The following is a 106,337-nucleotide window of genomic DNA, read 5'->3' as shown; positions in this document are numbered from 1 at the left end:
GGCTTTGTGTTAGGCAGTTGTGTTTTCTCTTTAAAGATGAATTACACATTCAGAAGCAATAATGGGAAGTATAGCCTACTTGTATGCAGAAGAAGATAGTACAAAGAAAGATCTTTGTATTAATCAAATCAAGACGTGGAAAGAACTCAGAAAAAGAGGAATCCCAAAACATGTCATTGTCCTCAGGGAAAAACATATATATAGAGGTCAGGAAGCCATAGTATGGATAGAATATGGCAAAAAAAAGAGTAGCTGAAGGTTGGCAACTCTCCCTTGACTTATTTATCTGATATGTTTTATAGCAATAGCACTTATATACCACTTCACAGTGCTTTACAGCCTGCTCTAAACAGTTTCCCAACAATCTGGTTCCTCATTTTACCACCTCAGAAGGATGGAAGGCTGAGTCAACCTTGAGCCAATGAGAATCAAACTGCTGAAGTATAGGCGGCCGGCAGTCAAGAAAGGTAGCCTGCAATATTGTATTCTAACCATTGTACCACCATGGCTCACTTATAAATATTAAGGGAAAGTATTGGAAGACTATCAATATTGTTTTAAAATAGGATTAATTTTAATTACTTCAATAACCTGTGCTATGACGAAGATACTATCCTGATACTGAAAATGCAAAGGATCTGCAGGCCTGGTATTATCTTCGACTCTATGGACCTCAGAGATAGTTGGACTTGAAACAGGATAGGAAGAGTATTTATGCCTTTAAACCTTGGTGTTGAAGAAGACTCCTGAGAATACCTTGAACAGCCAAGAAAACAAACCAGTGGATCATTGAATAAATCAACCCAAAACAACTTCCGGTGCAGTATGCAGCGCAGCAGTTGAGGGGTTTGGGGACTCCGTGCCCTCCAGCTCAGTTTCTTCCTGTTAGGGGACCCTAAATGGGCTAGAAGCTGCCCCGGAGAGGTGGCAATGAAGGAAGGAAATCCCAGACAACTTATATTTCAACACTACAAAACAAACTTGAGGACAAGAAAAAAGACTGGATAAAATATACTACAGAGATACCAGGGAAAACACTGGAATTGGAGAGACAAAAAGCGACAAGAGAAGCAGAGAAAAAAAGAAGGAAAAAGATTCCCAATAAAAATGAGTGGGCAAATGCCCCTAATAAAGATACTGATTTACTTTTTATATCTACAGCAACATTTACGAACATAAGGAAAAACCTTTTGATTCAGCAAAGATCGGTTAAGAAAGATATTGGGCAAAGGAAATAGACTAAGGTTTGTCACTGCGTGTTTTTTAGTTTTGCCAGCTACACTCATTTCTATCTGTACATTTTCCCCTGCTCTCTGCACCTGTGTTGCTATCTTATCATGTAACCATAGTGACTCTCATATGTCCAGCTATGTTATGGTTTCAGACTGTTTTGTGTGCAGGCCTAGAAAAAGTTTCTCACAGTTACTTCTTACTTTTCTCTTCTGCCTGATGAGAGAATGTAGTCAGTTTAGGTCTTTTGTTTTCTCATTAAAAGTTTTACAATAGAATATGCCTTGGATTTCCTTTTCTTTGATATTCACCATACAAATGAACCACGGTCCATCCTCCTCTGGTCGGAATGTTAATTGTTCCACGACATTTGGTCGCAGAGGATGGTTTATTTTTATTTTATTTTTATTTATTTATTTTATTTTAATCCCATTTATATCCCGCCCTTCTCCGAAGACTCAGGGCGGCTTACAATCTAAGCACAAATCAAATGTGCTTAGCAATAGCCTTCATTCTATGTATATGCCTGCTTATTAGGGCTTTCGCCCCCCCCCAAGCGGCATTATTACAAAGTCAGCTTATTGCCCCCAACAATCTGGGTCCTCATTTTACCTACCTCAGAAGGATGGATTTTCAAGATTTATTGATAGGCAATTAGCCAGGCAGTTAGTCCGGCACTGAGGAGGCTGTGATTAATTGCTGCAAATATGCTGAGGAAAAGGAGAAAGAAGAAGGCCGGTTATCTGTCTGCTGAGGAGGAAGAATCCGTTTCACAGAGATCTCCCTTCAAGTTTACAGACTCCGTTGGCATCGGCTACACATCTTGGAGAAGCAGCCTCTGAGCCAAGGTCAGTTTCACCGTTTTCTGTTTTTGCAGACTCAAGCTGATGCCCCACTAGTAACCTATGCTCATGGGGATCAGGCTGATTATGAGAGATTTGGTGCTAGACCTAAGGCTTCACTTGGGAAGGAAGTGATGTATTATCCTCCAAGCCCTGAGCAAACTGTGCAGGAGAAGGCTTTGCAAGGTTATTATGAACAAATTGAAGTTTTTGAGCAGGAGCTGCAAAACGCAAAGTTGTGTGCAGCATGGTATAAAAAGCATGGGAGAGCCTCTGCTGGCATTCAGTTTTCAGAATCAGCCATTTTGCCTCCCTCTTCACAAGCAAAGGCACACCCACAAGGGATCGCCATTTTGCCTTCTTCCTCAAAGACAGAGGCACGCCCACAGTGGAATCTTGTGTCAGACGAATGGGAGCCTGACTGCCCGCTCTGTCAAATGACACACGAGGATACAATGGTGCCTGAATCTAATGTTATAGCACCATCCGCTGGTGAATCTGTTTTACAAGATGCATTTCAAAGAATGCAGAATGCATTTTCACAGATGTCCCTTCATCAGGCATCGCTCCAAGCTGCCACACCTCCTCATTCATAGGGAGCTTCAGCTAGAATGCCTATTAATACTGCTACTATTCAGGTTCCTGTCTCAGATGGAGCACAGCAGCCTTCAGCCCAAGTGCAGCCTCCACTGGTTCCTCAAATACAAAGGCCAGTGCTAAGTGCAGGCCAACTTAATGTAGCAGCTCAAGCACTAGCACCTTCTGCTGGCCAGGGTGGTATTGCAGCTCAAGTACAGCCACCCCCAGCACCAGTACCTGTAGCAGCTTCAATGCAACTGCTGCAGGCCCTGGCACAGGCGCCACTGGTGCCCCCTGCTGGTTATGTCCGGATGGCACAGCCTGCACAACCAGTGCCTCCTGCAGGCCAAGTCCCATTTGCACAACCTGCACAGACAGTGCCCCAATTGCATGTTTCTCAACAGGCAACCTCTATTGTACCACTGGCTGGTGATTCAAAATTGAAGCGGACAGGACAGAATTACAGGGCATGGGTCAGTGAGGTTGGACTTCTGCTTCGTAGAGAAGGTACCCATGTGATGGTGTTTAATCCTCCTGCCCAGCCATGGCCTCTTGACATATGGGACTTGAATAATAGAGCATGCACAACATTATTGATGTCCATGGACACTGAATTGCAGCTCACATTTTCACAAGATGCAACTGCCCAACAAATTTGGGCTCAATTAGAAGCATGTTACCGGCCTACGTTCATTGAGTCTACATGTTTGCTTTTGTCCGAGTTCCATGGTTCTAGATTAAAACCTGGTGAGCATATTGGAGAACGCTTAACTAAAATGAAAGGAATAAGAAAAGAACTGGGTGAAAAAGGCTATCCTATTGATGACTTTCAAATGATCAGCATTATCATTAACTCATTGAATTATGAATGGAAAGGTGCTATTTCCAAGATTAATCAAGTGCCTATTGCTCAACGCACAGTGGATCATGTATGCAGGATTTTAACCGAAGAAGAGGCACTTATGCAAGCCACGCCACATTTCAGGGAACCACCTCCATCAAGAGCTCCTGCGAGGTGTACCTTCCGTGGAAGAGCCTACGTTCCAAGGATGCCAAGATGTTACATCTGCAATCATGTGGGACATGCCACCCGGGATTGTCCCCAATGGTTTCCAGCACCCGCCACATACCAGCCCAGAGGAACAGATTCCAGAGGAGGCAGAGGTAGAGGCGGACGACAAGGTTGTGGTTGTGGTCCCAGGCATGATCCGCAAGCTCCACTTGCCACATTGGTCGTAACCAACGATCCACAGCCTCAACCAGAGTATGACAGACGACTTCTTTGGACTTTGGACAGTGGAGCAGCATTACATGTAACCTACAGAAAAGAGCTGTACACAGAGATGCACAAGCCTGAACCTGAACTTCGTGAACTGTATTCTTTTTCAAATCATCCTGTTCAGGTCATGGGAAAAGGAACTGTCTACACTGAAGAGCTCGGTGCATCCATTCCTGATGTTTACTACATACCATCAGCTAATAGTAGTTTGCTTAGTCAGAGTCACTTGTCTAGGGCACAGGTCTGCAACCCGCGGCTCCGGAGCCGCATGCAGCTCTTTCAGCCATCTCCTGCGGCTCCCTGTCCTCTGCCATGAGCAGTCCAAAAAAAAAAAGTGGAACTAAAAAAGTTCAACCACTCAATTCAAATATGCAGAGTAGGTGCATATCTCGCTTTGGCTCCACTCTTCAGCAAACCCTGTTCTGCACATGCGCGCATGTACGTGCATGTGCACACATTTTTTGCGGCTCCCAGTTTTTCCTTTTGTGAGGGAACCTGTTCCGAGTAGCTCTTTCACTGTTTCAGGTTGCTGACCCCTGGTCTAGGGTATCGGAAGTTCCAGGTCCATCATCTCGAAAAAGCAAGTTATGTAGTTAAAGATGGAGATATTGTTGCTGAAACCATGTTGATTGGTGGTGTTTATTACATAAAGCCAAAGTCTAAGCCGCAAGAGCAGGCAAGTATACAAGCTCCAAAAAGGGAGAGCACAGGCCCAGTGAGAGATGTCCCAGAGAGATCCTGTTGCTACTTCAAAGGCTCCTAAAGCCAACAAAAAGACAAATAAGACACAGGTTGCTCACGGCAAGCCTGAGGTTCCTAATAAACATGCTAATGTTGAGAATTCACTAATAGGTAATAGCTTTTAAGATTAGCCAGTGTCAGCCATCAGTGAGATATCCACTGACTCAAATACCTTTTTATTTTCTCTGCCCCATTTATGGTTTATGTTGTTATAATATGGGAGGAGTTATAATTAAACTATGTTCATTTATGACTGTGTAGTGTGTTACCTATGTTTGAAGTATAGTTCAGTGCATTATCTGAAAAAAAATTCAAAAATGTACTGTATGTGGATCTAAGTTCTGGAATTCTATTCTAACCTTTTCCAACCTAAAACCTTCAGCTGTAACAATATATTGTCTAAGTAAGGATGGAATTGTGGTACCACTCATGTGTAAGGCATCTATTTGGAAAGCAATCAAATTGTACAATCCATATGCTGCATCACTTTTAAGTGCCAGTTCAATCCTCACAACAGTTCCACATCCAGGCACACCGTTTGACACACAGTAAAGTGACTAGTTTATCATGTATTTCTTGATCAAGTACAGGCTTATCATGACTGGGATTGTTAATAAAATATTTGCAGAGAACACATGTATGTGAATATTGGCAGATGGATAGAATATATTCAGTGTGGCCTTAAAACTATTTTGTCCTCAGTATTGCATGAGGAACCAGCTGGACTATAACCTCCATATATTGTGACGTAAAAATCCCAAAAACGTAGATGCATTGATCAGTCTGAGAATGTTGGTAGGAAAAAAACCTATTTGCTATAGTCTTCCATTTCTTCATCTTCTAAGACTTATTGGTTAGTCAATTACATCTGCTAACAATGGCACACATTTTAAATGTGTTAAAGCAGTAATAAAACCTTTGAGCTTTACATTATAAAACTTTCTTATGCCAAAATAAATTTGAATTTCACAGGGCTTTTCTGCAAGATGTAACTGGTGAAGGTTGTAACTGAATTTAATACAGCTGGACTAATTTTAAGATTTGCATAAGCCAGCATCTGCATAAACCAGCATCTCTGCTTCATACACTTTTTGTCTATAAAGAACTTAGTCATGTTCATCCCATTTGCAATAATTTTGTCCATCATGTCTGTCTTTTGCTGGGCTGCCAAAATTACCAGACTACAAGAAGTGTTAGATATTCAGATAACATCATGTACCAGGATTTAAAATGATTTTTTCCACATTATTGCACAGAACACTCTTTGTTATATGTTCTTGTCCACCTTGCAAATTACAAATGAAGAGTTAAACTTAAAAGGAAACCCTGATCTCTCTGTTTGGAAAAGATTTAATGCCATTGAAATAAGTTGCATGTGATCTCATGTCTGTGCCAAATGAACATCACCTGATTAATTATCAATATCACCTTTGGCCAGGGCAAGGATTGTTATCTATAACTGCAAACTTCAAACAATAGTTCCATATTACCAGGTTCAGGACAGGAACAAGAAAAAGAAAGAAAAGAAATGGGTATTTTCTAAATATTGAAGTAGTTGGTAATTAGATGTTGGAATAAGTATTAACCACATGCAGAGAGTAGCCAATTATATTGTTGCAGCAGTCAACACTAACATCAAAGATATCCTGAAAATCTTTTATCTTTCCCTTTTCTTTTAACTGTTTACCTGGTGATATTTACTGCTAATCTCTGATTGTAAAAAAATGAATTTATAATAATCACCATTACTCATTGCATGTTATTTTAAAGAGCTCAGAAAGCAAATGCACATTTTGCATTTGACTACGTTCACTTTAGCTTTCCAGTGTTTAAACACTGGCTTTACTAATTTCTCATCTCACAATGACACCATTGTCTCTTATCTATAGAGAAGTAAAATAACAGATGTTCAGCGACGTGAAAGACCTCACAAAAATGTGTAATTTTCAACTTATAAGTCCCTAAACAAATTAACTTCTCAGAGAGAGAGAAGACCGTATTAGACAGCCTTTGTAACATCTTGGCTTCTCACTCTAAGAATAATGCTAAATGCTTACCATCACATAAAAAGTATTGTAGTATTTATACACAGACACACATACTGCTCAAGATTGCTATACATATGTCCAATGTTGCATTTTGATAGTTCTGAAAATCTGATTATGATTTGAGGTTCACGTTACTTTATTCTAAAAGTAAAGTAAAATAAAAGTGCTTTATCCTTTTTTGGGAAGCAGATTCTGCTTTTGTTATGGAAAATGTTAATGACTTTCACAAGTATTTACATAATATATTGAATCATGTGAGAACCATTGTGGTGTAGTATTAAAGATATTGGCCCTGGGAAACCCTGAGTCCTATAAGCTCACTTGGTGACTTTGGGCCAGTTGGTCACTCTCAACCCAACCTACTTCACAGTAGGAGCAAAGTGTACTATGGATGCTGCCTTGAGCTCTTGAAGGGAAGGTAGGGTATAAAACTAACATTACCCATCTCATTTTAACCTAGCATGCCACTGAAATTCAGTCAGACTGGTTAATTGTTCAGTGTGTTAAGCAGCTATAGAAAACTAGATTGAGTACACTATAATTCAGTAAACTACAGATGTGCTACAGGATATAATACAGATAATCCTCGACTTGCAATAGTTTGTTTAGTGACTGAAGTTGCAATGGTATTTTAAAAAGTGACTTATGTTTTTCACACTTACGACTGTTGCAGCATCCACATGGTCACATGATCAAAATTTAGATGCTTGGCAACTGATTCATATTTAAGAGGGTTGCATTGTCCCAGAGTCCTGTGATCACCTTTTGTGGCCTTCTGAGAAGCAAAGTGAATGGGGAAGCCAATTTCATTTAACAACTGTGTTACTAATTTAACAACTGCAGTGATTTACTTAACAACTGTAGGAAGAAAGGTTGTAAAATGAGGCAAAACTCAATTAACAAATGTCTCACTTAGCAACAGGAATTTTGGGCTCAAATATGGTCGTTGAGGACTACCCATATAGTAAGTCTTTTAATTTCACTTCTTTCTAAAGTTTAGATCAGAGACTTTTCTATTCTAGACAAATTACCTTTTGTAAATTCCTGTGTTCACTTAATATGTTTAACCAGTTTGTTAAGACCAGCATGATATGTGAACCTTGTAACTCAGTAATTTCTGGGTCACGATAACTGAGTAAACAAAGAGCACCCAAGGTAATGATAAATTAACAAACCATACCCAGAAATTCTCATGCTGTCCAAACCTGAAGTCTATCCTTTCTTCTTCCTTGAAAATAAGGAGCTTAAGAGTACACTAAAGAATCGGTCTACTCCAATTGCACCTATTTTTGAGAGCGGTTTTCCTTTTCACTCTCTTATTAGACTGTACAGGGGCAAAAAGGGTGGGGGGAAAACTATCCTGTTTGCAGTGGCTCAGTCACAGATTGGCCCACCCTAGGTTTTTGCCAATTGTTTTTTTTTTTAAAGATAGCTAACTAATACTAAGCCTACTGGAAGTTTTGAACACCGTCCTAAATTAAATAAAAGCTTATTGTAGTTCATCTGATACATTAACACTTTCTAAGGGGCCTGGGAGGCCACAAAAACCAATAAAGTTGGATGGAATAATTCTGAAATATTAAATATTATTGCCATGGCAGTTAGAAAAGAACTGAGGTGGTTTCCTGAGGCTGTTCTTAATATAGGAAATGCTACAGTCTCTACAGTTTTCCCACCAAACATTTAAAACTCTGGAATATTCCAACCTGTACAACAGAACCAATATGTATGAATCATGTGAAGAAGTTATGTGAACCAAGAGAATTGGATTAATTAAGTCAACATGATTGTTAACTGTGGGTGTGTAATGCAGCCAAAGTAAAACAGAGCAGGAGAGCATTTTGTTCTCTGCCTCAGGCAGTAAACCCTCTTAGGCTCATCCAGCAAGTCAGGTAAGTTTAGAATTTACAGGAAACGGGCTCTTCATGATCAGCTCATTAATACTGTATATTTTTTCAGAGTATGTATTTTAAAACTTCATTCTCCCTCTTGCAGAGGTATGAATTGTTCACAGCCATGTATTTATAGATTTTTTAATTAACATTTTTTATATACGAATAAAATTGCCAAATATTCCTTCTTCTTCCTATTGTCCCCCACAACAACAACCCTATGAGGCAATCTCAGCTGAGAGAGATTGACTGGCCCAGTCACCCAGGTGACTTGCATGCTTTTAAGGCAAGACCAAAATTCACCATTTCCTGGTTTCTAGCCTAGTGCCTTAACCACTAGACCAAACTGGCTCTCTATTTTGTGTAGCTTCTTTATGCAACAGCATGAGTGGCTCCACACTAAATCTGATCATTTACTTCTTTCCAATCATTTTCCCCCTTCTTTTTGTTGTCTATTTTGCTATATTTTCCTGGAAACAGATATTCTTATATTTAAAACAAATCTTCCCCTAAAAGGCAGAAAGAGATCACAAATACACCCTGTGCAATGCACTGTTTATTACCAGCTAAACCTAAGGATACCAGCCCCAATTTTTTCTATTAATGAGTATTTAAATAATTTTTGTGTGTATGCACACGTTCTTGACTTACCTGTAAACTTGTCAAGCATGAAAGATCAGGTTTACATGTGAAGATCTTGCTAAACAGATTTATTACTACTTATGTCTCTGCACAGGAATCTTATCAATTAACCTGCTTGGAGTTAGATAAGGGTCAATGGAATTCAAACGAGAGAGGGTGGACTTAGTTTGCTTGTGGCTATATAGGGATTATAAGATAATCCCTCTTGTAACCCTGTCCCCAGATTCTGCCATTGCTTCTCCTAGAAATTTGGTAAGATGAAGTCTAAACTAGTTTCTGGTGATTTGTGAACACGTTTGGGGTAAAACTGAACTTTGTGCTTGTGGTATAATGGCCACAAGATCAAAATGTATCAGAATTGACAAGTATTGCCCTCATGCATGTGGCATGGGTAATCTAGGCTAAAGTCTGGATTTAAAAAGCCATGATGGGTAGTTAAAGCATTATCTATGGTCCTACCGTATTTGCTGGTGATGATAATAATGAAATAAGTAAGAAAAGCATAACTTAATGAAAACACTAAAGAAATATAGATATGTAATATACGTGTGAAGATTGCATCTAAGACTGACTTATAGAAAAATGTTATTATTGTTCTTCTATACTAGGGGTGTCAAATTCACAACGTCACGTGACATGTCGTGACATATCGTGACTTTTTTCCATTGCCGGCAATGGGGTGGGTGCGGTTTCGCCATGATGCGCCCGGCCCTTGGGCCAGCAGTTTAACACCCCTGTTCTATACAAAGAGAAAGTGAGCAAATGTGAATGCAAAAAGTAGAGGGAATGCTTTGTTAACTGTGTTTGGCTGAGTTGTGAAAGTAAGGGTGCAAGAGATGAAAATAAGCAACATTTAGAATGCCCAGCAAGGATTATGGAGATCCCCACCATATTTTCCTGAAAATCAGATCCATTTAAAACAATTTTTCCCCAAAAGGACTAGATAAAATTAGAAATATGCCCAATAATTATGTGCAATGGACCATTTCCATCTCTTCTCAATGTAGTGTTACCAACTATAGCTGAAATCATGTCAATTTTGTTCCCCAACCTGAAGCAGAGGCTTCAGAGCAGAGCAGATTTTTGTCTCTGAACATTTGAGAAGTGCATGGATATAAGAAAGAAAGGTGACTATATGACTACTGGTTTGGAAAAAGTGAATTGGCCTGAATTATGGAACCTTTTGCACAAATAGGAAATGCAAGGTTGACTGCTGAATACAGTAATAGCAGTCTGTGATGATAGTAAAGTGTGTGTAAGAATAAATGGAGTATCAGCTTGCCGGCAGGGAAATTCTGGGAGTTGAGGATCTGACATCTTAAGTTGCTATGGTTAAGAAATGCTGGCTTAGAGAATAAGGCAACGTCTCCTTGATTGTCTAAGGATAAACATGTAAGAAACACTTGGGCTGTCCTTAGAGCTATTTGGGGATACTAGTAATATGTGATCTATTGTCAAAGAAGCAAAAATGGCTGTTTATGTGTGCTTCCTTCTATTTTGAAAATGAGAGTTGGATATGTCAGGAAAAATTTACAAGTAAACTAAACTAAATCTTGGACTGGGATATATAAGAATGTAATAAAAGAAAAAATGGGGTGAAGAATGACTGGTTCCTGAATGAATGTGTGCTGAATACAAAAGTGAATGACCAGCATGAAAAATAAGTGAGATTGTGGTTTGGTTATATAATGAATGAATGAATATAAATCACAAAATAAATATATAAGAAAGAGTGCATGGCTTTAAAAGGAAGGGGAAGACTGACAAAGTTAGATGGAGTTAACAAAGAGTCTCAAAAAAGGAAAAGGAAAGAATTGAGAAAGGGAATAAATTACTTCCTGAATGTGGTAGAAACAAGGATGCTTCACAAAGAAATAAAGGTATGGAAAAGTAGAGTGAGTGGTTTTGGCCTGATTAGGTGTAGCAATATTCTTTTTTCTTATCTATGTGTTTTATTTTTATGGCTTCATGTATGTTACTCTTTTTCTGTGTTATTAAAAATGCTGCTTGTTCTGAAAGGAATACAGGCAGTCCTGTATTCCTGTATCACAACCACAATTGAGCCCAAAATTTATGTTGTTGAGGCTTTGTTAAGTGAGTTTTTTGCCCAATTTATGACCTTTCTTGCCTCAGCTGTTAAGTAAATCACTGCAGTTGATAAGTTGGTTGGAGAGAGAGAGAGAGAGTCTTTTTGTGAGCAAATTTAAATGGGTCAGAAAAAATAGCAGCTGAATAAATAAAGTTACTAGCAGAACTCACATATAAGCTGTTAGGCAGAGATTCTACAGCAGATGTAAAAATCTGGAGCCCCAGGGCCATATACAGCCCACAAAAGCTTTTGGTGCAGTTATAGAAGCCCCCAAATATTATGAACAAAGTGTGTTTTTTAATGTGATAAAAAGAGGAAAATGATAAAAGGTATGACTTAAGAATATCCACATTAACTATATGTAACAGTACAGCTGGTTAAATATAAGGGTGGTTTGGGTAGCAATATGGTGTTAAAATTTAAAACTATACAAAAGTTTGAAATGTTTACAATATGCACAATAATTTCAAAATGTTTATCTTTAAAAAAGATGCAAAAGGGGAACAAACAATTCCCACAAATCTAAATACCAGAATACAGAAATATTAAATGTTTGACTGTACACAATTTAATGCATACCTGCATATAATGAGCATCAGTCTCTTGAATCAGTAATCCTTTACTGAATATGTTAGAATTTATTATAAATTGGCACTGAGTTATTTAAAATGGTAATTTAATTACTGGGCTGTGTAAAATAATGCATTACTGATATTTTTATATATATGTTCAAAGAAAAATTAAATTTTGAATACTGTTCCTGTAATAAATGAACTAACCAGTAGGGGGCAGACCATTCACAACAGATATGCTGATGAAGTTACCTAGTTTGGGTAATGAAAGGTCTGCAAGAAAACAAACAAGCTCAGAGAGCACCAAGGACCCTTCAGAAACGCTAAATTTAAAACAGAAAAATGGAGCTGTCTTCTAGTAATGCTTTAAAGCCTTTAACCTTTGGGACAAGAACATAATTCAAATGATGAATTTCTTTGGAAGTAACAGCAGTGTGATTCGAGCTTTCTACAAAAAATTTGGTTTTCCTCCTCCTACAAGTAATTTTTAGGGCGCTTTTGGTGATGGCTCCAGTGCTACAAGTAAAACATTCTGCCAGTAAATTGTTTTTCCCTATTTAGAATTGGTGGCAAATACAGGAAGGTTGAAACAGAACATGAAATCATCCAGATGCTTGCCTCCAGTCTAACATCAAGAGACAAAATTATACCACATCAGCCCACTTCGACATAAATCACAATTGTCATCACTCCAGCTCATACACAAAAGCTAGCATTTAATTACAGTTGATTATGATTTCATGTTGAAGTTTAAACTCCAGTCCAGAGTTCTTTTGTGCACATTGCAGTCTGGACACAGCCAATCCAAGCATTTGTCCGTGTTATTGAAAGCTTAATGAAGGCTGCACAAGAACAGGAGACCAGAGGAAGGTTATTATGGATACCAAAGCTCACCAGTCATTAAAAATTATCTTTATTACAATCATTCATTTATTTTTACAAATGCAATTTGAAATAAATTGCATCAATAGATCAAGATACATAGACAATAAAAATGTGTGCTGCTTCCTGGTTAAACTTCTGACACATCTCAATGTTTACAAGCCAGTAATTACAACAAGACTATATGATTAATAAATAATAACATCTGGTCCAGTTCAAGTATCTTTCAATACATCAGACTTGACAAAGAAACCCTGAAAGCCTAATGCTAAATATGAGTTGCAGTCAGTACAAAAATTGTCAAGTTTTATGCCTCTGGAATTAGATTCCTTAGTTTTAAAATGAAAGGTATGTGATAAGAAGCCATAAAAAGTAATAGGTTGAGAAGGTGTTGCAAGACCTAAAGTTTTTAAAATATTTCAAATATTTTGCAATTGTTTATAAATAAGGAAACTTTTTTACATACTTATAATAAAGTCTTTGGATTCTCTTCAAGTTACCCTGTGCATGCTCCCCATCTCCCTCCCTGTCTCTCATAAATACGATTGCAAAGAATAAGGAAGGAGGAAAAGCAAGTCTTTTTAAATTTCAGGTTTTTAGTGTAACAATTCCAAAGCAAGATTGCCATTTTGGTTGCATATGCATTTTCCCATCCTTCTATCTTGTGCTGGAATATGCATTCTTCACTGTCTATGAGATTGTTTTGTCTTAAGATTTACGTTAAAACAACATAAATATAGTTATGTTCCCCCTAAAGACCAACTGTGCCTTTTCTGTAATACCAGAAATAGAGATATATTAGTTTCTCCTTGTTGTTATTCCTTATTTTAATATTTTGTCAGCTGCCTTAGATAGTTTTAAACTTTGGATAAAATGTTTTAACTAATCAGTATTACTGAAATAGAAGAAATGTGGCATGTGCTTTAAGAATATGCACGCCTTTATTTTACAATGTCAAGCCCAAGGCTAGGATCTCAAGTGTCGTAAGTTTATGATTCTTAAATTGTTGTTTCTGTTGTATTAAAGTTGACACAGGAATGTGGATATTTAATTAGTTCTTTAATGGCACAGACTTATTAAAAATAAAAGAAATGAAAATATTGGTTCCTCTGCCTTGCAACTAAGAAAAGGATAATAATGAAACAGATAATAAAATCAGATTTTGATTGGGAGATCTTGAAACTACAGATTTTTTAAATTACAATAAAAAATAAGATTTCACGGGATAATTAGACAACTTTGAAAGTAGCAAATGGTGGAATAACTCCATTACATATTTTCTGTAATTTTTAAACTAAACAAGGCTCAAAAACAATTATACTTGCTCTTTCAATATGGTTCAGGAACTGTTATCTGGTGTATTTTATAGTATCTTTTTATGATGGCAGTTACCAGCAATTATTATATCCACTTAAGCAAATAAATACATGCTTTATGTAGTGAAATATGTATGAACTTTTCACAAACAATGTGTTGTACAGCTATATAATTAATGTAAAATTTATGATTATTAAATTTTAAGACAGTTCTAATGTGGCTGTAATATTTAGTTGATTCATTTCAGAACACTTGATTTGTTAAAATATGTTTGATTTACTGAAGTAATCAAAAATGTGTGTTTTGTACATGCCAGTCCCATCATGGCACTTACAGCAGCATAGATAGGCTTTTGAACAGCTTCTCATCTAGAAGTACTATTGTATTTCTGTGCAAATATATTGGGATTTAGCAAATAATGGCTTTAAAAGAAATTAGTTTTAAGAAACATGGAAGAAAGTAGAAAATAAGACTAGCAGGGAAAACATGAGTCATAGTATGCTAGACTTTTCCTTAGAAAAATTTAGAGTTCTACATATGTTCACGAATTGAAAATAGAAGGGTTTCTCTAATTCTGTCCATTTCAGTACAAAACTCTCTTTGAAAATATATATCAGAAACTGCCTTATACCAGACAAGGACAGTGCTGTCCCAAAAGAAACAGTATTATCAGCAGTAACATAATACCTTACCGTACATATATAGCCCTTGACTTACAACTACAGTTTGGACCAGAATTTTCATTGCTAAGCAAGGTGGCTATTAAGTGACTCATGCCCAATTTTACAATCTTTTTGGTCACGGCTGTTAATCAAATCACTGCAGTTAAGTGAATCATGTGGTCATTAAGTGAATCTAGCTTCCCCCCCCCCCATTGACTTTGCTTGTTGGAAGCTGGCTAGAAAGGTCACAAATGGTGATCACATGATCAAGGATGCTGCAACTGTCATAAATACATGCCAGTTGCCAAGCACCTGAATTTTGTTACGTAACCATGTGATGCTATGATGATCATAAGTCTGAAGACCAGTCAAGTCACTTTTTTCAGTGCCATTCAATGACTTTGGTCACAAACAAATGGTTGTAGGTCAAGGAGCACCTGCCATGTAATGTAAGCTGTAGTATATTACTGAGCATGGTCATTGAACAAAAGTACTAATGCAAAGTTTTCATTCAGATCGTTTCTTTTTCAGATAATCCTCATTCATGGACCAGCTGAGGTTGTAGCACAAGTAACACGGAGAAAAATCCCTGAGAATTCTGATTTAGAAAGAACAGTATCCATTATGGAAAAATGGATGCTACTACTTACAGATATGTCACTTGTGCTTTACTATATTGCAGGGATTATATTTTTAATGGTGCTCTCAGTGTCGCTGCCAGAAAAAGCTAATAATGATTTCCTTTCTTTAGCAAAGTGCAAACCAAAGGTGCATCATTGAGAACAGCAAACAAATCAGCAAGTTTCCAACCTGATAAAAAAAAAATCATAGCCTTTTCTGCTCGAAGTGAGGGACAATTCCAGTATCATCTTGAGCTGAGCTGTTTTCTTTTTCATTCATCTTCAGATTCTCTTCTGCAAGCTGTGATAGGTATTTCTATGTGGGACAAAGAAACTGCTTTTACAATAATTAACAATTAAATTGCCTTAAGTACATGATGTATTTCCATATAAGCATTTATAACGCCAGGGGATCAAAAAAGAAGTACAAACCTAATAATTATAGTCCCAGTGACAGCATGACTATACATGTATCAACTCACCTCAGCTTCTCTTCTTTGCCAGTCTTGCTCGGTTTACTCTTTAACCAGTGATGTTATGGTGAGCATGTGCAGATATGTTTAACACAACTTAGCACTTTTTTTCAAAACTCAAAGCAAAAATTCAAAATGCTTTCAAGTACCTAGCATGAGTTGCTGAGAAATCCTTGTGCAATACAATTTTGATAATGTGCTTTGCAATGATGAAAAAATTACAATTTGCACTAAAATTGCTTAATAGTAGGGTCTGTAATGGAGCCTGCTCATTACGGTCTCAAGTAGTGACAATCATGTGTGACAGCCTTCTTTAACACACACACACACACACACACACACACACACACACACACAGAGACACACACACACACAATCTCATTGATGCCACCATTAAATGAATGGACAGGTCGTTAAACAAACATGGGATATCTCAAGGGGGGTGGAGGTTTGGGGAGGCCTGCCACCCAGCATGGAAAACTTTGGAAAGTTTTTTGCTACCTGTTTAATTTCCTTGAGGACCCAGCTTCTGCCATAGCTATTTGATGCACATTTGTGCTTTAACTGCTTTTTCTTTAGAGCTGAACTTTTTCTTGAGCTCTTCAAGGCAAACAAAGCAAACAAGCTTGCTTCCTTCCTTTCCTCTACTGTTCAGTCTGGCAGTGACTTACCAAGGTAAATAACACATAGATTTTGTCACCCTTTTTCCTGGCATCCAGCAAATTTAGCAAATTAAATGGTTAAAAAGAGATCGAACTTGGAGGGCAGAGGCAGAGAGTTTAGTTTCAGCACCTTAATGGGGAAGAGGAGAAAGATCAACAATTCTGTCCTTCACAGCTTTTTCTATTTTCTTTATTGAAGAAATGTAGCTTTTTGCAGGAGAGATGGGATTAAAGCAAGGGATTAAAGCAAGTTTTGGGGAAGCTCATCCTGAAATTGTCACCTTTGCATGTAGGCAGCTAGTTTCTCCAAAGCTTAGGAGAGTTTGCAGTCTCACAGTGGCCAGCTGATCAGAGCAGAAAGCTCTGAAAGCAGCCGCCACCATTTCTGCCAGGAATTGTGTGTGCCAGTGCTGAAAATGGTGGCAGTTTCCAGGAGGCATGGGGAGGAGGCTCAAGCACTGCAGGGTCCCATTAGAGCAGGACGTTGGGGAGAGCGGCAGGGGGCGCTGCAGTGTCCCTGTGTAAGGGCGAATGACGGTGGGAGTGCTGCAGCTGCCGTAAGTTTGAAAAAAAAGGTTATATGTAACTTTGAGGGGAGGTCTGTCATAACTTCAAACAGCCATTAAGTTGTATACAACAGCCAGTTGTATCTCGAGGTCGAGCTGTAATGAACTTCTCTTAGACTAAATAATGTACAATATTCCCTGGAGAAGAATGATTTGAATATATTTACTAAAAAGTTGGTGACTGTTTCATGTAATTCTTAAACTTCTTTTTGAATCAGAGTTGTTTAAAGAGTACTTAGGAATGCTTTAAAATTATATATTAAGTGCAGATTTAGTTTCACTTTTATATATACCTAGGATTTTCCTCTACTCACAATGCAATATATGAAATATAAGCAAGACAATCAAAATAATAAATTTACAATATTTTAAAAAAATTAATAGGAAGGGAGGACAAATAATGTCTATGTAAGTAATTCTCAACTTACAACCAACCATTCATTAGTAATTATCTGAAGTTACAATAGCACTGAAAAAAGTGACCTACAACTGATCCTCGGCCTTACGACTATCTCATGGTTGCATGATCATGATCTAAAACTTTGGCAAACAGCTTGTGCTGATGATAGTTGCAATGTCCTGCAGTCACCTGATCACTAATGGCAACTTTCCGTGGCCTCCAACAAGCAAAGTCAATAAGGAAACCTGGGAAGAGGGCAAGTGACAGTCATGTGATGTTTCACTTAACAATTATGGCAAAAAAGATTGTAAAAATTGGGTGCAGTCACATGATGCCTCACTTAACAACAGTACCACCTAATGACAAATTTTGCAGTCCCAATTGTCATAAATTGAGGACTACCTGTAACCTTTGGCGCTGAAAACAGCCCCAAATCAGTTATATATGGGGCTCTACATAGTATTATCTCTCTTATTTTTCCAGTATGATCCCTCTTCACCCTTCAGGAACTACTCAGTCCTAGTGCTTGCTTGCTTATTTATTTATTTGTTTGTTGAATGCATATGTCAGCCTCCAAACAAAGCCATATAACACCCTAGCCTAAGGCACTAGCCTAAGGCCTGGGAGCAGAGCCAGGTTTTGAAGGCTCTTTAAAGCAAGATCTGGGTAGGGGGCAAATGGCAAGGTGATACTACTGCTGTAAATTAGAGCCTTTGGAACAGCTGTGCACTTAGTGAGAAGTTAAATTCAGTAGATATGCACACATGCACAACACACACACCTACAAGAAACTGATACTCTTAGTCCTTCTTGTAAAGAAGCCGGGCCAAAGCAATGCCACTTACTTCACACTCTTAAAAACAGATTCATCTGTTGCTTAGGTTTACTAAAACCATTAATATGTCCAGATCTTAATAAGCAAATACCACATTTAACCAGCTATGTAAAACTGCTTTGGTCTTAGATTTAGTGGCTATGCTAAAGGAACACCAAGAATCCTAAAGGCAAGCTTTTCACCTGTTCCCGTCTCCTTTTTCATTTAAGCTTGTGCATGGCTTATTACCATGCTGTGTACATCATCTCACTTCTTGCTCTAAAGAGAGGCCAAGGTGAGGTGACAATCTTCTCTTGATCTCTAAAGTTACGATGTGTAAAAATTCTTCAGATTTGCAACTAGAGAATTAAACTGAAGTATTTTAGCATTTAGCTTAATGCTTCCTAACCTATGTGCGCCTTATTGTTTTTATCTTGTCAAGAACATTTTTGAGGCCTGAATCAAACATTCTGAAATAACTGGGAAAAATCATTGTTTAAAAAGAGTGTATGCTTTTAAGTGAAAGGCACTGGGAATCCTACTATCTTTCTTCAGCATCGTAAAAGAGAGTTTGCAGCACTCACTACAATGGAGGCCAAATATTGAAACAGACTCATTGTCAGACTGATTCTAAAATTCATAAATGTTATTCCAGATTGCACTCTTATACATCCCATTATGTTTTTAAAGTTGAGAGGTTAAAGGGAAAAAGTGTAATATTAAAGCATGTTTCATTTCAATCTTCTTTTCATTGACCAATTGATTGAAACAGACAGGTATTCCTTATAAAGGGCTGTTTGTGATCCAAATTGCTTGGTGGACTTGCAAAGTTTAAGAAACACTGTTCTAATTAGTTCATTTTAGATTTAACTGAGAAGTATGGCATGTCCATCATTCTCATAACATATGAAAATGATAATATGAGCTTCAGTATGCCATGGAAAAGTACATTTGAAAGTGCCAAAAAAGCATTTTTGCCTTCTTTCTACTCGCTTCACTTTTTTTATCCAAAACACAATTTGTTCAGAACAACAGAATAACAGAGTTGGAAGGGACCTTGATGGTCTTCTAGTCCAACCCCCTGCTGAGGCAAGAAACCCTATGTCATTTCATACAAATGCTTGTCCAATCTCTTCTTAAAAACCTCCATGTTGGAGCACCCATAACTTCTGGAGGCAAGTTGTTCAAAACAGAAAAACGCAACACCAAATAATAATGTCTATATATTACTAAAACTCCTGTATCCGATTGTTTATAACATTCAGCCGGGCAAAATAGTACATCATAGGGCAACAATCTTTGAATCAACGTATCTCAAATGAACTAACTTAAATACTGCCTCAAAAATTGGAACCCATGGCTCCTGTGGGATTGAAATTTGGAAAAGTTGTGTCTGCTTCAGTGATGTGCACTGCCACAGTCACCTGATTCTCATTTCCAACATTCCCTGCCGGCTTCACACAAGTCAGTGGGGAAGCCAGCAGGAAATTGCTAGTCCATGGCAAGTAGACAAATAAATAGCTGTGCTGCCAGGTGGGGGAGTGAGTGAGTTGATAAGCAAGAGACACAACAAGGTTCAGAGAATAAACAGAAGTGCATGAGAGGCATGGCACAGGTCTGGGAAGGTGCCCAATGGTGTAGGTTGGGGAGGATGCCCAAGAGGTGTGACAAGGGCCAGGAAGGGTCTGCGAGGACGAAGCACAGACTGGGGAGGGTGCATGAGTGTATGGGGCAGGCATTCTGCAGGAATGTGAGGGAGGCAGGGCAAGGGTCAGGAAAAGTATTAGGAGTATACTAGTAGCAAAAGAAATAACTCTGAAATGATGTCCTAATAGGTTACAGTTTCCTAGTATTCCTGGTATTTTGAAGTCCCTGTTTTGTATACCTTCCTAAATTTGTTTTATTTTATTACATGATGAACATGTAGATGAAGGACAACATTCTTCAAAGCTCTTAGGGTAAATAGCAGTATATGACTTGAAAAAAACTGATAGTAATATTTTTTCTTCATAAAATGAGGAAAAAGGAACAATCTGAGGAAGAAACTGGATATCAGCACGTAATACTATCTTGTGTTTGTGGATGGTTATAAATAGAGGGTTGAAGTGAAGAGGTGCTAATTCGCTTGGGAAAACTTCAATGTGATCTACTGCAAGTTTAAAGTGGCCACATAACCCAGCAGACTCTGGAGGATGCAAGCAGATACTATTGCTGTAGACTAAAATGCCAAGATAGAGTGTGAGGTAATCTTGCCTGCTGGAAAAAAAGTACTGGAGAATCTAGCACAAGTCCCAAAAATCTCAGGAAGTGGGAACAAATTGGTTGACACAAAAGTGCAAGCTGGCTAGATCTAATATAGCTCTGGCATTAGCAACTACTTCTTCCTTTGAAGGAGCTGCCAGAAGGTAATTACTAAAGTAATGAAAAACTTATCTCATTTGAAAGTATTAAGTGAACTCACACAACCCTGTTGCATTTTAATACTCTTTTGCTGGAGTTGAAAGATCAAAGAGAAGCATCTTGAACTGAAACAGATACTCTCCAGTAATAAATGATGGCACTGGTGATAGTCTGTCCAGATTCATTGTAGGCATGTATATGTCCTTCACATCAGTCATGTAAACTAGTAGCTATTAAAGATGAGAACACTTGAAATCAATGGGATGAAGAATCAGTCTGAAGATACTGTTTTGTTTCAAGTTGTGAAATTACAGGAGTAAACTTCCCATTCTACCTTAAGTAGAGGCAGGATATCTACTGTTCCTTTGCAAAGCAGAGTGGTTACCCTGGTTTGTAAGACAAGACAGGGGAGGAATAACAACAGCATAGTATTGTGAAGACCCCTGGAACTTGAAGGCATAGCTCTGCTTATTGTAATAAAAACCTAATGTTAGTATCTTTTAATGCTCATTTAAGAAAAAAAAAGTGAAGACAATCTGCTTACTGCTACAGTTGTGAACCATGAATTCAAGTAAAAGTAATGTTTGGATTGCGGAAACTGAATTAGAAAATGCAAAGTTGGCTACTTCTCTTGCTAGAACTATTATATATAGAGAGGAATTGACGGGATGATTGGTTTTACGTCTCATACGAAGCTTCTTGTTGCAAGAAAGTTTTACATAAAAAGCTGTTGTACTTCACTGTGAAAATCTAAGTTTTACTTCACTGTCTGTCACTAAATGAAACAGTGACGGTCTTCAGTCTAATGTTGTTTCCTTAACCAATTCAGACAACGCCTTGAGACTAAACAGTATTTTTTATGGTTCAGAAGCCGCAACCAATTTGGTGCTTCATGGTATTAATCTGCTGGCTATCAGTCATATTGCCTCCTCTTGGAATCTCTTTGGGACTTCTACTTTTATATTATTTGGTTAATGATTCAGCATAGTTATCATTTTCTTTCTTCAAGAGATTTGATATTGACCTTGGTATTTCACTACCTAACCTCTACAAACTAAAGAGACTGTATGCTACTAAAGTAATATAATTTACACCCTATTTCACGCAGTTTTCTGGTCTACTATAATGGGGTGCACTTTCTAAAATACTCTTTCTTGTCCACCACTACTATGATAAAAGCAGTAGGCGTGAGCTTAAATGGACTCCAGAAGATGGTAGAGGACAGGAAGGCCTGGAGGAACATTGTCCATAGGGTCGCGATGGGTCGGACACGACTTCGCAGCTAACAACAACAACTATGATAAAATTGAGCTGGGCAGGGAGACATAATGCTGCAATAATGAACAATGATGATGCATGTACCACAGTAGAATACATTTTTGGGCTAAAGATCTTCCATATACTATCAGTAGTTTGGATAATTTAATAATCTGAATAAAATAATAATTTTATTTTATTACCTGCAGATTTTTATAGTGAATGGTACTTCTACAATGATGAATTTTTGCTGCATTTTCATTTGTGTAGAAAAGTCCACAAAGTTTGCAGTAGTAGCCAGTTCTGGGAACAACAAATTCCACACCTATAAAAAATGAATTATAATAATCAGCTTGTTGTCAATTTGAATAATGAACTATTACAAATATGTGTCCCAGGATAATATTGTAAGATCCAGTCTGGACGGTCACCGAGACCAGAGGTTTTGTCTTCTGAGCTTTCAGAGTCATGCTGCAGCTCTCCCTCTTCAGCGAGCTTTTCTCTAGCCCATAGTTCATTATTATCCTTTAGGTCCTAATGAACTACAGGTAGTCCTCAGCTTACAACAGTTCATTTAGTGACTGTTCAAAGTTACAACAGTATTGAAAAATGTGACTTACAAATGTTTTTCAGAGTTATAACCTTTGCGGCACCCCATGATCCTGTGATCAAAATTCAGATGATTGGCAACTGATTCATATTTATGATCATTGCTGTGTCCCAAGGTCATGGGATCCCCTTTTATGACTGTCTGGCTTCCCCATTGATTTCACTTGTCAGATTCACTTAACAAATGAGTTACTAACTTATCAACTGCAGTGATTCACTTAACAACTGAGGCAAGAAATGTCATAAAATGGGACAAAACTCACTTAGCAACAGAATTTTTGGGCTCAATTGTGGTTGTAATTCGAGGACTATATAGCATAGCCGATACCATTTCACAGAAAACCTAATAGTAGCTTTTTTCATGTTTCCACGTCTAATTATTCAGTGAGTAAACATACTGTCTAATTATTTTCATCCTGCAATTATTACATGTTTTAAATTCAACACAGAACATTTGAGCCATTTGTATTAATAAAAGAACTATAGAAATATGTAAATATTAGATGTTATTTTTTATTTGATCAATTTATAAGATTAGAGGAAGAAGATTCCACATGCCAGACCTGCATTTCTTAAAAAAAGATCTGGATCTATTACCCGTTTTCATTCCTTGTCTATTTTTGTTCCTTTTAGAGAAAAGAGGGTTTTAAATCCAAATATTAGAAGGAAGGCTTACAGTTGCAAATAAACTAAATTTATCCTCTGTTTCTAAAGAATGGAAGGGAAAAAAGAAGTGAGAAATTCCACTTCCTTTCATCATTCTGGGATTCTTTCTGTTTTATAGTAGTTCTGACTTGGGGAAACAGATGGAAATGCAGCAGTCAAATAATCAATCAAACCCATGATGACTTAGCATTTTAAAGTGAGTGTTCATTGCTTTCAATTATTTTTCTCTCCTTTTGGTTTTTTTGTTGAGATTCCTTAAAAGCTTGCTCTTGTTTTGGGCTCCTAGTAGGATGTCTGCAGCTACCGGTAATAATAAAATCCAGTCAGTACCATTCATCCATACATTTAATCCTATTTACTTTACCATGATTGGTGATTCCAATTAAGTTTTTAACATTTCAATTTAAATATGTAATATGCAGAAAGTTGAAGTTCTCATCTTTCCTCTCCTTGATTATCACAATTTCCATATACCGGTATGCATCATTATCTTCATTATCATTTTTAACCATTCTAACAGCTAAGCAAAAAAACTGTTTATATTTTGTTTATTCACTCACTTGCAGCAGGCTGCTTCCCTGAATTTAATTAGCAAAAATCAACTGATTTTTCTCAGTTCATTAAAGAAAATTGATCCATGCTGTTGTCATCACTCGATTAATAAAACCTAAGTCTGTTCAGAATCAGATACACGACATTACATATTGAACATCTGGACATCTGTGATTTTTCAGATTCTGTCTAACCACAGTATTTTCTTGACTCTGGAGTTTTAAATATTGTTCTTAAGATAGAAAACTTCTCTGAATAAACTCAAGATACATTGTTCTGTAAGTTAAAAGATACTGTAAAAAGTAACATTATATGTGAATCACTTCTAATCAGACAAACCTAGTGGAATGTTGAGCTCCGTAAATACATCATCTTGTTCCCACGATGGTGAAAAATACAGCTTTTTTGATTCAACTTCTGGGAGATCAGGAGTTTTTATTTCTGTATACCTACAATTTGCTTTAAAAACAGAGGAACATTTTGAATAAAAGTAGTTTCTTAACATACACTTAAGCCTACAATACTACCCACAAAATATTTTTTAGATCACTCAGGGATTCTTTCATATGATGTTCTCTAAAATTACTATGCATTGTTCCATCTACTTTTTCTTAAGAATTTAGGTGAAGTTGTTAAATTGTTACATTTCAGTATTTTGGAAATTGTAATATTACAAAGCACAATGATCCTAAAGCACAAAGTGCAGTTATGCCCTAGTGATAAAATATTAAATAAAAAGTTCCTATAGGAGACATCTATCAAATTATTTTCTAGCAAACAAAAATATCCTTAAAATATGAAGGCAAAACTGAAAAGTTGAACTGTCCCAACAAATACACTGGAACTACATTAAAATTGTTTTCACAATTCCTTGCCCTGATAGATTACTCAGAAGGATTCTGTAGTCAATAGTATTGAATAGTATAATCAAAGCAATATCAGTAACATAAACTGCTGCAAGCCTGACTGAAATAGAGCCAGATAATCATTTAAATCCAGTTACTTCTAATTCTCTATCACATTAGCAAATAATGGAAGATTTGATAGTGGTATATATAGCCTCATTTAATGGCTACCTTGTTTAGTGTCCATAAATATGACAGTATTTTTTTTAAAAAAATGTTTGCAACCAATGGGCACACTTCCAATCCAGTTGCATGAACCTGACAACAATGCAGGCCAAAGTGAGAGTAACACTAATGTAGTTGTACTTGAAAACGTTATCTAAATGAGATGGCAACAACCAGTAATCCTTGTTGGGTCTCTCTTTCAGTCACTTGTTTACTTAGTGACCATTTCACTTCTGATTTAAGAAATGAATTGTGATCGCTAAATGATGAGATGATATAATTAAACCATTGTTGCTGATTTATGAAGGGGTTTTCCAGTAAAAGTTAAGTAACTGCCTTCAAGGAAGCAATTCCCTCATTCAGAAAGAAATTAATCACCTCCAGGAACCATGGATTCAGTTGCAAATTGGTTAACTTAATTAGCTAGACTGAGTAAGGACCAAGCAATTAGGTAGAGGCTCTTATCTCCCCAGATATCTTGTTTAAAATGAAATGTGAGAACCCAGAAACCCATTTCACAGCAACCTGCTTCATGAGATCCCTAAAGACGTTTTTTTTTTAAAAAAAATCAAGTCATAAATGAATAATTATTCTTCACATTGATAATTCTAAGTAATTTAAGATAGCATTCAAATGTTTTAGATTGTAGGAACCTAGAAGAGGTCATAACAAGATAACTCTTCAAGAGTATTTGCTAAACGTTTAGATAAAATCCTTGATAATATTTGATGTGATTTAATGTTGACAATCAGTTCATCAATCTAGCTCATTGCCCGGAAAATTAAAATCTTTGAGTAACACACATTTATATTGAAATACAGTAAACTTAAATGTATTGCTTATATAAAAATAAGGGAAAAGGTACAACATACCTTGAGTCTTTGGCTTTTCCTCACTTCCACAGTTTGTTTCTTCTTGAGATTTTTTTGCCAGGATATCCTTATCTTCATTATTCCTGCTTTCCAGAGTTTCTATCTCTTTATAATCATCTACAAGTGTGTCACTCTGCTGGAAGTGTTCTTCCTTTGAAGGATCTGAAGATACGTACTGCTTCTCCAGTTTTAACTGAGAATTAGAACTTTCATCTATTTTTCTGTCATTATCGTGCTGATCTGAATCCTCTTCAGACCTAATTTCGTGCAATTCATTTGGTTTATCTTCAGTATCAAAGTTTAGATGGGTTGCTTTAGTCATTGTATTATCACCTTCAGAGCCACTTACACCTGCATTTTCTTTCTCTGATTCTATGGTGGCTTCCAATATATTAGATTTGTCTTCCTTTGTACTTAATAAACTGTGTTCATTCTTTACTTCCAATCCAGCAGCTAAGGCACTCCTTAGGGAACGTTCTTCCTCTTCCTGACCTACAGTCACTATTTCTTCAAGTTCAGTTATATCAGGTTCCATAATAAGATCATCCTCTCCTACCTCATCAACAGTTACAAGCTCCTCCATATTGGTTGGATACCAAGTTTCTGCTTCCATGTCACTTCCGCTCTCCCAGTTCTGCAACGAAAAGGCAAATTTTATTAGGAACATTACAATAAACATATAGACTGCTTATTACAAATTGTTTTTAAGAATAAATCATGAGTGGTGTCTTTATTACTTATTTATTAGATTTATATCCTGTGCTTCATTCAGGACCTCAAGAAGGCACACACATCATCATCCGGACCCAGATTAGTTCCTGTACTAGATAAATGCCTATGCAGATTCTCAGTCATCCAGGTCATAGTTAATCCAAAGATGATTTTTCATGAGGCAACTGGACTTTTTTGTTTTTCTTTGAAGACATTTTGAGAAGCAAAACATCTTCAAAGAAAAACAAGAAAGTCCAGTTGCCTCATGAAAAAGCATCTTTGGGATAACTATACTAGACTTTAAAAAAAAACATCTGGTTCAATGCCACCTACCATGGCCTTCAAATCTTAACTTGCACAAATAACTATAAGAAATAATATTAATATTTATCTACATTGACTCAAATGCCATGATAAATAATATTTATTTATATTTGCTAATAAATAATTATGGATTTGTGTAGTAATAATACTTACATTTTGTTTAACAAAATTTTAAAACCATATTGTATCATAAAATAGAATACAAAAGTAATAATAATGAGTATAAAGTGCATCAAAACACATCTTAAAATGTAAACAGCATTAAATAAACTTTAATGATAAATGCCATGATAAATAATTATTTATATTTGCTAATAAATAAATAATTATGGATTTATGTAGTAATAATACATTTTGTTTAAAAAAATTTAAAATCATATCATATCATAAAATAGAATACACAAGTAATAATAATGAGTATATAGTGCATCAAAACACATCTTAAAATGTAAACAGCATTAAATAAACTTTAATGATATTAATGTAAAGAGTACACCAAATTTGGAGGAGAAGGTATTCAACACGTAAGTTCAAAAAACGGTATTTACTCAGGTAGCACCTTCCATCCTGGGGAAAGGTCTCAAGCTATATAGGGAGCTTTTTATGTCTATTTACAAACTGAGAAATCTTTTAAGAATGAAAGAATTTTTCCCTCAAGTTCTTTTTTGTGAAATGATAAGAGAAGGGCTTAAGGGAGAATTTGCCCTAATCTTAAATAACATTATTTGAGAAAAGAGATAACACTTCTAAAGAATTTCTTATAGATGGTCTTGTCTGCCTGTACTTCCTGTACCTTCCTAAAATTCTCATTTAGTACTCTTCTGTGTGTGCAAGCGTGCAAAGCAGTAACAACTGAATTCCTGAACCATTTTATATAAAATTTGCCAAATTTCAATTACATAAGAGCCATAATCTTGGATTTTGGATTTGTTTTGTAAGTCAGCCCATTTGAGTTACCTTGATTCAAAAGGTTTTGCCCTATCATGCACCATTTCATCTAGTTAAAGGTTATAGACAGAGGTTTAGTAGTATATAGATATAATATACCACAAGATTTTTGTTATTTTTGTTGTTGTTTAGCTTGAGTACTTACTGAGCTTGCAGAAATAAATGTAGTCTAATTAAACAAAATAAATGTTGTTAGCAAGATTTTTGTAGTTTTGTCCATAAAACAACTGAAGTTCTTTCATAATCAATGTTAATAATAATGAATTGACATTATTTTTATGGTTATAGTACTTATTACCTCATTTTCATTTCCATTTTCCTTTCGTTTCTTTACATTATTTCTTTCGGCTATACCAGGTGACATGTCCTCTGCCTTTTTAGCATTGTCTTTTAATTTGTCTTTATCACTTTGCTTTTGCCTGACAGTGTCAGGCATCATGATGGACTTTTGTTCTGACATTTCCTCCTTAGCTGTGTCTTCACAATGAGAATGTTTATGTTCTCTCGGTCTTGTCTCTTCCTTTCTTTTGCCCTTCAAAGCAACATCCAGCGTTTGATTTGGATATTTATCAGACTTTTGCTTAGATGATTTTCTATAACAATCTTCTCTCATCTTATACGCAGGCAAAAGATAAGCCCCTTTTGCACTGGGTGAGCCCCCTCTTAAATATTTTTCTTTGTGCCCTCGGGTTGCTTCAACATGTTCTTGCAAGTCCAGGTGCCGTAAATAATGTTTTCTTTCATGAGTCCACATGTCACTCCTATCTCTTTTCTCTTCCACATTCTCTCTCCAAGGCAATAATTCTTTATCTTCCTCTCTCTGAGAATAAGGAAACTGATCCCATGGCTCTCTTCCATTTCCCCACTCTGTTCGGTTTGTGCTTAATGGGCTACGAGGGGAACTACAGGAAGTGAAGCTTGGAGTCCGTGATCTTGGGGAAAGTGAGCAGTTTATGGGGCTGCGGGAACGAGGCCTTTCCAGTCCATATCTACAGCACAGGGAAAGAGTAGCATGTTGCATATAAGCATAAATAAATCAGCTGCTACTTAAGGTCTACAGCTATTTTATGGTTGTCTGTTTTTAGAAGTAGTATATACATTTCAAATTGTCAATAATATTGACTATCATGCTTGCCTTAGAATAACAATATTTGCCATGTGGTTTGTATCATAAACTGTATTATGTAATCAGAGGAGCAGAAACAAGCGTAAAATGTTAATATATTTTTATGGTCAGGAAAAATTCCCCATATGTCTAAGAACTGAATAAATGCTAAAACTATTTCAGCACTGTTCATATAATTAAACAGCTCTGGTGCTGATATTAGATATTTATTCACTTATGCAGGGAAAGGACATTTAGATCTTGATTCCTAAGATGGGATGATCCCAAGGCCTCTGATCCTGAAGCAAAGCTATTTTCCCATCTCTGCCTCTCTATGCTGCATCCCTCCATTTCTGGCTATCGCTAGCTGCTGATATCTTCCCCCTTTGCAAAAAGGCTGGCCAAGATCTTCACTACTGGAGCATTTGCAAGAATAGCTCAGCTGGTCCACACTTTCCAGAAGCAGGAAAGAAAGGAGTAACAAAGTGACTCTTTGCAAGAAAAGTTAGGGGAAACTGGCTTCTTGCTTTATCCTACAAGGACAGCTTTTATTGGGTAGATATAAACAGTCCATGCAGAATAAAAGTGATATTTTTTAAACAAAGCAAACAGTACTTATAACGTATCATTGTTGTTCAAATGGGAGAAAACTTAAAACGGTAAGGAACTACTAGTCTTATATTTGAAAGCCTGTCTGGCATGAATATTTTTTTCTAAAATTTGTAGCCTGTTTCCAAATTATTTGGAAGGACCAGTCTCCTCTACTGAAATCACATTATTTTTCCATGCATCACGAAAATAGAACAATATCAATATGAAAAAATACCTGTCTGCTTCTCTCAACGTATCTCTTTCTCTTTGAGAATGGATATTTTGGATTATTGTTGCCACATTCTTTCCTGGTTTCTAAGCAAAATAAACATATTGCAACTGTAAATAAATGTATACTTCCAACATTCTTTAAAATAACGTTGGCTAGCATATATAGTTAATGGCCTATCCTCACCATTGTGTCCTTCATGAATTCTTTCCAGTTTTCATCATAAACAATCAAATTGGTTGTACTTTTCAGTTAATTCCTTGTTGATGTGTATAGGTATTCCTTAATTTACAACTACAGCTGGGAATGGAATTTCCATTGGTAAGAGATGTAAAGTGCAATGTCACACGAGGGGCCGGGCAAAGTCCTTCATAGTATGAAGTTCACCCTCAGCCTAGCCCAGCAGTGAGGCACAAAGAGGCTTCTTGGCATGCCAGAGCTCTGGGGATGCAAGAAGCCTTGAGCTGCAGCATGAAGCCCTTTGCAGCACAAAACCCAACCTCAGCCTGACCCAGCAGTGTGGTACAAAGGGGCTTCTTGATGTGCATATGACTCCAAGGCTACAAAAGACTCCTGAACTGCAGTACAAAGCCCAACTCTAGTGTGGATCAGCAGTGTGGTGCAAATCAAAGCTGCAGCTACCCCACCTTAGTTAACATCTGCGATCACCCTCACCACCCTTCATTCCACTGTCCCACCGTCTTTTTGCTTCCACTGCTGATGAGGCATGCCTGGTCTGACTCTTTGTGAAGCAGCTGCCGGCCACATGAGGTCTTCTTCTCCAGGTCTGGCAAGGAAACTGCCACGTGTGATCTGGAAAGAATGCCTCATGTGGCTAACAACCCACTTGCAATTTTTCTTATTGAATGGAAATGCTAGTGGAATTCTCACTATATATTATGGCATCAACTACAATAAAACTAATGACTGGAAGACCCATGTGTAAGCAACTTTGCAAAAAAATCACGGGAACTGTTACTAAAAAATTGCTCCAAATTGCCAGTGGGAGGGGCTCTCTGGGGTCTCATTACACCTCTAAATTGCCTTTTTGTTTTAAAAAAATATATACCTATGGATGGTGCATTTAATTCCAGACTGTGTTCCTAATTTTGTTCCTAATTAAAAGAGAGTCAACAGAATTAAAATAAAATACTGATATCCTTTCTTAAAGTTCTTAAAGACATCATCTGAACTTCTCAGCTCTGAACATATAGCATATTAGGCTCACTGAATATCCAAGTCTACCAAACAATGAGGAAGGGGGGGAAATAGTAAAATGTACTTGTGATTATTTTTAAAAGAGACAAGGCATCAGGACACAACATCGCCTTGTCTCCATGTAAGGATAGGTATGGAATTACTTATCTTTAGTACAGAGATATGGAAGAGAAGAAAAGGAAAGCATGAAAAATCTATCTCAACAATGTGCTGTGCTCTTTTCTCTAGAAGTGACTACAATAATACATTCTATGGGAAGGATTCCAGAAGGAAGAGGGACGAAGGAAGGGTAATGAAGAAGGCATCAGAAATCTATTCCACAGTGAATCCCCCACTCTACAGAGCCACTGCAATAAAGTGTTCTGTAGAAATGGTCCTTTAAGAAAAAAGGCTCCAATTATTTCATAGGTTAGTAAGGAAACTTGGTGGGTTTTGCATTCTGAATTGTGGGGAATATGTACCGTAATTGCTTGGTCAATCACATAATAAGTCAAAGACCAAATGAAAAGAAACCTTAAAAGAACTCATGATTTATAAATTTTGTTTGCATTATTTGGTATGTTTAAACAAATTGAATAGGAAATAGGCCCTGTCAATGAACAATGCATATACATATGAATCACTACAGTAGATGGTTTCAGAAAAAGAAGATAAATAATAAAATTTTATCTGTACACCAAAATGTGCAGTTGAAGACCATTTCTGAACAGCCAGATTAACAGAATGACATGACAAACAATGATATTACCTTTAGTTGAAGTTCTTTGTATCTTTTAGACATTCTTATGAGTAACTTATCATCATTTATCATTGCAGGTTTCTCTTTATAATATTCTACCATTGCCTGAGCTGCTTCAGTATAGGCCATCTCTAAAAAAGCCTGTGATAATTCCAAAAATTGTTTAGAGTTTAGTTCTTTAGTATGTACACAGAAGAAAAATCCAAAAACTACAATAATATATTAAGTTTATATTGTTAAAATGTAATTTTTCTAAATTATTTCAATATAAACACACACACACATATTTACACATACATACATACATATATAATACACTATATACAGTATACATACATACAAAACACACACACACACACAAACACATATATACATATTCATCTTTCCCGAATGGGATAGTCTGGCATAATTTTAGTTGCAGAAAATTACAGGAGGCTAATATCTTCAATTCTAGAGGAAAGGAAGATATCACAATAGATAATCAGCTGTAGAAGGTAAGGAGGTAGGTTGACAGATATTCTGCAAACCAAGAAAACAGTTGAATGAAAAGAAAGAGGGAGGAAGGGAAAAAACCTGAGGCTTTGTTAGTGTTTACTAGCTACCTTACTTGTCCCTGTTTCTCTCTCTATTACACACAGAGAGTCGTAACAGTCCTAGCAAAGGAACCTTGTTGGATCTCTTCATAACACACAAAAGAATCTTCATGGTATGCTTTCCTAAGCAGAAAAAGAGACCTTGTTTCCTCTACAACTCCAAATCCTGTCAACTCCAAGTTAAGTCATCAGAGTTCCTAGCCATTTTTTATAGAATGTGCAAAATTTAAGCAAAATGTTCACGTATTTACTTTTCTTTAAGTAAAAGAAAAATACCTGATTGGTAGATTTCATGAGAATATAATTAGTGACTTTTCCGAAGGGAAGTCCAAGATTGATTACATCATTCTCTGTACAACTTCCTTCGGGAAGATTACAGATGTGTACTACACGACCTGGGACACATTTCCTTTGTAGAACCTGAAATTATTAAAAATAAATTTAGAAACAGAAACAGTTGTAAAACAACTACCAGGTAAACATACACATTTGAAATCACACTTCTTATCCTTCGCTGAGTTTGTACAGAGCTGATAATTTTCAGAATCTCAAATACTTGTTCACAAGTCCATATAATCTCCCTTTTATTGTAGCCCAAGAGTCTGTTAAAAATTAATACACATTTAATTGTGTAACATAACATATTGAAAGATTGCCTATATAAAAATAACACTTTCATGTAAGATATAGACTACAAGAATTCTTTAGAGAAATCTATAAATCCACAGTTCTACTAATCACTATGCATATATCATCCATATCTAAAAACACATCCCATTTCTCTAATACTCAATAGATAAATGTACCATCAATGTCTTAGTACACATCACAATGATAAAAAAATAATGACCATTCGGGGCAAGTAGATAAGTCACATGGTTTGCATCACGTTGTTGTGACTCATGTTTTGTCATTTACTCACACTCTCTGGCCCCCATGGATAACTATGAATATTATAGATATTCTGGAAGAGTGATGTTTGATATCTGTGCTGAAAAGGCAACACAGCTTCACACTTCATTAGTGCCTTACCCTTACCCTTGAGTAGCAACTGAAATTTGAGACTGAGGAGAATGACTTGATCACATCTTTGCAAATAAGGAACTTTAAATCCTGACTTAAGATTCTGCCAGTTAACTCTCTGTTGCTTGATTCCTCAAAAAGGAGGCAATGCACCTGATAACCAACAGATTTCTTGGTAAACTTTTTTTTAAGAATCTGTATTCCTCAAAAAAAGGAAGATGGACGTTACTTTGGATATCTACTTATTAACAGGGTAACTCCACTATTATACAAAGAATATGTATATTATACAAGTACTATCATTTTCTTTCATTTATTGTTAATTGTATTCAATTTACCAGATTCCTATAAAGAACTTTTTTTTCCTGCTAAATAGATGTAGGGTGCAGCTAGTGGTATTTAAAGAGATGACATTTGAGTTGCGGTCTCCCTCTGTCGTCTTGATAATTTTGGCCCAGTATAGAACCCACTGACTGACTCAATATGGCAAGTATTCAATGTGATAGTTAAAGCTGTGTTTATTAATACTGGCTATAGTAACAAACTGCTGCAAGATGGACTGTGCTTTATTTCCCCCATCAGGTGAATTTCTGTACATGCTATTTTTATTTTGGGTTTAACCCAGTGGTGGGATTCAAATATGTGAACAACCGGTTCTCTATGTGGATGCCACTTCTGGAAGTCCATTCTGGGCCTGAGCAACAAAAAATTAGCTACCGGTTCTGTTGAAGTAGTGCGAACCGGCTGAATCCCACCACTGGTTTAATCCATATTTTTATCCTTGTTGCTTTGGTAATATACCTGGCTATCTCTGTCATATAACCCAGTGTCCAGGGGCAATTTTAATATGGAACAGAAAATGACTTGAGTGGAACTCCAGGTCTCCAGGAAGAACTTGGTAAGTGGATAAAAATGCCAAATCCATTCTAAATATCTGGCTGACTGTGTAGTGGACTATAATGAGGAACAAAAAAGAATGGAAGAATGTCCACCAGTGCATCTTCACTGAAAGACAGGGAAAATGCATGGAAGTTAGTATAACCTGAAGGCTTACTGGAGGGACCAAACTGGTCTTGAAGAAAGATCAAATGAAGAATAGAAAAGAGAGGTGGCAAGGCAAAGTGTTACATGACCAGTACCTTAAAAAAAGCTATCAGGCAAAGCAGATAACAACAAGAGCTAGCAATGGCTAAGAGCAGAAAAGAAAGAGACAGAGGGACTAATTCTGGTTGTACAAGACCAAGCCTTAAGAACAAATGCATTCAAAGTCAGAATTTAAAAGGCAGCAAATGCCATTTCTGCAAAGAAGCCAAAGAAACAGTGGACCACTTAATTAGCTGCTGCAAGAAGATCAGACAGATTGACTACAAACAATGGCATGACAAAACAGCAACAATGGTGTATTAGAAAAACGGTAGGAAATACAATTTGCATGCAAGCAATAATTGGTGGAATCAAAAAGGAATAGAAAATGAAAAGCTAGAGGCGACTAAAATACAGACAAGCACCTGCCACATAACACTCCAGGCTTAATAATTATCAATAAGAAAGTCAGAGTCTTGATAGTGGACAACGCAATGCTTGAAGACAGCAGAAGAGAAGAGAAAGAACTGGAGAAAACCACAAAATACAAAGGTCTGTAAATAGAAATAGAACGATTGCAGCAAAGACACAGCAACCAATTGTAACAGGCACCTTGGGTGCAATCTTAAAACATCTGGAGCACCACTTGAATGCCTTTGGCATTGACAAAACCACCATCAGTCAATTGCAAAAGGCAGCTTTACTTGGAACAGCTTACTGTCAAGGATGACCCTTTGGCAGCTACGTGCCTCTGCATTTCAACTTGCCTTTAGATAAAGGGGGGAAGGGATTACTTTCATGTGGGTAGATGGAGAAACGATTCAGCTGCAGACTGTGGGAGCTTGAAGCTTTGTCAAAGACACCAGAACAGGTGTGGATTTAAAGCAGACGGTTCCCATAATGAAGTGGACTTGTTGATATGGATTACATTGGGAGATTGGCTGGAAAAACTATTAAGTCTATGAATTGGTGTGGAAACCTCAGAACTAGTTTTTCTTTGACATAACCATGCAGTGTATTCAATAAACAGTAAGCTTTTCAGAAATGGAATTATTCTGGAGTTTTATTTGGATTCTCGAGCTGTTGACACTTACACCTGCAACAATATCTTTAACACACCATCAAACAACAACATCTGCATATCTCAGGTTCTTGGAGAAAATTCCATAGATGGATAAAAATTCCAAATCCAGTCTAAACAGGTGACTGACTGTGCAACCAACATAATAAAAATACTCACATTTCCACCAAGTGGTACATAAGAGAATGACGAACTTGACTGGCCAAATGAAGATGCAGAATTATAAGACTCGGCATTTAAAGGGTAATCTAAGGAAATGACACATATTGCATGAAAATATATGCAAAAAAGAAGTCATTTCTTTAAACATAGATTTTGACAAAATTATTTCACATTTATTTATATTTTTCCTATAAAGCATCCCATTGCTAATTAAAACCAATGATGGTCTATGATTCCTTGGAGATAGCAGACATATAAAAACAAAGTGAGACTTTGTTCCAGATTGGCAAAACATAGAAAGAATCAAGTTTGATCAAATTAAAAGTACCTAAGGAAATGTATTTATTATTCAACTTATATGCCACCTATCTCATAAGAAGTGACTCTAGATCCCTAAACTATGGCTTTCTTTCATTGTTCTTTTCCATTAACTGGCAAATGAGTCGTTATTTCTAATCCTCAGTCATAGTAGCAACAAGGGGGAGGGGCAAATGAGGAAATATGTATCCTGAAGATACATGTAAAACTACAACTCATGTCTCCCTCAGATGTGAGGGTAAGCAGATAATATTATCTGCATTATGATGTAATTGCATATGTGTTGGTACTTTGAAGAAAATAAGGTTTGCTCTGGCACCATTGAAAATAATGTATAACCTAGTATCTATAGGTATTTATTTTCCATGAGCTTATTTTAAACACACCCACCATTAAAGCAACTGTTGGGATGAACCCAGGATGTGATGAATGTAGTTGTACTCTTCTAACGTGCATGATACGTTTGTTTAAATGCATTAGGGAAACAAAAAGGTGTTTTAAGGATTAGTATGGAAATAATATATGACATAAGATTCATGATTATGAGATTTAAATGGCTTGGGATCAGGTTATCCAAAGGATCATCTTTTTCCAAGAGTTTCAACCCCTCTAATCTGATCCAACAGATTGGGCATGCTGCAGATCCTATAAGGCAGAGTGCTGACTGGGGTGGGTGGTAACTAGAAGACGGGGTTGTTTTTCTGCTGTAGCCCCTGCCTGATGTGATACTGGAGATTAGAATGGCCCCAACCCTGTTTGCTTTAAAAAACTTTAAGAACTTGGCTAGGTACCCAGGCCTGAGGCTTGGAATGCATAAAGGGCCCTGATACTTGACTTTACTATAATTTGACAGTAACTTCTCTAGTCACGGCTTCTGTTTGTACCTATTTATTTTGTGTATGTTTTTATTTTAATGTTTTTTAAATTGTTTTATTTTTATAATTTTAGAATTATAAGTTTCCCTTAGTTACTTTGTTGAGCTGGGCAACTATAGAGAATGAATGGATGGATGGATAGATGGATGGATGGATGGATGGTTGGATGGATGGATGGATGGATGGATGTAAGTCATTGAGAAATTTACAGAAAGGCTAAACTTAGTCATTACTTCAAGACATATCAAAATAATCAGGAAAGATAATTTGATCACAACAGTTATACTATATTACATCCTTTTCATTTTACCAATATACTTATAATCATAAATATTCTGAAAAACACATTGTATATTTCCATTCTTGGGGGAAAAATAAAAACTTCAAACAGAGATTAATTTAGCTATTATGATTACACTCAAATATTCAATGACATGTGTCCATGTGTCAACTATATTCCAACTATATATATATATATATATTTATATATATTACTTGGGATAATTACCTTCAGTACTAGACAGTTTAAACACAGTTTTATTATTTGGGGAGGAAGAATGCAATACTCCTTCTGCTGCTGAATGCAACATACAATGAATGTCAGTGCTAAAAAAAGAAGCAAAAGTAGAAATTCAGCTATAGAATAAGAATACATGGGTCAGATCTTAAATGTGCTTAGTTACCAGATTTTTTTTTTATATTGAAGAAATCCAATAATAATACCTCAGTAACAGAAATTATGAAATTCTAAGCATCAAGCTTAACATTAAGTTAGTACTCCTGGGTATTTTTGAAGTCTTTAAAAAAATTCAACCAATAGAGAAATTTCAAGTGAGAATTGTATCTGAATTCAGTGAAGATTCCTTCTGTTTTTGTTAACAGTGTAGTTGAGACTGTTCACAAAAATATCTGTAGTAGAGCACCTGCAATCTATCCTGCTGCAAACTTCACTTTTACGAGGTTGGGCCATAGGGAGCAATAGGGATGGCTGCTCACTTGTCTTCCATCCTGCAGGGCAGCAGTATGCCTGTCTACACTCTGTGTCTGAGCTGCCAGCGAGGTTCCCTGGACTTAGGGAATGGGGGGATTTCAATCTGCTTCTCTAGGCCAGGGGTATAAGGTAGTGCAGGAATTCATGGTCACCATAGACCTGGTCCAACTTATCCATGGTCCTACTCACATGGGGGGAGGTTACATATTAGATCTTGTGTTTGCCTTGACCGTGATGTTATGATCTGGCTTTGCAGAACATTAATATCTGTCCCTTGCCACGGAGGGACCATGCTCTCTTGACCCTAGAATTCCCCACAGCTACCTCCTATCTCAGGCAGATGGAGCCTATTCAAGTGGCCCACCCAGGTACCTGATGGACCCAGTGCCTTTTCAAAGGGAATGTGAGACTCTTCCTGAAATTCTGGTTAAAGGCAGAAGCCTGGTCATAGCTTGGAATGAGCAGATGATTGGCTCCATGGACCAGACTGTCTGTCTACATGGGTCTCATAGAGCACCATGGCTTACAGAGGAGTTCCAAGAAATCAAGTGACATAAGACATCTCAAGCACTGCTGGAGGAAAACAAAGAATAACACTGACTGGCCACAGGTAATACCCTATATTAGGACTTACCTTGTGGCAATAAAAGTTGTTTAGTGTAACTACTTCTCTGCTCTTATTGCATCCAGGTCCCTCCTAGGTAAGGAGGAGTACGGTGAACCCTTGGCGGGTTGCCATGAGGAATATTCTAAATATCTGTCAGATAAAGTTGATGAACTTCACTTGGAGCTGGCCTCTGGCTAGGGAAATCTTTTGGATGTTACAGAGTTACATCTCAGTCTTGTTATCTGGGAAGAGTTCAAGCTAGTTGCTCTTGAGGAAGTGGACATGGCCCATACCCTTTTAGTTGATAAAGGCCAATTAAGGTGGCATGTTTTGGGGTCCAAGCGATGATCAATGTCTGCTTTATTTATTAAATTTCACCACTGAAAGCAACTTTTTGAAGTAGGCAGTGTTGTGCCCTCTTCTCAAGAGGCCATGTTTGGACTCAACAGTGTTAAACAACTTTGACTCGGTCTTCAACCTTTCCTTTTTAAGGAGGGGGTTGGTACACAACTACAGTGGGTCCTAGATGAGGCAGATTATCTAAAATCTTTTCAATCTGGATTCAGATCAGAGCACAATACTGAAATGGCATTGGTTGCATTTGTTGATAGTTTTTCAAAGGCTTAGAATGGAGGTGGCACAACCATTCTGGCCCTACTGGATCTTTCCATGGCTTTTGATATCACTGACCATGGTACTCTTTTGGACCAACTTCAGGTTTGGGGGTGGAAAGCAATGTGTTATGGTGGTATTCCTCCTTCTGCAGTCATTCCAGACAGGGTGGGTGGGGTGCCCTAGGGCATTGCAATGTGGGGTGCTTCTGGGTTCAAGCCTTTCAGCTCTCCTCTTTAACATCTACACAAAATGACTAGGAGATCATCCATTGATATGGAGCACAGTTTAGGCAAGTAGAAATCTCATTAATCAAAGCTACCTTTTAATATTACATTTGACATGGATTGCCAGTCACAATAATAGGTTTCTTTTTCTTTTGAAAAAAATCTATTTGTTATATTGTTTTCTGAGCATGAGTATGCATGTATATAGATATATATTCATATGCACATACAAATATAAGAGACTAAAGATGACTATGAAATAATTAGAGGCATCAATATATTTCAACTACTCACTTCTCTGAGAAAGCCAAGCAATTCTGAACATGAAGATTTCCTTTAATGTGCTGATCCCAGTCCTCAATTAAAAAACAAGAAAAATAGAATGAAATACCAGAAAAGATACATCTTGTGTGCTATATCCATAGTAGTTATTTTTTATGAAAAATTTCTGTAGCATTCATCAAGTTATGATAAAAGAAAAGATGTTATATTTTGAAAACTAGGTAGCCAAAATAAAGACTGTAAATCATTCATTCAGTCAAATAGGTCCAGAAGTCATTCAATCCCATTACTCTGTACAATTGGGTGATGCCGCTATTGATAAGAAAACAATTTCAATTTATGTTAATCCTATCTAATGTCACTGTACACATGTGAACAAAACTGCACATTACACATATGCACATCTACATCAATGATGTAGAACAAATTTTATCTGGTGGTGGTTATTCTACCCAAATTAAAATTCTCTAGGCAATTCTAATGACCTTTCATCTTTTCATTTAGAAATGTTAGTGAGATATCAAATGCATATGTATATAGAATAGTACCAGAAACTAGTAACTGCAATAGTAATTACAATATACCAAGGCAAGATAAAGAGCAGCAAACTTTGTGATTTTGGATAGAAATTTATTTCATCATTTTTAAAATTAAAGATACAAATATCCTGTCAGGAAAATATGATACAGTGATTCTATTGATAAAGCAACCCAGATATGGTAGTTCTTAAGCACTGAAACAGTTACTGTCTGGAAAGAGACAATTTACTAAGAAGGCCCAGATCTGAAGCAAACTTACCTTAAGGTCAAATACCTTCTTACTGCATAAGGTACAAATGTGGGGGAAGCAAAGAGGTACAATACTATGAAAGTCGTTTAATTCATCAGACTGAAGAGGCCTCACTGGCAATCCAGAGGTAACAGCTTCCTGCTTCTGTCTTGTTTGTGAATTACTATAATTCTGTTTACCATTTTTAGTTCTGCTGAAAAAACGTGGAGTACCAGCACTAAATTTTGTGTCTGGTGTTGGTTCCTCAGGGTTATAGAGATCGCTCCTTACTTCATAGGGGACATTTGTTGATGGCCACATATTTGCACTGGGTATGTCAGTTTTATTTTGGCTAGAGAAAGTAGAAGGATTTTCCCATTGATTATTTGTTTCTCTTTCATGTACTATAGAACCCATCTTTCCCTTTTGATTCTGATGAGAATTTTGAGAGTCAGCAGCAAATGTCAGAGATTGTGTACAGGTTGTATGCTGGCCTTTAGACACAGTTCCATAAAACTCTTTCTGAAATCCCAGTTGGCCTTCAGACATCCCATTTCCAGATGACACTGGGACTGGATGAGAACCACTGGTTATAAAGCTCTGTTGACAGCATTGACCAGCCTCAAAGGGGAATATCTGTTTATTGTAATCATAAAATCCACCTGTAGTAGAGGAGGCACTAGTTTTATTTAGACCCAAAGGTACAGTTTGTTGTCCAGCAGTTTGAGAAATTACACCTCCAAAAGGGTTTAGGACCACCGTACTAACATTTTGATTTGAAAGGTTACTTACTGATGCCAGGGTTCCACCTTGGGCTGCCAAAGGTGGGTTCTGTGTTGGAAAATGTATTCCACCAGGTGGAAATCTAGTATTGGTGGCCCCAGGACCACCAGCAGGTCCTGGAAGAGTATTAAACATGGAAGGGTGTCTTAATTGGTTGAAAAGTGGCTGAGACATGGCCACTTTAGAAAGAACCTGGTTCAGGACAGTTGCAGCTGCTGTGTTGTTGTTGACTGCTGTCTGAGCCAATTTTAATCTGTGTAGTGTAAGTTGTGCTTGAAGCTGAGCCAGCTGAAGACTTGCAGAAGAAGGAAGCAGTGGATTTGCGGTGTTGACAGTAAATATATTCTTGTCCAGAAGTTTGGCAGCACTGTAAAGTAATAGCAATAATTTTAACCAAGTTTGATCAATGTCAACTGTAGGTATTTTTCACCAAATTATGACTAAGAGGTAAGATATTATTCCTGACATCCTTATTAAATCCTTGAAAGTGAAGAAAGTAATTGATGACATGTAATTGTCATCTTACAAAGTATTTACAACCAGTCATTTCATTTATGAAGATGAATGGCAGATCAAAAAGAAGCTTCCAAGCCAAAATACTACAGTATGCGAGGTGTAGCTAAAGAATAATAAATCAGCTGGATTTAAGTCTAAATATGTTCTACTGAATATTCTTTGTGAATCATACAAAGGAAAAATTTATTTTCTAGTACAGGAAACAAAGTGACATTCAATCATAGCTGTCATTATTAATTTTTGTATAAAATTATAAACCCATATAAGATAAGCATTGCAGTTAAGGGTCTTCGCTGACAACTAAACTAAAGCCCAAATTGCATTGTTAAATATATGATTTTTCAGTATTTGAAGAGCTGTCTCACAAATGGTTTTCACTGGCATACAATGCTTCTATGTGAGTTCATCAGGGTTGTGGCACTATGATCATTTCCTTTTACACTGGTACTTTTGAGTTCCAATCTGCAGAATAATTATAATGCCCTGGAACTTATTTCAGTGGTATTAGACTAATCAGAAGCTGGGACAGAATGCATAATCAATTTCAGAAGTCCAAATATATCTTCACAAAAAAGTTTGAAAGCACAATTATACTGCCAATGGGTGACCAGCAAAAGAGTGATATGGAGTCATTCTTTTCCTGTTTAATAATGGAAGTCTAACATCCTTATTAAATCCTTGGAATCAAAGAAAGTAACAACATGCAATTATCATCATCATATATATATATATATATATATATATATATATATATATATATATATATATATATATATATATATATATATATATATATATATATAAATTTATAGGAATGATTTTTTAAAAGCACTAATATTTCTTTATAAATTTTATTTTTTTAAAAAAAAATAGGGCTATTGTTCAAATATATTCAAATATATTCTTAATGTATTGATATAACTTGCTAGTATATTAATATTACTAAACAGCATGCTTTATTTATATATAACAAAAATTCAAATGCATAAAATCAGGGAAGCAGCTGTGGGTTTTTAACGATTATATAATCATGGTTAAACAATCTGAGTATCACAACATAACTTTTAATATAATTAATGACAGATTTTCAAGCAGTTTACTCCCTAAATGTAAATTATTAACTAAAATAAAGAACTCATGTCTCCTGGGTTCTCGCCTGATGCTTTAACCCAGGCATGTCAAACTCGCGACGTCACCTGATGTCGCGTGACATATCGCAACTTTTTCCCCTTTGCCAGCAATGGGGAGGGCGCGGTTTCATTGTGATGCATCCGGCCCACGGGCCGGCAGTTTGACATGCCTGCTTTAACCAGTACACCAAACTGGCTCTCATATTATAAATAATGCTAGAATTTGTTGTAAATGGATATTAAGCTTTCTAACGGATAGGTTGAACAATTGGCTCTGTGGTGCATCTGGAACAATCTTGAACTGAACACACTCAAAACTGTAGAGATGATAGTAGATTTTAGGAGACATCCTCCTATTCTACACCTCTTACAATACTAGACAACACAGTTATCACTTGTTGCTTATATGTACACTGAGAGCTTATGCACTGGAGACCAATTCATGGTGTGTCCAATCACACTTGGTCAATAAAGAATTCTATTCTCTTCTATTTCAGTTCTAGAACTTACAAGTGATTAGATGACATAATCAAAACATGTATTTTGCAATATACCATAGCTGGAGTATCTTGTTGGTCACAAGAAAAAAAACAGTGAAGATATATACTTTGTATAATACCTATATTTTCCTATAAAATTCTATTGATATTATAACTGCTCCCTGCATGCTATTTACAATATTCCCCTGATTCAACAAGCAAAAAACTGACACTCAGACACCAAGCTACATGTACACTAGAGGACAGATCACATGTTTCTGCATACCATTCCTACTATGTTAGACTCACTGAATGTAAATAGCAAGTAATATCACTTGATATTTATAACATATGTTCAGTATTAACACCACAGCACAGAAATAATTTAAAGAATCTTAACGAATTCCAATTTAAAAGGCAACATGTAATTTCAATACAAGAACAAATAAAATTATAGATTTTTAAAAGCAAATGCTGGAGTATTAAATTTGTGCTCCATAACTTGCTGACAAATCACACATGCAATACGCAAGTGCTTGACTGCCACCTTATTTCAGGATTCTTTTTTTTTCAGCTTCCCAGGCTGGGCTATAACCTTGAGATCAGTCTTCAATTCTAATATTAATCAGGTTTATCCATACTTAGCTTTTTCAAGATTAGCCAAGCTTAACCAGATGCTGCTGCTTTGGTTAAAAGGAACTAACATTGTTGGAAGTTGGAAGTGGAGTTTCTTGACCTATAATTAGAGCCTTATTCTTTACGACCAATGCTAGGATGGCTATAAAAATGGCAGAACTTGGGTTTTCTGTGTTGTTTAAACAGACAGTATAGTATGTAGCTCTCTTCCCAAAAACCTTTGATACCAAATATGAGTGAAACAGGAAAAATACTGAAGTTAAAATGTTTTCTATTATTAAGAAACTTTCATAAAATTATGCCTGACAAAATTCCCCTATTTAGATTTTACTATAATGCAATCACAAGATAAATGACTTAAATAGCTTCCTTCTGGAAACACAATCTCAGCACCTTTTCTAATTTTAGAGATTTACATTAAATGTCTGATTTATTATAAATTCATTATTATTTTGGCATAGTCAGTTCCTACAATTCTGATATTTAGAAGGTGCTTAAGAACATTTTTTCAGCAAGCCTTTGGTTGTAGATGATTACTTTAAGAATTATTTTCCTTATTCTTTTACTTGTTTATAACTTTTACTCTGACTTACATATTTAGTTGAAGATTGAAGAAGACAAGACTTTGGTAATGGCCACGAAGGAGTAAATTTAGTGGAGGTCCACCACTAGAGGGAGATGCCTGACTGAGACAATACTCAGTGGATTGTATAATTGCTCTTCAAGAAAGAACATGCCTGTTAGATATTGAAATAATCCCAATGTCTATACTTTATTTTTGTATGTGTGCTTATGTAAAAGTCCCCAGCATCTCATTTAGCTTTGCAAATTAATAAATGAAATAATAACAGATTTCCTACTTAATTGTCTGCAACACATTTTCTGATTTAAAGTTATTCTCATTTTTCAGTGTCCTTTCAACTATGTCATATTTGATCTTCTACTAAACACAGTAATAGAAGGAACAAGCGTAAAACAAGTATCAAAGTTCAAATACCTAGGAACAACATTCATGGAAGATGGTAAAATGGATGAAGAGATTAACATATGATGCAGTAAGGTAAACCATGTATTAGGGTAGCTTGCTCCTCTCCTACAACATAAGGCAGTACCTATTGATCAGCACAAAGAAGCATCTCATGCAAAATATATTCCTCCACACCCTAAGTTACTGGTGCCAAACATGGACACTTACAATAAAACATAAAAAGGAAGTCACCACGGAAATGAGATCTTTGAGGAAAGCTGCTGGAATGACCATAAGAGATAAAATCAGAAATAAGATCATAAGAGAAACAATTGGCAGAGAAACAATCTTGAACAACATATAAACATATGTCAGGATGCTTTTCTTTGACTATAGTTCGGCTTTCAACACTATTCTGCCGAGCATCCTTATTGAAAAGCTGACTGACTTGAATTTTTCCCCCTCCATCTGTGATTGGAATAAAGACTTTCTGAGGGACTGGCTATAAACAGTGAGGGTTGGGTCTGTTTTATCCACCTCCCTGAAGCTTTGCACTGGCTCGCCACAGGGCTGTCTGCTAAGGCCCTACCTGTATTCACTGTACATATGATTGTGTATCGTCCGACCCATCCACTGTGATCATTAAGTTCGCAGATGATACCACCATAGTGGGTCTTATTACAGATGGAGATGAAACAGCGTACAGGGGGGAAGTAAAAAAAAAATTATCCTTATGGTGTCTAGAGAACAACTTGCACCTGAACATCGGCAAGACGAAGGAGATGGTGTTAGACTTCCGGAGGAAAAGAGAGGAACCTGCCACATTTTACATGGGGGGGGGGCTGTGTGGAGAGAGTCTCCTCCTTTAAATTCCTGGGAGTCTACCTCTGTGAAGATCTTACCTGGAAGTCAATACAACCCAGGTGGCCAGAAAGGCCCAACAGAGACTCCACTTCCTCAGGGTCTTGCGGAAGAACGGTAGAACAATGACTAATGAACTTCTTTTACCGATCTACTATAGAAAGCGTCCTTTCGCACTCTATTGTGGTTTGGTATGCTGGTCTGACAGCCACGGATAGGAAGATATTACAGAGGGTGGTGAGCACTGCACAAAACATCATGGGCTGTCCCCTGACACCACTGGATGACATTGCCAGGGCCCGCTGCCTTGGAAGAGTGAGGAAAATTCTCAGGGATGACTCACACCCTGCTCAGTACCTCTTTACTCTCCTACCATCAGGTAGGAGATATAGAAGTATAGCCAGCCACACCAACAGGCTGAAGAACAGTTTCTATCCATGGACTGTCAGGCTCCTGAATGGGAAATAACTTTATGTATGATAGATTTGCAAGGCTGGCGTGTGGTGGGGTTTGTTGTCACTGTGAGTTGTGGGGGAGCACAAAGGGAGGCTCAGCTAATCTCACTGTATACGTGTTGTACTTTGATAATAAAGGTTTATCCATCCATTCATTCATAAAAACAACAAATAAAGTGGTTTGCTTACCTGGAGAGGATGTCATGGGATTCCATACTGTATAAGGCGTGTACAAAAAAAGGAGAAGGTCAAAGAACACAAGGCAGACCCAGAAGATGAAGAGACAACAGCAAAGACACACGACAACAGCATCAATTAACAATGGTTGAGGCCAACAGAAAAGCAAGAACCAGAACTTTATATTTCCCTCAATACCCAAAACCCAAAGAGAAAGTAAAAAAGACTATTTCAGAAGCAGTAATAATTCAAATTTTAGATAGAATGTTATATACTAGTACTAAATATTTTATATCTATATATGGTTTAAATCTGAAAACAATTGTTTTCATGTGTATCCAGAGCATTTTAGTGTATACTGCCCAATTCAAGGAAAACAAGTGAATGTGTTATGATCCACATTATTAATTAAAAGATTAAATTCCTTCTCTTGATGCACAAAGAAAGCCATTTACAAGAACAACAAAAAATCCTGCATACCAACAGGATAAAAAGAACAGTAAAATTTGCCTGACATAAAGGAATGTTTTGTCTATCACATGCCAATGCTAATTACTGTGGTTTCCCTAACATCAAGAAAGAACATCAGTATTTTCTAAAATAAATCAGAGTTTCAATTCTCTACTATTGCACAGAATGTTCAAAACACTCATTAGCTACTTATCGAATAAATATAACTGCATTCCAAGAATTCCTCACCAGCAGCAGTTAGGAGAGGCAGATCTACACAGCTTTTTAGAAGAAGCTTTTTAGAATCTGTGTATCATGTCTGCTTCAGCTTTCCGGCCCAGGCTGAGAGTTTTAATTGGGGTTTTTTATATTTTTTTTCAGGGATTAAATTTAATCTTTTTAATCATTTTTAATTTTTGTATCAATGTTTTAAGTACCCTGTAAACCGCCCTGAGTCCTTCGGGAAAGGGCGGTATATAAATTCAATAAAATAAAAAATAAAATAAATAAATAAATAAAATATAAGCCAATCTGTGCACACTTGGTATTTGTAGAGCCTTTTTGATGGGGATGAATGGTTCTGATGTCATAAAATCTTTTCTTAAAAATAAGATATGTGCATCAGGTGCTATGTAATATATTACCCAGTCTCAAGTTAAAAATGTATACAGGCAGTCCTCAGGTTATGATGATAATTGGCACCAGAATTTTCACTGCTAAATCCTGGCATTCCCCACTGGTTGTTACACGACGACCCATCCTGATCCAAGCCATTCCTGGCTTTTTTTTTTTAATCCCATTTATATCCCGCCCTTCTCCGAAGACTCAGGGCGGCTTACAATCTAAGAAGCACAAATCAATGTGCTTAGCAATAGCCTTCATTCTATGTATATGCCTGCTTATTAGGGCTTTCGCCCCCCCCCCAGCGGCATTATTACAAAGTCAGCTTATTGCCCCCAACAATCTGGGTCCTCATTTTACCTACCTCGGAAGGATGGAAGGCTGAGTCAACCTTGAGCCTGGTGGGACTCCAACCTGCACTAATTGCAGGCAGCTGGTGTTACTTAAGGAGGCATTAGCCCACTGCTCCACCAAGGCTCTTTTGATCTCTACATTCCTGAGCCTAGGTAAGGTAAGGGGCTGCCTTCTCTGCCTCCTCTGCAACACCCCCCACCAGCCTATCTCCTTCCAACTCTGCTCTTTTGGCCACCCTGCGCTCCGCTGCCTCCGCCCACCCTGTGCTTCACTGACCCAGAGCTCCACTCACTTTGCTACCTCAAAGCCTTGTAAGGAAACCACACACAATTTGGACAAAGCTGCATGCGGACTTAGAAAAAAGACCTGGCACTGCCAGTAGCTATCTTGTGAAAAGCCAAGCTGGGTGTGCCTCATCAGAAGCCGGAAGAAGACAGCAAAGGTCAGCTGGAGGCAGCAGGCTGGCAAGATAAGCAAAAGTCAGGGTAGCAAAACAAGTGGAGTACTGGTGGCAAGGCCAGAGGAGCTCAGGGCAGCCAAAACGGTGGACAAGAAAGGTGGGTTGGGGGAGCTGAAGACCCACTACAATAGTAAGCGTGGGTAGGCTGCCAAGCACTGAAATGTTATCAAATTTAGAGACCGCCACCTCACGTGATCACGTGACTGTAGGAAAACTGTAACAGTCTTCTCTCTTCTCTCACATGCAGTAACAGCTCATTGGGGTAATGCTAATGACAGTAACACTCAGATTAATGTATTCCACAATTACAATCCAGGAGAAGAAAGTGAACAGGTTGTTTGGAGGCTCCATAATTAAATTAGACTAAATTTATCTAAACTTAGAAAAAGCAGCCAGACTAGCTAATAGGTTTAAGCTCCTATATACTAGACAGCTGCGTCTTCTCTCTAAATATATATATATGTATAAATATATTCCAAAAATGTCAGCTTCCCCATACCTGGGATGTATTGGCTTTCTCTTAAGAGGCTGCAACTGTGGAGTAGAAGTGGCAAGTGACCTGCCCAATGGGAATGTATCAACATTCCCATGAAGTTAGGGGTGCACAAGCAGAAGAGGTGCCTGCCATACCCCAGCTAGTCTGGGCTGATTGTGTCAATTCATCCTTACTAATAACAGTCAAATATGGTAAGAATTTATGCCAATTCAGTCAAAAGCAACTGAATAAATAAAGAATTGAAAAGCATCAAATACTGAAATAACAGGTATCTCAGTAAGACTCAAAAGTAGCACAAAAATATAGCAATTAAAAGGCATAACATGAAAATACAGGGACCAAAAAACTCGGAGAGAGCTGCCTAGTATCAAAAAGGTACTATCAAAAGTATCAAAAAGATAATAAAAGAAGACTCAGGCAGTTCTCTTGGGAGAAAGCATTCTTAAGCAAATGAAATACTACTGGGGGGAAAAACTACTTACAGGAAATAGATAGTGAAAGCCTTAGTCTTGTATAGATCTTCAGTTGTTTTAAGGAAGTAAGTGGCATTTTTGGTAGGTAAGTTCATTTTAATAAGTTTTTTTAGGATGAAATATTGAAACAACAGTTGAGAAGATACAATTTTCAATATGAGAAATGTTTTGGGCACAGGGATATTTTTATATTGTTTTAGGTTTTAGATAATAAACACCAAGTAGGCTTAGAATGTTCATTCATTAATTGTTGATACAATGCACACAAACTACAAGAACTGAAAAAAAATCTAGGAATAATACAGAACTAATTAGAACATCCAGTGAAATACCTTTTTGATTTACAGACACTTATTCAGACAACCTGACCTTTATATTTAGGCTCAAGACTAGGATACAAGCTAGTATGTGAACACTTCTATTTATAGTAATAACAAATCATTTTACGTTGGGTACCAAGTCTGGGAGATCAGTTAACAGGTGCACTAAAGGATATATTAACATTCTGAGTATACGGTTTGCCTCATCAGAAGGCACTGGTAGCCATGGTGAAAAGCTCCCTAGATAGATGTTGAATCCCAATATATTTTTTTCTGATTTATAACATTTTATTAGATTATAGAACAAAAAACAAAAATACAAAAACAAATACTAGGACACAGTGTGGAGGGAAGAAAAGTGAGGGGGAGAAAGTAAAAAGAAAAGAAAAGGCATTGACTTCCGACTTCCTCTGTTGCAGTAGTATATCAGAAGTTATCAAAAAAAATGAAATCAGGTAAAGCTCCAGGTCCAGATGGCCTTACAAACCAATATTATAAGTGTTTTGATGATGAACTTCGGCTACTAAAGAGTATAATGAATGAAATATTTCAGGGGGGAAAAGGTACGCCAAATGTGGAAGGAAGCAAATATTGTGTTGTTACCAAAGATACCACAAAGACAAAGACTTACAGACCAATTTCATTATTAAATAAACTTTTTGCTGCAGTTTTGGCAAAAAGACTAAAGAAGATCTTACAAGAATATATAGTAAAGGTAAAGGTTCCCCCGCACATGCGTGCTAGTCGTTTCCGACTCTAGGGGCCGGTGTTCATCTCCGTTTCAAAGCCAAAGAGCCAGCGCTTGTCCGAGGACGTCTCCGTGGATATGTGGCCGGCATGACTAGACACCAAAGGCGCATGGAACGCTGTTACCTTCCCACCGGAGTGGTCCCTATTTTTCTACTTGCATTTTTACGTGCTTTCGAACTGCTAGGTTGGCAGAAGCTGGGACGAGCAACAGGCGCTCACTCTGTTACGCGGCACTCGGGATTTGACCCACCAAACTGCCGACCTTTTGATCGACAAGCTCAGCGTCCTAACCCACTGAGCCACCACGCCCCTCTACAAGAATATATACATGAAGACTAATCTGGCTTTCTGCCAAAAAAGACAGCTAAGGAATAATGTGAGGACTGTCTTGAACATTATTGAATATTTACAATATCATAATGAGAAACAGGCAGCTCTAATAGTTTTAGATGCAGAGAAGGCATTTGACAATCTAAATTGGGTTTTTATATTTAAAGTGTTGGAAGAAATGGATTTTTGGAGATAATTTTATTCAAGGCGTTAAAGCTATTTATACATCACAGCAAGCAAAAATGGTGACTTAATGGTGACTTAATGGTGACTTAACTAACTCATGTGAAATCCAAAAGGGCACGAGATAAGGATATCCCTTGTCTCCTCTGCTGTTTGTCTTGGTGTTGGAAGATTTGAATTGAGATATTAGGCAAGATGAGAAAATAATGGGTATAAACATCAAGAAAGCAGCTTATATATTGAGGGCACTTGCTGAGAATCTGGTTATATTCCTGCAAGATCCAAAAAATAATATAGAATATTTGATGACCAAGTTAAATGAGTTTGGGGCTTTAGCAGGTTTTAAAATAAATAAACAGAAAACAACAATGCTGACTAAGAATATGTCATATCAGGCTAATAATACATTGATTAAAAAGTCAGATTTTAAGGTTGAGAAAAAGGTGAAATATTTGGGGTTTATGTTGACAAACACAAATTGTTTCAAAATAACTATGTGCCTCTTTGAAATGATATTAAAAAGGACTTATAAAGATGGGTCAAACTGCATTTATCACATTCCAGACATTACCAATTCTTGCAACTGATACTCCATTTAAACAATGGCAAAGGGATATTTCTAAGTTCATATGGCAAGGGGAAAAAACCAAAAATTGGATATAAGCTATTGAAAGATGGTAAGGAAAGAAGGGGTTTGGGTTTACCAGATTTGAAATTGTACTTTGATGCATGTTGTCTGGTCTGGCTAAAAGAGTGGGTGAACCTCCAAAACAAGAGGCTACTTGATTTAGAGAGTCATGAATTAAGGTTTGGATGGCACGGTTATTTATGGTATAATAAAGTTAAAGTTAATGTTGATTTTTTAACAATCACTTCACTAGACATACTATACTAAGAGTTTGGAATAAATATAAAACAAGATTTTCCACAAAGTTGCCTCTTTGGGTGTGGAGCAGTGGGCTAATGCCTCCTTAAGTATCACCAGCTGCCTGCAATTAGTGCAGGTTCGAGTCCCACCAGGCTCAAGGTTGACTCAGCCTTCCATCCTTCCGAGGTAGGTAAAATGAGGACCCAGATTGTTGGGGGCAATAAGCTGACTTTGTAATAATGCCGCTTGGGGTGTGTGTGTGAAAGCCCTAATAAGCAGGCATATACATAGAATGAAGGCTACTGCTAAGCTTGTAAGCCGCCCTGAGTCTTCGGAGAAGGGCGGGATATAAATGGGATTAAAATAAAAAATAAAAAAAATACTCCCAGGAAGCTTTTTTTAAGAAAAGAAATGGTGGTGAAGCCAGACTGGTGGATTTATGGTAAAATAATACTTTTTAACTACGGTGACCCTACCCTCAAGTTGAAGGAAGAGTTAGAATCAGAGGGCTATGTTTGTCATTGGTTTACATATCAACAACTAAAAGAAAGATTTAAACTAGATAAAAAGAATTTTGTTAAAAATGAATTGGAAATCTTATTGTGTGGTAGTGATGAAGATATTATTGCTAAGGTTTATAAAATGTTATTGAAACTGAATTTTGAAAGTGAACATGTAAAACATTGTATGTTTCAGTGGGCAAGGAACTCTGGATATAATGTGATGCTAGAACAATGGGAGAGTATGTGGACGAAAAGCTTAAAATTCACATTAAATTATAATTTAAAAGAAAAATTGTATAAGATGATGTACTGCTGGTATTTAACACCAGATAAGTTATCTAGAATGTATAAAGATATTTCAAGTGAATGTTGGAAATGTAAGTGTAAAGAAGGGATCTTTTATCATTTATGGTGGACATGTGATAAAGCAAAGAAATATTGGAATAGAATTCATATCCTAATACAGAAAATTCTTAAAGTAAAGATAAAGACACTTTTCTTTTGGGCTTAATGGAAGAAAACTTGGGAGAAAAATTGGAACTCTGATGTTATATATGTTGACCGCCACAAGACTATTTGTATGCACAAAAATGGAAGGACATTTCGATTCCCACTATGGATGAATGGCTACAGAAGCTGGAGTTGGCAGAGATGGCTAAAGTGACCATTTTGAATAAAGAAAAAAATATATAAGTACTTTTGTTTCTACTTGGAGACTGCTTCTGGATTTTGTGCTTGAAGTGGAAAAAATGAAACTTTGATTTTGGGTTGTAGTGATTAGATTGATTTGTTGTTATAGAAATAGCTAGTTTATACTATTATGTAAAAGTAAAATGTTAAGGTTCAAGATGTTGAATCTCCATATTAAAGAGGGAAAAATATTCAAGGGTAAAGCAACAGGAAGCAAATTTGTGCTCAATAATTCAGGACATATTCAAATGTGGTTCAAAGTCACTACCACTGAACAGCAATCACACATCTGTGATCATATCACCTGGAAGTATCAGACTGGAAGAAACAAATCAAAAAGACCAGACAAAGACAGTAAGTATTGTTAAAATAGACTGTATAATGCAATTTAGCAAACTAGAGAATGATCAAGAGGGAATAATATTTCATGGAGTAAGGACAGCTAATTCTTTTTAGAACATTTATGGCTACTAATAGCTATCGACAGCTATGTTTATAAGACACTAGTCTTAGAACTTTGGAAAATAATTCAAATGGGAAGGACTGAGACAATAGCACCCACCTGCCTAATGGCATAACGTGACCTCTGTAGGAAGGCTGTGCTTCCAATTGGTTGGGTGCAAGAACTGTTTATGGTTACAGAAGTGCCATATGCTATGGTTTACTTCTAGTTCAAAGGGTCATTGAATCTTAGACTTGTTTCTATACTGAAGAAAGTTAGAAGTTACTCTTTTTTACAGTTTTTTCCCCTTTTTATTCGCACCCCCAATTTTCCTTTTCCCTGTCCCCTCTACATTTTTCCTTCCAATTTTTCCCTCTGTTCTTTTGTATTTTAACTTGTTTTGAAACTCAATAAAAGTTTTGCAAACAAATTAAAAGCAACAACAAAAAAGAGCTACACTAATATGGAAAGGTAAGTTTCATGCTGCTGAGCCCTGAAGCCAGATGAAGGATTCTCACACATGGCTGGGCAGAGCACTCCTTTCTGTCCCCTCTATTTGCAACTTTCTCTGATGGTTTCTCCATTGACTTTATGGGAAAACTATCAGAGAAGATTGCAAATGGTGATCACATGATCATAAGGCCCTTGGTAAACAATCGTAAGTATGAGCAGATTGGGGAGCACCTGAAACATACTCACATGACCAGGGTGGGGGTGATATGACCTTTTATGACAGTTGAAAGTGCTCTATGGACCAAAAAGCATCCTTTCCAAGGCTGTTGTTACTATGAATGATCATTAAAGGTCATAAGTTGAGGATTACCTGTATTCTATATTTTTTGCGTGCTCTTATTACTAAAGGAAAAGACACAGTACCTGGAATATTGTAGATAGTATAGAGTATATATCCAGTATATATCCAAACCCAATTCAGTCTTTAACAGATTGTGACTAGTCTTTCCCATAAACAGATTTATGATTTTCTGGTAAATTTATTTTACCTTTCATTTATTATAACACATATAAATAAATCATCATAGCAGCTCAGGAGGGTAGGATAGGCTGAATGAAAGTCACTGGCCATGAAGAAATACCTGACCTTGGATCTCCCCAGTCATCGTTCATCACTTTAATTACAATATCACATTGGATGCTTCTTAAAAGAATGGTGCCCACTACAGAAAGCCATTCTCTGTAATAGTTACAAATAGAATGGAGTGAGCGCCTGTTACTCATCCCAGCTTCTGCCAACCTAGCAGTTCGAAAGCACGTAAAAATGCAAGTAGAAAAATAGGGACCACTACGGTGGGAAGGTAACAGCGTTTCGTGCGCCTTTGGCATCTAGTCATGCCGGCCACATGACCACGGAGACGTTGGCTCTTTGGCTTTGAAACGGAGATGAGCACCGGCCCCTAGAGTCGGAAACGACTAGCACACATGTGCGGGGGAACCTTTACCTTTACCTTATTATTGCTTGAGATTTGGAAATTACTGTATACTTTTATTTATGCACCCTCCCTTTAGCATTGATTCATTTTCATTAACTACATATCTAGTTTAGTTTAGTTTAGTTTTATTTAATTTGTATACCGCCCTTCTCCTTGGTAGGGACTCAGGGCGGTTCACAGGGCATATATAAAAAAAAGACAATACAAAAATTAAAAAAGATTAAACCCATGCCCAGTTAAAAACAGTTATACAAATCTAAAAAGACGAATTAAAACCCAAAATCCCCCGTCAGGCCAGACCAGCCATTTCAAATAGGTGGGTCTTCAGGCCACGACGGAAAGTTCGGAGGTCTGATGCCGTCCGGAGCTCCACCGGCAGTTGGTTCCATAATGCCGGAGCGCCCACAGAGAAGGCCCTCCCCCTGGGGGCCACCAGTCGGCATTCCTTGACTGGCGGCACCCTGAGGAGGCCCTCTCTGTGGGAACGCACAGGGCGGAGGGGAGTTGATGCCGGCAGCAGGTGGTCCCTGAGGTATCCCGGACCCATGCCATGTAAGGACTTAAAGATCGTAACCAAAACCTTGAATCTCACCCGAAAGACAACTGGTAACCAATGCAGCTCGCGGAGCAAAGGTGTAACATGGGAGTACCGGGAAACTCCCAAGACAACTCTCGCGGCCGCATTCTGTACCAGTTGGAGCCTCCGAGTGGTCTTCAAGGGAAGCCCCATGTAGAGAGCATTACAGTAGTCAAGGCAAGAGGTCACGAGCGCATGAGTGACCGTACACAGGGCATCCCGGTTCAGATAGGGTCGCAACTGGCGCACCAGGCGAACCTGGGCGAAAGCCCCCCTAGTCACGGCCACTATATGATCTTCCAGGGTAAGCCGTGAATCTAGGAGGACTCCCAAGTTGCGAGCCCTATCCACGGGGGGTAAGAGCTCACCCCCCATAGAAAGAGATGGAACATTTTGAATGTCCCGGGATGCCGGAATGTACAGCCACTCAGTCTTGTCAGGGTTGAGTTGAAGTCTGTTCCTCCCCATCCAGACCCGAACCGCCTCCAGGCAACGGGACATCACAGCGAGGGCATCACTGGGGTGGTTTGGGGTTGAAATAAAAAGTTGGGTATCATCGGCATATTGATGATACCCAACTCCAAAACCACGAATGATCTCACCCAGCGGTTTCATATAGATGTTGAACAGGAGGGGCGAGAGGACCGATCCCTGAGGAACTCCACAAGCGAGAGTCCTAGGGGTCGACCTCTGCCCCCCTGCCAACACCGACTGCGAGCGTCCCAGGAGATAGGAGGAGAACCACTGAAAAACTGTGCCTCCCACTCCCAATCCCCTGAGACGCCGCAGCAAGATACCATGGTCGATGGTATCGAAAGCCGCCGAGAGGTCTAATAGGATTAGGACAGAGGAATATCCCCTATCCCGAGCCCTCCAGAGATCATTCACCAGAGCGACCAATGCCGTCTCCGTGCTGTGCCCGGGCCTGAAACCCGATTGGTAAGGGTCCAGATAATCCGCTTCATCCAGGACCAGAGGGAGCTGATGCGCCACCACACTCTCAACAACCTTCGCAAGAAAGCGAAGGTTGGAGACTGGACGAAAGTTGTTCAATACAGCTGGGTCCAGGGCAGGCTTCTTGAGGAGAGGTCTCACCACCGCCTCCTTCAAGACGGTGGGGAAATAACCCTCACTCAAAGAAGCAGATATAACCGCCTGGAGCCAGCCTCGTGTCCTCTCCCTAGCTGCATAAACCAGCCAGGAAGGGCACGGATCCAATAAACATGTGGTGGAACTCAGCTTCCCCATAATCCTGTCCACTTCATCAGGGGTCACAGAATCAAACTCCTCCCAGATAACATTGACAGGACCGCCCGTGTCCTGATCGCCAGACTCTGCCCAGCTGGAGTCCAAACCGGTCCGAATCCGAGCGATTTTATCCGTCAGATGTTGACTAAATTCCTCGGCACGACCCTGCAAGGGATCCTCCCTCACCTCCTGATTAAGAAGTGAGCGAGTCACCCTAAACAAGGCGGCCGGGCGGTTATCTGCGGACGCGATGAGGTGGAGAAGTAATTACACCTCGCCACCCTCATCGCTGCGAGATAAGACCTAATATAGGTTCTTAACCGCAACCGGTCGGGTTCGGATCGGCTAGACCTCCAGCAGCTCTCTAGGCCCCGTTTCCGACGCTTCATCTCCCGGAGCTCCACGGAAAACCATGGAGCTCGCTGGGATCTGCGCCGGGTCAGGGGCCGCAAGGGTACAACCCGGTCAAGTGCCTCAGTGGCTGCCCTTTCCCAGGCTTCCACTAAGGCATCCGCCGAGCTGTGAGCAATGGAGGCAGGTGGGGACCCCAGCGCCGCTTGGAATCTATCAGGATCCATTAAGCGTCTGGGGCGGTACCATCTAATTGGCTCCGTGTCCCCACGGCGGGGGGTGGCAAAACGGAAGACCAGCCGCAGGAGATGATGATCGGTCCATGACAGGGGCATAATAAATGGAGAGCCCCCACCAAGATCATCTAACCACCGTCTAGATAAAAAAATCAGGTGTGGCCTCCCTCATGAGTTGGCTCTGAAATTACTTGCGTCAGGTCCATGGCCGCCATGGAAGCCATGAACTCCCGAGCTAGCTCAGATGAACCTCCCAGGGATGGTAGATTGAAGTCTCCCAAAACTATAAGTTTGGGAAACTCAACCACCAAGCCCGAGAGGATATCGAGCAGCTCGGGCAGGGCTGCCGCTGTGCGACTAGGCGAAATATACACCAGCAGCAAGCCCAACTGCACCCCAGGACCAAATCTCATAGAGAGACTCACACCCGACTATCTGAGAAACGGTGGTCTCCCGCGGACATAAGGTCTCCCTAATGGTAACCGCCACTCCCCCACCCCTACCATGAGCTCGTGGCCGGTGTAGCACCCGGAAGCCTGGTGGGCAGAGGTCAACCAAAGGGACCCCACCCTCTGGTCCCAGCCAAGTCTCCGTGATGCAAGCCAGGTCCGCATGCTCACCCTCAACTAAATCCCTAACGAGGGGAGCTTTATTAACCACGGACCTGGCATTCAGGTACACCAGCCGGAGCTCAGGAGGCTGCACATCCTTGCTCCCGGGATCTCGGGGAAGAAGCAGAGGGTCGGAGCGCCTCACCGCTTGCAAATACCGGGGACGGCCCTCCCGGTAGCGATACGGCCCCCTGTCTATCCGCCCGCTGCCATTCCCCGTCGTGGGAATTGATAATCCCACGACCCGCTCATGAGCCCCGGCGACAACGCCACCCCGTTCTCCCCCCGTGCTATCAGACCCAAGGCTGGTCTGAACCATGGTAGATCGGCCACCCCCCATAGCCAAACCACCGCTATCTCCCACCCCGCTCCCTAGCCTTATAAAAAATTTGGATAAAAAAATAATCAGAGGCTTTCTAGATTTACATGGATAGCCCCTGCCCCTGCCCAGCCATCTCTCAGAGACCCAAGTCTACTATTATCCATCCTAAATGTATAACATTTAACTCTTATTCTTACATGAAGTTTATTTATTGAATCTCTTTCTATTGCTTTCAGGCTCTTACTTTCATTTATGAAAATTTCTGAATTTTATATATCTCTTTAAAGATACAGTATAAACTATTCCATCCACTTGGTTTCATCTGCAAATTTGATATTCAGTGTTGCCTTATGATATTAAACTATTCCCCTTTGAAGATTTTAAAACTGAAGATTTAAAATCTATAAGATTGTTTATCTTCATTTCATAAATTAAATTTGTGAATTAAAATAATTAAGTTTCATTCTTAAAATTCTGCAAATGAAATATATGAAGAATTATATATAACATCAAAAATTAAAACAAATTCCTTTAAAAACTTTTTTTAAATTTACTTAAAATATTTACATAGTCACTCATCTTATGTAAAATCAAAGATTATTAGCCCCAGGAAGCTGTCATCGATACGAAATGTACTACAAACTATGTAACTAAAAAGACATATAGGATCAACGAAGATAATTCCTACAGAAAAGAAGCACATTCAGTCAAACAGCAAAAACTGAAAGACTTCCAGAAGCCAATAAATCTAAATGATGTAATAACTCTATGTGTCTATCAACAAGTTATTATTAAATACTAATTTCCTTGGATCTTAACTAATCCAAGAAGTGAATATTTGGCTATGCTCTCTGAATGGTTTTCACATTAAAAATTGTTGGGTGTGATAAAATTGCAGACACAGCAGATTTCTGTCTGTCATCATTACAAAGCTGTGACTGTCAATCCAAGCACTTCCCAAGAAGCACTAGTGTTACCAATCAGTTTAGCCTACTGTACACATGGCACAATATACCACAGCATTACTATCATTGTAACAGCTTAAATTTGTTATCCTGGATTTACACAAAAAACCCTTAGGTGCCCAAAATTTATCGCTGTCCTAATAGCTTTGGGATATTTTAGACAATGATTTTAGAAGTGAAGTAATTACAAAACCACTATTGACAGCTTTTCAATCCATAAAATTATATATCTGAAACAGAATACTACTTGCAACTAATTATGAAACTACAAGTTAGGATATTACATCATGTTTTTGGCAAATATTACAGGATAAAAATAATGGGGAATACAAACTATTCACAGAAAACAGATGCAAAAGGCAAATAATTTGTTTCTGAATAGCTGATATATCAAATCTACAGGGCTGTTATTCTGAAGACTGAGCCACTGATATCTTAAGAACAAATTAATTCAAAAATAGACTTTCAATGCAGTTCTGAACAAGAAATAACTGAAAATTATTCCTGTATTCATGAGATGCTAAATTACTGTAGAGATTATTTTGATACTTTATGCAAGGCTCTCGATGTACAGGAATAAATAACATGTTCCCATTCCCAACATTCTTTAATGTGAGCTAAGGAATAGGAAATATGTTTGTTAATCTGTAGCACTTCGTTTGGTAAGACTTTTTTTATGGTCCTCAATAAAAAAGTACTTATTTCTCAGCAGGGAAAAAAAATATCAAAAGGTCAGGTGCTAGTACAGTATATTTTAAAAAGTGCAGATGCAATAAATATATCTCTACATTGATTTATTGATTTATTAAGGGACACGGTGGCACAGTGGGTTAGGACGCTGAGCTTGTCGATCAGAAGGTCGACAGTTTGGCGGATCGAATCCCGAGTGCCACGTAGCAGACTGAGTGCCTGTTACTCCTCCCAGCTTCTGCCAACCTAGCAGTTCGAAAGCACGTAAAAATGCAAGTAGAAAAATAGGGACCACTACAGTGGGAAGGTAACAACGTTCCGTGTGCCTTTGGCGTCTAGTCATGCCGGCCACATGACCACGGAGACGTCCTTAGACAAGCGCTGGCTCTTCGGCTTAAAAACGGTTGGAAACGACTAGCACGCATGTGCGGGGGAACCTTTACCTTTACCTTACATTGATTTATTAACCATATTTTTATATTTGTAATACTACCAAAATCCACTGAAATAAAATTTAACTCATATAATAAAACATCACAAAGTTCCCACCCAAATGGAGTAAACTAACCTTCCCAAAACATTAGAAACATATAAAGCAAAAAACTTCAGCAGCTCTGATGAAGCTCAGAAGTCATCCTGAAGTCATCTTTAATCTTGGGAAATGTTAGTTATGAGAGGGAAAGGCACACCTTAGTGGCTACAGAATTTAAGGCATATTGCTATCACAGGGAAGTGTAGTCTTCTAGTACATAAACCCTCCTCTCATCTATCCACTGAGAAATCAGTACCTTGAAAAGTTCTGCTCAAGATGACCTGACAGGACAAAATCATTCATCCAAAGAATTCAGGTTGGATATGGGTATAATTCAAAGGTGGTGGAGCTTATGATACTATCACTTCCTGAACATGGCAAAACTGATGGTGATATCCTCAGATGGCTTGCCATCTGCTCTGAAAAAGCAGAACTAGTGCATGCTCACCTATGTGCATCAGAGCTGAAATTATCTGAAATAAACCCATGGTCACCAAAAAGAGGCCATAAATTTCAATCCCCCACCAACACCCAATCTCCAGGGCATGACTGAAAACCCCCAGTACTAAAAGCCTGAGGGATATCACACAGGCCCCAGAATGAAGTCCAGGACCTTCAGTTTAGATTAAAATTGTATTACTATAAAAATTTAATTATAGCCAATTCTCTGTTTGCGTCAAAATCCACATTGCCCTCTGCAAATCAGAGTATTTTTATTGTATCTTCAAAACCTTTCTTCACGTTTCTGTCTTAACTACCGGTAATTTATTTCTCCTATGCTCTTCTTTGCCTAGTTAGTATGTAGATTGTAAAGCTCACAGAACCAGATTCACTGATATAATGATCTTTCAAAAATTAATGTCTTATGTTTTTACTTCGTATAAAGCCACAAATCTTCTAGAGAATTTAAGTGCTGCAATGAGCAATAACCTAAACAGCCTTTACACAAAGAAACATTTGTCAAGTTTCATTCTGTTCTCAAATGATCAAGAGAGCAGCAGAAGCTCCCCTCTGGACACTTATGTGATATTCAGTCAGAACACTGACCCACGCATCTGTCAACAACTACAGTACTGACCTCATCTGCATCACATGATTTTTCACTTCAGATATAATATACTATAGCTGGTAACATTGGAATGAACCTGGTATAAATCAATCATCAAGAGAATCATTAGGCTAATAAAGCACTAAGAACAAAACCATTTTAGGCATATGTATTAGAGAAAACTCAGATGTATTAAATCCTTCTACACACGCTCTTACATCTATAACATCATGCCAAACACATGTATGCACACAGATACATGCAACCATTATCCAATAAATATAGAACATATCTTTTCTGTTTGTTACTGTTATCTTTTCTGTTTGTTACTGATGCTCTCTCCAAATAAAGTGTCATTTTTATTTGGCCCCTTCACTTGAAACCTCCTTTCCACTGATAGGAATTTAAATTTTAAAACTTAATTTTTACTATTTACTACTGTTCTCTGAACACCATTAATAACCTTCAGAATGAGACTGCCTGGAGGCAATTCACTAAGTCTGTGAAGAGGAACAAATTTCTGAGGAACAAACTGAAAGACGGGAGCTAAGTAAAAAGTTCATACCAGCAAACATCAGATAAAAAGTTGGAAGCTAAGGAAATGAAAGAATTAATAAGCAGGTAAACAGGCACCAAAATGGATGAGATATTTGTTAATAATATGGCCTGTTTTAAATTGCAGTTCATGAACTAATATGTAAATAGGAACTTTGAAATTCTGCAGTTTCCCAAATTTTATGATTGTTTTCCAATTAAAAACAATTACAATGTATATTAAGAAAAATTGCAAAAAAGCTCATTTTTAAAAAATGAAATTTGTTCAAATGCTTGCAAAATATCTACATTACAAGAAATTGCACACAATGCACAACATTTTCATATATTTCTATACTTTCTTATTGAATACAGGTAGTCCTCAACGTACAACCATTCATATAGTGACCATTCATTGAAAAAGTGACTTATGACAGGCTTTCACACTTGTGACTTTTGCAGTAGGCCCAAGGACACACTCAGCACTGGCATGTATTTATGCACTCTCCATGTGATCACCATATGTAGCCTTCCCAGCTGGCTTCCTACAGACAAAGATTATGGGGGAAAACAGATTTGTTTTAACAACCACATGATTAACAGCTGCTATGATTCATTTAACAACTGCAGCAAAAAAGTCATAAAATGGGGCAATACTCTTGCTTAGCAATGAAAATTTTGGGCTCAATTTTGGTAAGTCAAGGACTTATAAAAATGGAATAGATTCCAAAAAAAGGGGGAAACAGAAGATTCTGAAACCTTAATCAGGGTAGAGTCTTAAAATTTAAATGACATGAAACCCAGTTTCAAAAGAAATGTCCTCTATATCTTTAAAATATTAATAAATATATTTAGAAGCATATTTTAATATTGGCTAGTAACAGACATAGACAAAAGTAAGATGCAATCCAAGGACAGGAATGGAAGAGGCACATGGAGAAGAAATGCAACATTATCTTGTTTATAGAGATCTCTGTGCGTGACTTGGCTTGGGAATACATGCAAAAGGCCAACTTATGTCCTGACAATGTATCATACTTCCAAATAAAGGTGGAGCAGCTCCTCAGAGCATATGAAATTACTGACATGGCTGGCTGGACTTTAGCAGACTCAGTATTCTTTCAGTCATAGGTTTTCAGTGTCCTTTTCTGGAATACTACTTGGTTTTCAAATCTATCAGATAAGCCAAAGATAGCTACAAAATTCCCATTTTAACTGAAATTAATATACAATTTTTATAACAACTGCTATTTATTATCTTTTCTCCAGATTAAAAGCTATGCGGCCAATGATGGGTGAATATTAGTTGCATTCATCTTTCCTTAACATAGTACTAAAACTCTCCTCTGTTTGTAATCTTCAATTAGCCTAAAGTCTAAGCACCTCAAATGTGCTAACTTAAATAATGTGTAAAAAATCTGAGACACATTACTTCTGTGTAATTGAAATTTCAAGGAGCTTCACACTACCTCTATTCTCAAAGTTGTGGCTGCTGGGTGTTGCCAGTGCTTGTAGTTTCTGACCATACTTCCCAGAAATCTGAGGGTTGTGTGGCGCAAAAGAAGATGGGAGAGATGTTAGCCCTGCTTTCTTTCCCATTTCCCTCTGGCCGCCCAACCCAATCAGCTCGGCGTTAAGGCTTGATGGATGAGCAGCAATTGGCTACTTTGCAACCAAGTGCAAAAACTGAACTCACTTAACAACGGTATGCAGCGAGGGGAGGACTAGGGAGAGGTTCATAAGCCTGCTAGTGTGGTAGGGCTGTCTGTGGGGTGATTGCAGTCAACAATAAGGAAGGGGACCCTTGGGAACATGCAGGATTGACAAGTGGGGGGGTGCAGCCTTCCTCATGGTCCATGGCTCCCTTTGTTCCCCTTCCCCCAGCAAAATGGCAGGCAGTGAGGAGAGGAGGACGATGCTCCAACAGAGCTCTGCGGAGAGTCATGGGGTCAAAACGGTGCCATCCTGTGTTATAGGTAGAAGTATAACCCAATGCTTGTCTAGTCAATTCTAATATTGAAGAATTAAAAAGAAAACAAATTACACTCCAAAATCTGCTTAACCAAAAATTAAAATGCTGATTACAAATAAATTAAATTTTAAAATTGTAATAGAGCATTATTCCAGATCTCTTTGTATCATATTTTGAAACAGTATAGTTTCACTATAGTTGCTTAATTTTACCTAATACTAGTCTGTTTTAAGGAACCATTATTTATCACAAACATTCTAAAAAAACTGGATTATATTTTAAAATAAAAAGATAATTTTAACTTTCAAAACTATTGCTTATTGTATTCTTTGTCATAATCACTGATGGCATAGACAAGGTTCAGCTTCAACTGGAGGTAAAGCAATGGTCGCAAACAGTATTGCGGACTTCAGCTCCCATCAGCCTCAGCCAACACATAGCAAGAATTTATGAAAAGTATAGTATAGGCCTTGAATAAGGTAACAGCATTCTGTGTGCCTCCGCATATGTAGTCATGCTGGCTACATGACCATGGAAGTGTTTTCAGACAACGCTGGATCCCTTAGCTAAGAAACAGAGATAAGCACCTCCCACTAGTCAGACATGACTGGGCAGAGGAAACCTTTACCTTTAGTCATCACTTTATGACCATTCTTTCAATGATCATTCATCAGACCTGAGAAAATGGACTTATGACTTTTATATGCTTTTATAAGCATGATGTCAAGTTTCCGACGTATGAGCTTTTCAAGTGACTATTAGGCATTGTTTACCTTAAAAGTCCTTTATTAGCCAAATACACCGGCAAAAGCTTGCTCTAAGGAAGCTGGAATCTGACATCTCCGCCCCCTAGCACAATATATTAAACACAATTCTTCACCTTTCTAATTTTGTCATTAATCATATTCTCCAATTAATTTAAAGAATCAGTTTCCTTTCCATTAGACAACCCGCCAAGTTCTTATCTTCTTTAATTTCAGATGGCCTTGAGGTACAATCTTCCTCCTCCCAGCCTTAACTCTATCTCTTAAAGCAATACACAAGTTTAATATATGAAATAGCTGCTTCTTCATCTCTTGTCAAGCAAGAACATTCAATGTTAGCAGTGTTGACACATATTAAAAAATTATATTTGAACATTCCAGTCACATTCTCCCATCCTTCGGAAACTGCCACTGCTTCCACTCCTCCCACCCATTTATCTCTTCCCATCTCGGCTCTTTCGGCAGCCCTTCACAGCACGGCAGAGATGATGAGGCCACTATATTCCACCACTGCTGCTGCCCCCAGCTGACCTTCATTTTGTTCTTCCCTTTCCTCAGTACAGGAGTTCTGTCAGTGCTGGGCTCGTAGCATCTGCCTCCTCCCATGCCACTAGACTCCCTTGAGAATGGCAAGGAAGCAGGGAGGGAGGGCAGGAAGGAAGGTTGGACTCTCACCTTTTGGACCCTCCTGCCAAACCCACTGCAAGTTCCCACTTCAGTAATCTCAGCCCACAGCCAACCCAGGATTGTGCATGCGTGCTTGTCTCTGCCCCACTGCCATGACCTCCCAGGCCACCAGGTTCCAGGCAGACTGCAGCAGAGAGGGCTCTGCTTAATGAAATAACATGTCTCCTGTTCCACATTTCTTAATAAACAAACACAAACCCTCTCAAATCTGACAAGGGAGAGACAATGGCAGGGTGGGAGCACAGCAGCCCTACCACGAACCAAGCAGGACGTCCAAAGAGGCAAGGGGCAAAACTTTAACCTTCCTTCCTTCCTCTCTTCCCCACCACTTCAAGCAACACTACTGACAGCCCCAGCCATTCACCTCAGGCAAACAGCCCCTTGCAGCTTTCCTGCCTCGGAAGAAACAGCCGTACCAAGAATCTCCATTCCAAGACAGTGCCGGACTCAGCTTCAAGATGCCCAAGAGATCCACCAAACAGGGGGAACAGCGGCCAGGCCACAGCTGCTCTGGGTCACGATCTGCAGACTATGCACATCTTATTTTCGCTCATCCCCTGTGGCATGAGCAGCTGCTTTGCAAGACAGCAGCCAGGAGGAGGCAGCAAGTTGACTCTGGTATATAGACTAGGCATGAACACGGGATTGTGTGGTGAACTAAGGCTGCTGAAGTGGGTCAGACCTGACAGACAGGAGATTGGAAACCAGGTGGCAGCAACAGTGGCAACCCAAACATTGGCAGAGTTCTTGTGCCAAGGAGGGGGGAAAAAAACTACTGGTCCCAATTAGGATCATTAAGTGAGGACTATATGTATTTCAGCCTCATATTGTACCAATGTGCTTTTAAGTAGAGACAATCAAAAGTTTTCTGCACAAAAAGGGGGACGGAAAGTGCCAAAATGCGAAGTATGTTTCTTGAAGCATTATTTATAAAAGGCATCTGAAACAAAAAGATCCTATGGATTCTTTCCCATTCATTTCTTAGCCTCCCATTTTGTTTGGCAACTGCCACCAAATTTGTCATTGGAGAAATGTTATAAATCATCAACAGGAATAAACATATAAAGCAGTTTAAATAAGCCCCAGGCAAATTTGGTTCAAACATAGACTATATCCTTGCCAAAGGGTTCTCTCAAGAGCCGTTGTTAGAGCCAAAGAAACCCAATTTTTCACATTCATTTCTTCGCCATAACTTAATGATATTTGAAATCATTATTCTCATACTCAGTCATATAATTCCTATCCATCTCACTCATATGATGCTTTCTTGCATCTCTATACTGCATCATATTCATCTCATTCATTGAGTGCTCTCTCAGCCCTCCCCCATCTACAAACATAAAATTGCCCAGAATTGTTGGGAAGTCAGCTGTCTTAGATATTAAATTAATACATTAATACACATGATCTCTATCTTTTCAAAAGCACCTATGCTTTTTGCACTTTCCCATAATTATTCCAGCTTCTGCAAGGTGATTGTTTGATCGCCATTGTTTTATAATTAACACACTAATTATGGCACCACTCATATTTTAGGAAGGAAGGAACGAAGGAAGGAATATACTGGGGCTAAGCAGCCAAGAGAATTTGCCATGCTGATAAGTAAGCAGCAGTGGCAGCAGAGGGAAAAGAGAAAATGATAGAAAGATTTGGGGAGGACAAACTCTCTGGAAGTTCTCTGGATCCTTTTAAGTTTTGTTTGATCTAAAATCTGAAACAGTCAAAACATTACATGGTTTTTCAGTGTTTGAAAGAAAATATGTTTTCTATTTCACCTATAACCATTCTCTAAATGTGGAAGCTTCAGTTATGGTGACTTGTCAGAAAGATGACTACAGAAGGTGACTACTTAAGGATAAAGGAAATATTTTAAAGAAAAAACAGCATATTTATTTATCCAATACCTCATTATATCTAGGCCTGGACCAAAAAAAGGAACAATTTATTTTTAAATGAAAATATAAGCTATTACTGAAGCACCAACTAGAGTACCGCTTTGGCATGGCCTGAAGGAAAATGTTTTGGGGAAAGAGATTCAGATAGGTGAAATGATAAACTCATTAAGGAATATCATTAAATGTTCACTCAGTATCATATATAATCATGAGCAAGTTTGGATATCCATGATTACAACCTTAGGAGCTGTATAATTAATCAATTCATTATATCAAATCAGTAGCACATGTGCAATCTTATTTATATTGCATTGTATTTACCTATATTTCCATTAACACAACAGTGTTAAAGTCAGCTCACAGGCATTAATACATTCCAATAAATTAACTGGAAGTTATAATTGTTATACAATATTAATAAATAATTAACTCTGTTATTTGTTTAGAGCAGGCATGTCAAACTCACGACACCATGTGGTATCGCACAACGTATTGTGACTTTTTCCCCATTGCTGGCAATGGGGTGGGCGTGGTTTCAGCATCCGGCCTGCAGGCCAGCAGTTTGACACCTCTGGCCTAAATAAACCTTCAAACAAAACTAACTGATATCTTCTATTAATAGCAAGAGGTCAGAGATTTATAATTCAATGGCTATAACCATGGAGAGTATTTTCCAATTCACTGACATCTACAGTTCCATCAAATTTATGTTAGGTAAATGATCTGATATATATATTTATTAAAATAGGCATCTCAGTCTTTGAATACTGTACAACAGGGGAGTCAAACTCAATTTCATTGAGGGCTGCATCAGCATTGCGGTTGCCCTCAAGGGGCCAGGTGGGTATGGCCAGGGTGGGCGTGGCCTACTGGGTGGGCGTGGCTAGAGTGTGTATGGCCTACTAGGTGGGCTCTACATCATTCACATCAAGGGTGCCTATGGGGGCCTGGGCAGGAGTGGGACAGATCTGAGGGTCTCTGGCAGAAGGAGGGTCTCTGGGCCAGGGCCAAGGCAGTGGGGGCCGTTCCCTCACTGTTTCCAGGATGGCTTCGCGGGCCACATGAAACCACTTCGCGGGCCGCATCCAGCCCCCGGGCCTTGTGTTTGACATGTCTGCTGTACAATCTAAATGTCTGTGCATTAAAGACAGCTGCTTTTGGAGCATAGTAGCTAATGCAATTAGATGCTTTTTGATCTAATAAGTGATAATCATGAAAAATTCCACCTACATAAACAGAGACTATATTTAAATTAAAGCAAAACATTTTTCACAGTTTCTCTTCTATTACACACATATTTATCAAGTTAACTGAACTGGGTTCAAATGTTAATTTTGAAAGATAATGTTTTTATTCAAGGCAAGTGAAACCTTAACATTATTGCCTATACAAATTAATATAACAATGCCTAAATCCATATTTATTTATTTATTTTTCACATTTTAACCCCATATGTACTTTTGAGCACCTACAGTTATGAATGCGTGCAACTCATTTTTAGATAAGGCTGTCATCTTAAATTCAGCTACAGAACATTTATGCCACACCCGATAATTACATTGCACATTAGCAGTCTTACTGGAAATTAAATCTTTTTCAAATCAAAACTTTATTGAAAGTAATGATATCCTGAATTGGTCTATAACACTAAAATATAAAATGTTCCAGAAGAGGAGGTCTCTAACTATAAGGACATAACTATACAGACAAAAAACATTGAGCTCAACAAGCCTTTAGTACAAGGAATTAAATCAAACTAGAAACAAGATTCCTGTTATTCCTGAAGCCTTTTACAATTAAATTTAAGTAGGTTAGATTCTATTATACATGTGTTTGATATTTGCAATATATATTTTCTCAGATAAGCAGCCTCTCCTGATGGCAAAAGAAAAATAAGACCTTTTTTCTTTTCCCCCCAGAATGATTCAAATACTTTTTCAAGTAATCATCTCTATGAATAAAGAGGACAAATAATCTATATATATTGCACTGTTTATCTTTCATTTATTTATGTATTAAACAGATTTATATGGCCGTCTAGTTCGTACACAGTATGTCTGAGCAACATGCAACATTAAAAATCCCCTATTTACAGTTCAAGGAATTTAATTATTCTGCTATAGCTTTCTAATTCCACTAATAGTATATTTCCTGACTTTAGGACAATTACTATTTCAATTCATTTTAGAGTGCAATTAGTTCTCATTAATGCTTAAGCATTACAGGTAGCATTTGAAAACAATCTCTGTGAAATGTGTGTGTGTGTGTGTGTACACTACACACACACACAAAGCAAATCTATACAGCTCTCCAATGTAATAATTTATTAGTACCTAACTCTACAAAAGCTAACTATGCATTTCCAATTTCAAATATATCAAAAATATTTTACTCTGCAAATATTGAGCATCACAAATACCTGGTTTCTGGACTTAATTTTTATATATGCACATTATTTAATGAGATATGTTCCTTCTGAGAGATATCATTCACTTCATCTGACTTCTTCGGTATATACAGTAAGCAAAGGCTTTTTCTTTATTGTTTAAATTATAACCTTACTTACAAAACATATAATCTATAATGACATTTTGTCTATCAACAGTTGCTAATTTTACAAGTGTCTATTCAAAACTCACCCATTGAGTTTAATGAAATTTATCCCAGTAAAACATTTAAATTTTCAGATCAGAAAGGTTATACTGATTCTAGTGCATTTCTGTAGCAAACATTTCTCTTCCAAAGGAACTACCAAGATAAAAAAGGGAGGATATTTTTAAGATAATAAGCTGTCAGTTTCTACCAACAAGGCTTTCTCATATCAGAGATATATATTTAGCAGGTTTTCTTTTGAAAAAGCTATTTAAGAATAAACTAAAATATACCTTTATGTAACCTTTAATCATATTTTCATTCTTTCCCAGCCACTTCTCTAATAAGACTTTGGACCTGATAGCAGCTATAGCTAAGGAAAATTTAAAATAGAAAACCAAAACTTACAACACTATCTAGGTGTCCAAATACCACAACTATCTACTCACCCCCTGTGACCTGCCATGATAACGATAGGCTGTCAACAAAGAAAAAGTGCTAATGTTCTCCGTTGTCGCTACTTGACCTGAGAAAAGCCAGAGCTTGTTAATGGTTACAGTGTCAAAAATAGATACTCCACTGGCAAAGCAGCTGCATACATTTCCATAGTTATTTATCTTAGCCATAGTCAGTGCTCTGGAATCCTTTAAGGACTTGACATAAAGGAATCTGGTAATGCTATTACCTCTCTAAAAGATTAGCATTTCTCTGGAAAGTACTGGAAAAAAACCAGTAATATAGATACTCAAATACCGGTAGTTCTTCTACATGAATTGCTAGGATAACACTAAAAACTGAGCAAAGCCAAGCTAATATTATTGCAGAATATTACTCTGCAATATGAATCTGTAGATTCAAAATTAAGGATTCCATACCAGTAAGCGCATTTACCTTGAAGCTTCAACCTTAACATGGCTGCTTTTAATGATAAGTAATAATTACAATAAATACTTTTATCAGCATGAAACAGCTTTTAACATTTTCAAAGTCTTATCCTAAATTAAAACAAATTGCAGAATGCAAGCTTTACTGCAACTGTTTTATTTTTATTTTATTTTAATAATATGTTATATTTCAAAACATTTTTTCTGGGATGAAAAAACCAGATGGAAGTGTAACTGTTTGCAAGTTGCACTCAACGTGTAGTCCTATATCTATATGGAACTATATCTATATGGAGGGAAGCATGCAGTGGGGTACCTCAAGGTTCTGTCTTAGAGCCAGTATTTTTCAACATCTACATAAATGATTTAGATGAGGGATTAGAAGGGGACCTCATCAGTTTGCAGATGATACCAAGTGATGGGAATAGCCAACACCCCAGAAGATAGGCTAAAGATCCAAAAAGATCTCAACAGACTTGAACATTTGGCTCTATCTAACAAAATGATGCGGTGGCTCAGTGGGTTAGGACGCTGAGCTCGTCGATCAGAAGATCGGCAGTTTGGCGGGTCGAATCCTGAGTGCCACGTAGCAGAGTGAGCGCCTGTTACTCGTCCCAGCTTCTGCCAACCTAGCAGTTCGAAAGCACATAAAAATGCAAGTAGAAAAATAGGGACCACTACGGTGGGAAGGTAATAGTGTTCTGTGCACCTTTGGTGTCTAGTCATGCTGGCCACATGACCACGGGGACGTCCTTGGACAAGCGCTGGCTCTTCGGCTTTGAAACGGAGATGAGCACTGGCCCCTAGAGTTGGAAACAACTAGCACGCATGTGCGGGGGAACCTTTACCTTTACCTTAACAAAATGAAATTCAGTGATGAGAAAACTAAATACACCTATGCATGAAAAATCAAATGCATAGGTACAGATTAGGTGAAATCTGGCTCAATAGCAGTAACTGTGAGAAGGATCTTGGAATCCTAGTGGACAATCACTTAAATATGAGCCAGTAGTGTGCAGCAGTAGCCAAAAAAATAATGTAATCATAGGTTGCATCAACAGAGGGATAGAATCAAGATCATGTGAAGTGTTAGCACCATCTTCTGGATTGATCTAATTTCATATTCTAGTACTAAAGGTTCTTTTAAGTAGAAAAAATCTTCTAAGATATCTAGAATGTTGACATCTCTTCTGTAAAGTATTTCATTATATTCCTTCCAACTTCGTTTGATCTCCTTTGAATTGATTACTATCTATCCACTGGAGTTCTTTAGCATACAAATCTATAATAATAATAATAATAATAATAATAATAATAATAATAATAATAATAATAATAATAATAATATAAAAAAAGTTGGAAGGGACCTTGGAGGTCATCTAGTCCAACCCCCTGCTCAGGCAGGAAACCCTATACCATTTAAGACAAATGGCTGTCCAGTCTCTTCTTAAAAACTTGCAGTGTTGGAGCATTCACAGCTTCTGGAGGCAGGTTGTTCCACTGGTTAATTGTTCTAACTGTCAGGAAGTTTCTCCTTAGTTCTAGGTTGCTTCTCTCCTTGATTACTTTCCATCCGTTGCTTTTTGTCCTGCCTTCGGGCGCTTTGGAGAATAGCTTGACTCCCTCTTCTTTGTGGCAGCCCCTGAGATATTGGATCACTGCTATCATGTCACCCCTTACCCTTCTCTTCATTAAACTAGACATACCCAATTCCAGCAGCCGTTCCTTATAGGTTTTAGCCTCGTCCCCTAATCATCTTTGTTGCTCTTCTCTGTACTCTTTCTAGACTCAACATCTTTGTGGTGACCAAAACTGGATGCAGTATTCCAAGTGTGGCCTTACCAAGGCATTGTAAAGTGGTATTAACACTTCATGTGACCTTGATTCTATCCCTCTGTTAATGCAGCCTAGCAGTGAGTTGGCCTTTTTGGCAGCTCATATTTAAGTGATTGTCCACTAGGACTCCGAGATCCCTCTCACAGTTACTACTATTGAGCAAGGTACCCCCTATAGTATAACGTCCTTTTAAGAGATCTTTTGAAATATTTTGCTCATTGTTTCATGTCTATTTCCATCTTCAATGTCTTTACACATATCATAATGCTCCTTCTTGTCTGTTCTAATAATTCTCTGAGATTAAGTTCCTTGTTTGTTTTTCTTAATTTTAGCATCTCTTCTCTATTTCCACGTTATTTTTTTTCTCTAACATCCTGTTTGCTTTCTTTTGTTTGTTATCTTTGTCAGTCTCTTTACATTTAATGGTTTCATTAAGTTCTTTATCAATAAGGTTCAGGATTTCAAAGAGATTCTTGATGTTCTTCTTGAAATTGGTGGGTAGATGCACAAGATCATATCATGAAGCTCCTCCTAGTCCTCTTTTTCTCATTAATATTCAGTCTTCTACAGTTAGCATCTGGCCATGTCTATAATTGAGCTCTTCCACTCCCATTTACCAATGATATATAATTAATTTGATTTTTATGCATTCTATCTGGTGACATCCATGTATAGAGGTGTTGTTTTGGTTGCTTAAAAGTCATGGTTAGGTATGAAGAAATCATTATTCGGACAGAAATTGTTAACTTTATCTCCTGCTTTATTTCAGTCTCCTAAGCATCCAATCTCCAGTCACAAGCAGCAAATCTTGTTTGCATATTTGTCACTTTCACATTGAATTTGATCATAAGCCTCTTCTTCCAGCTGAAGCATAAACTTGAATAATTGTCATATTAAAGGGTTGTCAACAAAGTCTAATGAATATGATTCAGTGACTGCATTGTAGCCAAGAACTATTCTTTCTATAACTTTCCTAACTATAAAAGCAACACTGTTCCTTCTCTGTTTTTCATGTCCTGAGTAATAATCTGAGTATGATCTTCTAACTGAAAGTGTCCAATCCCAGTCTATCTCCATCTCCCACATACTGTCAACAACAAAGTCCATCTTGGCTCCATTTAGACATTAAATAATCAGAAGACTCCCAATATAACTTTCTTATAGCTTTAGAAAGATAGAAAACACCATAAAGCAACACTTTCATCCTCGGCTTATCTAAGATACCAATGGGATCAAAAGGTGTCAAAAGATAAAGGTCAGTAATTTTAAATGTCCCCAAGAGGTTCTGGCTCAGCCAGTACAAATCATTCATCGGAGAAACTAAATCTATACTATATTTGGATCTAAATATAGCCTGGAAAGGATTAAGATAATTCATTTCATCTAAGAGGTCCTTAAAAGGTAATGCCATCACTTTCTCCACTATTTTAGTGAAATGTGGATTTGGGAATACCTGCCCATAGTTGTTCAAATCAGCCATGTGCAAGTGATCAATTTTTTTAGCACAAATTTACTCTCAGGTGGCAGAGAATAATATTTGCAAAAAAGAATTAATACCAGTCAGACTTGTATACAGCACTTTCTGGGCAGTTTACAGTGCCAGCATATTGCCATAAAATAATTCACAATAACCCTTTTAAACCAAGTTGGAAACATATAAGTGGTAATGCAAAAGTCTAGGGCCAGACGCTGGTGAAATGGAACCAATGATTTGCATGGCAAAAAGAAAAGTTATGTAAACATGGAACAAAAATTAAGGCAAGAAAAAAAATACCAAGTCTATTATTAATGTAGAACATGGGTTTCAAACTCGATCGTGTCATGTGATGTATTGTGATGATGTTTGCTTTTGTGGAGCCGGGTTGGGCGTGGCCTGCACGTGACGAATCCGGCCCATGGGCCCCCAGTTTGACACGTCTGATGTAGAAGGAAAAGCCCTAAAAGCAGATGGACATATAGCTATATACATGTATATATGCACATACAAATAAGTTTTGATATCTGTGTTCTGAAGTGGATCTGTTGCATAAATATGCCTGTTTTTTATGTGAAGTAAAGCAACATTCTAGCTACATCCTGTATAACTCTTTTTCTTCCTTCCATCATGGAAAATTTCATAACCTCACTATTCTCCTTCCTCAAAAAATATACAAATAACATGCATAGTTAACAAAATAGTACTAACAAACTCAAGCTTTACAACTCTGAAGAACTAAACTTTGTTTTAACAAAAAGAAAATGCAGCCTATATGCAATACTTATTTATTTATTAAAGAAAATTTATATTGCTGCCCACTTCACTCTCAGTGAATCCAGGAAACTTACAAGGATAGAAACACAATATATAAAAAAATTAAAAAGCAATAAACCCTTACACCCTGGTGTTATTATATTAGAAAATAAGCTTAGACATGCCATAGGCACAAACAGCTGGGTCAGAATCAGATTAAGAAATTTATATTTCTAGAAATATAGTAAAGTTGAGAGCCAATTTGGTGCAGTGGTTAAACAACAGGTTAGAAATCAACAGACCATGAAATCTAATTCCAAAGCCAGCTGGGTGACCTTGGTGCAGTCACTTTCTCAGCCATAGGAAGAAGACAATAGCAAACAACTTCCGAAAGAGTTTGCCAAGAAAACTGCAAGGACTAGTTCAGTTGCCAGGAATAATAATAATAAAAAAACTAACTTGAAGGCAAACATACATACAAAGAAAGTAAAGTTACAGTGTGTTAATTTCACACTGTCTGAACTGCAATTGATTCCAAATAGTCTGTTCTTCTGCACACAGCAAAGAAAAACATAATGTAGTGATTTTAGTCATAGGGTTACCATATGCTATTATTTTTAATATCAAAATAATTGAATAATCAACTGTGAGACAAAAAGATAAATGAAAAACAGGTGGCTGATAGAAGCTACCATAATTTCAAAACATAGTAAAACTGATGTGAAAGCAGTGAAGTAATCATACTGAACAAAAGATATTTAAATAGTGAATGTGGTAAGTTCTGCAACAAAATACGTATGAATTATTATTGCTGGAATGCAATACAATACATATATTTTATGCTTCATTCTTCTACAGTGTTCTGGTTCTGCCTGGAAATGTTTCCAAACATGTTTCATTAATTCATTATTCGTGCAGAAAAGAAATAAGCACAGTGTCAGCAAATGGTCCACTGCACTCCCACATACAAGAAAAGTATGTATAACCAATGCATGGTATGCTACTGTGAAACTAATGATAAAAAGAATCAGTGTTGTATTCAAAATACATCAAATGTTGCAAATATTCTTAACAGTAAACTGTTGTTATAATTTCATTGCACTTAAAAGTGTTTGCAAATCACACTTTTATTCAATTCTGTGCTTCCATTAACTAAAAGTAGATATACAAAGATTGACATGAACATTTTCGTAATTAAAATAATCTGCTATAAAACATGACTCAAACAATAGTCATTTAGTAGTCAGAAAATAATTTTCTGACTGATATGGAAACGATATCACCAGCAATATCATAGTGCTCACCCAACAACAACTGTCCCAATGTCTTATGGTAAATTTTCAAAGTACCATAAAAGAATATTTGATAAAACTGGGATAGGTAAAAATATACTGTACAGAATAATATCACTACATATTTTTGTAGCAGGAAGAGACACAGGGAATCCTTTCCCTAACCTACTTACTTTATCACAGGCAGCACAAGAGCTGGTTCTAGGAAGAGAAATACTAAGGTACTAAAACAGCTGCAAGACTGATGAACAGATTGCCAAAAAGTTGCATAGGAAAGAGCACAAGAGAGATAATAATACTAAATATGCATACTAGGCGTTTATCTGCACCAAAACCCTCTAAAACATTCTGAAAAACCTCAAGGGTCTATTCCAGGAGAGGGGATCAACTCAGGAGCACTAGATTATGACAGGGACAGAACAAGAACTCAGGAAGAAGCCTCATATTCTGGAAGCATGTTGGCAATGGATGAGTTCATGGGCAAAGAGTTGCCAACTGAAAATAAATGGTCCTGTAGATAATCAGACCCTGTCTCATTATAGGTTAAAATCAACGCTGTTACTTGTATCTGGAAGCTTACTGGCAACCATTGCAGCTTATGGAGTAATGGGTTACGTGGGCCTGACAAGGCAGACCCATAATTGCCTGTGCCTTTTGGATCAGTTACAGCTTCTGAGTGGTTTTTAAGGGCAGCTCCATGAAGAGGGCATTGCCATATTCAGAACGATAAGGAATGCTTTAAATCTCCTAGTCATCTTGTTAAAATACATTAGGGCAAGTATTCAGTTGCTGCTTATGTAGTGCAGAACATTATATTTAATGAAATAAATACATTTTAATGAAGGAATAAAGGCTGCAATGTATTTCAAATGCTAATAAAAGAATGACTGTATCTGGTATTTATGGACCAGCTAGAATGATGGAAAAATAATTGTTATAAAGGAAAACTTAGAAAAGGACATTTAATACGCATACTATTTTCTAAATATGTGTGGTTTTATCTTGAGAAAGCAATTACTACTTCAGAGATATGTGAAATCATTACATCCATATCCAATTATTATAATGTGTTCTGTGTATGTTGGGCTACTTTTATGGATGGTTCAGGAAACAGTAAATAGTGTAGTAAGAATTCTTGCAGGAAGTAGTCATCTGATCATATTTTGTCTAAGTTATATTGTATGTATCTGCCCAGTGGTGGGATTCAGCCAGTTCATACCACTTTGGAAGAACCAGTAGCTAATTTTTTGTTGCCCGGGTCCAGAATGGACTTCTGGAAGTGGCATCCACATAGACAACCATTTGAATCCCAGCACTGTATCTGCCCAAGTTTATGGGGGGTGAGCTATTACCCCCCCCGTAGATAGGGCTCGCAACTTGGGTATCCTCCTAGATTCACAGCTCTCCTTGGAAGATCATATAGGAGCTGTGACTAGGGGGGCCTTTGCCCAGGTTCGCCTGGTGCACCAGTTGCAGCCCTATCTGGACCGGGATGCCTTGTGTACAGTCACGCGCTCGTGACCTCTCGTTTAGACTACTGCAATGCTCTCTACATGGGGCTGCCCTTGAGGACCACGCGGAGGCTTCAGCTGGTGCAGAATGCAGCCGCGCGAGTGGTGTTGGGGTCTCCTGATACTCCCATGTAACACCTCTATTCCGCGAGCTGCATTGGCTTCCGGTTGCCCTCCGGGTGAGATTCAAGGTGCTGGTGATGACCTATAAAGCCCTAAATGGCATGGGTCCGGTTTACTTACGGGAGCACCTGCTACCGGCATCAACTTCCCTTCGTCCAGTGCGCTCCCACAGAGAGGGCCTCCTCAGGGTGCCGTTGGTCAGAGAGTGTCGACTGACGACCCCCAGGGGGAGGGCGTTCTCTGTGGGCACGCCAGACCTTTGGAACCGTTTACCGGTTGACCTCCGGACGGCTCCTGACCTTCACTCCTTCCGCCGTGATCTAAAAACTTATTTATTTGAATCAGCTGGCCTGGTCTGATGGGTTTGGGAATTTTAATATTAATTTTAATTAATTTTATTGTAATTGGGCTTAATATTTAATTCTATCTTAACTTTTGTACATTGTATTTTTTATTGTATTTATTGCCCTGTACACCGCCCTGAGTCCTTCGGGAGAAGGGCGGTATAGAAATTAAACTATTATTATTATTATTATTATTATTATTATTATTATTATTATTATTATTATTATTATTATTATTATTATTATATTAAGTAGCTTCTCATAGTTATTTTTCCAAGAGTAAGGTATATGCAGAACTGCAAAGGATTCCTAGTGACAAACTTCTTGTTACCCAACTTTTACATACATATTTTCTCTTTTCTATCCATCCACATATATTGCCCTAAAGGTATTTTTTTATATCTGTAACAGCAAAAACCAGGCTTTGTTCGTCTATCCCTGCCTAGATACCTGCAAATTAGTATGTGAAAAATATATATTAATTTGTGGCTATGATTTTTTAGATTTTTTAAGTGTCTAAGAATATTCTTATCCTCAACTGTCATGAAATCAAATTGTAATTTATATTCTAAGAATTGCAAAAGAATATTTAGCTCCTGAGAGACATTCAGATTCAAATAGAAAAACACTATCACTATACATTCTTTTGCTATCTAGAAACATCCCCTTATCATTCACAAAGTGGCTATTTTTTAAAAAAAAAAAGCCAAAAAGTCTCTGCCTTAAGCAACTGAAAGATTAACTGGTATTTACATATAAGTAATCCAGTTACTGAGACTTCTGTAATTTTTATGCTATTCCCGTTTATAAATCTTGTGAGAAAACGTTCTGGGAGATCTTTGTTTTAATTAAAGTCAGCGCCACGTTCTTGATAGCAACCAAGTTAAAATTTGTGCCTAACAATCAATCTCTATCTATCACTATTCGAATTCTGGGGTTCAGTAGGACTCTATGGTTTATTTTTAAAAATATAAAATTCTAGGTTTTCAGGTTTGCTACGAATTTTAATTTTATGTCCCTCATTTTTCTCTTCAGTTTTCAAAACAATATTGATTGAAAGCTTGCAACTGTTGTTTTTGTATCCTGACTAGTCTTTTGGAAAATGGACTGTCTTGAGGGAATTGTAATTTTATACCATACCAATAAAATTTTCTAAAACCAGTGATAATGTTCAACATAATGTTTTGGAATAACCATTTAATTATAATAAATTGCATACCAGAAGAACTAGCAATTTGGTAGCTTTAATACTGATTTAACTACCCTGCTTATTATTTTGAAGCTAAGTCATACGTTTCTAATATTTTACTATTACAGTGTCTGCACTGTCAAGAATTGGAAGCAAATGGCATCTTAGTTCTTAATCAGTACCATGAAATACAATTTAACTGTTCTTAATAAGGCTAGAAAGTCAACACCAAAAAGCTTCTAATAATAATATATTTTCTCTCTCTCTCTCTCTCTCTCTCTCTCTCTGTGTGTGTGTGTGTGTGTGTGTGTATTATATACACCCACATGCACACTTAGCTCTTCTTCATATGTATGAAATTATATACTGTACATTTGATCTTACTAGTTCATATAAAAGTATGGCATACATACATAGTTTAAGGCTCAAGGAAAAAAATATTTTCAAAAATTTAATAACATGATTACATATTTTATCCTAGAAAGACTGAATCCAGCAAGATTTTTTTAACATATAGCAAAATGGTTAATTATTTCTCATATGGATGTTTTCGTAATTGGCTATAAATCCCTGTGAACTTTTTCTCTAGAACTGTTCTATTCTTAAAGCATTTTGCTCTATTAACTGAGAATGGATTATTCTCTCTTCTAAATTACTAACATGTTGTTAGACAGAGACCAAAAATTCTGCAATGTATTAGAAAATCCTAAAAAGTGGACACTTCTTCCATAAGTGAAATCTGCAGACAGAAAGTGTAACTGCATGCTTTCTTGTAATAGTCCCTGTGCTTTAACTTTCTGTCACAAAATATAACCAATTGAAATGCTTCTGCAAAAGAGATAATGAAAAGAAAATCATCTTCCATTCATCTCCCTCTATTGGTTCATTCTATATCCAAGTCAAGCTGAGCTCTTTTAAAAGGTTCCTTTTATTTAAAGAATAGTTTATGCAGAAATCATGCCTTGCCTTAACATTAATGCATGTGCAGTTAATTATTGGTGCAAATATCAAATTAATTATGCCCCATCTCCGATCAGTTGCCTCTTCCACATTCTTCAAACTCACCAGCTGCAAATTGTCATATTACTGCAAAGATATTAGATTGTCTAGTCAAATGAAAACTTGTTAGTATATCCATCTTTTAAATTTACACTTTAAATTCAGCAGTATGAGATGAGAATGTCTTGAATAACCAGATAATTGAATTATAGAATCCTAAAGAAAGATGTCATGTTCACATGCTAAATGAATTAAAAATAGAATGCAAAAACTGTCTGACTTCATTCTTTAATTTTAGCTGAATGATGAACTGACTTTAAATATTGAAAGGCACAGCAAGTTTTTTTTCCTCTTAGCAAAGTGCTTATCTTATGTTTATTAATGAAATGCAGCATATTCTATTAATAAGTCCTATACCCATAGCTAAATGTTATTCTCTGTATAATAGAAGTACGGTTTTATTCTGTACTTTAGAGTAAATGTAGTTGCACAATTTTTCAAAATCACAAACTATTTAAACATTTTATTATTATCATCAGGAAAATGCTTTTTTCAGTTTTTAAATATATATCAGAAAGTAAAGTAAAAAAATCTAAAAGTATACGTCCTATATTTTAAAAATATTTGTATTACTTACTTTTAATATGTAACAGCAAAGACGGGACATTGGATGATATAAGATTGATGGTCATCAATCTTAAAAGATAGCATATGATGAAACAGGTATATCTGTTTATAACATCCACATTTTTTATTTCATATTCCACATGAGTTGATTGTATTCAAATCTGAATTTGGTTTAAGCTGTCTCAATTACCAGGGGGACAAAAAATGGATGGAAAAAACATAAACCAACATTTCTTTTTCTGTTCCTCATAGAGTTTACTTAACAGAGTATAATCAGAGGCATAAAAAAAAATATTTCTACCGTGCATCTGATGTAACCTTAATTAATACTAACAGAGCATAGCTATTGCAGAAATAGAATCAGGAACATGGAACCTGGATTCTTAACCAACTGAAGAGGGTAACGCTGTTAATAAGTAAACAGACCCATTAGATGTTATTTCACCATATCATCAATAGAAAAAGCATTTGACATTGACACCGATTCTATTAAAAGTACTGTTGCTCCCAAAATGTCTGTCACTGCTTACCCTGAATGGATGGGTTGTCATGGATGTGACTGAGCAATGATATTGATGAAAGAGTTGGAATAAAAAAGATTGTGTCAGCAGATATTTTTTTACAAAAAATTTCCTAGACTAGGAATGGCTCCGGGGCTAATAATTATGGGGAAAAGAGTAATGTAATTGAAAATCCATGTCACGATATGAAGGGAGGCAGTAATTCTAACCTTTTGAAAGAAAGAAACCTTCTTTAGGGATTGGATTATTTCTGATGACAAACTGTCCCAAGAACAATATCAGACTAAAAAGGTAAAGGTTCCCCCGCACATGTGTGCTAGTTGTTTCCGATTCTAGGGGCCGGTGCTCATCTCCGTTTCAAAGCCAAAGAGCCAGCGCTTGTCCAAGGACGTCTCCATGGTCATGTGGCCGGCATGACTAGACGCCAAAGGCGCACGGAACGCTGTTACCTTCCCACCGTAGTGGTCCCTATTTTTCTACTTGCATTTTTACATGCTTTCGAACTGCTAGGTTGGCAGAAGCTGGGACGAGTAACAGGCGCTCACTCTGTTACGTGGCACTCGGGATTCGACCCACCAAACTGCCGACCTTCTGATTGACAAGCTCAGCGTCCTAACCCACTGAGCTACCGCATCCCTTAATATCAGACTACTTCATGAGAAAAATGGAATATTTAGGGAAATACCAGAATATTATGTGGGTGAACAACACAATAATATACAACCCTGGTAGAAACTCTCAAGACTTCAGAGAGTACAGAGAGTAGTTCTTTCAGTCTCTACTAAAGACTATGAGCAAATCCCTTCAAGAATCTTTAATTCTTGAATTAAGGGTTCTTAATCAATTCCTCCTGTAATCACTGAATCATTGGGTTGTTTTACTAAACAATACAGAGACATCTGTATATTCCCAACTTGACAATCAAAATGCCAGATACCGCAAACAGAGGCTAAACTGGCCTTGAGTTGGGGACATACAAATTTTTCTTATTATTGGGAGCGTCTGAAATATTTTTAGGTTTATTTTCAATTTGTTTAGTTATTTAGGCATTCTGTATGGAAATTAAATATTGCAACCACAGACTAATATTGTCTAAGATATTTAAATTTGCTAAGTTGTAAAAAAAATAGCTACATGGCCAGCACCAAAACCAGACTTAAAAATTAGACATATGAATAGAATCTCTTTGAAGAATTAAACAATGCATCAATCTGTAGGTGGTAATCCTGAGTACTTTCTCTATAATAACAAGGTCTGGCAAACTGATTCTTCTATCATTTTTCACAACAACAGCTGCAACAATAACAATAGAAAGGAAGTAAGAAACAAAGGAAAAATGAAAAGAATGCTTAAGAGCTTTTCCTGCTAGCTTAAAAGTCTATCACCACTCAAATTTATATGCTATTTCATTTTAAAAAGTGCCCACTTCTCCTTTCATAGACAGAGAATGGTGTTGCTAAAAATTGAGAGACAGTTTTGGCAATGTACCATTGTACTAAAAGCAGATCACTGGTTTCTGAACTCATAGAAGGGTTTAGAAATTTAGAATTTTTTTTTCTCAACAACAGCTGCATAGCAAAATTCTTAAGACACGGAAGGATACTTCAAGACCAGCTTATGATGGAAGAAATAGGGGTTGTTGTTGTTTTTAAAAGGAAGAGTCATTGAATAAGCACAAACAGGAGCATAAATAATTCCTAGGATACCAACTGAAGACGGGAATGTTTTTAATTGTCATTTTTCCACATATAAGTATATTAATATATATTCTATTATTAAACCAGATTGTATTTTTATTGTCTTCTAGCCCTAACAAGATCCTAACAACATAATAATTTGAATTAGTGTTAAATCTTTCACTAATATGAATCTGTGCTTTAACTGCTAGTGTTCAGACTTATGGAGTAGGAGGAACTGAAGGGAAATGTGTTTTTGGAGAGAGGTTGGATCTCATAACACCTTATATCTTACAGCTGGATGGGCAGCACGAGGCTCAAGAACTTCATGCACTCCCCAAGCCCCTTTTATATAAGCCCATCCCTTCAATCCTACTTACAGAAAATTGGTGGCATTTTTCAGCTATTTGGAGACAATAAACAGTAAAATAAAACATGTCTAATCTAAAATAGAAATTTAACAAAATAAAGGTAACCCTTAATTTCCCTCCATCAATCATGTGAAGATCACGTGGAATGTTAATACCACTTTACAATGCCTTCGTAAGGCCACACTTAAGTTGACTTACAGTAAGTGCCCATTGAATAGAGATACAACAATCCAATCTACTAACTTAAATACTAACCCAACCAACTATGGTGTTTGCAGTGGGATGGGGAGGGGGTTGGAAATAATGATGATGTATCAGGAGATTATAGGAATAACTTGACTAATATAATTGCATCAGATATTATGATATACTGTAAATATATAAATCATATCAATTGTTTTATGACATCATGATTCATAATGTTGTCATTTTGCTATTATTATGGCTTGTAACAGATGCCTATGAAAAGATATCAGCAAAATGTAGAGTTGAAGAGTGACCACACATATATATTACATCTGCACCATGTATTTACTGTCTCACTACTGTCTTTAAATGTTACTAAATTCCATTTAACTGATTCTAGTTTTAATTGGTTTGTGGTTATATTCTAGTTATTTTTTACCAGTAGCTGATACTGTATCAGTGATCATAATTTTTTTAAAAATCCTCTTTTTTCAGCCTGTTTCAAATAAATTACCTTTATTGGTTTAGACATGCCTTCTGCTATGGGTGTGATGACCTTTGCTTAAATTATGCTTCCAAGCAATAAAGCCATCAGTACTTTGCAAAACCACGTGTATATGAAACTTATAACAGTAAAAGTTTCTTCTGATTTTACACTACATTTTCTTTAATTAATTAAGATTATCTTTAAATTTTCACTAAGGGAAAACTGGTTTCTCCTTTACATTTTGTATTTCATTCTCTTTTAATATCTCCATCGGTTTTTAGTATGAAACAAATTATAGAAATGTTATTTTTAAAAAAAGTCTTGTAAATATATTATGATCGTAGACTGGCATGATTGAATAAATGCGTGCAAAAGGAGAATGAATGAATGAATATAAAATGAAAAATATAAAAATGTGCAAATAAATTATAAACAAATTAAACTTTTCCATGGAGTACAAGGAGAACATGCGTATTCTTCTATATAATGATCTTCTATTTTGGGAATCCTCTTCTAGTGAGTTAGACAATATTGTAAAGGTTGAATTTTAAATCTCAACGATAACCAATTTTCCTTCTTTCACTTAATATATGGTTTAAGGTATCATCTTTCATGACTTCATCTCTTATGGAATACAGAAATTGGCTTAAGGATTTATGAAAGAGCTTTATTTTTACTTTGTGGAGGGATTTTGAGTTCAGATACAGCCAATAAAAGTTAATTCTCTTTGCCTAGAATGACAGGATTTCATGGTTATGGGTATAAAATTCACTGTTTAGATATTAATCAAAAGTATTATGCTGGGAAGGGAAATATCCAAGGGAAGGAACTTACCATAACAGCTTACTTTAAGATTTTAAAAATCCATAAATTAAAAGTACATTTTCCAAATTTGTAGATTATTATATCTTTATACAAATCAACACTATTCAATGTATTGTGATAAAATTGAACCAAAAAGGAATGAGCAAAGGGTCAGCATCAATAGCCTGTCATTTTTCAACAACACAGTAGGTTTACCTCTTAAAAACACCATGATACAGAAAGGGAGAAGGCATAAAAATATACTAATAAAAAATAATAAGGCAAATACATTTCTATTTTAATTTTAAATAGAACAGAAAGTCTTGGCACTACAGCTAGTGCTTTTCTTGTAGAATCTCCTCTAGCCTTACAGTAGAAAGGATATGACTGGTTTTTTGTTTTCAGAAAATGTTTGCTTCTGTTCTGTTGCTTAAAACCATAAAAGAAGAATTCACTAATGTAGAAATTAAATTCCTATTTCTAAGCAAAATGTAAGAAGTACTCTGGATGCATACCACTCTGCCTTTGGAAGAAAACCTGGAACTGACACTGAGGAGGGAGAGAGGGGTGATGATGAAGGTAAAGGCAGTTTGCAAGGGAGAATACTATTCTGAAGGGTTCAGGCTTCAGCTCTCTACTCCACCCTCCCCAGTAAAAGACCAAATGAAGAATAGTAGTTTGCCTTCAGGGACGCGGTGGCTCAGTGGGTTAGGACGCTGAGCTTGTCGATCGGAAGGTCGGCAGTTTGGCGGGTCGAATCCCGAGTGCCGCATAACAGAGTGCCTGTTACTCGTCCCAGCTTCTGCCAACCTAGCAGTTCGAAAGCACGTAAAAATGCAAGTAGAAAAATAGGGACCACTACGGTGGGAAGGTAACAGCGTTCCGTGCGCCTTTGGCATCTAGTCATGCCGGCCACATGACCACGGAGACGTTGGCTCTTTGGCTTTGAAACGGAGATGAGCACCGGCCCCTAGAGTCGGAAACGACTAGCACGCATGTGAGGGGGGACCTTTACCTTTACCTAGTTTGCCTTCGCTTGGCGAGATTGTATCGTTGTTGGCTTCTTTTCCTGTTGAAAGCAAAAAGGGAGGTAATGGTTGGATTTTGAGGCTGAGGGGACACGAGTTAGCTCAGAGCTGCTGAGTGCAAGGTCAGCAGCATCCTGGCTGAGTAGAGATGAACTGTGGTTGGATTATGAGTGGGACCCTTGATGGGTAAAGGAAAGTGTGGGACTTGGGGTGAAAAGGTGTCTGGAAGTGTTTAGACACAAGAGAGAATATTACAGTGGTAATGGACAATAGGAGATATAGCTGGAGGCAAAGGGAAGGCATCAGGACAGGATTAGACCACTGTATAGTACTGACATGATTTGGGTCAATCCTCTTGGTTACCGATCACAAATTCAGTATGAGAGTGGTACACTCAGCCCGGATCACCTTGATCTTTCGGTGGTCTTTGATATCGTTAGCATGATATCGTTTTGGACCAGTTTAGAGGACTGGTCAGGGGCATCATTTTGTAGTGATTCTCCTTCCTCCAAGTCTGGGTCCAGTTAATATTGAAAGAAGGTAGCAGTCAGCTCCTAAGCCCTTGCTTTGCATGGTTACGCAGGGCTTTTCTCTCCCCTTTCTGTTTTAATGTCTGCATGTGGCCCCATTAAAGTATCATTAATATATCAATGATGCCCAGTTGTTCAGTTCTGTTCCCAGCTGCCCATTATTAAAAATATCTTTAGCAATGTAAGTTTAGGAATTAAACATTCTGAATATTTTAGCAAAGTGAAAAAAATGAACTAAATGAAATATATCTAATTCAGTAATGGTTTGTAGGATTTAGGGACTAATATCTCATTGTAAGAAATTCCAAGACAAGAATTTTTCTAAAGAATATAGAATGTTTCAATTGATGGTTTTATTGTATGCTGGAAGCTAGATGCAAATTAGAAATTTATGGTTATGGAAAATGATCGGAACTGTGGTTTGATTTTGTTCTGCCTGAATTTTTTCAGTGTATTTTATGTGTGTTATATCTGGCAGCAGGATTAGATTGAGATTAAGACTTTCAACTCTTTTTTAATTTCTTTAACTTGATATACAGAATAAATACTTGCATTTCTTACTGAAACAATGTGCTCATTCTATATATATTTTTGGGACATGCTTTTGTCACAAATTCCAATCACCAGATGAACTGTTGACAAGAAAACAATTAATGATTTCCTCTTCCTAAGAAAATCAGTGCAGAAAGGTCTTTTCTCCTGAATTAAATGGATCAAACCAACATTTACCAAATATACTGCTCCTAAAATTTGTGGGATTTTGCAGGAAAGTTATGCATAGATAATCTAAAGATCCCCTTCTGGGAGTCAGTGCATGGCCTATTACATAGTTCTTTTCCCTAAAACATATATGTCCTATGCACAATATTTAGAATTCTAGAAAAATATCAAGAACATCATATATTTTGGACAGGATTTAATGAACAAAATAATATTTCAGATAGATAAGCAATTAGGCAACAGGACACATCTGAACCTTAATTGCCAAATCTTTGAACCAACTTTCCCTAACCAGATATTTTTCTGAATTACTGGCTTCCCCACAATGCTGGGTGGTAATGGAAACTTGAATTTTTATACATCTGTAAGTGATTAGTTTGGACAAGACAGCTATAAGCTATTTTTTAAAAAAATCCTGATAAATTATTGTGTTAAGGACTGCTAGGAGGTCTAGTAAAACTAACATGGACACATTGCTTCAGTCTGTTCCCCATTCCCATCCCCACAAAAAGATCATCAACCAATAACATTTTATATAGTTCTAGAGGCACAGGTGTTCCATGTTTTTCTGACAAGACACCTGTAGTTAGATATTAATTTTGATAATTTAAAACTAGATAATAATGAAATGAAGTATAGAGGAGAAGGGGAAAGCAGCTATTTTTATATCCTATCCACCAAAAATAATTCACACTATTTACCAATCAAAATAAAATCATAAGTTACAAAGCTAGATATTTAAATTAAGATTTTGAACAAACTAGAAAGCTTGAAGAGAGGGGAAACTCTACATTGTCAATTGAAATGCCATTATTAGATACCAGACAAGCTTCTCTTTAAGAACATTCTACTAAATACTTATTACTAAAAGGGTCTTTCCTTCACCAGGAGATGGTTGCTGGAGACCAGGTCAATCAAATGAATATTCTAAAGAACATAGAATCCTTCAAACTACAGTACTAAATTAGCTTGTCTGAAACTTTATCAGAAACTTTAAGATAATTGTTTATTTTAGCAAGAAAGGATGATTGATACTTTGATACATTGTCACTCATATAAGTTTAGAATATGCTTGCTGAAATCATTGTGACAAGTTAGTCATAATTAAGTCCTATTGATTTTCAGAGTTTTTTCAAACATTTCCAATTAATTATGTGAATTAGAATGATATTCAAATAGCACTTAGAATCAAGTACTCAGAGGATTCTTATTACGGTAACTGTAAACTAAAACTTTAATGGCCAATTGATATAATGAGTAGTAATACTTAACACATTTTACTGTGTTTTTATCAGTTATGAGATGCTATGAACAAGTTCCAAAACAATTAAAGTACTTCAACATGCAATAAGGCAAATGTAATGTGTCTTAATCAAGATACAAACCAACAAATTGCAAGTGATACATAATTTATATAAAGCAACAGATGCATTACATCTTTATAGCAACTTGTGACAAAAGCCATCAAAAACATATTCATATCAAACTGTTTGCTTACAAATTCTTTAAAAATTAATCAAAGATTGTTTTCTGTACATTTGACTCTTAAACCTTTACCATTTCTTAATGTTATCAGTTAAAATTCTACTTTTTTTCAATCAAAGCAGCAGTGCAGGATGCTTCTCTAACTTGTTCCTAACTTGTTCTTAACTTCACTGATAGTATTAGTGAACTTACTCATATCAATGTATTAATCTCATATTCTCAGAATATCAATACATTCACAATGATTTTCAAGTGTGTCTGCCCATGGGAACAGAAGTATTAAATTTCCAGTCTTTACAACTCATATGTACCATTAATATTATAAAGAAGACTAATGCATTTGGTTATATTTCCTTAATTTTACAACTTTACATTGTGCAAAGCTAATTCAAATTGAATACCAGGTGAAATGAAAAATAAAATATAGATTAGTTGCCATATCTCCATAGTCTGAGATTCTATAAGTTTTAAAAGGAATGTGGTTCTAGTTCTAGACACCATTTTATTTATTTGTTTGTTTCATTTATAAGCCACCATCCCATGTTCAAGGGGACCGAGTAGCTGAGTATTATATTAGTGTGGCCATGCTAATTTCTGACAAGTCTTCCAAATTATATCTTATGATAAATGATCTACAGCAAATATCTATTCAAATATTGCATAACTTTATATTCTGTTAATAAAATTGGAAAAGTCATCTTATTTCCTATTAGTGAACAGAATTTAATTGGTTCCTACTACCCATGTGATAAACTCAGCTTGAGTATTTTCTTTAAAAAAAATCAATAGATGAAAGTAAAACATGAAAAACATATAATTCTAAGAAATCTGAACAAGGTCTCAAATCTTTTATTTCTTTTAGAAAATTATTTTTTGTTGCCTTTTTTCCCACAAGAACTTTGCAGATTAATAACTACCATCTACTGGATATATAGTTATATAATTCCTGTCAATGTAGTCACAAAAGTAGGAAAACATCATGATACTCATAATAATTTAAAAATACATTCTTCATAATTAAATTTTCAAATAAAATTTAAAAATCTATATGTCAACCATATTTCTATTTTGTTTTACTAAAACATTCAAATCATGATCAAAAAGACAACATACAACTAGTGGTTTTCTGTTTAGTGTAGTTAGGTATCCAATGCATTAATTATAGTATGTCACCATATAGAGATTAAATTGTGCAGTACAGTTATAAATACAGTGATCATATTCCACACCCAGACAGAAGTTCTGACATTTGCTAAATTTTACACCATGCCACTGTGATAGAGAATGGCTGCACATATTCCACTCTTTTCTTCAATTTTTGAAGGCTGGCACTGAAGGCTGGCAGAAATTTCTCATAAATACACTAATTTAAACTTTATAATTTATCCTTGATTTAGACAATACTATATTTACTAAGGAGAAAGTGATTCTAAATGTAATAGAGTGAAAAAACAAACAACTTCTCAGTACACGTAGAATTATCACAAGATAATAATATATAATTTCATCAGTATTTTTCACTGTATGTACAAAACAAAAACTGATAAATGATTTAAAAATATATATTCTTTATCTTGAGGGCCAAATTCAGCCTTCTCCACAAATCTAACAGTACCTTCCAATGGAATATATTACCATGGAAACAGTTAGATCTCAATGTTGGCCACTATCAATAAAAAAAATCCACTTCGTAATTCTAATTAATTTTCACTCTTTTATATTTAAGCAAAAAAAAAAAAAAACACCCGAATCAAATTATTGCCTACATTACAAAGTAGAAATTAGCAGGTACTGCTCTAAGCTCCTCTGAATATGAAATTACTCTTTCTCATTCTCACCACAGAATGAAAAGTGGCCCCCACATTTTTTAAACAATATTTTCCAATTACAAACAACTTACACATTTCAGGTTCACTTCAAGTTCAATTTCCAATGACATTTAATAAAAACGTAGCAAACTAAGAATCTTTTGCTTTGCTAAAGCATAATGATTTTTTTCAATAAATTCATACATACATTTCCTTAGAACTATTTCTCCTTAATAATATGAAAATTAAGCTTTTTCCTACAGTATAGACTAAAAGGATGTGATTTTTTTTTCTAGATAAAAACAAACTGAAGAGTGTAGAGATGGCTGGTAACTCTCGTAAAACAATTTAATATTAGAATTACTGACCAAACAGTAATCTGATTTATTTTATTCTAACACTATCACCAGACGACAAAATATTATCACGTAATTATTTTGCATCAGAAATTCAACGACATCTTTTACAAATGTTGCATATACACAGACATGTCTAGAGTTTCCTATACTACAGTCAGAAAAATCGACAGGGAAATCTATACTATTCGTCTTCCGTAGATCGCTATCCTTATTAGCGCTATAACCGTTACAAAGCCTTTGGTCAAGTTTATTTTCTTAGACATGTTTATACTTCCGTTACGTTGCCTAATATGAACCTCTACACTTGAGCACCTCAGGCCCAAAACCGGGACCACTAAAAATAAACGCAAAATGAGTAAACTAACGGGCTTAGTACAGGTACTAGAAGGTCGTAAAATCTGCATTTGTATGACTTCCTTGTTTCCTTTCTTTCTTTCTTTCTTTCTTTCTTTCTTTCTTTCTTTCTTTCTTTCTTTCTTTCTTTCTTTCTTTCTCTTTCTTTCTTTCTTTCTTTCTTTCTTTCTTTATTTATTTATTTATTTATTTATTTATTTATTTTTGCTTATGTGACAAGTCAGCAACTGGAAAAAGGAACAATAGGCAACATGATCTTACGGAAGGTAAGGTTCCATTCCACCAAAGGACTTTTTTAGACAGTGACAAACGACCAAATTTCTGGCTTTGGGAACCCGTTTACACGTGGCCGCGGGAAGGCACAGCGTGGGGGGGGGGGGGAGAAGAGGCCGCCCGCCCAAGTTCCGAAGCTATTCGAGACGAAGGCCAGAGGGTTCCCCGTCGCTCCGTGGCCTCTGTCCGAGAAGCGAGGCGGCGCAGCGGCGGGAAAGGTCAGGCGAGCACTAGCCTCGCTCGCTCCTTTGCTCCCTTCCCCTCCCCCAGCTCCACGCACTTTCGGCTCTTACTTTTGCACGAGTTGGGGCAGGTTGGGCGTCTGAGGCATCCCCCGGACGAGACCGCTGTCGGCAGTCGGCGGGAAATGAGCCGAGCCTCGGGCATCTCTCTCAGGCTCTTCGGGGCCACTGGGGTCCGGGGCCTGGTTCATGACTACCCTGGGACCATTCAGTAGATGCAGGTTCAGCCGGAGATACCCGAATCGCCTTCGGAAACAGCCAAAGCTGGGACGGTGGGGGGGGGGGGGCAGACAGCAGCGCCACACACAAGCCTGGCTGAAGAGCGCGTCGCCCGGGGGAGCCCGGAGCAGGCGGCGGCAAATGCCACTGGCGCGCTCCCGCCCGCCTGAAAGGTATCTCTGCTGAGGAGGCCGGGGGACTCTAGGGAAAGGCATTTATGGCGACGCCAGGGACAGCGGAGCCAATGGAAGGAGGAGGTGCCACCTCCCCGCACCAAGAAATGTTTGGAGACTCGGTCATTTCGGGCCGTGTTTTTTTTTTTTTGATTGGGCAAGCGAAGTTGCGAGGAGACGATGGGGAACCCGTACTATATGGTGCTTAGATACTGTTTCACTGAGGCTGGGGATAGGAATCTCTCCCAAGTTTCTGCTCCAGGAATGAGAAAATGAGGAACTAGGGTCGTCGGGAATCTTGGCCAGCCTCTCCCTCCTCCCTTTCTGCTGTCCTGCTTTCTTCATGTTTTCCTGTCTCTGTCGCGGCCAAGACTGAGCTTGCCTCTACCTGCGACCTGTCAGATTGGACATGGACACGGTGAATGCCTGCTCTATAAATGAGAATCATTGCCCTTCTGGCATCGTGGATTGAAGAGGCGGCTCGCAGATGAAGGCTGTGAAACACTAAAAAAAGATATCATGCGACAGGGAAAATTGTAAAAGCACTGCCTCCACCCCACCACCTCCAAAAGACACACGAAAATAGCCATACGTGCAACGATTTTGGGAACTATTCCCGTTTTATTGTATAGTGCTATGCGGTGAAATGGTATGTGTGTGCACATACTTGTAGAGACACCTGAAACAGCTTCCGAAGCAGTCTCACAAACCTAAAGGAGATGGCTGCTTTAATGGTTTCAGGAGATGCTTTGGATACCTGTACTAGATGTTTCTGAAATGGAAAATCTAAATAAATAAGGAAAGCTATAAGTGATCTTGAAATTTATGCATTGGTTGCCTCAAACAACAGTTGCAGATCCATATGGTTTCATAGTACAAATGGTTATGTCTTAATGACCATGTGGTCATTAAGCAAAACATCATGTGACCATGCTAGATTTACACTACCTCTGCTGTGGTCATTAAACAAATTACACACATCATTAAGTGAGACATCACATAACTGTAACTTGCAATTTTATTGCCAGTTTCTCTACTTCCCACTGCTTGTCAGAAATCCACTATGAAGCACACAAATGTCAATCACATGACTACAAGACACTGTTATGGTCATAAATGACAGCTGCTTATGAATCTCTCAAATGTCAATCATATGACTGCAGGGTGTTGTAAATGTGAGGAATGTCAATGAATTAATATTTTTTATTTGGTCAATGCCAGCAAAATTTAAAAGAACAAAACTAGAATGAAGCAAATAACTACAATAATATACCAAAAACTAGAAAAATAATTCATACACTATAACATTCACTCCTCTATTACTAAGTTACTGTAGCTGTTATCCAGAAAATAAATCTAAAACATTAATAGATATAAAATAAAAAATAACAGTATATATCCCCCAACAATTTATTAGTTGAGATATATCAAACCAAGAATAATATTTAAAACTGAAGTAATTATGTGTTTAGCCAATTATATCTTACTTTCATCACAGCACTTCTATATGTAGTGACTACACATGCAATGAATGGTTCCATATCCTGAAGGAGGTTCATGTAAAATTTATCTGACCCCATGGGGAATTTATATATTAGAGGCACGGTGTAGATTGACTCTAAAATTTACAACATAATAATATATGTGAGATGGTTTCAGTTTGCTCATCACCACGTAGGCAAATACACTAAGCCTCAGGGATTTTACTATACTTCCTTGAAGAACTACAGATGGAAAAATGTTATATCTAGATTTAAAGATTGTGAATCTCAGTTTAGGAAAAGCTAGATTTAGCAAATAACTAAATTCCAATGCATCTCTGTTTCTCCAAATTCTATCACTGTTAACTTCTATCTGGAAATCCACCAGTTGTAAAATTACTTTTTCAGCACTGACATAACTTCAAACAATCACTAAACAGGGCAAGTATTAAATAAAGACTACCTGTAGATAAAATTAGATACTCTTAAAAGGAAATAAAATAAAATAAAATAAATGGGATTGGTTGCTATAGGTAAAGGTAAAGTCATTTCTGACTCTAGGGGCCAGTGCTCATCTCCGTTTCAAAGCCGAAGAGCCAGCGCTTGTCTGAGGACGTCTCCGTGGTCATGTGGCCAGCATGACTAGACACGTCTCCGTGGTCATGTGGCCAGCATGACTAGATGCCAAAGGCGAACAGAATGCTGTTACCTTCCCACCATAGTGGTCCCTATTTTTCTACTTGCATTATATATATATATATATATATATATATATATATATATATATATATATATATATATATATATATATATATATATATATATTTGTGTAAATTACTAACAAAGAATTAAAGGGAATAGTAATTTACACAAATATATGAATTGTCCGGTGTGACTACTGCCTGTTCGATAGCCTTCAAGATAGGCTGAAAACAGGAAATAAAGATTTGCCCCATGTTTGGGGCCTAGCAAGGTAATCTAAATAGTTAAAATTTGAAACATATATATATATATATATATATATATATATATATATATATATATATATATATATATATATGCATGCGGTAAAGAAGTATCTCATAGAACATAGTTATCCACTAAAATTGACTGCTAGATGGTTTTGGACATACAAAAGGAAAGGGTTATTCACATGCTGCATAACTCAATTATACAACATTTATTACAAAATGTAGTAATGAATTTAAAACAGAACTAGAAAAGGTAAAAGGAAATCACTACTTTTTTATTTATTTCTGTACTTTTCTCTATTTTTTGATTTTTTGTTTCCATTTGGATTTTATCTTATAATAAACTTTTTTTAAAAAAAAAGCATGCAGCATTTGCTTGCAGCTTCTGAGTACTTGCTCAGCTAAGAGCATGTCTACTGCACATTGTGTCTAATCCTTCAAAAATCAGTTTAAGGTTTTACCTGAAATTATTGTCACTGCTACAAATCTCAGTCACTTTAAACACCCTGACCCAACCAGTACTAACTCAGATTGATTACACAGAATATTCAGTCTGTAGATTGAGGGAGACAGAATGCTGCAATATGTGGCTTGCTTTCACGAGGTGGAAGGAAAGATTAGTCAAGAATTCCTGTCAAAGGATAAATGCCCTTCAGCATTTGCAGAACTGCAAAGCTGCAGATGCTCTGTGTGTGTGTGTGTGTGTGTGTGTGTGTAGTTTTTCAAATACATCACAGAAATAAATGAACACTGCTTTCAAACACTGAAACAGCCAGATCCAGAGCTAATTCTGAATTGATGCAAACATCCCACGTGAAATTATCCTTTTGGATAGCCCAACATTACAAGCATCTGCAAGTAAGTTACTCCTCCCCTTTTTTCTAGATAAAAAAATAGTTGGAAGTTTCACTCAGCAAAACAAAGCCTCTGCCTATATCACAAACAGAACAGCCTACAGCTCCTAATAGAAGCACAGTAAAGATTTGATCAACACAGATCACTTTAACATTAGATCAATAAATTTAACGTTAGGCAACCTTAGGTAAGGCAAAGCTGAGTTTTACGGACATGTCCTTAAAGAGAAAATAGCAAGGTGTCTTAAAACTTCAGCTGAAGTATATGTACATAAATCCCAACTCAAATGGTCAACTGAGGAGCCCCCAGCTCTGCTCTTTATCATTAGCCTGCATGTAATTGAAATCCAACTTGTTCACCCAGACTTCAAATAAAATAGTGTCTTTCAGTCACCCACTGCATGGAGCATACAAAGACTTCTGTAATATAATTTGTTAGCTGAAGAGGCAGTAATTTTGTCCTGCTGGAGTTAAATTACTTAAGGCCAAGGCACTGAGCCTTTTACTCTGTTACACACAGCATTATGTATCTAAGGAATTAAAAGCTTTAAAAATAACACAAACTAGAAATATAAGAACAGTGCTTTATAGTTCCTCTTTTGTGCCTAACACACATTTATGTCTGGAATCTGGTCTGCGTGAGAATATGCCAGCTGAAGTTCTGGCTGAAACTACCGTAAATTATTCAAAAGATTGTTGCCCTTTTTAATTGTTGATAGATTTGGTTAATCCTATAAGAAGGAAGTTGAAGTTACTGTGGTCCTTAAGCCTAGCTCTTGCTCAAAGGATACAATGAAGCAACTTCAGAGATTAAACCAGCATTTTTGGAATACAACTTTTTTAGGTAAAAAACTTAATTTTTAAAAATTAGAATATATATATTTTTTAAAATTAAATTTTATAGAAAATTTAATCTACCCCAATAGTGATCAATATAATGTGAATCTTTGATGCTAGCCAACTGTCTTACGAATAACGTCTATTCCTCATTGGAGACATTTTCATTGACTACATTTAATGTGTTGCCTTCTTGGTATTTAAAGGGAGGTATAACAGCAGTTTATACGAATACTTCAGAAAAATTATATGAGATTCTCATATTTTATTGTGTCCTCCTATGTACCAATCCTGGCTCTCTGACATAATATTTTAATCAGCTTGCTGAAAAAACTTGTTATTTTCTTTTTTGCAGATTTGTCCAAAGAAATTACCAGAGGGCTTAGTGATTTTTTTTATCTGTAAATATTGGGGGAAAGAATCTACAGTAATTTTCTGGAATTATTAATTTGGTGATTGCATTTGATTCCAGGTCAATTACCATTTTAATTTTATTTTAAGTGTGCTATGTTTTTATTTTCTTACTCTTTTTAATGTGAAGTTATTGTATATTGCTTTGGGTTTCTACAATATATAAACATGTTTGATAACCAGAAAAGAAATTGAAAGAATGGAAAATGGATATAGTACCAAGGAATAAAGAAAACTGCAGAGATCATCTCATCTTTTCTCTATTTGGGTAGCATTAAACATTAAACGGTGGCTCAGTGGGTTAGGACGCTGAGCTTGTCGATCAAAAGGTCAGCAGTTTGGCGGGTCAAATCCCGAGTGCCACGTAACAGAGTGAGCACCTGTTACTTGTCCCAGCTTCTGCCAACCTAGCAGTTCGAAAGCACGTAAAAATGCAAGTAGAAAAATAGGGACCACTACGGTGGGAAGGTAACAGCGTTCTGTGCGCCTTTGGCGTCTAGTCATGCCGGCCACATGACCACGGAGACGTCCTCGGACAAGCGCTGGCTCTTTGGCTTTGAAACAGAGATGAGCACCGGCCCCTAGAGTTGGAAACGACTAGCACGCTTGTGCGGGGGAACCTTTACCTTTTTACCTTTTAAACATTAAACATTCAAACATTAAAATTTCTTCAGGAGGAAATTTTTCCAATCATATACTGGATGTGAGGGTGAAATTTTTCCATCCATATATTAAAGCTGTACGCATTATATTGTTGCTATTCCTATTTAATATTACCCTCTCAATCATGAGCAGAACACAATAAAACATTTTTTAAAAATCACTATATCAACTCTAAAAATATTAAAAAGAATTCATAAGATGTTAACAAACCAACAATATTCTGCTACTTACAATACTTACAAAATACAATTTTGGGAGATGTATCTTTAAAAGTAATATAGGAAACCACAGATAAATTTCAGCAACCTATAATAGGCAAAAAAAACAATAGAAACATAATATTCAGAGGAAGTAAAAATCTATAAAGATTGGAGCTAATGAATAACAAATTACAAGGCAGTGAGTTCTTCCTATTTACAAATCAGTATCATGTTTTATTTTGCTTCTATTGCTATTTAACAAACTCAAATGCTGCTTATAGTTAATTTATCTAAGGTAGATCCATGGATAAAAATGCATACATATTAGAACTATAAATAATGTTCCTATAAAATGTATGTATATAACAAAACAACCAATTAAAAACCTAGCGCCAAGGATTGTATCAATAAAAGTAATAAATATAAAGCGGCCCATATATTATGATATAAATTATTTCTCTATTTTTAAGAAGAAAAACATCACTTTTAATAACGTAATTAGAATTAAATTATTGTTAAATGTGAAATTTGGGTATGTCTAACAACTACAGTATTTATAGGTACTGTAGAAGCAATCAATGAACCAGATTACTCCCTGTTCTACTTTTGAACTGCATTATTGATATGAGCAGAAGAAAAGCTGTGTTATCCAAATCCTGAGATTCTGAAGTCTGTAAATCTTAGCTTGGTATCATAAGGAGGGGAAGGAATAATAGATGCAAGGCTTCTACACAAAGAAATCGGGAAAGGAATATCAAAGACTCAAACCTCTAACCAAAGTTTTAGAGACCTTTAATTTTAGTGTCATTGTAATTATATATTTTAGGATTTAATTTAATTCATCTTCATATTTAAAATAACTGTTCTTTTCTGAAGTGTGGTGTTCCAATTGTCATGCATCTGTTTTATATTTGCATATGTACCAGAAACTGGTAGACAATCACTCAGAATAATGATAAATATAATGGAGGAAAAGATTATTTTGCTACATGCAAAACCATTGCAAATTTTTATTCACAAATTCTGCAATAAAATAAATGCTTAGAACCAACTGTTCTAAACAAATAGTAATTTGTAATAGTGTATTTTATTCTGAAAAATACAAAAAAAATCTTACAGTTTCAAAATAATTTATAAAAATGTATACTTCATTGATTTTTGCAAAACAATCGACTTTTAAATTAGCACCTACAAAACCTAAGTACAAAACTTCTGATTAGAACAGAAAGTAATTGTCTCAATTTTAAAATTAAATCTAAAATTTCTATTATGTTATCATAGTGGTTTTTTTTCCAAATTTTCTTATCTCTAGTACATCTTAATACACAGCTCTATATTTCACAGGATAGCAGCCCAGTCCATCCATGTTTAAAATGTGGGTAGAACTGAAAAGGTGAAAAAATATAAGTGGGACAAGGAATGAATTCTTACAAACTACAATCATTCCTCTTTTCCCAGAATCACGACTGACTAAGGAACCAAATTACCAAAATAATTTTTTTTTATCCCCAATACCCGTATTTCGCTGTTTTAGTTATACTATTTTGCATATTCTTTTGTAATAGAGCTCATACTGTTCGCTATTCCAATTAATATACTGCCATGCCTGTCTTTTTAAAAACATTTTATTTAAGAACCTAATCACTTAAATATCGTTGTCCCCTGCACTTTAATTTATTCAGGAGCACATTAAAAAGACCATTGTTATTAACTGGAAAAATGCAGTCAATGGAAATGGTCTGAATCAAAATACTTTTCTTCTATTGTGCATTTATTGCTATCCTACCAATATCATTGTGGTAGTTTGCAGTGAAGTCTTTTACACACCCTTTTAGTGACTATATATAGACTTGTTCTAACCCCAACAATAAATGCTTTAAATATAATTAGCCTTACCTCTGAATAAACAGAATTGGGTTGATTTTATTCAGTCAGTCAGTTAACCCAGAAAGCATAACTGGAAATGTTATATGTGAAGACAAAGCAAAATATTTTACATAGGCAGATTTGATTCTTCCAGAAGATGTGTAAGATTCCTTGAAAAACTTGAAAATCAAATATTTTAAATTAAAAACATATCCAAAATATACATGGTTATAGGTAGAAAAAAACAATAAAAATATTTGCATTTTACCAACTCTATTCATTTCTTCATGGTAACCTGAATGAACACAATCTAACAAAAATTCAGTATATATATACGCCGTTGGATATGCAATAAGATTGACAATATTTTTTTGCTGAAGTCACAAAAGTACTGACAGTGATGGGAATTAATATATGTTTATTTAACCATTGCCTGCTGTCATATAGTTAGCACAGCATGTCAAAAAAAAAATTCAGATACAATAAATCAGATACAGCATCTGGTAAAAATTACAGAAACCTAACCAAAGAAAAGGCAGTAAGAATTCAGTCTGCTCGGGATGTGCAAGCATGCACAGGATAGAGATATTTCATGAACACAGAGTTATCAAGCATTTGATATTTGCATAGGTTATCAAGTGAGAGCTGAAATTTCCCAAGAACTTAGTCAACTGATGAAAGGAACGTTCTGTAATAGTCTCCTCATTCAGGACAGCATTCACTAAAGTCATACTCTCTTTTATATTTATCATAACAGGAATTTACTTTCTTTCCTCCTACCTAAAGCTGATGATAGGATAATCCATGGTCTACATTCTGATAGTTTAATGGAGAGTGCAAGTGGTCATACTCTAAGTGTTTACACATGCTCTGGGTCCCAAAATACAGTCTTATGTCATGAATGGTTAGTTTCCTATTCCTTTCTTAATTCAGAAACACCAAATGTTCAGCATTGTGGCTAAATATAAAACCAAAATAAAAGAAACTGAATAAAATATAAGAGACTTATTATTCACAATGTTAAACAGTCAAAATTGGTAAACAATTTTCCACATTGCTTAAAATGTGCATAATTTTTATACCAAAATCAGTTGACTGGTTTTGCTCTTTACATTTTAGATCAGCTGAAAGAACATGGTTAGATTAACATTTCACTAAACCATCTGTAAAATCAGCCACTTATAGTTTAAGATGTGTGTGAATCCAGCCAGTTGCAAATAATACAACAAATCATGTTTAGAGCAAACCACATTTAGCATAAATGCAGCTAATTTATATCTGCTTGATGATATCCAAAATAAACTTTTCTTCATAATACAGTTTTACCAACTGATTGCAAGAAGTAAATAAACTTATTAATAATAAACAAAAATAATTTTGTATTGGGAAAGGATTGGGAAGACAGAATTTCAGTTCCCCCTAATTTTGTCAGCATCATTTTTATATGCTAATTCATACTGTATAGTTTGGTTGATAATTTTAAAAATTTTCTTCATAAATTAATACTGTATACCATATTTCTAACAGCATCATTATGTAAATTCAATTTTACATAATAATTACATTTAAATTTAATGTTTAAATTTCAGAATGCCTAATGTATTACAGAGGGGGAAAAACAAAAAAGGAAGGACAGCTAAAAACCAGCATAAACTACTGCAACATTCCTTACAGAAGTGGTATTAATTTTTTTTTATTAAAGAGTTTTACAAAAACAAAATTTTACAATATATCCCCAAATCCCTCCCACCCCAAACCCACCCACTTCCCCCCTCCACTTCCCAGAGCTAACTACAGGATTATAGTTACAATAATCATATTCTAAATAAAAATTATGCATAATATACAATTAACCAAATTCATAATGTGCTTTAACTCCCCTTTAACATAACTACAAACAAAGTACCAATAACAATATCCCACTAAAATCTACTCATAAGCTAAATGGAACTTTTTAGTCCCATATTTGTTCTGAATATAATTTATCCATCTCCTCCAAACTGAAATATATCTTTCCTGTGAATGATCTTTCAAGTAAGCAGAAATCTTAGACATTTCTGCAAGATTCGATACTTTAAACACCCATTCTTCTATAGTGGGCAAACTATCCTTCTTCCAATATGGAAGTGGTATTAAATATTGTTGTTATTTTAATACACATACAATATTCCTGCTATGGATTTTATAGCCTCTCTATATATTTGCAGTAATGGCAAATATCTGTAACTCGGGTGTAGGATGAGGGTGAACGTTCATCCTCCAAGCTTGTGGGTTGGTTTCTGAATGTTTTGTTCTCAGGCTAGGACCAGGGGTAGGCAAACTTGGCTCTTTTATGACTCGTGGACTTCAACTCCCAGAATTCCTGAGCCAGCCATGCTGAGGGGAAAGGGAGAGTTTCCAAGCTGAGCCATGCTGGCTCAGGAATTCTGGGAGTTGAAGTCCACGAGTCATAAAAGAGCCAAGGTTGCCCACCCCTGGGCTAGGTAACATCTTCAGCAGAGTTTAAGGGATGTTAGTGTCAGTGGTCTTCTGTTTATAAGGGCTTCAGGTCTGGGTGTGTCTACTGAGGGTCTTGTGATGGGTCAGGCTCAGAATACGAAACTTCACCCTCTTTCTATATAATTAAACCACAAATGAAGACCAAATGACAATCCTTTTTTATTTTTGTTTTGCTGAGCAGAAGGAAAACGTGATATACATCTTTGCCATAACTTCGCTTTCTTGCGAAGGTTGTTGAGAGCGTAGTGGCGCATCAGCCTCCTCTGTTCCTAGAAGATACTGATTATCTAGACCCGTACCAATCGGGTTTCAGGCCCGGACACAGCACGGAGACGGCATTGGTCGCTCTGATGAATCATCTCTGGCGGACTCGGGACAGGGGTCATTCCTCTGTCCTGGTCCTATTAGACCTCTCTGCGGCTTTTGATACCATCGACCATGGTATCTTACTTCGGCGTCTCAGGAGATTGGGAGTGGGAGGCACTGTTCTTCAGTGGTTCTCCTCCTACCTTCTGGAACGTTCACAGTGGGTGTTGGCGGGTGACCAGAGATCGACCCCGAGGCCTCTCATTTATGGAGTTCCTCAGGGGTCGGTCCTCTCACCTCTCCTGTTTAACATCTATATGAAGCCGCTAGGTGAGATCATCCGTGGTATTGGAGTGGGTTATCATCAGTATTCTGATGACACCCAGCTTTTCATCTCAACCCCAAACCACATCAGTGATGCCCTTGACGTGATGTTCCGTTGCCTGGAAGCGGTCCGGGAATGGATGGGGAGGAACAGGCTTCAACTCAACCCGGACAAGACTGAATGGCTGTACATACCGGCATGTCAGGATATTCAGAGTATTCCATCCCTTAATATTGGGGGCGAGTTACTGCCCCCCATAGATAGGGCTCGCAACCTGGGTGTCCTCCTAGATTCACAGCTCTCCTTAGAAGATCACATAGGAGCTGTGACTAGGGGGGCTTTCACTCAGGTTCGTCTGGTGCGCCAGCTACGACCCTATCTGGACCTGGATGCCTTACGTACAGTCACCCATGCACTTGTGACCTCTCGTCTTGACTACTGCAACGCTCTTTACATGGGGCTGCCCTTGAGAATCACTCGGAAGCTTCAGCTGGTACAGAGTGCAGCTGCACGGACGCTTTTGGGGGCTCCCCAATACTCCCATATTACACCTCTGCTTCGTGAGCTGCACTGGCTTCCAGTTGTCTTCCGGGTGAAATTCAAGGTGCTAGTGATGACATACAAAGCCCTACATGGCATGGGTCCGGATTACCCCTCCGTCCTGTGCGCTCCCACAGAGAGGGCCTCCTCAGGGTGCCACCGGTCAGAGAATGCCGGCTGGTGACCCCCAGGGGGAGAGCATTCTCGGTGGGTGCGCCAATCCTCTGGAACCGCTTACCAGCCGAAATCCGGATGGCCCCCGACCTTCGCACCTTTCGGCGAGATTTAAAAACCTATCTATTCCAGCAAGCCGGCCTGGCCTGCCTGATAGATTTGGGGTGTTATTTGTAGATCTGGGGTTTTATTTGTTTTATTGTTGGTTTATTGTATACTTACTTTGCTCTGTACACCGCCCTGAGTCCTCCGGGAGAAGGGCGGTATATAAAACAAACAAACAAACAAACAAACAAACAAACAAATAAATAAATAAATAAACTTTCTTTTGATAATCAGAACAGAATTTCTAATTCTGCAGGCAGATTTATTTGACTCAGGTATCTATAAGCAGAAATATAGGAGGGTGAAAGAGCTAGTTATGAATATATACCTTGGAAAAAGATGCCAGATCTAAATGAATATCAATGTCCTTAAACCACCTGAAAACTGTTATTGTATGCTCACATCCAAGTGTGCAGAAGTTAATGAAAATCCAAGAAGTTCCTTTTTCCCCCTATCACTTTGATCATGATGAAAGAATATTCTCAATAAGAATCCAAGCTGTCAGGCTTCTAGGGCAAGCTATATTGTGGCTTAATAGTGTACAAATGTGTAAACAAGTGTTAGTCTTAGTTTTACTGTTACCAGTCTCAATGGATTTAGTTGTTTCATTAGATTCTTGAAATGTTAGCCTAAAATGGAAGGAGTAATGTTCTATTCCTTTAGGGAAACCAACTCTCAAATTGAGGGGAAAAAAAGTGTATTCATATATAACCCCAGTTAGCATCATCATGGTGGTATTTTTCTTTAGCAAATGTTTTCATACCATTTTTTCACTGACTGCAATTCTCTACTCCGAGGTGAGAGATGTTTCTGCTCTTTCATTCTTGATAATCCTTGAAACCTATTCTAGAAAAGGGGGCCTTAGAGAATATGCATCAACATAACCTTTTCATTTTCCAGCATTTCAAAATAATAAATGTACACCGATGACCAATTCTAATTTTCTACATATTCTGCTGTAGGTAAATCTGGTATATTCAAATTCTAAGTGCAAAAATTCTGCTATGAATCTAAGCTTCTTTGAAGTTCAGGCCTATCTGCTCCTGTGTCTTGGCTACATTTATAGCTGAAGATCCCTTGGAATTATGCACCAAGGATCAGATTCAAGTGTGAAACATACATGAAATGTTTCTGTAATAAGTAGCTCCTAAACTGCGTTCTAGGAAACAGCCATAGATGTGAGGGGATTGAAGATGGCCCCTGGAATAAATAATTTTATACATACCGGTATGTATAATTGCACACATTCAAACTGTCAAATTCCATAAGATGTTGATATTATCTTGCAATTTTGGCAACGATGCTAAAATATTGCAACACCCTATTGTGATCTTGTAATATTTGGCCCACTGAAAATAATTTTGATTTGAATGATGAAAGGGGTTGATCATATTTGTCAAGGTGCCCAAAAGTCTTTATATTGATACCTATCTTATATGATGAGTCTCAGTATAATATAATAGTTATATAAAGAAAAAAATATGGGAAGCATTGCTGTAAACATCACAGTTATTCAGCACAGACAGTCTGTAGGAATGTTCCTTATTTTCATTCCCAGTACTAAGCGCTGATGCTTAAAAAAATGAAATAAGAAACTCAGACTGTTAGTATGCCAACAGAAGCCTGGAACTGTGAAAAATTAATAAAACCTGAGTCTGAGAATCCTCACTCCCAATGTTTACAAAAAAGAATGTGAGTCATACTTCCCAATGCTTACAAGTAGCACAAACTAGCACAGCTAGCACAAACTTTCCCATGCTTTAGGTAGCCAACATTTCCATAAATCAATAAATAACAAATAAATCAGATACAGTAACAGAGAAGGATTGAAAAAGATGCAATATCAAAGCTTCAACATTTTTTCTGGAGATCCAGGATAACTAAAGATAGAACAATATTTTTATGTACATATGAAATGCTTACATGACAGATAGATTTGCCTGCCCTTTTACCCTAAAAATCAAAGCTTTTCCACTGGCACATGATTCACCATTTTAAATGCTCAATTATTTCTTTTATGTATTATTTTTACAAATTACTATATTTTAAATCAGTATTAAAGAGGTAAAAAATGTACAGTGAAATTTGGGGCGACCACAGCAGGACTGCAGAAATCTAGATTATTACTAAATGGCAAGGAGGTTGTTTTGCTGTCATCTAGTGGTTATATGGATTTTAAGCACAGGTATATATCCCTAGTGCAGGGGTAGGCAACCTCGGCTCTTTTATGACTCATGGACTTCAACTCCCAGAATTCCTGAGCCAGCTTGAAGTCCATGAGTCATAAAAGAGCCGAGGTTGCCTACCCCTGCCCTAGTGAAACTGAAATCATACTTAGGTTTACATACAAATAAACATCAGCATTTATAATTATCATTCTTTTTTTAGTAGGAACTAAGCTTAAAATAATTTTGATTCCTTTTGAATTGTAAGAAATGAATTCCAGTAAGGGACACTGTATGATCAGGGCAGATGAATCGATTAAAAAAATTTGAATTACAGTATGTATTTTGAAGGCATTTTTTCCAAATGTAACTAATACCTTATAAACTATTACATCTAGGGAACCTAGCATGTGATGAGATCAACTATCATATTGCATCCTAAAATTCTCAAAGATATTAACTAATATACACAACATAGCCTGGTGAATATTTTTACATAAGACAGAGCTCCCAAAATAACTGTAAAGAAATTAATTAAAGCCCTTCCTTAGAAGGGATCAAAGATGGAAATGTATAGCAACGAACAACTCCATAATAAAATCATCAGCAAAAATTATTTGTATCCTGCTTTGTAAGTTTTCAGAAAGATTTTACACAATTTTTTAAAATTGATATAAGAAATGAATTTTATTTAGATATATAAAAACCTAAATGACTATTGATAAGCTCTAAAACTTCTATGTAGGCAGAGAAATAGAGAGAAAAGAAAGTTTTTCTCAAAAGTGAAATGATAACCAAAAGAAAAAATAATCCTATTTCTTCATTTATTTGTTTTAATATTTGTTTTAAGTAGCCTTATGACTGATCAACAAGAATTCAACAATGAGGAGATGAAAGAGGAAACATTAATTATCCCAAGAAATATTGTTTGCTTATTTATGCATTAAGAATCTCATACTGATAAAGTGCCATGTCCAATACTAATTGTACAGTATATGCAAAGGTTCCAGATTCAACAGTAATTTAACAA

At 37.0% G+C, this 106,337-nt stretch overlaps 1 protein-coding gene and 1 long non-coding RNA gene across 2 annotated transcripts; one reads left to right on the top strand and one right to left on the bottom strand.

Moving 5' to 3' along the window:
- Positions 1 to 12,816: 12,816 nt before the first annotated feature.
- RBM20 (RNA binding motif protein 20) lies at positions 12,817 to 92,062 on the bottom strand. Its single transcript, XM_083364091.1, has 13 exons — positions 91,570 to 92,062; positions 40,254 to 41,373; positions 39,468 to 39,529; positions 37,245 to 37,342; positions 35,541 to 35,629; positions 32,471 to 32,614; positions 31,611 to 31,742; positions 29,651 to 29,730; positions 28,018 to 28,708; positions 25,737 to 26,370; positions 24,134 to 24,253; positions 22,171 to 22,292; positions 12,817 to 15,711 (listed from the first exon to the last, which is right to left on the bottom strand). The coding sequence occupies exons 1-13, from the start codon at positions 91,950 to 91,952 to the stop codon at positions 15,601 to 15,603; spliced, it is 3,786 nt and encodes a 1,261-aa protein (XP_083220217.1). The 5' UTR covers positions 91,953 to 92,062; the 3' UTR covers positions 12,817 to 15,600.
- LOC310641229 lies at positions 15,660 to 32,461 on the top strand. Its single transcript, XR_014492696.1, has 3 exons — positions 15,660 to 15,705; positions 31,091 to 31,270; positions 32,240 to 32,461. It is a non-coding gene; the product is annotated as an uncharacterized lncRNA (long non-coding RNA).
- Positions 92,063 to 106,337: the final 14,275 nt, after the last annotated feature.

The sequence above is a fragment of the Vipera ursinii genome, assembly GCF_947247035.1.
Source record: "Vipera ursinii genome assembly, chromosome: 5".
NCBI classification, from domain to species: domain Eukaryota; kingdom Metazoa; phylum Chordata; class Lepidosauria; order Squamata; family Viperidae; genus Vipera; species Vipera ursinii.
This window is presented reverse-complemented; position numbering and strand designations above follow the sequence as displayed.

What these genes read in the sequence shown, in the direction of transcription:
- RBM20 (XM_083364091.1), bottom strand. Translation starts at nt 91,952, where the DNA reads ATGCCTTTCCCTAGAGTCCCCCGGCCTCCTCAGCAGAGATACCTTTCA. An exon ending in ACGTTGAGAGAAGCAGACAG is followed by an intron (nt 28,709 to 29,650) that starts GTATTTTTTCAT and finishes CCTGTGCTGTAG; the next exon opens with ATATGGACTGGAAAGGCCTC. An exon ending in GGAAAAGCCAAAGACTCAAG is followed by an intron (nt 24,254 to 25,736) that starts GTATGTTGTACC and finishes CTGTTTTTAAAG; the next exon opens with CAAATTGTAGGTATACAGAA.